The 121,896-nt window shown below is 37.5% G+C and overlaps 4 protein-coding genes and 1 long non-coding RNA gene across 10 annotated transcripts; 2 read left to right on the top strand and 3 right to left on the bottom strand.

The window, feature by feature from the left end:
* Window positions 1-246: 246 nt before the first annotated feature.
* MYOF (myoferlin) lies at window positions 247-76,500 on the bottom strand. 2 transcript variants are annotated; one of them, XM_013951142.2, is made up of 54 exons: window positions 76,305-76,500; window positions 71,537-71,592; window positions 70,558-70,649; window positions 58,358-58,466; window positions 56,966-57,050; window positions 52,525-52,679; window positions 51,751-51,939; window positions 50,267-50,329; window positions 50,107-50,157; window positions 48,496-48,526; window positions 47,896-48,011; window positions 46,545-46,671; window positions 45,177-45,280; window positions 44,153-44,221; window positions 44,015-44,058; window positions 43,060-43,142; window positions 40,795-40,833; window positions 38,206-38,330; window positions 37,582-37,698; window positions 37,019-37,196; window positions 36,060-36,184; window positions 35,438-35,544; window positions 32,950-33,142; window positions 31,833-31,988; window positions 30,643-30,774; window positions 29,013-29,176; window positions 26,820-26,934; window positions 26,584-26,689; window positions 24,424-24,566; window positions 23,956-24,129; window positions 22,719-22,830; window positions 21,133-21,210; window positions 19,145-19,326; window positions 18,892-19,050; window positions 18,657-18,755; window positions 18,386-18,547; window positions 17,691-17,856; window positions 16,992-17,068; window positions 13,169-13,180; window positions 11,664-11,762; window positions 10,916-11,041; window positions 9,982-10,137; window positions 9,772-9,863; window positions 8,307-8,477; window positions 7,615-7,763; window positions 7,289-7,428; window positions 6,178-6,266; window positions 5,997-6,092; window positions 4,947-5,088; window positions 4,497-4,596; window positions 3,103-3,296; window positions 1,857-1,966; window positions 1,366-1,513; window positions 247-862 (listed from the first exon to the last, which is right to left on the bottom strand). In XM_013951142.2, exons 1-54 carry the CDS (start codon window positions 76,390-76,392, stop codon window positions 827-829), a joined length of 6,231 nt encoding a protein of 2,076 aa, XP_013806596.2. In that variant the 5' UTR covers window positions 76,393-76,500; the 3' UTR covers window positions 247-826. The 2 variants fall into 2 exon arrangements, with proteins under 2 accessions (XP_013806596.2, XP_013806598.2); XM_013951144.2 differs by having other exon boundaries at window positions 51,811-51,939.
* Window positions 76,501-78,349: 1,849 nt separating this feature from the next.
* CEP55 (centrosomal protein 55) lies at window positions 78,350-95,016 on the top strand. 4 transcript variants are annotated; one of them, XM_067299531.1, is made up of 9 exons: window positions 78,350-78,428; window positions 78,894-79,086; window positions 80,801-81,085; window positions 83,749-83,814; window positions 86,273-86,414; window positions 88,406-88,722; window positions 90,580-90,651; window positions 92,156-92,281; window positions 93,858-95,016. In XM_067299531.1, exons 2-9 carry the CDS (start codon window positions 78,904-78,906, stop codon window positions 94,062-94,064), a joined length of 1,398 nt encoding a protein of 465 aa, XP_067155632.1. In that variant the 5' UTR covers window positions 78,350-78,428; window positions 78,894-78,903; the 3' UTR covers window positions 94,065-95,016. The 4 variants fall into 4 exon arrangements, with proteins under 4 accessions (XP_067155632.1, XP_067155630.1, XP_067155629.1 ...); XM_067299529.1 differs by lacking the exon at window positions 78,350-78,428 and adding an exon at window positions 78,475-78,521; XM_067299528.1 differs by lacking the exon at window positions 78,350-78,428 and having other exon boundaries at window positions 78,669-79,086.
* A 7,150-nt stretch (window positions 95,017-102,166) lies between these two features.
* Window positions 102,167-105,661, bottom strand: LOC136992462 (uncharacterized). The gene is made up of 3 exons (XR_010884732.1): window positions 105,618-105,661; window positions 104,743-104,799; window positions 102,167-104,272 (listed from the first exon to the last, which is right to left on the bottom strand). It is a non-coding gene; the product is annotated as an uncharacterized lncRNA (long non-coding RNA).
* On the top strand, window positions 105,580-111,050 carry FFAR4 (free fatty acid receptor 4). The gene is made up of 3 exons (XM_067300063.1): window positions 105,580-106,115; window positions 106,292-106,417; window positions 109,359-111,050. The coding sequence occupies exons 1-3, from the start codon at window positions 105,588-105,590 to the stop codon at window positions 109,764-109,766; spliced, it is 1,062 nt and encodes a 353-aa protein (XP_067156164.1). The 5' UTR covers window positions 105,580-105,587; the 3' UTR covers window positions 109,767-111,050.
* Window positions 109,598-118,827, bottom strand: RBP4 (retinol binding protein 4). 2 transcript variants are annotated; one of them, XM_013951141.2, is made up of 7 exons: window positions 118,723-118,827; window positions 118,422-118,557; window positions 117,640-117,776; window positions 117,372-117,478; window positions 115,455-115,667; window positions 111,003-111,062; window positions 109,598-109,683 (listed from the first exon to the last, which is right to left on the bottom strand). In XM_013951141.2, the coding sequence occupies exons 2-6, from the start codon at window positions 118,548-118,550 to the stop codon at window positions 111,049-111,051; spliced, it is 600 nt and encodes a 199-aa protein (XP_013806595.1). In that variant the 5' UTR covers window positions 118,551-118,557; window positions 118,723-118,827; the 3' UTR covers window positions 109,598-109,683; window positions 111,003-111,048. The 2 variants fall into 2 exon arrangements, with proteins under 2 accessions (XP_013806595.1, XP_013806594.1); XM_013951140.2 differs by lacking the exon at window positions 109,598-109,683 and having other exon boundaries at window positions 110,854-111,062.
* Between the last annotated feature and the right edge of the window lie 3,069 nt (window positions 118,828-121,896).

Below are 121,896 nucleotides of genomic sequence, written 5' to 3'. Positions count from 1 at the left end.
AATAAAGGAATTCATTAGAATTTTGTGCAGAACTACTTCCTTCACTCTAAAGATAATAGTAAAGTACCTTAAATTGTGGATTTTTGATGTAATTAGACTGCAATCTTACTGGGTCTTGTGGCACTACTTCCTCTGATAGACACTGTACAATACCTAAAATGCATTGTGGGTTTGCAATAGATAAAGCTGTAAACTTGTGTTTTACTTGTGGATAGGTTTATTTAACCATTTGTAAATTACACTAAGTAAACAGTAAATTAATGCTTTTATTTCTATGCACATGCAATTGTTGTCAAGATACATACAGTGCTGTCAAGTCTACAGTGCAGTAACTAAGAATTTTAAGCTAACGATACCAAAACCTTTTCTAAATAGAATGTTTGAGCATTTGTTGATTGCACTGTGAGGTTTCTTTGGCATACATAATCATAAGTAGTGCTTGTTTTTTCATTCAGTTAAGATGCAGGGTTTCAAGGTGCACCCAACAGAATTCTCAAAAGGAAGTATCCATTTAAAAGAAGACAGCAAGAACAGGCAGCCTCTTGAGTGATTTTTATGAAAAATGTAGTTTAAAAGCGAGGAAGGCAGAACCTTACCACATGTAGATACTATGAAAGTCAAAACATGTAAATGGAACATGACCTTTCTTTACACCAGTCATGACCCCCTGAACCTTGGCTAACCTTGGTTAAATTCTTACTTCTTATCTATTTTCCAGTTTAAAATACTAGTGAACAAAAAACATGAAGAGAGCCTTGCTGAATTTGGTCCATAGCCTGAGGCAAAATCTCATTGCTATTTAAAACAGAAGATGAAAAACTCTTCTTTAAATTGGCTTCACCAACTTCATTGACAAATAGTTCTGTAGGAGGAAAAGAAACAATAGAGACAAAAAGATATATATGAAATACTTAAGTGTAGTTTTGTAAAAGACATGTAGGATATTAAAATATTAAGATATTAAAATGGATCAAAATTTATTCAGAGTACGGTAATTTCATTCAAAATACAGTAAAAAAGATATTTCAGACTAAAATAGATCTAGACTCCAAACTATTTTTAACTATGAAGGTTATTAACACTTCTAAAGCACTCATTTGCTTGACCTTTACTTACTAGTTTTAGTTTTACTTATTAGATTCATTTTAATGTACATTCTAATAGGTTCTAACTTAAAATCAGTTGAAACTATGTTACTTAAAAAACCAATACATCTATAAGGTTGTGTTATATATAAATCCTTATCTCCCTGCTAGAACTGAGTAGACAGAATTCCCTGCCTGAGTAAAGAGTGTGTCCTGTTGACTCATACATAAGCTAGCCTTATGCTACAACTGAAGAATAGTAACATTTAAAAATCCTTACCGGCAGTGAATAGAGGAGTACGGCTACAAACAACAATACAATTAGCAAGATGATAAGGCCTATAAAGAGCCACTTAAACCTGCGCCACACAATAAATTTCATTGTCTTGCATGGATTTGTAAACCACAGGAAGGAAGTATCTGGTCGGCTGCATTTTGAGAGAAACAAATATTAATCATACTATTAAAAACAGGGAATATTAAGTGTAAGAATATAACACATTAAAATGCTCTGGTTCTGGAGTTGAAGAAAAGATAGATAGTTGTGTAGCGTAAGACAGTGGAGTTTCAGTAAGTGCGTGCCGTTATACTGAAACCACCTTGCATTTTATCCTAACACATGCAGAAGGAAACAAGACTGGCTCCTATAAACAAAATTCTGCTAAGAATAGCTGATGTCTAATACATCACTTATTGCATGCAGATTTCGTGAAGAACTTCATGGTAGCTAGGTACTGTATTTGTCAAGCTAGTGAGAGAAAAATATCTTACTTTGGTAGATCTAATTTGGGGTTCATGTTGGGTTCATCTCTTCCTTTACCAGCTGGCCTTTCCTCAGCTTCTTTTTCATTGACAACTTCCAATGTCATTTCAACTTTACCCTTCAGAGAATGAAGCCATGTTTAACACGTGGCATAAGACAAACATCTTACTCAAACAAAGGAAAAGTACTTGTTTGGTACCTATACAGCAGAGTTTTGGATGAGCTCCGTACATATATATTTCAATTTCTATCTCAAAATACACTTGTTTCTGCACTACGACAGTATCACAACTCTGTATCATAGAATCACAAATAAAAAACCACAGCACACAAAATAGTTCTGCTAATTCATTTGTAGTTCTACTTTAAGCTATGTATTATTTTTTCCAATTTAGCAAAACCTACGCATAGGTACAAAAACAATTCTGCTTTTCTTACGGGAACAACCCACAGCCTGCATCTTTTCCCTAAGCATCTCATTTTTTATATTGTTGAAGATGATAATGTTCCTGATTATTTTTTCCTCATTTATGTAATTCCATAATAAAAATAAAGTTTAAAGGTAAAAGCATTAGAAAAAAGCAGCAGCAGAGACACTTGATAAGGCCTGATATTCTGACTAGTGGTAAGTAGTTATTTATATTATACATACATTTTAAGTACAAGGTTTAACTGCATGCTTGAATATCTTTAGTTGTTTGAGTTCGATATACTAGTGGTGAGTGAATAACTATTTTCAGATAGACCCTTGGCAATTAAAAAGAAAGCTAGGTTATAATGCTTTGGGTTTTCTGCTTGCCCTCATCATCAAGAAGCTAGTCTGGCTTTTCCAATATATAAATTATGTTGCCTGTGTATGAAAACACTTTTCATTCAAACTCTTTTCTTTAAACACATACAGGATGTGTCGTCGTTTCTTTTAAGCCATAATGTGATAAATTCGTTCACAGAATAACTCTATTGGCTGCTTTGGTGAGGTAGCATGACTCAGTCTGGTTTTAGTTCTACAGGTTAAAAAGAGATAAAAACAAAACAAAGAAACTTAAGTACTAAACTCATTTAAAAATCCTTAAAAACCAAAATTGCTGATGGAGCAAAATTCCTGAACTTGTGCCTGGAATGATCTTTTTATTCCTTCTTTGTCTTTCTGTTGAAAGCTAACAGCTAAACAGGTGACTCTTACAGTCTTTCTTGATTATTTGAAAAGCAAAGTGAGCACATTTTAGGTACTATATAAAGAAGTAATAATCATACCGCTAAAATACGGGAACCATCCTTTTCTACGTAACATGGCCACCACCCCTTCATGGATTTCTGCTCAAAGAGAGAGGCAGTCTTGTAAGCCTTCTGAGAATTATCTGTTTTGTAGTCTGGAATCATGTCTATATTGCACTTCTCTGGAACTTTTGCAGGAATGATTGTTTTATGTAAATCAAGCTCAACAAAACCTAGAAGAAAAAACATACACTGCATAACACAACCATCCAAACAGAACAGTGGTTCAGGGTGAACCTTACTTACTTCTAAATATGTTACACAGAAAGAACCTTACCAAACATGTTACATTTCTGTCTGCCTCAGTGTGTTGTGAAGCAGAGAAGTGGGCTTAAGTACAGCCTGATGCCCCCCACCTTGTTGGTGTTGAAAGCACTGGTGTTGATAAAATTGACTTAACCAGCTCCCCCCCCCCTTTTTTTTAAAGATTGCTTTTAAATGGATTCCCTCCCTAACCCTAAAGAGAAAATAACCAAATAAGGAAATATAATGGCTATGTGATTTTTGATAGTTAAACATATGATTTTGCTAACTTAAATAATGGCTATAAATCAGTGACTTGTTTTTAGCTCTTGAGGGCTACATGGTTTGCATGTAACCTAAAGACCTTTGAGCTTTCTTAACACAGGGCAGAGAACAATCCTCCACAGAGCTCTGAAGTGCTCCACAGCATACTTGAAAATTATAGAGAAATATTTCTGTGAAGAGTCATTTTTGTTTTGTGTAAGCTAGGATATTTAATCTCAAAAGTCTGTATTATGCTAAAGCAGGAGTCAGTTTCAGAGCAGAACTTTCAGTGTGTCAGTGTTTGGAGATACGTCTCCTTACAAAGACAAGTAACTGTGAAGGACTTCCGTTTTCCTCTGTGTGTTACGCAGTTAAATGATACTGTCTAAGAGGAAATACCACCCAGTAAGCAAGCAGTCTCAATGAAATCCCCACTGTTGTTGCTTTTCATTGAATGTGCCTGAAGGCCTGCCTCAGAGATATTGAAAGATTCTGAATTAATAAAGGTACAAAGTAGATTGCTTAACTTAATTACAGCCTTATGTAAATACTATTACTTAGAACTGAACTATTCTTAACTAATTTTACTTTAGAAGCAAAGTAAGTTTTCATACACATTATCTTCCCACTCACATTTTGTGATAGAGCTTATATGAATGGAAAAGTAGCATGGTTTACCTGCAAGTAGGCTTTTACTCGTTTATACATGAGCATAAGTGACATTGTACAATGTGTGAGAGTAGAAATGTACCTGCATGCTCAGTGGCCCACTTTGAAAACGTAGTTCTTATGCAATAATTTTAAATTGTTCATTTTTATCTCTTGGTTTGAGATGTCAATAATTCCTTTTTTTAAATAAGCCTTACCCAGATAGTCATCCAAGGAGAACTTGTCATTATCCCATATCTGAATGATCAGCTTGGGTGGGATTCTGAATTCTGTCTTGTCCAGACTCCAGAAATGCTCCTAGGAGTTAAAAAAACAAAAACAAAAACGAAGCAGCTTCTAAGAATTACATATGAAACTTCAAGGCTGTGATCTGTTCCTACTTGTGAATTCTAAGGGAGGGGGATGAGTAAGGGGGTGGGAAGGAGAGAATTAAGGATGTTATCTTGCCCTTGCTAAGAGGAAACTCTTGTTGTCAAGGTGTTTTTCCTTGCTCAAAGGCAAAATTGAACCTGTACACAATAGCAGTTTGACGAATGTATGTAGAATTGAGCCAAACTGCCTCTTCCGATATGTACATACAATAAGACAGATTTATCAGACTAATTACAACCTGAACTTTAAGTACTGGGATCTTCAGAAATACCTACCTTTTTAGAAACTGTACACAGTTGCTCTGCTGGAAGATAGTCAAAAGGAAAAACAAATCTCCAGTTAAAGTTCCCTTCACCATCCAATGATCGGTAGTGAACATCTGTTTTCTGCTTGTTTTCTTCATTACCAGGCATCCATCTGAAAGTAATGGGCAGATGTGTCAGGTGTTTGCAGTGGAACTACACCAGCACTTGTTTGTGCCACAACCATGTCATTAAGTGGTTGCAAATAAGCCAGAAGTAGTGTGTCACAGAGGGCTGGGGAGTCTTCTACAGACCTTCTCAGTTTGGTTCCAATCTGGCGCTGTAAATAGGCATGTCTGAAGTGAACCTTTAGTCTATCAAGACCAGTTCTCCATTAGTGCTGATTTTTTTTTTTGAGATTAGATTGACAAGCCTAGTACTATCTTCCTGTGATTTCTAATGAATTGCTTAGATTAAGACTAGGAAACTCAACACGTAAGATTCCAGGGAATAAATGCAGCACCAAATCTAACTGACTGTTGTTTCAGTTGCATCCCATCTCAAGAGATGTTTTTTTAAAATGAGGCTAATTTCTGGGATTTTTCATAAAGCACAGCCAGTTAATGAGTTATCTCATAATACTTCCATATCTGTCTGAGGTAAACAGCATGTCAGAGGGTGCAGTATGCACAGATAGCTGCTTTGCCTATGATATTTAAGGGGAACTTCACTTAACCCTATGGCCACAACTGGGGGCTAGTGCTGGCCTAAGTCAGGAGATGAATACACATGCAGTGATGCAGTTCACAGCCCATTACCTCATGTCCTGAAATTGCAAAGCCAAAAGATTTAGGCATTTAAGTTTGGGTGCAATACTCTGCAAACTTGGCTGGGCAGCTTTACAATCCAGTTGGTGTGTGTAAAGCCAGCAGGCTACTTCTGTATCCTGTTCCCCAGCACTGTCAGTTCTGGAGTCAGCTTGGCTGAAGTCAACAAATCATCATTGATACCCATGGTGTAGACATTCCCAGGACATTCTGAACCTCATTCATTTGTAAATGTTACAAGATAGGGTGCTCCTACCCCTTCACATAGATGTCACTCATTTCTTCCCCAGTGATACTCTTTTCATCCAGAAGGACATCTTTGGTGTTCCAGACAATTACCCGCAAGATATACCTAGGAGGGAAGATATTTGGGGAAAGACAGTTGAAGTGACTTTGTCAGGGCAGCCAGATGGTATGCAGCATACACATATACTCACTTCTTGGCTTTTCGGGGAGTGATGTTGAAGGGAGGGCCTGGAGGTCCTAAGCTTTTGGGGAAAACATCAACCCACATTTGGAGCTTTCCCTGTATCAGTGGAGAAATTGGATGAGGGACTGTTTGTTGCATACATGTTTGTCATGGTAATTCCACGGTACTGCTATTTACATCCCTAGTACTGACTTCTAGCCACAGAGCAAAGCTCACTCCTGTTACTAAACCCAATGTCAAATCTTCTACACACTTCAGATGATAGGAGCAAACCCAGTCCTTTCTGTTCTGCTAGAGATGTAACTCCTAGTGTTTCAGGGCAAGTTAGGTGCCTAAATAGTTCTTACTCTCTAGGTCCAAGTTTTTGTTCTCTCAGAAGTTATAGCACAAATATCAAACATGGCCTGTACTTTGCAGAAGGTGGCCTACCCCAAGTAGCTGATCAGTCCCCTTAACTACGTGAGATTATTCTTCTGTGCAAGGCAACCACTGCTGATTTTTCCACCCTATTTTTCAACTGCAAGCCTATACTTTATTCTTGCAAGATGACTTATCTGGTTGATACTGGACACTTTTTTTTTTTTTTTTAAACAACCACCAATAAACCAAAACAAAGAAAAAAGCCACTAGTTAATCAATAAATTCTGGAAAACAAAGGCTAATATTTATTCCTCTCTAACAGAGTGGTCCAATATAAGCCATCCGCTTCAAACTAGCATCTCTGGACCTTGTGGAGAACCAAGTTTTCATTTTTTGAAAGCAGCTACAAAACTCTTCACGCAGGCTCCCTCCTTTATTGTTGGCATGCTATTAAATGTATATTCCAGTTCATTTCAGTAACAAAGTAATAAATCATTCCCAATTCCCACTCTGTCAGTGTCCAAGATCATCATTTGTGGTTCATAACAGCAGAACATAACTGCGTTATGTTGTGTTTCTAATCTAACCTGCTTTAGTTTCTCAGCCAAGCAACACTATCTTGTATTATCACTACAAAGCTACACCACTATCTCAGTGGTACCACCTTACTGACTATGTCTATTTATAGCAACATAGTAAATCTAGGAATGTTCTATTTCTGCATCTGAGAAACCCAAAGTAAAACCAGTTTATAGTACCTGTGAGATGTTGGGCTGAAAGGTGCTGTACAAGGTCCTTGTCTCCACATGTTCCGGTACCAAGCCCTGGGTTCTGAGGATATGAAGGGCTAGCCGCTCCTCGCCTGGACCCAGATGCTGATGCAGTATTTTGTTAGCTTCTGAAATAAAAGGAATGGAACAGAATGGACTCATGACCCAGACTTGGAACTTTTTTTAAATTTAAAATCAGATATTTAAGCACCAAGGAGTCAAAGATTTTTTTCTCTTTTTCTAAAAATAATTGAGAAGTTTTATATTTATATAAGTGTTAATTTAAAAGAGAAATATATAATAAAGAAGCTCACCAACTTCCTCCAAACTATAGTCTCGTCCTCCGTAGTTAATTCTTCTACCGTTTTCAGAGAGCACCGGAGGAGCATAGCCTTTAAACCTGGCTATATTTTGCAACATCTGTGTTGGTTTTAGTTGATCACGCCAGGTATTCACACCTGAGCTTTAGGAAAGAAACAAAAACACATCCTAAAATTGTTAAAAATTTAGGGCATTTCCCAGTTATATAAAATGTATTTATTAATTTTATATCAATTCATAATGGGCAGCACTACCTGGCCAGATTGACCACTTGATTTTGAGATGATGGTTTGAGACAGTGGTTTAATTCCATACCAGCACAATTAACATTCAAGACAGTACTTTTTTCTTTATATACCAAAATATCTAATGCTAACAGATACTTTCATGTTTATTCCCATGAGCAGGTCAGAAAATTCTGGTAAGTGCATGTTCTCTGTACAGAAACAACACACATTACTGTACAAAGAGAAGATTAAAATGTTTGAAGTCATGTTTTTTAGAGTCAAAACTCTTCTGAAGACTTTGCAGCTTTACTTGGAATTCAGATGATTCAGTGAGCACAACAACCAACCACAGCATTGTTTTTCACCAAATAATTAAGATGAAGAAAGTCCAGGTTTATTACAGTGACTGGAGGCTAGATCTTACATATAAAACTTTCAGTAGACAAAATGTGACTTACACGCAATACTGTTGTGGGATGCCACAATGAGATCCATATCGAGAAAGGAATCTGTTCTCAAGATCAATGATGGTTTCGCCTACTTTTTCATCACGAGTCAGCATGTCATAGTCATAGACTGAAATTTTCAGATCCTTTTCTTGAGGTAAGAAGCAGCTGAGTTCATACATTCTAAATATAAAAATGTCCAGTTAACACTATTGCTTAAAAAGTTTATTTTTGAGAAATGACATTTACAAGATGTTAAAGGGACATTTTCAATACTGATAAACCTAGAAGTAGTTACACAATGCTTTACTTTGTATTTGCACCCATTAATAAATCTGTTTGTGCTCCTGTGGATATTACATACTTGCCTTCTGCAGAATGTATTACTTAGATGTTTTCTGTGCAACAGCTTGAATTGGGACTGAGCTAGTGGGGCTCTGTCAGACACTCTGTAAAAAGCATGACTGTTTAATCAACTTTCAGATTTTTTACCATAATACATACATGTTTGGAGCCTTAAAAAATATGGCCTAAGTGTTTAGCTTCTGCAACTAGAAGGGATTATCCTATCATCTAGTTTTTCTATATAAAACTGACTGTAGAGTTTTTTCAAATTAATTCTCTGAGTTTACTTTCAAAATATTGAGCCTCATCGTTTCCACTGCTGCTGAATGCATTAACCTTGGGGAAAAGTATTCCACTGGTTAATTATTCTCAGTATATTTTTTTTGTTTATTTCTACTCTGACTTTTTAACTTTGACTTCCAGGGTCGTTACTGAAAAAATGCTGAAATTTTGAAGTTAGTTTTCACATGTAATCAAAATACCCTATTTATCTTTCTCTTTGCATAGGCTAAACAATTGAACTCCTGGAACACTTCATTGTAAAGCATGCTGTCCAAACCCTTCATAATCCTTACAGCCTCTCTCTGTTAACTTTCTAATTTATCAAAATCCTCCAACTCTGGACAATTTCATTGTTAAGTATAAAGAAAATGTAACTTCTACGTTTCTAATTAGTATTTTTGTTTATGTACTTCAAAGATAGCATTAGCCTTTGAAGCCAGTACCAACATACTGGGAATTCATCTTCAGGTGATTATTCATCATGACAGTCAAGTGGTTTTCAGTTAAAACCTTTTTATATTTTTCAAGCATGTTTCATTGTTCCTGTACACATAACATATGCAGTTTTAAGGTATACATTGTTTACTTTTGTCCAGTTTGCACACGTGATACACAAAGTCTACAGACTAGCCAAACACCTAAGCTGTCCAATGATTTCAAAGAGAGAATATGGTAAAACATCATTGGAAATGCCTTAGGCAATTTTTGTCCCAGTAAATTGTTACTATACAACTGTGAGTACAGTATTGAATATTTAAAATGATGGTTTATCTTATTTGATGACATTATTGGAAAATAATGTGAAAGCATTCTAAAATACAGTAAATAAAAAATACAAAAAAATTGTTACCTGCCAAAAATTGGGTTGAGCGTATTGGGCACATAATTATCTCTGTCTTCAATTACTTTTTTATTTAGGGTTATTTTTATATAAGGATCACACTATTTAGAAATAAAAAGAAAAAATTTGGTTAAGAATTAGTTATCAGTATGTTAACTTTCTTCTTTAAAATATATTACAGCAGAGTTAGCTCACAAACATAAAAACACAGAGTCTCACCAGCCCATTATTATCCTGAGGCTGAAGCTGCAAAGCTCGAACAATATAAATTCGCACAATACATTCCTGAGGTCCACTGTCCGGTAGCTCACGGAACTGGCGAGGAGGAGCTGGAATAGTAGGATCATCAGGTAACGCATAGATTTTAAAGGACCCCTAAAAATAACATACATTAAAAACTCAGTCAAGATAAACTTAGAAAAGTCACTCTAACAATATTTGGTTTTCTTATTTATCGTATGCATACAGTCCATTTTTACATAGGAATAGCAAAATTATGGCCTAATCCACAGCCCTTTAAAAGTCTTTTCTTCAACTTTAGTGAACTTTGGATAAGATCTACCACAAAGGTAAAGTCAGACCCTTATCTGATTTAAATCAATATAGCTTTTTTCATTTCAACAGAATTACTCAATTTGCTCCAGCTGAGAATCCATAACATACTTCATTTTTATCTCCAATATATCGTTTCATGTGATTTTTTTTAAACATACAAACAACGTTAACATTATTTTCATCTTTAAAAGCCACAGACAGAGTCTCAGAAATAGTAGAAAATTTCTTTCTCAGAGTCATTCTATAAATGCACTGTGCTGAGCATGTCTGCAGGTGAAATCTTGGCCCTGTTCAGCAGGGTATCGGGGAAGGTTCTGTCCACAGGTATCAGGAAAGCTTACGGTAATAGAAATGATATTTCTTGTAAATTAATGTGTGTATCACATTTAGAGTGAGCAATTTGCAGTGCGGTCCCTTTCTTGAACAAAAAGGGGCCTGAACCTAAGCATTTAAGAGCACTTGTTAACCATATTAAAGCATGCATCCCTGTTTAACTTTGTAAGCTTAAATGCTTGCATGCAGACTTGCTTACTGATAACCACTTACAGAGAAATGACTATATCCAGCATTTGGCAGTTTCCCATTACCTGAAATTTACCTTAAATTCCCCTACCACTGAGGGATCATCACTGTCCTCAGATTTGCCTCTGTACAGCTTAAATGTATCGCAGAAGTCTGTTAAGCCATTAAATTCAGGTACCTTTTCCAATTCACAGTCATACACCTTTAAAAAAAAGGGGGGGGGGAATGACAACATTTAGAAATTACCATATATATGAGCTCCATCAGGGTGGTAGTTCAATAATGTATGCTTGATGGTATATCTTAACGAACCAAAGCATTTGGGACTTTCTATTTTTGTATCTAAGTGGAAGGGAAGATTCATTTAGGTCTTGTTAAAAACAGAATAAATAGCACTTCCCAATCTTATCTTTACTTTCTTCATTAGGAGTATTAGATGAGAATTGAAAGTGGTCTGGCTTCAGCTTTTAGCCAATAGACCATGAAAGTTACTGCTCTCTGGCTGTGTTCTTACTTTTTCAGTGTTTATGTTTTCAGTTCTGGGATCTGCCTGACACCCAAAACACTCAAGAGTAAAATTCTATTTGACCAAAGGTTATGCTGAGCATTTAATACATCTCTTGAATTAGTGTGGTTAAGCAGAGAAGCAGCAAAGATTTCTGGAAACCTTCATTTCACCACGTGAATTAATAATAGACTTTTATATGTAATCATGTACAGTTAGATTTTGAAAAGAGCATAAAAAAAAAAAAAAAAAGTACAGCTCTGAGGTTTTAGGCCTGTAAACTTTGACAAACGTTCCTTTATTTTATTCTGAGCAATACCTTTAAAGTGTCATATCCTTTTTTAATATACTGTCCACATTTTTCAGGTTCTCCTACCGAAGCATAAAATTTGCTCCACCAATCAACAATTTCTTCCTCCTTAAAAACAAACAAATGAAGTCTTTTATTGGGAGATAAGAATGACTCAATGTCATCCATTCCAGCTTCTCCTATAACATGCTGTACAGTAGAAACAATGAATAATTAAGCACACTCAAACTTGCTATAAATCAAGGAATATTAAAGTTCCTCAGAGAGAAAGAAAATTAGAGTGTAAATGTTAAGGCTGAAGAGATGCAATTTCTCTTACGCAGGTTCAGATGTCTAGTCTATAATCCAGCTGTGTGTCTATATTCAACAGATAGATAGCCATCTCGAGATCAGTTTATTACTGATCTCTGGAGATGGCTATCTATCTCAAAGGACTGAATTCTGGAGGCTTATACATGTCTTCTGTCTTGAGGTACTCTAGCATAGCCTACCCACCTAATTTTTAGATGGCTTAAGTCAGAGGAAGTGATTCCATTCAAAATACCTCATTAAACACAGAGGATTTAGGGTACTAGTTCAGGCTTCCTGTCTATCCAGTCTAGTACTGTGCCATTAGCAGCAGTTGCTACTTGCTTCATTTTTTTTTCTTGAATTTATACTTAGCCAGAGTAGTCGTCGTCTTGGCTGCTGAGGAGAAACACCATCATACTTAGAATTCATTACAGAAATTCCATTAGTGCAAGTAGTAACTATAGTGAGCGTGTTGGAAAAATTTTCCCTGTGGGATAAATCAGCTAGTCTGTTTTCAGCTAAGATTCTCATTTATTTCAGTAGTGTTGCAATGTAACAACACTGGGATAGATCTGTAACTGCTCTAAACATATACTGTTCTCTGAAAGCCAGCAGAGATCTTCTGTACCCTGACAAAATCTTGTCCACTGATGTCAGTAGGTCTACCTTAATGTTTATCAAATGCAGTTGGAAAGAAAGAGCAGTGAAGTCTTTAATTCTGAAAAATAATACTTAAATGATCTAAGAATCTATACATTCCACTAAGTGTGCATTCCTGTTTTTATGTATTTTTTTATTATTATTATTTTTAAGACCAATACTCACTTCTTTCAACAGATTATTATTTTCTGTATTTATCCATAGGAATTACACAATTATTTCCCCCGGAAACATACTCCAATTTGTAATACTGTTCATTCATTGTGTAAGTTTGAAAAAAAAAATCTTAATATTTGGATTTATAGAGATTCTTAAAGTATTATACAGAATGTGAGGGTTTTTGAATATCTGGGTGGTGCTGTTTCAGTTTTGCATAATTTTCCTGTATTTCCTATTGTACAAATTGCTGGTAGATTTTATAACAAACATTTTCAGAAATTACTATTCTCCTCTCCCCCTTAAAAATGTCAGTATTAAAAGGCAGTATTAATATTCTGATTTGCAATTGCAGATCTTATTTACAAGAAAGCAAGGTGTTGATTTTTAATAGTAGTATACATTACCTTTTCTGTAAGCTGCTCAGAAGAATCAATTCATAAAAAAGACAGAAACAAAGGTTAAGATACAAGTCATAACATTTTACACAATTAAAAAAAGGTTTTTTTTAACAAAACTTTGTATGTAAATTAACTTATTAACACCAGTAATTTATAAATACTTTTGAAGAATATTCAGACCCCATGTGTTTTTTTTTTTTTTCCTCTGCTTTCAGCACCATCTAGATATTAAACTGGACTACGTAGATAACAAAAAAAAAGTTTTATGGGACTGTAGGACTTTATAGCCCTGTGCTTTATTCTTTTTTATTCACATAACAAAGCAAAAAAGAGAGAAACTTGGTTTTCGTCTTTAATCACTGCAGTGTTTCAACTTTGGATTCTATTTACTGATTTCCACACTACCAACATCCACTGTTTTCGTCTGTGGTTGCAAAAAGCACAGGATCTGCCCGACCTATTTCAGACAAAAATGTGTTTGCGAGTACTTACAAAACAATTGACTCTATTCCAGAGATTCTTTTCCAAACAAATTTCACACACACAAATTGAAGTCATTTTTGCACCTTATGAATATTTACTTCTTTATTAAAAAAAATTCCTAATGCTCAACAGCCTTTTCCTTTCTGCTATCATTTTGCAGTTGTTTACAGGCTGTGGAATTTCAGGAGTCTGAAAAAATGTGAAAAAATTTAAAGTACAGGAACAAGTATTACGTGTCTACAAATTTATTAGTATAAGTGCAGTAACAATCTGCACAGTCCAAAATGCTTCACTTGTTAAATCACAGATACCGTAATTATGACCAGATATTCCATTAAGAGCAAGCATTATGCATTCCATTTGGAAGCAATGATTAGCAAGAGTGATTTGCGCTAGTGTTTATGTATTATCCATGTGGTTTAATTTAATGGCATGATCTTTAATTTTTGTGCAAAGCAAAAGAAATATGAAAAACAGTTTACAAGTACAAACCAAATGCATCAATAGATCAGGACATCACTCTGGTACATCATGCTCATGCTATTCCCCTTTCTATTCTGAAAGTAATTATCTTAGGATGTTCAGGTCTACTGTATTTTAGTAATCTTGTCTAACTTCAAATTAGAAATACAGCATATTTTTTTTCAATTTGCATGCAAGTTTGTCAGATCTTCTGAAGGCAATTTGAGTGATTTAGTCTCAGAAACCATGTCATTATTGATTTGCAAAACTTACAAGCAGGTTTTACTCAATACTTTGCCCTATTTGAATTTGACTTTCCTTAAACATTGGTTTATAATGTTGACAACATGAAGGGCAGCTTGCATTCCTATGCAATAATCATTTTAACTCGCAGTGAGTTTCCACAAAATACAATTGTGTACATCTCCAAATCTTTCATCAAAGCATAATGCTGAAAGTTTTAAAATCAGATTTTTTTTCCCCCTTGATATACCTTCAAATGTCTCCTCAAATAATGCACTTGGTAGCTTTGGGAAGAAAAGTTTAAGAAAAGATAAATAAACCTTAAGCCCTTCTTTAAAAATTCCCAAAGCAAATGATAAGTCTTCCATATTTGGATACTATTGTTACTAAAACTGGTAAAAGCAGGATGTGCTCACAGAATGCCAAAACACAGAAAAAAAATGCCATATGATAAATCTGAGATTTTGGAGTGAAATATCACATGGTAAAGACCATATAACCATTACTGCACATTTTTCTAGTTATCCAGTGACTGCACTGTAGATTGTTTCAAGATACTAAGATTGAACTGCTAATTTTTTGAACAACTTGAAATTATGGAAAAAAATTATTAAGAGACACAGTGGATTTCTAGCAAAGTTAGTTTTCACTTTATTTACTACAGATTTATTTTCTTCTCCAGAAAGCAGACCTGTTAACAAACTTTAAATACTAATCGCAAGGTTAAATCAGTCCTGTTAATTCTGGTGCTTCTGGTATGTAGATTCCAAATAAGCTGATACAAAAAAGATTTTAATAGTTTAATGTGCAGAAGAAGTAAGATTTTTCAAAAGAACTGCAAGAATACCTTGATAACTGTAACTAATCCTATCAGACTTCTTATGAGCATCATCTCCTCCAAAATCTCTCGATGGAATAATTGCCAAGAGAAGTATAGCCTCACAACCACAGCACGTAAACACCACCCTCCGCCCCCCGCACCCCCGCTCTGGTCATCTCCATGCATTAGCTCCGTACGTACATACATACATGCACTGTTGTTGGAGAAGCCATTTTGCTGAGTGCTGTTGACATACTGCTTAAACACTGGAAATTGGAATGTAATTGATGAAATTTTGGTATTTTGTGTCTTTACAGTGTTGTTGCCATATCACTGATGCTTCCCACAGTTGTACTTTCAACTTAAATGGTGCTGAATATTTTTTCCTCTCATATGGATGTTATCACTGTATATAGTGTTATACTACATTTGGTTCAAATGGTGTCAAACTCTAAAATCATGTTTCACCTTATGCAGTATTTAAAAATCTTCTCTGTTATAACTGAAATCAGCTTCAATCAATCAGTTTTGCTAGGGGATTCAAAATGCCAATTTTTAAATTATTTTTTGGTTCAGAATTTCTAAAGAAAATAATAATTCTCTGTGCCAGCTAGAAAGCATTTATATTAATCAGAACAGGAAGCCCAATTCAAATAAACATTAGAAAAGCTGTTTCTACCATTCCAAATTAAACGTCAAGGACAATTTACATGTATGAAGAAAGTAAGCATATGAAAATGTTCTGTGAGATACTCAAATGAGAGTCTAAGTATCATGACACTGAGATACTGATGAAGAAATAAAAAAGCAGCAATGCAATCAATAACATTTAGCAGTGAGTCCCTAGATTGGGGACTTCAGAGTTTAATTTCAGTGGTAGTATTTACACTGGGACCTCTATAGCAGTAACATTAAGAAGTCTGCACTACTAAAAATGAGAAGATAAATGTATTTGTGAACAGATACATATATTCAATAATAACACTAGGTTTAAATTTTTTAAATCAAAATTATGGATTAAAAGCCTGCAGAATTACTGTATTGAAGGATATATTCTTAATGCTTTCTTTAAAATAACAGGCCATCAGAAATTTTTGAAAATGCCTTCTTGGTAAGGGGAGCATTGTACAACCGTAAAAACTTTGCAGATTTTTCCTTGAAAATATACTGGCTGAAATTTGTCTTAACTCAGGTTTTAACTTAAAGTAAAATTCTGCAAATTGAATTATTTTTACCTGTAAGATAAAACTGCACTGTGATGGTGCTAAAAGAATCAGAGCAATAGTTTAGAGAGATTCACAAGGCACAACAGAATAGGTTAGAAAAGATATGTTAGTGCAGAAAAATTGTTTCAGTGGTACCAGTTTTGGATGACTATATGGTAAGAGAGGCAAAGCCACGACTGATAAAATGAACAGCTGAAGGTCTCTGGTACCATGGCTTTGATTCTGTACCCAAAGCACATCCCTACCTTTATTTAGAACTGTTGAGTCTATGTGAGATCAGGCTGCTCTAAACATCATCAGTGGATGACTGGGTAATAATGTTCTTTCATACACTCTCAGTAGCTATTGAATAAATACATTCCCTAGTAAGCCATCATGTAAACTGTATCATGCACAAAAAGCTACAGTTCAATGTTTACTATATGAGAAAATAGGGTAAAATAATTAAAATACTTCCTTTGCTTCCCTGACACAAAATAACTTTGTTCCAACTGGCTTTCCAGAAGGCTGCATGTATTCCTGCCAATTTTGCTGTCTAGGAAGTTTCTCAGAAATCCCAGATCCAAAGAAATAAGTATCACATTACAAAGATTACCTGAGCTGCTAGCAGGGGTTGCGTGTCTTCCATTTCAATTACAGTATCCCGGCGAGGTGCAGCAGACAGAAGACTAACTGTAAGCCAAAAATTTTATTAAGGCAATATGCTGTAGGAAAAATACCTTACTGAGCTTTTCCATCAGATTTGAAATCCAAAGGGTTACAGAAGATGTAAAATAATTCACTGGTTGTACTTTCGACATTTTACTGCAAGCAATTAGTTGACATGTTTTGCTAAAAAATGCAGTTAGATATACAATAACTATTTGTGCTGTATACACAAATGTTTCTCAAATGTATAGAATTAAAAAAAGAATAAAATCTGGAAAAAATACAGAGGAAGACATCATATTTGCATTCAGAGCATTTTTGCTGTAATACTGTCTTTCTACCTTGGTACTAAGAGCAATGGTAATCTGCAGGTAGTTAAGTTCCAAGTTCCCACTAAAGAGGAGCTTCAGAGGACCAGTACGCTCAGTCTGACAGTAGATTTTGCCTTGCACTCTCTCCTCTTATACCCTACAGATTATTGCACTACTTTACTAATACTTAGATTTTTTCTTTCAGATCATATTATCTCTAAGTATACAACACTAGATGGCTATTCATCAGTACAGTATGCAGATTAAACAACAAAGATAGGTTTTTCTGGCATCTCACAGGAAAGTAGAACCGTTTTCATTTTCCAGCCATCTACCTTTCAGTTGTGGTGCAACGTCTTCTTTAGTAGTGTAGGGATCACAGCGAAAGCTCTCTAGTAAATCAATAGTGCACTGTCCCACGATGGGCTTCCGTCCAAATGGTCTGTGGTCTATTACTTTAATAACAAGAGATGGACTGTATAACTCCTCTTTTGGCAAAAGCTAAAAATGAAAGATTAGATTTTTTTGTTTATAATGCAAACAGAAGGAAAACTAAGAATAATAATGAATGTTGTCTCCCCAAATTAGAGCTTTTACTTCATTTAATATTGAACTACTATGTTCTGTGGCTGTACAGTGAATGAAAATTTCTAACCTCATACTATAATGATTCAATAGAAATCAATAGGAAAACTTTCAATTGCCTCAAATCTTGAATCTTCTTGAATCTTGTACAGCTCCCATCCTTGCAGTATGGAAGTAGCCACACAGATTTACAGGTGAATCAATACCTTCTCAAATAAATACATATATCCTGCACTAGAGCATATGAGATTGTTTTTTCAGCATGTGTGCAGACATGTTTACATGACCTTTATTAGAATTTTCAAGCTCAGTAAATGACTTATATTAAGTGAAAAAAGGATGTGCAAGTTTCTCTGTTGTTTTACGTAACAAATCCTTGACCTTTAAAAGCATGGGATAACTAATGCTGCTATAGATAGCTCTCATATAGTTTTTAGCAAAGTACCACTTTCATGAAGAGTACAGAAGATGGAAAATTTGGTGTCTTTTTGAGGTTTCTGATCACCACAGATTCCACCATTTCACCCCCACATTCCACAATGAGACTTGGAGACATAACAGGTGCCAGCTGATAGTTTTTCATGTTCCGCAATCCCCAAGCCAGAATCTGTAAAATAAATTTTAAAATACATTTTTTATTGAGGCAAATACATGAAGTTATTGTCTGGAGGATGAAATGACTGTAATTCTATTCATTAAGTTTAAGAATAAACTACCTCAATAGCAGTGAGTTGAACTATTGGTCTGATTCCTTGAGGTACCATGTAAAGCTTTGGTGCTCTTTGTGATGGAAGAATTGGAAGATTCGAACCGCCCTGTTAAGACAAACACATACGTACTAGTTTCTCTCCTCTTCCTTAAACAAAATAGCTTGCTTGCAAGTATTAAGACCTATGCAGTATAATTCTTCACATTATTACTCACTGTGGAAGACTATAAAAATGTATATACCTTGTCCCTCAAAATAAGTTCTGCAGCAAAAAGAATGTCTCCACTAGCTTTGCCATTATTTATTACAGGATACCAGAGTAGTTTTGGTGTGATGTCCTCTTCTGGGATTAACTTGACCATGGGGGAGCAAACACTTCTTCCAAGAAATTCATCTTTACCCTGCATAAATTGGCCACACAAAAAAAGTAATCATAGTGATTAATTTGTTACCCTCAAGAAAAAAGAAGCAATCAGGGAAAAAACTTTCACATACCACTTGGTCACTGTCAAAAAGTTCAATAACAACATTAGGTGGGTTTTGGGCTACTGTCTGTGGGTCCCCATATATCTCAATTTCATTAAATATAAGAGTTTGGTCCCACGTAGGATTTAGAGTTGAATGAATGATCTCAGTTGTTTTGCTTTGATGGAGGAAAGAAACATGAGCATATGGATCTGAAATATCATACAAAGATTAAAAGCATATAGTTACAAACAAGCAAAACCCCATCAAGCCACAAGATACACAAGTCCAATTTTTGTCAAATTATAGCACATTGTTTTTCTTCTTTTCAGTCATTACCAGCTCTATAAGCCATTCTATATAAATAAAAGTCCACATATAAGCATCATTTATATTTAACAGAGCAAATTCCATTTGATTACTAAATAGTTTCCTTTATGTAAGTCTTGATTAACAGAGTGATACGTGAAAATGCTTAAAACATCTTATGAATCAGAAAGTCATCCTGAAAACTGACCTGGAGCACTGGCCATACTAATCTCTTAAATATTGTCCATACAAGATTTTCTTTTTGTGCCTCCATTGATATACAAATCTACAGACTCGTAAATAATGCAAACAGATCGCTGTAGTTCTGGTTAGCTACTAAACAATAAATTCTCCCAGGCTATATTGCTCAGATCAAGCTTTGGTGTCAAACATGCTTATTTATAGCAACCTCTTCTTTTTGTGAAACAGCTGAATGATTAAAGTGGTGCAGGCCCACTGTTTGGCAGGTCTTTAAATCATCAGGAACTCTGTAGAAGGTATCTGATGATGGACATTAACATTTCCTGTACAAATTGCTATTACTAAGCACCAGGAGCTGTTTTAAAGGTTATCTTTAGGCCAGTTTCAAAAGCCTCTGGCAAGGTACCTGATCCAGGTTTTACAAAATTTGGCTAACTCTTCAAACTAGACTTGGAGGAAGATAAATTTTAGATGGGCTGGTTTACATGTGACTGCATTTGAGGTACCTATCCTGAATTTTGCACATAAAAATTAAGGGCATTTATCATTTCTTTGTCTTGTTCTTAAATGCTACATATTGAGATAAGACCAAAGTAGTGACACATAGGCAGCTATACAAAAAATTCAGAAAAGAGCACTAAGTTATCTATAGATCTGTATCTTCTGTAACAAATAAAGGTATACGCTACACTTGATCATTCGTTAAGAAAGGGGAGAAAAAGAAAGATATGACTGAGGGCTGGTGTGGAAAAAAAAAAAAAAATCTAATGAAAATAAATTCCAAGCTCCCCTCTTCATCTTTATCCTTGGCTGAATTTATTTAAAGGAAGTGTAAAGTGATGTTCTTACAGAAACCAATTTCCATTTGGTCTGATGTCCCAGTGGAATTTTCATTTTAACTAGCAAAAATTAAATACTTGTCAACCTGAGCATTGAATTAGTCCAACTACAAAGATGTCAAATGGATACAACATTAGTGAAATACCTGAGTGAAGAATAAAAGGGCAACAACCACCCTTGTACAAAAAAATCTGTGCTTATTAGTAAGGCACAGTGCAGTTTTCTACAAGTTCATCTTAGTGCTAAATTAATATAAAATAGTAAACACAGGAACTTGTTGATACAACAGCAATTCAGCTTTCTTCATCCTTGCTTTTGTGCAAGTTTCCTGCAGGAAGGTTTAGGAACTCTAAGCTTTGTTAGAAGGAGAAGCTAAGGCACAGGGAAGGGATTAGTCATGGGAATTTCTGGCCTTGTTTGAATTCCCATTCCCTCACTGAGAATTCAGTTGGCAGCAGAAGGTGTTGCACATTCAGACCAATTCTTTTGGGCAACTTCTGGGACAGTACTAACCAAATCTGGATCATATGTGGTGAAGCTGCGACTGTCTTCCTGACATATTTTCAGTAACTGGGAGCTACACACAGACTTGACAGTCTATAGCTAAATCAACTTACTAATTCATTGCAGAAGTGCGTTTCTGCACCATTAGTAGGATTTTTCCATACCTGAAAAACTGTCCTTGTCTAAAGCCATCAGATTTCTTGCCTGGTAGACATAACAGCGAAGGTGGTAGCTATATACTCCTGTATTAAATAAATAAAAAGAGTTCAAATGCATTGGCCCTATACAGGCATCTTTTCTCTAATGAAGCTATTTTCACTTTATAAAAATGCTTTAAACTGTTTTTCAACTAAGCGCCAGCACTGTAGAAACATTTCTGCATTTCTTCACTGGTGACATGTACTAGTACCAACAAGCTAGCGCCTCTGCACATTTGTTGCAACACAACTTAAAGCAGGAATGAAAAAACAAATGCTACTTGTTTTTTTTCAAGTGCACGATCATTTAAAAATCCTTCTATTCAAAAATTCTTGTTTGAAACAGTGCAATAATTAGCTCATACCAAAGCTCAAAGAGGAACAAGAACTGGGTATTCCTGTGCTTAATTTAAGTATCCATTATAGCACTTTCAGGGATCTAGGAGTTTCACATTTTAGCTATTAGCTCTAGAAAATTATTCCAATTGCATCCCTGTCTCTTTGGCTGAAAGATTAAAAAAATCATTGCAGGCAAGGTGGAATAGGTTAAAAAGAAGATGTGAGAGAGGCCCCAACCCAGGGCAGTGTGTGGTTAAATTAATAAAGCTTTACTTTGAAAGATGTCAGCTCCAACCCTTTCAAACCTTGGAAAAATCTGTGCCACTTGCATCAGCCAGGAGCTGAAAACTGAACTATGGCAGGAAAAAGGGCCGTTTCTTATGCTATTACAGTCATTATTTGAAAGAAACAGGCAAAATCATCTTCAGCTCCTGAAAGATGGGATTTAGGCATCTCTTTCCAGAAGGGAGCTCAAGTTCTGTAGATTCTAAATAAAGACAAGTGTGCCACTCTGAGACACTCAAAAAGTAAAGATTTTGTGTCTTAGGAGTGGGATGGGATTGGCCTCTGTTCCTATTAAGTAACATTGGTGGCTCCCACTTCAGTGGACTTGCTTTTGTGAATCCCATTCTGGTGATTCCAAGGCATTTTATGGCAATCTAAGTTGGCAATGTTACAGTTTTGCTCACTCTGCCAACTCAACTACATGCTCTTACTGCATCCTCTCGGTCAGGACTGCCATTTGTCTGACCCTACAGAGAGCTGACAAGCGAGCTAAACCAGCAGAAGATTAATTGTATGTACATCTTTTCTGCTGGTTTAGCTCCCTGCATAGGCTTGTTATGGAGAGACCACCAGGCTAAAAACTGATCATTTAAGAGAGCCTAAAATTCAGGTGCTGCAATAGTTGGTGTTAGAATTCCTGCCCCCATTTAAACCTACAGGTTTAAAAAATGTTTGACCGACACTGAACAAATAGAGATTACTTGATCCATACAAAGTTATCCAATTATGCTAATATGAACTGTATATTGACATATCAAAATAATTAATTGTAATCTCTTATAATAGCCTAAATGTGGTCCAATCAAGGATCACACAGTGACTGTAACAGGAGGTATATAAACGTAGATGTAAAACAAAGAATTGCAATTCTGTTAGAGACCAGAGAGAAACAGCCGCAATTTATATGAAAAGAACTGTTAAGAACCTACTGTCAAAGTGGCAGGAAACAAGTGGTGTATTGGCACCAAACACCCTTGTAGCCGACTCCTTCGTTTTGTCTGTACTTTTCCCCTCTCCATCATCGATACTAGTGTCTGCTCCCTAAAGTTACATATAGAAAAAAAAAAGTCACTGCATGTGACTCAGAGGAAACCTGATACAAGTGGGAGTGTATACTGGCTTCAGTCACTCCTCCGGGTCAAGGAGAAATTTACTTTCCTGAATTGATGTTTACTCATGTGCAAAAGTCATTCCTTGTTGTCATTGAAGCTGTACAAAAATCAGATCCAGTCATTTCAACTTATTTGGGAGAATGTCTTATTTCTGAAGATGGATTGGCTACCTATCAGTTCTTCCTGAAGGAGAGTTACAGGTCTTCTGTTCTGTCCCACTGCAGAGATCTGCTCTAGCCTTTATCCTAGCAGTAGCCCAGGAAGCAGGCAGAAGAGAAACTGAAGCAGGAATTTTAAAATTCCGTGGGACCAAAACATGTGCAGAAAGAAAATACTATAAATGAAACATGGGTTAACATTTGGTGCAAAAAAAGATAAACAAACTAAGGAAAAAAGCAAGCTCTCCTTAATGCTGTACAACCAAACTCAGAATAAGTTGCTTAGGAAAGTAGAGGAGCCTTCTCACAGCAATCTGTGTCTTACATTATTCTCTCCAATTTGTATCTTGGTAAACAGAGCTTAAATACTTAAGCTGTGTTACCTGAAAACTTGAGGAATAATTACATTCTGATCATCTACTTGTGATTTATGTCATTCTGGCTTCTCAGATGCTTTGCTATTCTTTCCTGTGTTTGGTTGTTTATACGTGCAAGTATTAATCAAGGGCAGCTGTTTCAGTGCCTGTTGTTTCTAGTGCTAATGTTAATACATCTGAATTATATATATGAAAAGGTTGAGGTATCTTTTCAGTTTATTCACAGAAGGCTGATGTAGTACTTTGGCCTTTTACTTTAAATCTCACATAATAATAAAAATAATTCGAAGAATCAAGCAATAAAAGAAGTCAAGAGCCAGAAATTCCCATAATAAATATGCAACAGTCTGAGTAGATACTTTAATAGTACCTTTCAGGCTTTAAATGATTCAAACAATATAAACTATACTAGTTCCTCAGTTCCATATCAGTCTAACCTTTTGGGGACTAAAACAGCTTATTTACTTGGTGTAAATTAAAAGACTGAAATTTTTAATGACTTGATACTCTGCATCTTACCAAAGCACCTTCAAGTTTAAAGATAGCTGCTGCACCATGTGTTTCTGAGGGAGCCATTTTTCGTCTCCACCGTCTTCGACGGAAAGTATCAGAACTGCGTTGTTTCCAGTGAAATTTCCAGCCAATCAAGGAAGCATATTCCCATCCTTCTTGATCTTCATATGATGACATTCCCTGGCAAACATAAAACCAGGTTATCCACAGTATTGTATAAATGCCATGAAAAAAATCTGCAATTGCTTTGGCAAGGCATAATAATTCCCTCATAAACAGAAGCTGGAAATGTCAATCTACAAAAAGACAAAAGGAATATAATGAAAATACAGTTATTTAAAAGTGGGGTGTTTTGGTATTAGATTTCTTTATTCAGGAAATTCATAATATCATGTGGATTGGAAAAAAAAAACCCCTCAAACTCTTACAATGTGTAAGAAATACAATCTGTGACTGTGTCTCTCTTCTACTTACCCTTCCTGTTGTTAGTGTTTGAGTTGGATCCCTCTTACGCTTTCGCACCAGTCTTCGTCGTCGATGTGTATGATACATTTTCTCTGCAGCAACCCAAGACTTCGGTTTAGTGTCTGGAGGAATAGTAATTCCATATTCCCATCCTAAAACAGAATTGATCAGTTAGTGTATTTTCAAGAACTCATGTAAGATATAAATAAAAAAAGCATGGGAAATAGTTACTTTAACTACAAGGCATGAAGCTTTAGTCACAGAATACTATTTGGTATTGCGAACCCCAAATGCCCAATAGCCATGGAATAATTTTCTCAAACTGATAGTATTTTATGATGATATTATATATGACAATAATAATTTCAACATTATAACATATACATTTTAAGTTTTTTTCTTTGCATTCTTGTTTTTTTTTTCAAATTTTAGATGTATTGTTATCACATTTTCCACACTTAACCAGAGGGAGAACTCCTTACTTCAAGTAGGAGTGGAATGTCCTGTTTCCTGCAACTCCAGCACCTTGTCTTTTAAAGGAGCACCAAGTATTTGAACTCAGATCATAAAACCAAAAGAACTGGTAAAATTATTACTGTATTTTGGCTCTACATGTTAGAAAGCAGTTTCCAGGTATCTAGGACTCAGACTTTTATTTAGACTGATTTCTTATTAAAATGTTACTGCAGAGTCCTACCAGAGGTTCCACTTAAGAGAGAAAGCAGTATTCTGTCAGACAAGACAGCATATCAGCATTAATAAAATCTCCTTTTTCCTACTTAGCTAGTTATTTCACTTATATTTTAAAGGCAATAACTGAGAGTTTTCAGCTGGTTTAAAGTGCATTAAAATTCATGATAGTTTCGCAGAATCCTGGGCTTCACAGATACTCTTCTTCTACAACCTTCCCCTTTGCTTTTATTATTCATTGGTATTTGAACCATCAAATACATGCCCCATAAATACTTTGCTAATTGGCAACTGCTTTTTCCAATTCCTTTATACAAATTACAGTCTTAAAAGGTTGTTTACATCAGTATCTCATAAACTTGTCAAGGTTTTAAATTAGGATAAGTAACAAGCATATAAAAGTCAAAACAACTCCAGGAAAATGGTGGCCCTGTATGTGCTTAGGATTTTCTAACCTGATCAGGCTAGTAGTACCTCTAATCTGAAAAACTCTGGCTAACAGTGGCAGATGCTTCACAGTCTTAGAAGTCTTCTTCATTTCAGTGTTGCCTAATAAGCAGCTACACAGTGTTAAGCTGTCTATCCTGATCAGTCTTGCATGGCTGTTTTCCCCCACAAATTTAATACAATTACTCTGCTTTCAACAGTATATGGATTCTTCACGGACATGAATGGTGTGCAGCCAACACATACAGGTTTCTGACTTCCTTGGGTCCCAGGACCTCCTGATTCACCTCTTAGCACTGCTTAGTGCCTCCTCCCCTGGCTGGAGGCTCCCAGTTAAATTCCTGGATAGATCCAAGCCTGGCCTTGCCGCAGACAGATACAGTTACAGAGGCCTGATGTCTAACTTCAGCGTCTGACTTGCCTAAAAACCCCAATTACAGACAGGTCTGATCCTAACCACTGGACTGCACTACTACTCGACTTTGGAAGAATGTTTTGGAAACTTCTTTCAAACAAGGAAGGGTTCTATTTCCAAGTACACTGTTTATTTATACAGTATTTCCCAACTGGAAATTCTCTTGTTAGTAGCTTATTTACATTAGCCATTTTATTTTATTTTTTAAGTTTGTTGAAGCTTTTGGCTCAAAGTTGTCGTCTTCTGCTGCAGTCAAGGCCAACGTACATCATCTTAGATTATGCGACTGTCTCTCTAGCGGGCACTTCAAATACATTTATTACATGTACTGTGCAAAATACTGGTTCCTTTTGATCCAAAGGAAGACACAGTGAGAATTGTGAGTTTGATGAAACAATGAGTAAAATGGGAGTAGAAACAGATGCAGACAGTGAACATTTACTCAATGTCATTTTATCTGATTCCTTGAGCAACTGGTACCTAAATGTTTCCTGGATGTTCCCCCACAGGGCAACCACGATTATGCTCAGGACATAGTGACAGTCTTGGAAGGCATCCTTCTTCTGTACAGACTGTGAGAGATTGTCCTAATAATCAGGACAAACAGTAAATCTTACCATGCTCATCCACTGCTCTATTTAAATCAGATTTCCAGGCATCATCTTCCCACATCCATCCAAGAGGACATGTAAACTCATGCGGAGGTGGAGCTTTTTCTCCATTCTTTTATGTGGGAAAAACAAGAGATCCATGCCTTAATAGATGAAACACATTGGGCAGCAAATCCCAGAGTTCCTTCTCTTAAATCTCTTTTTTTTTTTCCCCCAGTGACAAATATTAATAACAGTCTCACCACGTCTGTGTAACTCTCTTCAGCTGCCTTCCATTCCCCTCCAGGATAGCGACTCTCATTTTCATACACTTCATCAGTAAACTCAGTGTGACCAGCATCGGCTTCAGTCAACAAACTGCAAAGCAAATACAATACTAAACTAAAAGTATTTTAGTAAGCTACAGAGAATACAGAAGCAATGTACAGAGTGTGCACACATGCTGAAGTCTGTACCGTACCTGTGGAGTTCTGTTTATCGACAGAGTACAGTGCAGACCTCATCTGTATGAAACATTTTCCTAGAATGTCTTACAAACTGCAACAAGTCCAACAGTAGTAGCAATAGGAGAAACATTACTGATAAAAATAAGTAATTAGCAGGAGTATTTTAACTGCTGGTCTGCTTTGAACACTTTTTCACAGAAAAAGAAAACACATCATATATTCAAATGTAAGAAAAAAACAAAAAACAGACTGCACATGACATTGCTATATGCATCTCTAATTTTTATATGTCCAGGTATGCACTGAAATTTGGCAATGTTGTTAATTTTGTCTCCTTTCTGCTATTGACAAGGCAAGTAATCATTTGGCTAATATTTTTCTAACTTGCAGGTGAAGTAAATATGGTAACAAATTAATTCAGACAAAATAAATTTCACTAGCCTTAATTTCCAGTTTTGATTAACAGGATTTCAGAAAGCACTGAAATATGTTCTAAAATGCCATCTGCTGGTCAAATAAAGCCATGAGGATTATTTTCCATTAAAAACAGGTATGAGGTATAAACATATTCATGCATTTTAACAGCATGCTTTTTCCATTTTCGGAGAATATGTCACCATGTATGTTATTGTTTTTCTTCCAATCAGATTAGTCATTGAAATGATATGAAAATAAATCCATCCATTCATACTTATAAATTGGCAGATTTTAAAATAGATCAAATAGCATTTTCCTGCACAGCATTTCTATAGCAACAGTCCTGTATTTTTCTTACCATCAGAACACAGGAATTAAAAACGTGGACTGTTGGCCTCAGTGAATTCAGTGGGGCTAAGGGTTTTGTCACTGGCATGAGCCAGTGACAGCTGAAAATGTATCATTCTGTGAGCATGCACAGTTATTTGGTTACAAAACCTTCATTGGTTCAGACAATCTGGAAAATGTTTACACCTTGTACTTCTAAGCAAGTGAAATTCCAGTAATTTCAGTTCAGAATTCAGACTGTCATTTCTCATTACACTTTATTCAGCAATAAATCCGAACTGTTCTCTCCCTCCTACCCAACTGCTCCCAGACCAGCTCCCTTGTTTACGCCCATTTGCTCTAAGCCACATTTCTGAAATCTCACGCGTGCGCACACACACCTCTTTCCAATTCTGGTTTTTGTTTCTTAAACAAATCATTTAGCTGACCTGGTGTAAAGTGTGGCAACACAAACAGCTGAACTGGCACAACTGGGGAGCTGAAACCTCTGATGGAGCAAGAGTGAACCCAGCTGGAGCTGGGGGAGGACTGGGACCTCCTGAACTGCATCTGCCAGGGAAGGGGGAGTCGCAGGGAAGCGCAGCCCTAGGCTCTGAAAACACCCCCCGCCTGAAGTCACGCTGAGAAATAACCTGTGGCAGTTGTTTAATGAGGGCCCCAGACCTTCCCAACATGAAGAGAAATAAACATAAAAAATAACCCACTGTACCCAAACAGCCATGCAAACACTGTAATAGTGTTGATATGATATGAACTGCAGATTTGTACCGGACCTCAGGGCTAAGTTTCTATCTAAGGAAGATCTACCTGTCTAAGGCTCTTGTCTGAAACCATCACAGCAGAGTATGAGACTCTCACACAAGTGATCCTTGCAGTAGCTTTCTAAGAAAGGAAAAATACTACTATCTCTAAAATAGAGATGAGGCACCGAGGCACAGTGAATATCAGCGTTATGCCTATCACCACATGGGCAGTTTTAAAACAAACTGGTTCCTAGGAAATGGATGTATTCCTTCTATCTGTGTTGCAATTTTACCTTTTATAGAAAGTTGTATTAATTTTAGAGTTATTAAGTAGCTTGAACTACTGACTGACTTCTGCTGTCATGTAAAAGTTCAGTTTAAAATCTTTTTCTTAGCCAAGAAAACAAAGAGAGGAGCTTTTCCTCTACATTCTGAGATTAAATTTGTTTATTCTACTTCCATAGAAATAAAAAAATCCAACCTTCTTTCAGGATCAACCATCCATTCTCCTTCCCACTCCCAACCCTTTGGGGGCAGAAAGTACTCTCTTTTCAGTTTGATTTTTCCTGTGACGTCAGAAAACTTGTGGCGGCCGACAAGTCCTGAGGTGCCCCACTTCCCAAAAAGAAGAGCCTGATTTTCATACTGTTTGAGAAGGAAGAATAAAACAGTACTTTAGACCAATTAAAAGCTTGTAGGGGGGAAAAATAAGACTTATGTAATTATTACAACTGAAGCATTCTACTATATATTTCCTTTCTCTGAGCTTAAGTGTCTTACCATACTCCCTTCCCACATTACTCTGCAATGTCAATGTTCTTCAGCTGCTTTCTTTCATCTCCTCCTGTGCTGTCTGGTAAACAACGATTCCACTGCTAAACCGCACCATCTCCTCAGTTTAATGCCTCCCTACTTCTACAGGGAAACTTCCTCCTGATTAAAGCTTTGGTAAATAAAAATCCATTAAACTATTGTAACAAGAGTTTCTTCTGTTCCCTAAAAGCATGATCTTCTTATTCTTTTTTTATCTCATATTGCCTGTTTACAATCTTTTCTTCTGTAATATGTAAAACTGAACTATAGTCTTATCCTGGAAGCTACCAGGGGCACAATTCTGATGTCAGCCCAGTTTATATCAGTATATTCCCCCTTATGCTAAGGGGATTATCCATAGTTTATGATGGCCTTAACTTTTCTTCTCTGTTCTATTCCTTATTCCTATAGAGTTGTTGGACTGCTGTATAGAGGGAAAACATGAGATATTCCATAGTCTCTTAAACTGCATGCTTAAGAAATAATGGCTTTAAACATCCGTTGACTATTTTAAATGATCTGTTCAAAGCACTACTGAGTATTTAACTATAGGTACAATGGTGACACAAGGCCCTGTAAAAATGTCTTGTGTCATTAGCTATTACACTGATACTGGATTATACGTGCCATTTGATGATTATATGTGCGTTATATGTGCATTTGGTGATGGGGCATGTAAAAGATGCCAGCAGTTTTTCATTATCATGAAAATAAAAGGACTCTTGGGATTAGACCAAATCTCCATTATAGCATGCTTTTGGACTATTTCAAGTATTTTTAATCCAATTTTTGTTAACTTTTATCATATGTTATTGTATAGCCTTTTGTCAGTGGAAGCTACTGGTTCTGACCAGTTTTTCTGTGATGGTTAAGTTTCAGTAAATTTTTATACTCCTACAAAAGAGCCATTATTAAACAAAACTAGTTGTATCCATGTATCGTTTGTAGAGAAGTGAAGAAACAATTAAAATAAAAGTTCTTCACATGTCAAAACGTAATGGTCCCAATCTTAATTACACTGATAAAAATCTAAAGTAAGTGCCTTGAAATCACTAGAGTTATCCAGATTTTTACTTGACTAACCAGTTCAGAACCTGGTCTGCCGAAATTCATCTGGTAGGTACAATGGACTTGATGATTAATTGCCTCGAACGTGGTCTACTTCTTTCAGCATAGAGTATAGTAAGCACTACTCTCCCTTCTGCCAGGCATGCAAAAAAATTCAGAAGAGCTCCAATTGCAGTGAATTCCTAAAACGCACATCCAAGCTTAAGGTAAGAAAGTAATAATGGACGTACCATTTCTGCAAAAACACTGAATGTTCCCTCTGCAAAGCTATTGAACTTCTTTTCAACTGCACTCAGCCCAAGCCAAATGTTAATTCGCAACTCCACAGGCATTTTGCTGTCTTTCGTCTTGTCCTGTGGGTACTGGAACATATAAACAACAGCAATATACAAACAAAAAAAGTATTCTTTGTTATGTTAGACAGGTATTGTAGCTTCTAGTAAAATACATATAATAACACAGAGATATGAGAAATAATACATGGCTTATTTATATATTCCTGCATTTTCTCAAAAGCCAGTAACAGAACAGTTCAGGAAGGAAACATCCTATAAATGGTACCTGCCTGGGACATGTAAAAAACACACAGAGTAACAGTAGTATTATCCCTCTTCCTGTAACATCCTCTCCCAAGTTTTATCCAGTAATGAGTTTGCAATTATGACAAAAACTTAGAATTTCAATATTGATGTTACTGTTTCTTGTCAGGAGAGTCTGAAAATGCATATGTTAGTCAGAATTTTTCACTAAACTAAGAAGCAATGCCTGATAATATATGCCTGATAAAAGGGCCTGCATAAAAATACTGAGATACCAGCTTATCTGCATGGAGTCATTAATCTGTGTAAGTATTATATATATTATATTCACAAACTGGGTAAATGCTATGTTCTACAGTCTGATTGCCTTTTTCTGGTTAAGTTTATACCACTTAAAAAAACAATATAAACTTAACCGGAGAAAAGCACTCTCATTCCAGAGTAAAACTCAATGCAGAGAGACATACTAGGGAACTTCTGCATGTAGATGCACCCTGTATTACATGCAGGAAAACATCCAAAACTTTGAATAGGTTTCTGGAACTTCTCTGAATTATTCCAATTCTTCCCTCTGAAAGTTTCCATTCACATTCATCCTCAAAACACCAATGCCAATAACATTGTAAGAGCCACATCACAATTCTGAGCTCTTTCAAAAAAAGCATGAAGGTTAGGGATCGATGTTCATTCTAACTCTTACTTATAATGAGATTTACATTATAATTTCTGTGATATTCTGGAGTAACTAAATGCAGCTGGCTTTTATTCTGTCCTGAGTTTTGACACTCTATTTTTCAGATTTTGCTTGCATGCCACATGCTCATGTCAGAAGGCATCTCAGTTTAGGGAGTTACAGTTACATGATGATATTATTACAGTACCTTTAAGAAGATTGTTTGGGTCTTTCCACAGTATTTACCAGATGATTCAGGGCTTGTGGTGGAATACAGCACTTGGTGTGCAGGAACACGAGCATAAGCCAGCCTCTTCTCCCCTCGGATCATCCATATGATCACATCGGGCATGCTGTTTTGTGGCTGTGGATTTTTAGTGAGGAAAAAAAGTTAAAATCAGTAATTAATAGAATGTTAATCTAATCTAATGCTTAGATAACAGAAACATTAATCAGGTATGTTAAAGGACTTATCACTTAGGATTAATAATAAAAAAGAATTTTTGATAAATGGAGGAAAATGTTTTACTTTGCAAGTAAGACAATATATAGTTCTGAAGCAATCATTACAGATACCATTAAACTTGTTGGAAAGTTAGTAAGTCTTATAAAAAGATCTGGTTCCTACATCTTTGGCAAATTTTCTAGAAATGTTTTGAATCTCATTTCAGTTACAGTGACTATAGTGACTGCAGATTACAGGTAAATAATCATAAGGCTTTTAGCAGAAGACAGAAACAGCCTACTAGCTTTTTGTGGATTTGTGCACACCTCTGTGTGCTAGCTGCAAGTCTTCCAAATGAACTGCCATTTTTTTAATCTGCAATTTTTCAAAACAAAAGTAACAAAGGAAAGATAAAAATTTCTACAATGTTGTGAAAACCAATTACGAGAAAGAATAACCTAGATGAAAAATTAAGACATTACTGAAAAGAAAAGAAAAATATACACATCTAACTCTGTTGCAAGTTGATTCCTATGGCTGATTGGGCACAGAGGTACTAGATATATCCTGCATTTACTGTACCAGAAAGGTGACTTGTAGTTCTGGAAAAAAATGCTGTTTGAACAGATTACAATATATTCTACGAATCACAGAGGGATTATCTCCCAATCTAAATTCTCTTTAAAGGTCAGATATAGAATAAAACACTGTATTTATATAAATCCTAAGCATATTTACAGAGAGGAACATGTTTACTTTCACAGCATCTAAAATTACTAAGACGACTGGATATTGCTTGATCAACAGTGGACATTACACCAATTTGTGTTAGACACGTATTTCTAAACTAGCTGAATCACTGGTGTTGGGCAGTACAAACCTCTTCACTCAGTTGCAGTAATTTATCCAACCAATCCTCAATTTCTGTCAGAGCGGCTTGCACATCAGTAGCTTCATTTCTCATCCTCGTTGCTGCTTCTCCAATCTGTTTGAGAGACTTGAGGCGCAGTTTTTCAATCTGAGTGTCAAGGACTGTAATATTAGATTTGCCTTCTATGAGGGGAAATGGTTTACTGAAAAGAAAGTATTTACTATGGTTAGAAAACTAAGTGGATATTATTTAGCCACATACCAAATATTGACACATATACAATGGCAACAGATTAAGTGCTATTATTTGTTGTGATCTAAATCCACCAGAATAATGCAATAACATCTATTCCTACATAGATTTCCAACAAAGTGGTTACAATAAGCAAGGGCAAGGCTGTGCTTATATAAGAAGCACCAGTATAAAATTGCTTGAGGTGTATGCTGTCATGTAATTGCTACTAACCAAACCAAGCAAAATCCATTTTCCTATATTCAGATTAGGAAATTACTGTCTCAGAACATACACTTCCAGAAGATGAAACCTCTGCTTTCAGGCCAAGGCTGCGTTCCTTTCTTTCACTGGAAACTGTAGCTTGTCAGAAACTCACCATACAGAACACAGCTCGTACCTATGACGAGAGCTATCCAACCCTCTGGCATCAAAACATGGAAAAGCTCTTAAAGAAATCTGTGACTCACCAGGACTTGGCAAGTCACCAGAGGGCAGAGTAACTATTAAGCAAAACCATGAAATACAGAAAGGCATTGCAGTAGAGTCCAGGGGAAAATGTGGCTTTTTTGAGTTGTTAGGGGTTTAAGGAAAACACAGCTTTTTGGAGACCAATGGCTGTATTCCTTTAACAGAGTTCATTAAGAGGTCCTTAATAAGATCCTGGAAAAAAATTTCAAACATTTTCCAGAGACACTGCCAAGTTTGAAAACCCTGACTCTTTTCTGTTTTTTTTTTTTCTTTTTTTAAAATCACAAGCCATGTACTTCTAACAGTTCTGACTTTGCAAAACTTTAATACTGGTTATTGTACCATACTCAGTTCTACTAATCTGAATGTAACTGCTGCCCTGGGTACAAGTATTTACACTTGATTCAAATGTAACAGATCAGAACTTCCAGAAAGTTGTCACCTTTTATGTTTAAATGGAGCACTTAAGCCTCTCTTAAAACTCCTAGCCATTTAAAATTTTACATAGCAAGGAAAATCATTTGGCGAATTCAACACAGGGAATTATGTTTTTGATGCAGGTTTCATGAGCTTCCTGAAAAGGCCATAGAGAGCATATTGTATCCTACGGGACATATTGGTACATGCAGTGTAAAACGCCTAGAACAACAGGAAGCTAATCTGGTTGATATATCTAAGTGCTACTGCTCCATAATTGTTAAGTGATAAAATACTTAAAATAATGGAACAAATGAAAAAACAGCACAGATGTGTCAGAGGACGGGCTGATATAACTGATACAAAGCCTGGAGTTCCCACACTATCTAGATGGTTCCATGTGACAACAATTTGCCCTTCACATTTTCCTGTCCTAACGTATGACAGTTCATTCTTTCTTTTTTTCTTTCTGCTGTGTTCCAGACAGTAACAGATACTTTATTACCAGTTTATATTTTGGCATAAGCTTTCTATCATTTAATTTTTTGCTAATATATGACCTGCATTGTGTTCACTTTCCTATTAGCTCTACAACTTGATGAAGTTGTTCTCTCCTTTTATGTTTTGTTATTTCTTCTAATGGATAACAACAGTTCTCTCTTGTTTTTCCCTCACCCTTCCCTTTTCCTGTGTTGTTTCATCATCCACTTCTTTAATGTTTTTCAAGCTTCTCCCCCCACCCCTGCGGCAGATGAAGGCACGGTCTCAGGACGCAAACCCTCCTGACACGGACTCAGGAGGGTTTGCGTCCTGAGACCGTGCCATTCATCCGCCACACACCTCAATCTCTCCTTCTGTCTATGAAAGCCTCTTTCTTGTCCAGTTCCTTCCTCCCTATTCAGAATTTATTCTCCTTCAATACCTTGAGTGCTGACTCCCGCTGCCTTCTCTGAACACTCCCATGCATACAGACATACTGACTACAGGGTCACTAAAAAATATGTCATCTTTATGGCCCTAACTCTAAACAGCTTATTGAGGAATTCTAGAGAAGCTAAGATGGTAGAAAAGCAGCAGAGATCCAAAAAACTTCAAATTTTCAGAACAGTTCTGTCTCAGATTTCTTCAAAAGAGATGCTGTTTTATTGCTGTCAATGACTAAAATAAAGCAGAATTATAAAGCTAGACGGATGACTTCATGGTAATTTCCATGCTGTCCTATTGCTTTCAGAGACTTGGAATTCCACTTCTCAGGTCTACTCATAAGGGTAGTCAGTTTTATGGTTCTTAGAATTTGTTTTCTGGCTTAGTTAAGGCAATAGAGAAGATTCTGAACAGGTCGAGAATGATAAGGTAAGAGATAAAAAAGGCAATTTACCTTATGTCTTCTGTAAGTTCATCAATCAGCTTCAACCACATCTCAGCTAATCGGTTTTCAGAAATTTTGGCCTGCATTCCTGATTTTAAGGTGGCTATGTTGTATTGCTGAGGAATTTAAAATAAAAGGATTTGTACTTCTAAACTTTCACTGTGGCATTATGGTCAGTACAAATTTCAAGAGTTTATTTAATCTTATTTATATGTATATGTACACATATGTTTATATATACAAAAACCAAATCAACAAAGATTCAGATGTTCATACTTGACTCATATTTAACAGGACTCTTCCTAGATTCCATCTCACTGTGTTCAACAATACATGATATTGCAGATACAGTGCTACAGACTTAACAAGCCCCTAGGCAACACTGCGGACTCTTCCTGTGGGAATTCCCTGCAGATTCAAGTATGAAAGTGTTGGGCCTTGCCAGAATACACACCTATGATCAGCAGTGCCATTTATCACACTGATCTGTGTTTATTTTGAATAGAACCAAAGTGAGCATCAGAATCCAGTTCCATTATTCGCCCAAAATGTCACTTTCCATTACACCTCTAAATTAAAAGGGAAAAAAAAAAGAACGAAAACAAGCAAAAGAAGGCTCTAGGCAACTTACCAGTCTTTCAGCCATGTTTAGGATTACGTTCACAGGGTCTAGTCTATGACTTATGTCCTCCCAAAAGGAAGTCAGTGTTACAACTGGCTTTGTGTTCGCCCACGGCAAGTAGTAATAACAATTACCTGGTGTGAAACATTCCTTATGTTAGAGCTAGAATTCACGGCAGGAATACATACTGTATACTGCACATATTTACTTCATTTATGTACAACAATTCACGAAGAAGACACAGCTAGCCCAAACTTATCAAAGGATTTGTATTTTTCAGGCACTGTGGTGTCCCTTGGATGGCAAGCTTTTACCTCAAATTGCTTCAAAATCCAATAGTTTGTTTTTGTTTTTTTAAAAAACAAATTATCTGTTAACATTTTCATTATTCTCTCAAATAATTTATTGATGTAGACAGCACATTAACATAAGCATTTCTGTGAAATAAAATGCTCCAAAGTAAAACCAGATTACTTCATTTAATATGCAGAAAAAAGGAGAACTTGAAGTTTGCAATTAATAAAGTAAAATTATAGCCAAGATATATTTTCCTGTGATCTAGCCAGTTTGTTTTCCTCTAGGTTGCCAAACCCCTTATTCAAAAAAAAAAAAAAAAAAGTTTTTAAAATCAGAATGTTCAAAGGGTATTTTCTCATTTTAAACCCTAAGTTTCAGATACCTGTAAAATACTGTGTTTTTTTTTCCTTGCCAGTTTTCCTGTGCATAATCAACAGGTCTCGGTGAATTCTGTGAAAATTGCTTTAATAACTTTGGCAGCCTTTAGAGCATGACTTACATAAATATAACACTGCATCAACAGTTGACAAGAGCCACACATTATTTTCTGTTACATTTCCAATAATTTTCAGTGGAGTTACAGCTGTCATTCTAAAACTATAGAATAAATATTTTGCACTTCCAAAAGAGAATTTTACATGATTTTAGCCTCATAACAGCAGCATCCTTACCATCAAATACAGCACGACTGTACTGAGTTGTTGATGCCAAAGGCTTACAGGTGGTATCAAACTTGTTGCCATAGTTACCAATGCTAACTTCAAACTGGATCGGCTCACCAGTGTCCTGCAGCATGGTAGCAGAATGAAACACAGCAGCCAGGCTGAACTTTCGTCTGCGCTGGTATTTCTACAATGAGAACCTTTTTAGTTTATTTGAATACTTGTAATATAGTATCCATAATTTTAGAAAACAGTAGTAATTTCTCAATGGAAATAATAATTTTAATAATTTTACTGATTTCTGTGAGATGCAAGCAAAAAAGATATGAGGAATATATCTCTATATATTCATACGTGAATAATAAATTACTGTATTTAATATGAAAATATCTCAAATTAATATTTCATGCTACCAGGGTATGACATTTTTGCAGCCACACCATCAATAACTAGATCTTTTAATTGTAAGATTCAATTCCATTATTTCAATTTAGTAAGTCAGGTCATTCTCCAAAAATAAACAGACCAAGCACATCTCCATGACTGTCACTGTCCGTAAAGCAGGGATTTACCTCCACAACCAGCATGTCATCACTAGGAATCATCTCTAACTTTTTATTAACAGGCTTGCTTTCAAGTACTGTAGACAGTTCAACCAGAATTCTCCCTCTATAAGCAACTCCTTCTCCCTGAAACACAATCACACATTCAGTCCAATTTAGTATCTTCTTCTAAAGTAACATACTCTTTCTTTGGCTGCACATGCTTCTGACCCCACTGAAGTCTTCTCAAAACTTCTGTGGAAGCATGTATCAACATATTTCAACATATTTTGAAACATATTTATGAAGCATAGATCAACAACTGAAAAACAGTAATCAGTGTTAATACTAGAAGTCAAAAAATTATATATATTTAAGAAAAAAGGGAACTAGGAAGTACAAATGCATGCAAAGATGCAAACGGTGAAAATCACCAAAAATATTTCTGCTCATTCAAAAATGAATTTAAAAAGCAAACAGATAAAAACAGAAAATGTTGTCATGTTTTCTTATTAATCATAAACTATTATCCAAAAAGCAACACCAAAAGCAGTTTACTAGGAAACAAATAAACAGGAAAAATGAATTAATTTGTTGATTAAAAATAATTGGGTTCAATCTTTTTACTAAAAATAATGAAAAGAGGACACTGACCTTTCCAAAGTTTAATTCATCATACGGGTCTGGGAATCCAGTGTATTCTCTTGGACTTCCATAAAAGTTTAGGTAACACGGCCCAAACGTTGGTAAAAAGCCTACTTCTGTATCCCCTGTGCTTGCTAACACGAAAACATCCCCATCAGAACTTGGTTAATTATCATTCAGAGCCAGAAAAAAAAATGAACATCACTAATAACTAATATCTAGTGCTTATTATACTTGGTTTAAATGTAAAGTAAGAACACCTTATTCTCTGGGTATACCACATGAATGAATAAGTAATTATACCAGTGACTACATTTGTTCCTAATCATCTTCTTTGTTGTAAAATACTTACTAGATACTACTTCATGCAGTAAAAAAACCCACAGAATAAACAGATCTTCTGCCCCCATCCAAATATCAGACACAACATTTACATGCACTTAAATGCACAGGCTACTGTTATTCTAGCTAAACAGCGACAATGAAGATGTACACAGTAGCTGGAAAAGCTCCTGTTCAGCATTGTTAACCCTGCTGCTTCCAACTGTTAGGTTTTTTTCCTGCAGTTATACTTTGGGATAAAACATGAAGAATACTGCAGACTCTAATTGCAACTGCTACAGCGCGTTGGCAGTTTCTTACAAATTCCTTTTTCAGTAAGCTAAAATTCATGCAAGACTGGAAGTCTGCAAGCTCGGTTAATTCTCAGTTAATTCTGATGAAAATATTTCTACTCCACAACTAAAAACTTACAATTTGCCAATGTCTTAACCAGTCTAGCTAAAAAAATTAATAAGACAGACTTACATTTTTGTCTGTTTTAATATCTGAGCTAGGAAATTGCACACCAAACCTACTGCTTTTTAAGATATCTAAGAACTTGAAAAGATATTTCTATTGTTAATATTAACTTTGCATTTTTGAAAGATGTTGTATTTTTAAGTACAAACATGCATATATAGAATCCTTAGTTATATTACTACTACTGTCTTTTGCTTTTGTATACATGCCTTGCAAATTTATTAGACTAAATAAGATTCTAATGAAAATGACTAAAAAGTAACAGCTCTTTTTAGAGCTAATTAAAATCTAGACTTAGGGGTAAGTTATTTGTACTTTCAGTAACAATCATACATGCTCTAACATAATGCCAAAGCTATTGTTTGATAAATATTATGAGTAGTGCAAAGAGAATCAGAACAAGGTAAGCAACACAAGGAAAAAAAACCCTGCATAATCGTGAGCCAACAGAAAAGACTCTGAATTCTTCTTCTTGCTCTACCCTGGCTTTCACCTTTGATCAAACGATCCTGGTGTAAAAGAGATCAGAATCAGGTTCTACACCTTGCGCTCACTTAGGACAATCTGCAGCACAAAGGAGGATGCATTTACCACAGAAAAGGATGGTTGAGATAGGAAAGTGAAAATACATGCGTAAGCCTTCTAATGACTTTGCCACAATGACTGCTGAGTGATACGTATAGATAATAAAAATGAATGTCATATCTTGATGTAATTTCCTGTCAACACAAATAAAATTGTTTCAAATCTGTAGAATATAAAATAAAGATTTGTAGTTCTCTGTCTCGTGCTTTGATCCTTTCTCATCACTTTTTTTAAAAAAATCTGAATTGGACCCAGATCAAAATTTGAATCAAAAAGGATACAGAGTGTTGTTGGGATACCATCCACATTTTTTTAAATTCTAACACTGAACTGGTCTTATTACATCTAAATACAGACGAGATTTAAGGTACAGACCTGTGTTGAATTAATATGTTCACTACATACTGACAGAAGTTAAACAGAAGTGTAAATCTAAAAAAAAAAAAAAAAAAAAAAAACCCACCCTCCCAAAGCTGTCATTTAAAGAAGACTGGTCATATTTAATTTGCTTACATTTAAATTTCCATTGTTTACATTTAAAAAACACATTGCTGTGCATTCAGCAATCACATATTGCTGAAAGTGATTCTCAAAAATTATTTCAGCCTTTAACTTAGTATTACTTTACTAAGAAAGTAAGATAATAAACAAAGTATTTGGGTGGATGAATAAGTTACCTTTCAACTGCACTCCAATCATATTTATTTCTCACTACATAAATGTTCACCATAAAAACTGTCAAAAACAGATTTCAACCCTGATAATTTTTTAAAAAGCCATCTCTCCAGGTTCTAACAGAATCAGATTTCATTTTTCTGAATTTATTTATACAGCTAGTTAAGCATAAGCAAAACAGCCGCTCATTATTTTAGGCAGTTATTTACTTCTACAGAGCTCTGCAGCAGCACACACAGCTGTGATCTCACAGCCGAGTTAAAGGCCGCAAGCCATGGTTAGAGCGCTTTGTAACTGAAGCAACTGCATGCTGAACGCTAAAACACAGCCTGAAGCACCAAACGCAAATATTTTCAAGCCAGTTCCAGTGCCAAAACTGTTTTATACGGTCAGTCGTGTTTAATACTCTTTAATCATAATAGTGCAGTTTTTCAGGCTTTTTTTTAAATAGTATTTTTAAGATAATGGGTTTTCTTAGACAATTTTTCTCAGTTTGGGCAATGGAAAGCAAAATCAGTAACAAATCAAGAGGTAAACCTTCATATGATGAAGCCCCAGTTCCCGAAGATGAAAACTCTATATTATGAAAAAAGAAGAGGTTACATGACAAGAAAAAAATAGCATTTTAAAAACAAATACATCAAAGAGCAATTTGCTTTGAAAATAAAGTTGAAGGCCTGAGAATATATGAAGTTCACATGGTCCAGAATTTTGCTTTTGATTAAAATAGACCAGTACTACTCTTGTATAAATTCTGAAGAAAAAAAAAGCTTGAGGCTGACATAAAAGACACTGTTTTGATGCTGCTGTTTCAACTTCTTCGTACAGTCCTCCTCCCTTCAAAATAAAATTTAATTTTTAAAATTAACTATTTTTAAATCTTAAGAGCATTTAAGAAAACCATAACACTTCAGAGCACGTTAAGGTATCTTCATTTACCAAAGGCCGATTAGACTGGTTCAGTTTCCCAATCCCTTAGAAGCTACAACAGGGTTCAAAGCCTGGCATTGACCTCAAGGGAAAGAGATTTGTGATCATAAATAGAAATGGTTATTCCAATGTCAGTACTTCACTAGTGATAGAAATCTGGGTAAGATTATCTCAGTTACTACGAGCCAGGGTTTGAAGTATAAATGAGCTGTGATTCAGCAGCAGTTAAGTTACACACTTGTGGGTAGTACAAGGATTTCTGCAGAGCTGAACTACGCCAAGAGGCTTTGATTTCCCATTACCTTTTTCAGTAATCCTTGCTTTTGCCTCTGGTTGCGTGTGGGTTATATGAAAGGAATGCTTGCCAAAAGTCTGAGTTGCAAGGAACAGTACTTCTAAGAGGACTGGGTTATAAGCTTGAAGTTTACGTTGCTTGACTGAAAATACAGTTCCATCTGATAAGAACTTAAATACTTGCTCAAGTCAGTGCAGGACTGAAGCCAATGTAATTTTGTTCTTAAACTCCTGACACAGCTACCAAATTACAGACAAATTGATCTGTTCTCAGACAACAGTACATATCATACAGTTTTCATAAACACAAAAATAAACAGAAAAATACTTAGAACTCTTATCATAGAAATAGTTTTGAGCCAGTTTCCCTCAAGCTAATGTAGAGAGTCAAATGGTAAGCACGCTTAACTGTGAACTGGTATGATTCTTTATGGACAACTGATATGCCATACAATGTTCATAAAAAGATAAAACGTTTTTTCTGGCAAAGCAACACAGGATCCGTGGCATGGAGCTGGTTCAATTATATGACAGATCCTTCTATAAAAAGAAGGTGAGATTATAGATGTAGATCACAAAGAAATTATCAATAAAAGCATTCACAATATAATATTATAATTATATGTAGGTGGAAATTAATCTTTATTTTGTATTGTTGGTAATGCTGGAAGAAAAATGCTTTTTATGATATTGTAAAGAGTTTTATTACGAAGATACTTTCCGATAGGGAAAATATCTTAGGAAGTTGATATCCTGCCTAACTAAATTTGTTTTCTTGTAGTTAGAATCAGTTTAGCTTTTTAGTTTTTCCTTAAAAACATAATTCATTGAAATGATCAAAATAAGCGTTACTGGGTAGTAATTCGGAGCACTCATGCAATGACATGCAGTGCCCATTTCTTGTAAGCTACTGATCAAAGCAGTGATTGATCCAAGTTTCCCCAGCATCTGAAAGCTGTTTAGTTGTATAGAGGAAATGCCATTTTTTCATAAGCATATTTAGAGAGCATATATGGGAAACGCTGTAGTGTTTCTATATAGTTCCTGCAGGCTAACTACTTAGGAACATTCCCCTGCTTTTAGGTTCTCTCCCCAGAGAAAAAACAGACACATTCATAAGGTGGCAAAAGAAGTCTTGTCTACTAGTGCTCAAAGATGTAGTGATTCTGAAACAGTGACCTCCAAATTGTTCCAAACTGATATGTCTTACTAAGAATCTTAGTAAATTTACGTATCTTACTCGTATGACACACTGCAATATCACAGTTCTCTGAATTTGGGAAAGAAGTGACTTACAAATTTAACTGCTTAACTTTTTAAATACATAACAGAACATTATTTTTAATTAGTTATTGCTAATTCAGTGATAATGTAATTTAAATGTTAAGATTTTAATACTGTGGGACTTCTCAAAGTACATTATGTTTTCTGAGAGTATCACTTTGAAAACACTGCCAATGATCTTTTTGCCACAGAATTGAGGAACTATAGCAAAACGTACTTTTCTAGAGCACCAATCCTTGCTATTCCTCACAACACAGCAGAAAACACTAAGTTACATACTGCTGAATCAATTACCTTCAACTTCTCCTCCAGAAGAAGCAATTTTGGAGAGACTTAAATATGTTGTTCCTACCACATCATTTTTTGTAAGACGATCCCTATAAAAGAAGAAAGATTGCTTTTAAAAGAGAATGCTGGCCATCCTACAAAGAAACAAGATGCAAATGGCTACCAACACTCAAGAGAGTCCGTCTTTTCACATTTTATATCACCTGGAATGTTTTACAATTGCTAACATAGAAGATGATGTCTAGTTACAAAAGTGGGTTGTATCATGAGGAAGTCACCTAACTACCGAAAAACGCATGTAAAAGATTGGTAGAATTTCAGTCTCCAACCTAGAAGCTCTGCTGAAGAGCATCAGCTGCATCTCTCGGGAGGAGATGCAGTCAGGAATGTGCAATATAGAACCCTGCAATACGTTCTGCCTTCTCCCCAGTACTATGCCTAATAAGCACAATCAGGCCTTCAGAACCTGTAGCATACTAGTATTTGAACCATATAAAACAGAATTTTAAATAGACTTATGTACTGAATAGTTTTCAACATTACATTAATTTAGGAGACGCTGCTGGTAAGAGCAAGACAAGTATTTGTAGAAGAAGTCATTCAAGTTTTATTTGAAAATACAGTGGGATTCAAATATATTCTTAAATATTGATGAATTAGTGGGCACAAAACTAGGAAAGCAAATTGAAAAATACAAGTATTAGGAACATTATTCTACACTATCACCTAAATAGCTTTAGCGCTCAATGCTAACTGCACAAAATTAACAACACTCCCATGTTACACTAATCAGGCCTCTTGTAAAGAAGTCATACCTACTGAAGGGAGATACTTAAACACTTGCTTGAATACTCTCATAGATCAAGACTAAAAATACCTATGACTTTTGCAGAACCAGGCTTTACTCCACTTAATATAATTTTATCTTGTCTAAGTGCTTTGATCAAAAGACATAACTCACCAATCAACAACTGCTAGCTTTATTTTCTCACACATCGAGGGAAACTGGATAAAAGCAATGAAAATACAATGACCGATTACTTATTTTGCTTCTTCTTCTTCTTTTTTTTTTAAAGAGAAATGAGAAAAAAAATCTGACCTTGATTTGAAGATAAATAATTTGATTCCACTCTGGATTAGCATTTTTCTCAATTATATGTGTGCAAACCTGCAAAAAAATGAAACCCATTACATAGCACATCAAAGATCAAACAGACAAAAAAAGCAGGTACTAGCTACTAGTTTAGGATAAGTTACATTTTGTTCAATCAAATGATATATCGCTGAAGGCAGTAGCTAATGATGAATCTTGAGATTTTTATGCTTCAGTGAACCATTAAATCAGTAATACTGCTAAACTGATTTGCACATGCTACAATAATGACTATTGAAGGCAAAAGAAAATTCTGAGCCAGTGTTTAAACCGAGACTGGAATTACCTTACAGGGAAAAAAACTTGTTATTTCCACTAGCTACAAATAAGGAGCTTTCATATTAGCAGTAATTGATCTCTTGTATCACAGGAAGAAAACAAGACAAAGGAGTGACTGCATTCCAGGTTACTGTATGCAGATTTTAGAGTGGATGAAGGATGTCCTCTATGGGAGAGTCTGTATTCTTTGTTGATAATGTGCACTGAAGAACCCCTATGCTTACAAGCAGCACTGACCTGACTGTATAACATAATAAGGGACTGATATTTTTCTTATTAAAAAAAAAAAAAAGGCCAGCTATGCATGTAGGACGCGCAGCTGGACTTCTGCTCATATTTGGCATTATTCTGAAGTATGTATTAGACATAAAATGTACAAATGCTGTTAATCTGTCCAGAAAGATCTGCACCATCAGTTACATAAAGTGATCAGGAACAACCAGTAGGTAAGGAATCTGGCACACACCATTTCCTAGCCTTTGGTCAGAGATTCCTTTTATTAGTCACTAGCCCAAGCTTTACACCCATTCTACTGTACATTATACTTTGTTCTCATCTTATTGAATGAGCTTTAGGGCTAATACTTTTATATTTCCATAATTTCAGCAAGCTTAAAAATGAATGTTGGCATATGAATTCTGTTCTCAGGCATATGATCAGAATGCAAAAGTTCAGATATTTACTAAATTACCTTTTTTCCAGCAAAAGAAACTTCCACAAATGGATCTACCAGGTTTTTCTTGTCTGCTTCTCCTCCAAATATTTCCTTGACAGTCTGTGCAAAAGCATCATCCACTGGAGAGAAGTTACAAAGCAGATATTAATGGTTATGCCTTTTTCCCCCCAGCCTAAACATGCCATAGCAATCCCACTGAAATCAACCAGTTTATAGATCTAAGTAGGGTAAAGTCTAATCTGAACAAAGTTCTGAAGAGTAAACATTTGTTGGTGAAAATGGAGAACTTAGACTTCAGAGCAATTTGAAGAATAAAAATTCTTGAAACATCATAAGGAGTGCTGATGCGGTCCTGAACTTAGAGGAAAGACTGCATCTGTAAGTATTTGAAAGATTGCAAGCAAGTACCATTAGACATGGTCATTTTTTACCACAGATACAGGTGAGAAACCATGGTGAGAAGGGATAAAAAGCCACATATGTTCTGCTAGCAGAAAATGCATGCAGTATATAACGAAACGAGTGGCTTTTGTCTCAGTAATATGAGGCTGACACAAGCGAAAACTCACCAAATTAAAGTCAAACAGCTTACAACCTCCCCTGCCCACTAGGGCTGTTTACTTTAAGTCTATAGTGCTCAACTTAATAGTCCACAAAGTGTGTGCAGCTTTCTAGGATTCAGCCAGTTCCTGCTCACCATGTTTCCTGAAAGCCATTTAGGAGCAGGCTGCAGGTGATACAAACTGCCTCAGCCATCGCAGCAGCCCGCTGCCCATTTTTTTGCAGTCCTATGGCCTTTCCCCCACTGTGAATAGTTGTGCCTATGAAGAAGAACTAATGGATTGCTGGGAAGGGAATGGTCAGGTGCAGGCTGCCACCAGCAGTACTATTTATCTACTAGTATCTAAATGGCATGGGAAAAGAGGGCTGCAGGGAACCAGCTGTGTGATAGAAATGGACACGTGCACTGTATGCTTGAGCTACACATGTACAGCACATGAAGCACATTTGCAGACCGACTCTACCTGAATGCAAATTACATGCATGCAAGTTATGTGACTGGAAAAGGGCTGATGAAGAGGACCTTTCCTGGCTACTGGAAACTCCATGGCCCACTCAGCAAGAAAAGACGAACATTACTAATCTAACTAATGGGTAACACATTAAATTATTCATTACAAGAGTTAAGCAGGCTTGCTGAGTACTACCAAAGGACTTGAAACGGACTGCTTAAGCCGTCACAGAATTATTGGCTCAAATTACAATGTAAAGCATACATTGACTCAAGATATTTTATGCTCACGGTGTGTTTCTGAATAGCTAGCACAGATATTTCTAATGGTAATCAAATACAGTAATCTACAAGTAGTAAGAGCCATGTACTTTGAGGAATATCCTCAGCTCTGTAGATTTTGAGAAGGAAAGTGACCCATCGCAGTGCAATTCCAGCTGGTAATAATAGATTGCTTTCCACATCATCGCTTTCATTATCTCTTTCTCTTTTTTCAACCTGTTGGGAGATACATTGGTATATAAAAGAAAGGCAGAGAGTAATGTACGAAATTAAGGTACTTAGTTAAACTAGTGCCCACAATATCCTTTATATAGAAGATTGTTGTCACTTTCACTGTAAAGAATGAGATTTTATCATATTATAAAACCATAAAAATTAATTCTACCTAAACTATTTTATTTACATTTTATCTCTAAAGCAGTTAATTACAGGAGTCTATTTTAATCACACTTTTAAAATCATCATCTGGTGATGATGATTTTAGCACTCATAGAATGGCAACTTCTTGCAATTTCCATATCCATCTCAAGATAAGTATTGTGGTAAAGCATATTACTGTAAATAGAAAACGCACACCCCTCTGACATAATTTACCAGAACTTACTGCTTCCTCCTTTAAAAATAAATAGGAAATCAAAAATTTCACCATAAGTAACCATAAATATCCTTGTGATTTCAAGAATCATGAGGACAGAAAGGAAGAGTTATATAGTACAAGGCAGAGACATTCTAGGTTCCTTTGGACCATATTACGTGGAACTAAGGAGCAGCACTATACGAAAACCTCAGGTGGGAAGAATGGCAGAACTGAAACTAAAGAAAATGGTCAAGTGAAAAAAAAAAGTCACAAGAAAAGAGAGCCTGTTTTTACCTGTCAGGACAGCAAAGAGTTAAGGACTAGATTGTTAAAAGTTACTACTACTTTCATACGCAACAAATTACTGGTGCCTAATCTGTAATTTGATGCATATTGATAAATGGGCCTGATTTTCACCTGGCAAGTATTCAGAGCTTTCTGGTAATCAGGCTTCTTTACAGGCTTATCTACATCATGCAGTAGATGAGAGATTCTCGAGTTAGTCCTGGAACTCAGACTAGTATCAATATGTTGCCCAGTGTGATTAACTATGTTAAGGAGAATTACATATTAGCTTGTATGCAGCAACCAGGCTAACGCATCTCTACTTCTTTCAGGATCTGGAGAAGTATCTACAAGTGGTAGATCAACATAACCAGAGCTGGTCCAGAGGTGGTTCATTGCACAAGGTAACCCCAAAAGGTTTGGGGTTAGTCACTTCGTACCTTGAAATGACTTGTAAATCTTGCCTTACTTCCACATGCTGCTCACAGAGTGAATAATATACTATTGATTAAATGTTGGGGAGGTACATGAATAAATATCCAGGAAAAATAGAAGAAAAAAATATAAATCAAACTTACTGGTGGCTCATCCCCAGTTCCCAGAACAAACATGCTGACTTTCATATAGCCTTTAGCTCCTGAATTTGTATCTTCAGGATCACTCAGCAAAAGCCATTTTCTCATGACTGCATGGCCTAAAATGAAACAAACAAAAACCTCAACCGTAATATCCATTATAAAAAGGAAGAAGTCATAAAATCATAGCCAACTGTTCCAAAAACACGCACACTATCCTAAAACTAATTATTTTAAAAATTTATCATCCTGCCCTAGAGAGGTCTCAACAGCTCCATTAAAAACAAGAAATCTAGCAGTGTTAAAACATTAAGTGGTATACTAATTCAGAAGCACAATTATCAAATGTTTTTGCATTATTTACAAAGAAGAAACTAAATATGAAAAAGTCTTTCATACCCAAACTAATATCCAAATTTTAGGTGCTTCATCTGGGAACCACTGGAAGAAGTTATATACTCATAGACCTTTATAATGAATACTTGAAGCAGAAACCTCAATTAACTTTCCATGTAACTTTCTTTTTCAACTTTAGAAATTATAGTAAAAACATTTCACCAAGTTTCAAGCTAGGAAAGAAGCTCTGAAGTAGCTGTTACTTACCAGGCTCATCATAAACATAGCCAATGTCAATCTGAAATAAAAATCAAAAACATTAGCTCTGAAGAAACATCAAAACAGAAAAATGCTAGGCCAATTCCCCTCAAGTTTTTCATGAATATTATCACATTGGTTTGTTGTCACAAACAAGAGAAAGTTTGCAAGGCATATTCTTGGGACGAGAAAGAGAAAATGCCTTACATTCAACAATGAGGGATTCTGTATGGTTACAGCAGCTAAGAAGAAAATGGAATAAATTATGCATTCAAACTAACAGCTGTAGTTACTTCCTTCTTTTCTCAGATCCCCAGCTTTTCCATTTAGCAGAGACAGAGGACAGGGCCAACTTACTGCTTCTTGAATTCCGTATGTCCCCCATTATTTTATGTACACACAGGCCTTTCAGATATCTTTTGCTCCTGCTTCCTGCTCAACATCTCATTCTTCAGTTGCAGAAATTAAGATTTTTTTTTAATGAGTAGTTTCTTTTTTCTTTTATAAAGATGATCAGGGATTTTTTTCTCCAATTGCGTCAAACCTGGGCAAGCTTGCACACATACCCCTACTGGGTTAACTCTATCAGATTTCGAACATGTTCAGGAAGGTAAATATGTTTGCTCATGGCAACTGGGGCTACCGTTCCTTGCAGATAAAGGCTGAAAGGGTCATTTTCTAGACAGAGTTACTCTTGGGGTTTTCTCCTGGAATGTGTGCCTGCAGGAATGGAAAACAGCTGAGATGCTGTCACCTGCCTGTCCTCCACAGAGCAATATAACGTTATCTGATTCACTAGAAAGTACATCAAGAGTAAGCAGCAAGGAGGAAAAGCAACCCGATTTGTGGTAGAAACAGTTTCATTTACAGAAGAGCTCTCGCCCACACATACATGATTTTGTGAAAAACAGGTCCAGAGACCTACTGAATTTACACAGTAAACAGTAAGCAAACACAAAATAGAGCCAACACTGATATTGAGAGTGATAGGGCATCTCGGAAGCCATTACAACTGTCACACGAATGCTCTGTCTGTATTCCTTTAGGTATAAATACCTTCAATAGGCAGGTGCTTACCTCCCAGTATTAACATTAACAAATATAAATAAATCATGACAATATTACTGATATAATCAGAACTACAAAAATTACTTTAGCTAAGAGACTTCTCCATAATCTCTTTTACCTAACAAACTTCTGACCAAAGGAACACTTTCCCACATCATTTGAGACTGTATCTTCATTCTGCCATACACATCACTGTTCTGCCTAATAGCAGTCTAATAAAATTCTCTTTTTAAGTGCTACCTCATACCAAATAAACACCCTGCTACCTTTCAAGTGAGAAATTTTACCTTTTGAAATTTTTTTTTTCTTGGATCAAAGTTAGAGAACTTGTTGTATAAAACAGATTTGCATTAACAATAATTTTCTACTCAAATAAGAAAACTGTTTACTACTGGTAAGAGCTAGTGATCCCTAGCATTACAAGTAAAACACGATTAGGTAATTCTTCAGCTCCATGCTAAAGCAGTACTTTAAATACTTAAAACAAATACTTTAAAATTTTCTCTCATTTTCCTTAATTTAGTCAAGATATGAAAGTTGGTTTGCACCCACCTTAAATTCTCCCATTAGACAGTCTGCTCGTAGAGAATGAGAATCATACACCTAAAATGAAAGAACAGGAATGTTCCTAAACTTCATAGTGAAATGGTCAGACAATGTAATAGGCATTCAGCAGCCTTTTTTTTTTAAACATGAACCATTTTTTTCTTACCCGAATGCTAACTGTTTCATCGAGCAACTCTGAAGGAGTCATGTGGACATTGTAGAAAAATATCTGTTATTGTAAAAACAAAAAAAAGTCTCAAAATGACAAACTCAAACTCATTCTTTCACTGGAAAGAAAATCTGAAAACATTATTTTAAGAGGCTTGTGAGGCATGCCTGCTACAATACTTTTAGTCTCTCTCCTTGCTGAATGCTGGATATGACAATTTAGCATATAATTAATAGCTAAACTTAGTAAAGAAGTTTAGTACAACATAGACAAAAGACAGAATGTCACAACTTTCCTTTGAACAGATATAGTAGATATAGTTGGGCCGCAAACTTTCAGCACTGCCCTTGCTCTGCACTTCACATTTTCCTCAGGGGAAAAACTTCTGGATTTGTAAAGGCTGTTCATTCTACAGGATATTCAATCCTGGTCTAGCTCTGTTGTAGCTATTGAAAAGGTCTCATTTAGTGCCAATGGTAATAGTGATTTTTATGATTTCAAAAAACCGATATTTTGACAGCATGAACATAATATTTAGTAATATATTTGCTTTACTTACAGTACTTTATATGCTTCACTAGGTTTGGTCTTTAAGCCCAGCCACATCCCAGTTACTACTTTATTTGACAAGAGGGAAGAGTACACAGACAGGGTCGGTCCTATTCCCTTGTTAGCCTAGTCCGGATACTGAGACTGACTAGGAACTGACTAAATGCAAGGTACAACTGACTTTCTCCATTCCCTGTTTTCAACCACTGCTTACTTGACTACTAACTACAGTTTAGTTCAAGTCTCACACTTTCATAACTTTGTTTTTGCCTGCATGACTGAAAACACCCTTGCTACCAATTCCAAAATCTTCCGAATTCTCCACACGTGTCCAGGCAACGAGAGTTATCCTTCAGCATTCTCTCCAATAAACTGAGAAACTTAAACTGCTTAAGCTTTGTAACATTAGGTTTAGTCTTCCAGACCTGGGATCACTTATGTGCCCCTTACGCTGCTTTGAATTGCTTTTCAGTTTGTCTGAAGTATAGATCCCGGGCTGGAGGAAGAAACCTAGCTGTGCTTTCACCAATTATGTGTAATAAGGCAATGGCATTTCCAGATTCTGTGTGGCAGTCTTCCTGACCAAAAGAATTGCATTGAAAGCCAAGCTGGAGACACTGTAGAGGTCCACAGTGATTCCTAACTCATTTTTCTCTGATTTTATAACCTGCACACAACTATTCAAAATTGTTACTATATCACATGGCCAACAGGGTCAAGGTATGTGTTCCATACATCTCAGCTGAAGTTTAACTTTCTCCTAGACAGTTTTATCTGCTGAGACTGCCAGCAACTTGGACAACAGTGAAGTTGTGTTTAGTGATGTGAATACACAGAGAAAGGGACCCAACTGGGAAATGTGTACTAGTCAGAATTAGCCTTTAACTGTTGGCAAATTTTTATTCATTAACCATAATGAAAGCTGTAATAACCTGTTTTTCTTCATTTGAGAGCATTAAAATATCAGCTACGTGTGCTCTTTCACCCCTCACCTCATCAAAATATGGGTTGTTTCCCCTTTTGATTCTTGTTCTGTGTGTCTGACCACAAACATGAACTTTCACTACTGGTTTTATGTTATTTCCAGGCAACTGACGACCTTCGATGACCCTAACACGAATCTGGAAAAGAAAAAACAAAAACAAAAAACCCACAAACATTTGTGTTATTAACTTATGCCTTATGCTATCTATTATCCTGTTCACAATTTCTCACTGTACCACCCAAAAATGTTAGCCAACACCTTGAAGTAACTGGCAGACTTGGGCTTAGCAGTCATTTCAAACCTTAACTATGATACTAACTATAATTTTACTTGAATTTTACAAGACAAGTTGGGGACAATTCTTTCAGTAAAGCTTTTTACTTGCTTTTATCACTTATTTTTAAAGCTGTTATTGTAGTTTGAAGTCCATACAGCCATACACTAAATAACGTTCATCTAAATTTCAGTCAGAGCTGTACAAAACTTTTGGTCCTCAAATTCTGGACCAATTTTGGTCCAAATTTCTGGACATCTCTGTAATGATAGGCAAATTTGAAAAATACTTTTGAAACATGGGCTTTCAATCAATCGAGAGGCTAATTGTCTCTACAGCATGTTAACTTTGCATTATTTGACATTAAATTATTCTCAAAATACGGGAAGGGAGTGATGTCATGCCAAGCAGAAAAAGGCAACATGCAATATTTAATAACTCTGCTACCTGGAAATCTTGCGGTTTATTAGAAAGGATTCTTCGTGTTTTCTTTCCTTTGGTGATGCGCCTAGCTAGCTGGGTTTCCTTTGTGCCACTTGAAACTGATGGTCCACCAACTGGACCATCCATATCATCCTCAAAACCTCCATCCTCTTCTCCATCTGATACAGTAAAAAGCAATGCAGTTAATAAATGAATAGCACAACTTGATGTCAAAGTTACAGGAATAAGAGCCTGATATCCAAGAGTTGCACTAAAACTGTATTACTACTTCATTTTAACAACTATTTTTGCTAATCACACGCTTCCAACTCCTTTTGAAAGCTAGCCACTTTGGCGTACTTCGAACAAATTTATATCCTAACCAAAATAATTGTTAGACCTGTCCCTCTCCAGGTGCAGAGTATCTAAGATAGTTTGCATACATTCTCTTGAACCAACCAACTGAAGTTGTAGCAAAGTACAATTCAGCTATAATCATCACTGACTCACTCACAATACACCAGAAGTGACTGATTTTATTCCAGTGGAAGCTAGTTTCCAAGCAGCAGCACTGAGCCCTAGCATCGTAGTGGTTTTTACTTCAGGATCTTTTTCCTAAAAGGACATGAAAACATTTAGGGTTTTGGGGGAGGGGGCTACTACCATTACATCTAAAATAAAATTCTGAATCACATTTAACTGCAAAATTAGGGGAAGTGTCCTAGTAAGCCTCCTGAAAGTCAGTTCTAAAATCACAATACTACCGTAGAAGACTGTTCTAATACCAGCAGACACTACAATACTGGATCATACAATGAAATTCCAGTATTGCAAAACAGATCCATAAATATCTAGACCACAGAAGTGTGTCACTCCCTCGCATTTCTAGTTTCTTTTCTTAATTAAAGGACAGTAAGTATGGTAAAATCTACAAAAAGAACAAGTTGTCTCTCTAGCGTTTAGCCTTAATAAAATCAAAGAATGTTCATTAACTTTATGAATTGGTTTGCCAACACAGAATGCTGTTCACTTTGTGCAATCAAGTCCTCAGTGATCCTTACAGAAGATGCATAAAAGCACAGATTGACATACTATACATTAAATACCTCTATATATCATAACCATGAGCCCCCACCTCTGCAAAATCTTTCAGAATCCACCTCCCCTGATGGATTCATGCAACTGACTGATTACACACCCTGACTTAGCACTTGATATTTTATGTCTGAAATTGAACTGCAGCAGTCTCAACTGGGGAGGTAATTTCACTTCATTGGAAATAGGTATCTAAAATAATTAACAAAGGCGTGTTTGCTAATTTGTACTGAAAAATTTTCATGCAGATTTGCTGCATACCAGGCAAAAGCCTGCCATGTTTTACTTTATCTATATTATCTTATAATTAAGTATATAGTATAAGTACATTTTTAAAGAACTACCAAAATAATCTTATATAAATCAATTTGCATTTTTAGTGTTCAGGTTCACATTTCTATACAATTATTTTGAAGTTTAGTAATTTAACACACAGCTTTTGTGTTTGCATTACCTATTCCTCCACTCCCCAAGTGACACCTCCCATTGAACTCAAGTGGAATTAAAATTTCACCCCAGGAGACTCTCACTTCAATTTTTTGCTTGCTACGTTATTCTCTCTCAGCAAATAACGGCCAAACTGATTTACTCATTACAATGCAATGTGCAGGTGTAACATCCCTTGAGGTAAACAGGCGTAACAGGTTTCTGCAACCTTGAGAAGAAGCTACGCCTTCGTCTTTCAGTACGTCTTCCGCATGAAACTCACTTACCAATGTATTAAATCCTTATCACTGCTTCTGAATCAACAGACAATGACACCAAGAGGCTAAAGTTTTGGAGAAGCTTCAGAACACAATATTAAGTGCCATAATTCGTAAGAACTGAACATCAGATACTAGCAGTGAGCTTCAGATACAGGCAGACTTCAGAATGTCACTCTCTGACTCAGCAGGTGAGGAACACCAGGGCCTAGAAAGTAATGGCTAACCACAAAAGGTAAGAGCTGACAGAATTCAGGCAGGGTGTAAAGCTAATATTAAAGGTTATATTTTATATACAAAATATACATCTTTACACCACCAAAGACGTTGTGTCTACTGGAAGTCCAGAGGGATGTGGGATTTCACTAATCTGTCTTCTTCCTTAAGCCAAGATGCAAGCTTTTGCTTGGCTTTTCTGAAGACTTGCGCTCTTATTTGCAGATACCTTCCAGAAGCAACCAAACTGAAAGCAATCATTTAAGTAATAATACTAGCAAAACCAGAGATTAATAGATCATTCAAAGCTGCTTATCTACAAGCTCCAGTAAACAGGAAAGTATGCAGCGTATTATTTAATTGAAATTGAACAAAAACTTGGAGATCTACAGCACTATATTCCAACACCAATGTTAATACCAAAACAGTCAGCAGGTATAATTCCGTATTTCCTTGGAGGCTACCAGAATATTCTGTGCAACGTTAAGGCCTTGAACTGATCCAGAATTAAACTGCAAATTTTGGAGCGTGAGGGTTATTTGCCATTTTTCCCCCACAACAGTTTAATAACCATGGGAGAGCAATTGAGACAGATTAAATTGAATGATCATGATAACAGTGAATCTTTCAGGCTTCCCAAATCTCATTGAGCTACCACCCCTACTCCTCCAGATCCACCGGCCATGCACTCAGCAAGACTGTGTGCCTGCTATCTCTCTCCTGCATTCTGCTGTTTCCAGGAGAATCACACCCATATGGATTCTATTTCCAAGAAGCTCTCCGTACCTGCACTGACAAGCTAAGATTTTGCCCAACAAATAGTAGATTCGATTAATTTGTTCAAACTTCTTTTATCACCTCTAATACTTGTATTGTTAAAATTTCTAACAAGCCTGGGATTCTAGGGCACCTCAATATGCAGAAATCTTTAATATTGGAGAAAGCGTTCTGGACAGGGCTATGTTGTTTTTCTGTGTCCCATGCTATACAATTATTTCCTCTGAACAAAGAATACTTGTCATTTCACAAAATTAAATAAAATACTTGTGATGGACTGCTGAACCCTAAATTTGAAATTAGCTACGCAGCTTATACAGTGGGAGTCACACACGTGATCTCCAAACATTATTCTGAATGTAGAACTCATTTACTCCTTCTGTAATTATGAACATCACACAAACCAACACAGGTATTGACTTTTTCCCGTTACAAAGACTAGTATATACAATCCTAATAAGATATTGACCCTGAAGGCATTGAGCACAATCTGATTGTGACACCAGAAATTAACAGCTAGGATGGAGAATTATAATACATTATTGTAATAAGGTTGATTGAGATTAAAAAGGTAAAACTGCCCACATAAACAGCAAATGCTGGATAAGAATCATTAAATCAGAAAAGAACGTTCATGGCTTTGTTGCCATATGAAACGGTCTAAAGCACATCAGATAAATTAATGTGCACTCTTTACAGCATGAGCTTTATATGCTCTATTTTATTGAAAAAAGGTAACCTTTCATTGTTGTTACAAGTACCTCAGTTCCTACTGAGGAAATGTGAAAATCCCTTTATTTTACTGCTTGACTTTAGTTATAGAGAAAATGGAAAGGTTTTTTTTAATGCTAACCATACTGAAACCAAGCATAAACCTTAAAATAGAATGCAAATCTTCTCAAAACTTTGAAGGATTGTTTTATAGCTGCTACTGCTCCCCCCAAGCATACAACATCTATTAAATTTACTTCTTTCTAAACAAGATACATCCTGGATATTAGGGTAATAATTTGTCTGTCAACTGCAGAAACTTTCTGTTACTTAACATTTTTCTGATGAGTCTGTAAAAATGGAAAATCTCAAAAACATTCTCAGGAAAAGCCTGGTTAAAATGAAATACAGAGACCAAAGAATATTCCCCACTGATTACAATAATCATTTGGGTCAGTCAAATGTCAAGCCTAACATAACACACAATATTGTCTTTCAATAACTTGAATATTCTGTGGAAAACAGTTTAATGCTTTAAGAAAAGGTCTTCCTAAAACTCCTTGACATTGAACATTACAGAATCTATTTTTCCCCCCAAAATATGATTTCCCAGGTTTTTTTGGTTAGCCCTATGGTGTTACAGCAGTTAACTGCTATCTATTTGAGCACTCAAAAAACTTTCTTAAACAAAAGCCCTTTGAAAAGCTTTAAGCAGCATTATTCTTTTGTAACCTGGTTTCACAGAAGACAATGATGTTAGAAAAAACATTTCATGTCTGGAAATGCAAATTTTCCTAACTGCAGTTCTGAACCATTTGTAACTTTTTTTTTAATTAGTATTAGACGATCTTGACATGCTTACTTCTGGTTAATTTTTTTCTATGAACAATTCTGTTTAATCATTTTATTGCCTTATCTCCATGATCTTTTAACAACAATGTTTTGAGAAAAGACTGAAATACCTTCTTGTGTATTGGTTCCTCCTGGATCATTTGGATTTGCAGGTCCAGCTGGTGGCTCATATCCTACTACCAAATCAATTGTTGCCTATATAGAAATGCATGGTTTTACATAGAGCAGACAGTATTCATAACAATTTATTTAAAGTGGTAAGTCGGTCTGACACTATATATTAACAGTAACTATTTATACTCACAGCATATTTTATAATAAAAACTTCAGCCTCTTAGTAAATGAATAAACTGGTATTAAGCTATACATATGTACAAACAATAAAGGCTACACAATTTACAGCTAATGAGGCTCTAAAATTACGTTTAACAAACTGAATTACTGTATTTATGGTATTTAGAAAATTCCATCACAATACAAGTATATATAATGTTCTATAAATTTTAATTTATTTAGTTTCACAATACTCGTGGCTGACAAGGTGACTGTTACCATCCTATACTTATAAATGGAAAAATAAAGGCAGTAAGATATAATGCTATCTGATCCACATAACAAGTCTGAACCAGAAGTAAAATTTCCTATCTGGCTCTTCTAATTGTTTGTTCATACCTCCATCCTGGAAAAAAGCACTATGTCATTTTCCATTCTAATTATAAAAATGTCATTTTTGCATGTGACTGCAGTTTTGGATTTTTAAATAAACCATTATGTCCAGTTGCCACAGTAACGTGAGGAGTCAGCAAAAAATAACTGTGATCAACTAACCATTATCTTAAGCTACAGATAAGGAGATACTGAAATTACCCTTGAAGCCTCTTATTATTAAGTGTACTAGAATGCAATATAAGGTGTCTTAACAGCTATTCTGCACAAACAAGTTAAGGTCCCAGTTCCAGAAGCTACTTCTGTCAGACATCAATTACTCTGTTAAATTTAAACACAAGCTAAACTAAGTTAAGCAAGTTCTTCTGTCATTTTCTGAACTGAGATGAAACTGAATATGGACATGTTAATGTGCTTCCTAAAATCAGTGCTATGACACAGATGGATGTTACAAATAATACAGCAGAAAATGCATATGAGAACTCCATCCGATACTTAGGAAAATGTCCTTTTTTTCAATATCAGACTGATTTTCCTGAATAGCCTGTGGCCCATAATATCCATAATACATACATACAACATACATACAAATACATACATAGAAAACAGCTTATCTAACTTAAAGGATTCTCTTCAATACTAAACGAACTCAAATGGTATAGGCATAATTATATTTTGTTATAAGTTACATCTGCCTGGAGCTTTTGCTGTAAAATTCCAAAGCATTTAATTAATTAAGCAAAAATAACTTCAAAAATACATTTTTTCCTATATGCCCTTTTGTGGGAGCATTTTGATCTAGAATATAAGAAAAGAAAGAAATGGAAGCCACTCACTCCAGTTTCTTGTCCCCTTTCATTTAGCAGAGGTATGAGTTTGAAAGGGAAAGATCTGCTCTGGTTACCTACAAGGTCCTTAAGCGCTATGGATGCACTGCCAATTAATCTGAAATGAAGTAAAAATCATATTAGAATGCAAGTATAAATCAAACAGAAGTTCCCTTTTATCTGTTGCTAGTATCTGTTTGTCAACCAAATTACTCTGGTCATGACTTGGAAACTCAAAACACAATAAAAAGTCATTGCAAATGCTATCTAATGATTGAGTACTGCTAATTTGTATTTTCTGTTTCACTGCACTTAAATGTGCTGGTTTTCTTTACTGAAGACACAGCTCCAGCCTAAAGGAGTTTAAAGACCTGAATTAAATTATTTATTTATTTGAATATATTCTTCTGTATGACCCTCAATAACCATGCCACTTGTTTCAGCCACAGAGTTCTCATTCATAAACTAGAGTATATAACACTTCCCTCTCCTTTATAGCTTTGTAAATTCTCAGATGAAAAGTGATGTATGAAAGCTAGACATTACAGCTGTTGTAGCACACTCACAAAAGACATATGCACACACATGTCCATAATAAAAACAAAGAAACAAAACAAATACAACCAATGTGCTTACTACAGTCTTTACAAAATTAATTTTCCTGTCCATACTCTACACTTTGCAGTAGGTTCATCTGCTTGCCTCTAAATTCTCAGAATATTTAAATATGGCTCTGGAGAGGCCCTACCCAATAAACTGCCCAGGAGATTTAACACTATGTGGTAGAATCTCCTGAGTTACTTTTCTCATTTTGTGACCGCATGCGCCACCCTGATCCTCTTCAAAAAAAGCGAGAACTGCATACACCTTTTACCTGAGAAACTTCTTTTAGGTAGAACTTCTACTAGTGCGGGGTTGGTCTTGTAATGTGCTGGCACAGTATTTCACTTCCATAATATGTAGCAACAATTTACTTCTGTACTGAAGTGGATTATTGGAATAACTAAGATTTTTGAAAATGAGAAAACCCCAAGATAATTTCACCATGTAAATATTGCAAAGAACATGCCTTCCAAACAAAATATCAGCATTGCTGCCAAACTAGAAAAAAAGATCTTTAAGTGGAGAACTTAACTGAGATCCCTTTCAATAGATTACATGGCTTTTTCATGCAGAAGCTACATACACCTAGTTATTCCAGTGAGCATCAGACCAATCCTGGGTCCGCTTTCACTTTTGACAAATCGCTGCACAGAGCTAGATGTTAGCTCAAACTTTGACTCCAGGCATTTCTCAACTTCAGGGAGCTTAAGAAGCAGTTTCTACTGTTAAGTAATCAATTGCATTCAACACACAAGACAAACCTAGATTTGGAACTCGACATATGCATTATTGCAGCGTTCTTATTTATCCCTCCAATTGTAGTATTATTTGACATTGTCTCTGATTTCACATAGCAAATCTTGATATCAAACAGTAACATAGACCTAGCACAGGAAACAGCAGATGGTCTTTCTCAAACAGAAAGAGGCTTTATTTTTTTTACTGTGGCTTGAACATTCCTAAAACTGTTCAGCAACCACACCCTCATATCTGGTGACATGAACTCCAGAACAGCTGTTCAACAGTAGTGCTTTTGAAATTTTCCAGCTTAAATTTGCATTTCCTCATACTCATCTGTCCTGTGACAATGATAACAGTGCACTTATTTGAATACGCTATTTTTTTTATACATTGATCACCTCAGGAAGACTGGAGAGAGGGTCAGTCAGACAGACTAGCTGCCTGCTATTAGTCTCAAGTCCTTTGCTTCCCCCTCCTCTAACAGGCTGGGCAACAAGAGTCTCCATTTTTTTCCCATTATAAACAAGAGTGAGAAATCTAATATTCAGCCTATTTAATTCTAAGCTTTAGGCAGTCAGTCTCTGGCCTTTTCCAAAGTTGTACTGTTCACTTAACGTAGGATGTTCACTCCTTCCTTAACAGAAGTGAAGAAAGATTTTTTTCACCAGGTGGTCTGTCTCCCTCACTTGCTGCCGAGTGCTGTTTTTACCCTTCCTCTTAGTGCATATATATTTGCAGATCCAAAAACCCTAGAAGCCTTTTAACTCCATCTTGTCCTGCAAGCATTCAGCTACAATCTCCATCCCCTAAGTGTCTCTTTTCCTCAGCCAGGCTGGATCCCTCCATGGGGAAGACAAAGTTACAGTTAATGTTGCTTTACAGACTTCTCTACTCCTACAGATACTGATCGAAGCACAAAGCGAGAACACTGTCAAGATAATAAGATTCTAAGTGAAGGATCTCAGCATAAAGCTGTTCACAAACCCGTGTGTAACATCTTGCCACTGTCTTATGAAGTTTGCAGCTCAGGTCAAAACATCTACATTAGATAGACACGCAGCCTCTGCATGTATCCCTAGTGAACATCCTCCTAAGATGCGGGTTTCCCCAAGGTCTTATCCAATGGGTCTTCCCACTCACCCACTAGTATATCCTCCAGTTGACCTCATCGTTTTATGCATCAGGAGTGGCTCTGTCTTTTCTTTACCCTGCCTGCTCTTTCAGTGGGTGGAAAATTATTCCAGATACAGTTAAAATTACAGGTTTGGACAAGGATCACTAGAATCTCTTTATACTACCCTATACCAGTATGACCCAAGAGCTAAGATAGGGTTTCATATCCTTGTGAATGCATTTCAAGTCTAAAGCTTTAAGTCTGAGTCTTCCCTATCCCAGGCAGTTGGGATTGTACTGTTTGTCTACAACTGAAAGCATTAAGCATGTACTTGCTTCATTAACTCATAACAGCAGTTTTAGTTTTGCTCATTCCTACCACCGTCTTGCTCCCTGCCATCTGTACTTTAACAGTCATACTCTATCAGTAGGCATGCTCATCCCAAGTCATCCACATGAACTTTCCCCATTCTTTCTTGAATTTGCCCTTGGACATACAAATCCTGTTCTGAAAGTAATAAGCTGTGGTTATGTCAGACCAGCTCTTCTTCTTTGTCTGATGCCTTGGTCTCATTTCAGACTCCCCTAGCTGAGGAAGCAGGGAGAGGAAGGTAGGTCATCACCTTCTGTCTGTCACATTATGCCTTTTCTCAAACAAGTCACATATCAGAACATCCAATCATGTTATTTTTGTACATAGGATGCTCTCTGCTGTGAACTAAGTGGTACTGAACATGATCACAAGTCAGTGCTTGGCCCCATGTTGCACCATAGGTATCATCTATAAGAACTGCTCAAGCAAAAGCAGTTTAGCTACCTGAATTCCTGTTTGCCTTTCAACTTCATTCATTTCCAAAAATGGTTGAAGTTCTTGAGTCTGCACACAAGGCTATGTTCCCTGTGTATTCCAAACCTTCATCTGAAAAGGGCATCAGTGAGTCTGATACTGGATATCTAGATGATCTAAAATAATTATTTTTATTTGCTGTGATACAATGCTGCTCTGAGGTGCAGCCTTTCATCCATCAAGTTGGACTGGGTCAACATAGCACAGTGTTAGAATCAGGGCCTACTGATCATAGGGCCACTCACTGGCTGAACTCACCCTTTCAAAAGTAACAAGGAACGTCTCAAGATCATTGCTAGACTCATCTTAGTCACTTTTACATGTCTTGGAGAAGGCCTTGTTCCCAAGATGCTTCTCTCAGGTCTCTAATGTTTGGGCTAAGTCAGGTAATACCACATCAGCTAAGTCAGATAATAGCTGTTGCTACGACATCAAGTCCCTTAACAATTCATTCCTGTTTAACCCTTTGCTGAAAGCCCTGCTACTGTACTTGCTTCTGATATGTAACTAGCCCCCCGCAGTTCTCTGCACCAGCGCTGTGGATCCCTATGGCATTGCTCTGTTCCTCAGAACTCTGAAGACTTTTCACCTTGGAGCAGGCCTGCAATCTCCCCCAGAAATCACGACTGTCAAAGTGAATGGAGTCCTCTACTTCCAGCACAGCTGAAAAAGCATTCTGTCATCTATTCACCCTCAAAGGATACTACTTTTGGCTGGAGCTCTGTTAGCCTTCTTGTTCTTGCCTAGGCAGACAATATTTGCCCATTTAATGCCAGGTCTCACCGGTCTCTTGCACCTACCAAGTGGCCCCTCTCCAGATAAGGGATAGTTTCTGCTTTTGGAATGTCTCAATAAATCCTCTAACCTGTTTTCATCAGGTGTTTTGACTATAGGTGGCAACTGAGTATTACTTCTTAACTCCGCTTAAGTAACCTTTGGCCACCCTTAAGACTTGTATATGTATGGTGACCAGACAGCCTAAGAGTCTCTTAAACTTCTCCTGCTTTACAAAAGTTTAAAAACAAACAAACAAACAAACCTGTCCTGCCACAAGCAGCTTAAACATTCTGGTATATCTACTGAGCAAGACCTCAAAATACAAATGCAAATTCCACATACAGAAGCAGATTTTAAACCACTTCAATATACCTTCTATCAGTACTAGGCATAAAATATTTTCTCCTCAGTAATCAAAGAAAAATCAATTTAGAAATCGATTAACTACCAACTGACCAACTGTTAAACACAGTGTTGCATTTGTGCCAGAGCTAATTAATCCGTTAGTGCTGTGGTTAGTACTTCCTGTTAGCCGCCCAAATAACCAAGAGAAGTGAAACTTCACAATCATGCCTCAATGAGGAAATGGCTGATTCACAGTACCAACCATTTTATTTCTCCCTCTCTGTTTGAGGGTAGAAATTTATACCAAGTTCTTCAGCATATCAAGCTGATTACGTGCTACTCCTACTGATTGCCATGCATGCATAGTGATTTTAATCAGCTGGGATTCAAGCCTTTAAATTCTTTGGGCTTATTTTTTTAGGGTTTATTTTGGCAGACGTTTATATTGATTATTCTCATCACCATCCTTGATCCCACACTGTAAGTTCTAATTGCTACACTCTTTTTCAGTGTATATGTTCCATTACAGCTTCTATGCTACAGGCCCTAACTCCCACCTTGTGTTATTCATACTCTGAAAAATGTTATTAGTAGCAAAACAACTATTTTTATCTTCTTTAGTTATTTGATAATACTTGTTGCAGGAACAAAGTTTCAAAAAGAAGCAAATCATGGATATTATTTCATACAAAGCAAAAAACCCAAAGACTTAATTTTACCCAGGCTGAATCTAACACACAATCTATGGAAGGAAAGCCCAGCAACCATGCACAGCCACACTGAAAGAGAGAAGAATCTACAGAAATTGATCCAATTGCAGGAGGATTCAAATAATCTGGAAATCATTGTAAATAATATTGTAAATTAAACATGACCAAATAATTTGCTGCACCATTTCACCATTTGTGGCTGCATTTTTCTGCTTGAGAAAAGGGTGTGCTCAATCTGTTTTTCCTGTGTCACTAGGTTACTAACTGTGTAAAGAAGCTGGAGAAACACATAGTCCCAGCAACTCCCTTGCCTACAAAAAAGGCCAACAAATCAATTCATTCAGACAAAACTTTAACTTCCTGTTAACTTTTTTTTTTTTTTTAACTTCACAGGGAGAACTGAAGTGACTTTTTTTTTTAAACTGCATAAAGATTTGTGTTCTTAGAGTTTGAAATATTTCTACCAACAGTATTAGACATAATAGAACACAGATGTGTTCTCTTTTCAGACATCTTTACACTGGAAAATCCAGCTAATCATGCATGTGAGCCCTCTCTAGCTTATTTCTATGGTGATCTCTCTGTATACATGTGAGAATCACTGTAGTTTGCTTTATTTACCTTTTCCAATGACAGAGCCATTTTACCATGAAGAGTATACATTTAATCTATCTGCAAAAGTTTAGTGATCCTGCAAAGGAGCAGTAAATTATATCTCCAGGAAAAAAGAAATGGAAAAATACACATAACTTTCATTCTGGCTTGATTTACAGAAACATGCCACAGCAATGTGTGTTTTGGCACAGCGCTGAAACAGCAGAACATCCACTGTGCTCACTCTTCTGTGTCAGTGTGAAAATTGACTGGATGAAAACTATAAAGTTTGTAGGAGCTGTAACAAGTTGTGGGCGAGTATGTGATCTGTGGTCACTTCTCCGGCGTAGCCATGTGCGCAGTAGTAATACTGCATGAAATAGCAGAGTATTTGTTGTCCAGAAGCTTTGTGAGTAAGCGGCCAGAACGTGGGGGTAGGGCTGAGAAAAACATTGTTCTGCTTATATCCTACCCTGCAGCAAAGAAAGCCGGCAGAATGTTTGAGCGAGAGTGGAAAGTATATGGCAAACAGGGGGGTTTCTGAAATAACAGGCTTTTACCTCTGAAGAGCTAGACTTCAGTTAACATCATGAACATTACATGTCAAAATGAACACAATATTCAATGTTGTATTCAATGAATACAAATTCTTTTTCTTTTTCTTTTTTTTTTTTAAACTATTATAAAAGCTCTCGGTAGTCAGGACATTATGGTGGTAGGCATCGTACTCCATTTTTGCAATCCTGATCCACTCTGCAGATAATCCAAGGCAGCCTAATTTGCACACCCTTCTTCCAAACATCTTTTGGGAACGCAGCAGCACTGTATGTATGTGCTGGTCTGCCCTGAGATTTATGCAAAAAAACCTTTGCACTTGCTTTGGCTGTCTACCTTACTGAGCAATAAATTCACAGGAGAATTAGTTGGAGAGGTTTCAACCCAAATTCTCAGATGAAGGTGGAGGAAACAGGATTGTGTAACTGGCAAGGAGACTTCCTTTAGGGACAAGACTTATGCAAATCTTTTAGGGGCTTCTAACAATTCCCTAATTATAAATGTCATGTCAGATCATCAGTTCTTTGAAGTCAGTGGAAGTTGAGCCAGATACCATGAAAAAGAAAGGCTTAGTTTTGGGAGCAACATCTAAATTCTTCTCCTTAAAATGGAAAAATCTAAATTCTTCTTTATTATAAATGAACAGATATAATAACCAGAAAACATACAGGTATAATCTATCCAGTATTTAAGCACTTGGAAGAACAAATCTATATATACCAATACTACTATGTATGGCTGAGTACAAGATTTTGTCTTTTTTTTTTAATTGTTGCTTTAAGTAGGCAGTTCTGTTTTTTAAAGAATTCTTAATTCAAATAACTCTTATAGTCACATGAACTTACAGTTAAAGTATCACCTGTAATAGTTCACGCAAGTCTGATGCACAAGCCAGAACAAACAGCTTGATTAGCAGAAGCAGCAGGAAAACAAAACCCAAACAAAGCAATTCCCTCTATTTTGCCCACTGTAAACTGAACTGAAGCCATGAAGAAACAGTAAACAGGAAAAAAAAAAAGTTAACTACAGCAAAATCTAATAAACATTGAATATATCATGTTATAAAACATGATAAATTTGCTGCAAAGCTTACTTATCTGCATAATTATACTTTTTTACATATTAAAAGGGGATGCTGTGCAAGAATGGCAGAACTATGATACGATAATCCTAATATATTCCCAAACTCAGTAACAGAACCCCCCCCCCCCCACACACAAACGAAAAAAGAAAAAGAAAATAAACAACAAAACTCAAGGAACTCAAGAGCAATATGGGTTATGCATGCACGGAAGCACCATAAGGGAAATTTATTCCCGATCTTTCTCTCCCTCTTTCATATGTTTTTTTTCTCCAAACGTGAATGTTCATTAATACTACACCTCTTCTGCTGTTACACTGCTTTGTTTTTAAAAAGAAATCTGAGGTGACATTTTCTATTATATTGTTAAAGTCAGGAATGCCTAATCATATGTATTTCCCACTTCTCACCCTCTCTTCCTGTTTCCTCGCCCCCAGTAATCCCTCCCAAACACATCTACATGCTACAAATGTGCAAGGGTTATTGAGGATATATTTTCAACAGAAATATTTTTAAGGTGTTGCTCTGTTTTTGATACGAACCATACGTATTTTTGCATGGCTCCATATATGGAAGTTACTTTCCCAAAGTATTATTTGCTCTTTTTTTGACCATTTTTTTTATTTGTCCTTTTTTTATTTGTCCATAGAATATATAAGTTGTCGACAACTTCTGGTGCATAAACAAAAACAGGCATAAAATCCATATTTGCACAAGCTGGGGCTTAAGCTTCACAAATGTGAATCCAGATTATATTTACCAAAAAAAAAAAGAAAAAAAAGAGGCGTGCTTAAATTTCAACCCATAAACAGAGCGAATTCTTAAGGACATTTAAGGGGCTTGAGATGAGCACCTTCCCTTATTTGGTTATATGGTCTAAAACCCAGCAGAAAACTCAGATTCCTGGCAGGCTTTCCTGTATCAAGTTTTGTGCTTTCTGGGATTTCCCCAAGATCAGAGGCATGCAACGCATTCTGCTTTACTGATCGAAAGGAATCTCAAGAACGAGAGCTCTGAAGGCATCAGTTTGCCTAACAGTGATTTTATGACAGAGTTGCAATTTAGATATTAGGAGGAAACAGAAAGTAGTAAACAAAAACTAACAATGGAAGTGGACTACTATCAATAGATGTGAACATATGCATAGTTCAGAGTCATAAAATATCCAAACTTACCACAGAGAAGTTAAGAAAAAGATATGATATCATATATCCTTTTAAAACAGCAACACCCAACACTAACGGGCATAGACAGAAGAGAGTATTTCATACATGCTCTCTGAATGCTTTTCTCCTCAGCTTGTTGAGGAACACAGCCATGTACCTCAGCCATGCTGGAAGAGAAAGACCAGCAATCAGTGAAATGGATCCTTGTTTACAATATAGCACTTCACACAAAGAAATAGGGAGCCGGCATCTCATTTTGAACAAGTTGTTCTTTTTTTTCCTGTAAAGATTTTAAATGATCCTCCAGGAGTTAGATAGTGGACTACAAACTGCCATGAGAACTTGGCCTGTTTGTCCAAATGTATATATTTACAATTTTAGAGAAAAAACCTATAGTTTAAGCGGAAACCTGCAGAAGTTCCCAAACACCATGGACTCACTTCATGGGCAGAAAGAAAGCTTTGCATAGCAGGAGAGAGTCCCTGCACAACTGCAATGGCAGCCATGAGGTAAACACTGCATAAAAAAGGTGGAGAGAGGCAGTAGAACAGAGAAGAGATTCTGATTTTTTCACTTCCTCATAACCTCTACTGGAGTCCCATTTACTCGGTGCTACGTGAAGAACAACATTTGTTCAACTACAGAAAGACTGTTCCAAGATTTTTAAAATAAGTAGTATAGAACACTAATGATTGACAATACTTGCTTTATCAAGATATAATTAGAAACACAGAAGCAGGATTCAAATGAATATTAAAGACTTGAACTATTAAACACATGGATGAAGCTTTATAAGGCTATGAGTTTTAAGAAAGAACTCTCAGCCTTCGCCAGAGATTTCAGTAGAAGCAGGTTTCGACCCAAAATAACACGTTCTATTCCTATTGCAGGTTATGTAAAAGAAAAGCTTTCTGATTAGCTTCCCCTTGCCCAAGCCTGTAACCTTTCCCTTCAACTGATTTGAGGGACCAGGATTATTCCTGTGTGCTGAATCATAAAACAAACAACATGCAAACTATGAGAAGTGGCTAACATAATTTCACAAAATGTTCACTTTCTGTAATTTAAGTATCTTCTCTATTGGATTAATCTGCATGCATTGCTTTAAGTTTGACCGTACACCTCCAATTCTGATATTAAAGCTTAAATCCTACAAAACTCCCAGAAACATATTTTTTAAAGTCTCTATCATCTTATGTTCAGAACCACATAAAACTTGTTAGAGTTCATGTTATTCGACTCACTACAAATAAACAGGAACTTCAAAGTCCAAATCAAAATAGTAATAAAGTACTCTATAACTTCACTGAAGTTTATGTATCATGTATTTTTATAGAATGTGAACTAATTACATTTGAGGATTCCCATGTATACCATTTTAATATTTCAAAGCAATTTTTTTTTCTAGTGGCCACAGTAAAAAGATTCTAGCAACTTAATTTATAGGAACAAATCTATTCTAATAAATAAATAAAAAACACTGAAAACAAACAGATGCAGGTTTGAAAAATATATGGATTACTCTTAAAAGTTAATGGATCAAAACACCTGTAATAAGTAACTTATACATTTACTTACTACATGTTCCCATTTTGTATAAGCCAACAAAAATGCTTAAACGACAACATGGGCACTGGACAACATTAAAGTACTCTCAAACTTTTAATAGTGTCCTCTGCTTTCATATTAGGATAGCAACGCAAGTCAAGATAACTGCTTCCTAAACATCTTCAGCAGCAAGAATAAACACAGAAATATATAATTTCCAGAAAATCTTACACTCTGTGCATCTTTTATGCTGTAACTATTCCATGTATAGAAAAATGGTATGTATTTTTCATTTTTTAGTTAAAGGAAATCTATTTGTGTTTCATGTGGTATCTTTCCAAGCACATGTAGCTATTGCTATTGTTCATTTATTTTTAATTCTTTAAAATTAATAATAAACTCTGATTTTGTCAAAGAAGTTTTTGTCTGAGCACTTAAGACTTCATCAAAAGCCCAATGAAATCAACTGCATGAATGAAACTTTCCTTCAGCCTCTCACAAAGGAACAAAAGGACCGTATACAAAAAGATTTGCAGCACCTTAGATCCCATGATACTTGATTCTTAGATGTCTGACAACTGCAGAACCCAATGTTAGGTGTACAGATGTTATTCTAAAAGTCTAAACTCTCCTAGTGTACTACTTATAAGATGCAAGCCTACCAGCATGCACTAGCAGCACGAACCAAAACAGAAATGGTGCAGTAAGGAAAAAGCCTTAAATTCCTGCACATTAGGGGTCTCATTAAAAAATCAGAAAAGGGGTATTTGTATCTGCTTAAATCTAAACCCTAAATCCTTTACTGATATTAAGACTCTCTGCTTTTCTTTTCAAGGAATTGAAAAACAGTAAAGGCAATTCTCAGTGCTGCTCCCCCTCCTTTTTTATAACAGTTTAGAGTCCTCCCCTAACACGCAAGAAGCTAGGTTTCCAACTTAGTCCTCTGCTGAGGTCATTCAACTTACATCCCCCAGAAGACTCCCTTAACATCAAACTACATATTTTCTTTCAAAACAAACTAAAACACTCAATCTGTTTTTAATCTGTATTTTTAAAACAGCCAGAAGAGGAGGTGGCAATAGTACTGTCAATCTTCCATGTACACAGGGAGCCTAAGGTTTATAACATTCAGTCAAAAGCTGGAGACTTTCATTCAGTTCCCTACTCAGTGTGAGTCAACTCAGCCTCACATCTCACATCAAAGAGTGCTGCAAGCTGATCTTGGGGGAAGTCACTCTTGTTTTCAGGTTCAAGCCTTGCTACAACCAGGCAGAGAATTCAAGATTCACTGGGCCAGGAAGAGTGCAAGTAAGAACACAACACTTCACAGAGCCCATTATCTAGGACACTCACCTAAAAAAGTGGAAGCCTGGATTCCCTTCCCAAGAATGTTTTTGTATTTTATCCAAGATATTTATCGTTGTGATTAAGGCACTCTCCCAGGAGATGAGTCTAGGACTTGAATCCCTTCAGTGAGGGTAGGGAATTGAACTTAGGCTTCCTCACTTCCTAGACAAGACGCCTAGTAAGTGAGGTAAAATACAGCTCCTCAGGGAGATTTTTAAAGATGACTAAGAGCCTCAACTGCATTTTGAAATCCTTTTGTGTTTGTCTTAGCCATGCTCTGAAAATGGCTATTAAGAGTTCCTCAGAGCCATCCTCTGGATGCTAATTAGGTATGGTAGCCTTGGGTGCTGCACTGCACCCTTCCGTGAGGAGATGGCCTGTCCCAGATATCTAGAATGGCATAAATCTATCCACCTGAGGATCTTTAATATAAGGAAAAACCAATTGAATTAAGGCAGCTGTAGTTTTCAATAAACAATAATAGGTGTAGGGATCTAAATTTTACCCAAATCCTGCCTCACATGCCCAAATCCTTCCTTGCATTTAGCTTCAGATAAGCGTGTCTAAAATTATGCATAAAGAGAAAGCTGACACTTTCCTTCAAAGTAACAATCGAACATGTGAAGGATGGAAAGCACACTGGCTTATAGGCTATAAGCAGTGGTTTTATCACAAACCATCTAGCTGCATCAATCATTTCTCTCCACTAACAATCAGTCCCATTTTCCCGTGGACTTCTGTACTGAAAGTTAAGTATTTAATGCTGGAGAAAAAGAACATACTTGTTTTGTCCAATTGTTTCAAAATCCTTCACAATAATCGTCAGGGAAGATGAATTATCCAGAGCAATTCCTTTCAAGTCAAATTCAAGAATCTGAACAAAGAAATGGAGCAACAACAGACCATGATTACAAGTTAAATGTAAATAATTAACAAAAGTAGCATGTAACAAAATTATTCAGAAATAAATTTTGCTTTTACTGAGAGACAGACCAGACCAGCTCACATTTGCAAAAGCACAGTGAACAATTTTGGAATATGCTCATAACACACTCTTGATTTGGCACTTATTAGTGGCAATAACAGAAAAAGACCCAGATTGTTTAATACTGATCCATTACCACATTTGTCGTTGCATTTCCTCATGAGTATTTTATTTTCATTCATAAGATCTGATACTATTCCCACTGCAATATTGGTCAAAAGTCAGTTGCTCTTGAATTCAGACACATATTTTGTAGGTTTCCTTTCTTTGTATAAATATCTATAAAATGTAACAACAATCTTCAACTTTCATTTCTGGTTGTGAAGAGCAGTACTAAGAAAACTCTTTCCCTTAGAAAAATATTACTGAAGATGCAGAATATGACCAGGTCTACCAATCACTCATGAGGAACTTCAATAGATTACTCATCCTGATGTGATGCTTTTTATTCTCAGTATATAATAAAGGATCCAATTACGTACCCATAAATGTGACTATACAATACCTAAATATCATCTGGTCCAAAATGAATGGAGAAAAAAAACACAGGCCACAACAAAACAGATATCCATCTACTTTTACTTGAAATGTTACATAATGTATTGTGATTCATGACACACAAAGAATCCACTCAGTATTTGTTCATGCTTTTACAAACACCTTCACTATCACTAACTTCTGTTTCCAACAGTCACAACTGCAGCAACTGATTTACCAATTTTATAAGTATTTTGTTTTATAAAAGACCAAGAGTTGACTTAAAAAAAAAAAGTTACCTCATTCCAAACAGGATTGAGTTCACTGTCAATTTTCTTTGTTTTCTTTTTTTCATCTGCAAATACAAATAAAGCGTGATGATTTGCTTTTAGTAAAGCATTACACAAAATATCATAATTCTTCATTTCTCTTTTCAAAAGAAAACTGAACTTTAAACCAAATATTCCAGTGCTTTTTTGTCTCTTCCAGTAGTTGCAGATTTTGCAGTCCAAAATTCCTTTGGCCAATTTTAGTAGTTGTTGAGGCTTTTTATTCTGTTTTGTTTAAGAACACCTATACATATCCCCCAAAAGCAAATTAACTTTTAGTTACCTCAAACCTTTTATGACCTTTTACTGCATCTTCAGTACTGATGAAGAAGATAAGACTAAAAGGCTCGGAGATATCAAACCCAACAGTAACCTCAGAGTGATGAACTTCAGTAGTAAAGACAATGCACTATATATTTACCATATCTGGGTTACCAAATATTTGTGTTTTTTTTTTTTTTTAACTCTAAAACAACATCACTTGAAAAAAAAAAAGAATATAAGAATTAATGCTTAAATATCAGTATTTTCTGTTTTAAATGAGCAAATATTAGCAGAAGATACACATGCACAGAAAAGGAAATGCAGTCCTTCTCAAAAAAGCGTTTTCCAGAGATCACATATGAAGATGTATCACTTCACCAACTTTTACTATGGCCAACAAATTACAGATCTTCCACCATTCATGGTAACGTCTGCATTTGGTCAGCCTACAAATCATGGAACGGGGTATATTACGTATGTTGTGCCATTTCAAGCCAAGTTCCTTCTCCTGAAAGGAATAACACAACTTAAGAGAGGAATAACAACTTCAGTGTTGCAAAGGCCCTCTGTAGGCTCCCCTCACCTACCCATATCCTCAAAGGGAAACAGAATTCCAGAGTTACAACAGGTTTAAAGCTAGTAACATCTGATGACTTTATTTTTAATGTTAGGTGAACCATATATATACAGCTCCAACAGAAAACATGTCTTGGCACAACACTTAGCAGCACAGAACACTGGCAAACAAGCAGATTTCTAAACAAATATATACTCATTTGTTGTCACTGATATATCTAAGTAAAATCAGTAAATTAACTGCTGATGTATCAAATGCAGAGTCAGTACCAGAAGGCTGGGGCTCAGACACATTCCTTGCATTTAAGAAATACAATAAAGGTAAGAGCATTTTTATTATTTCCAAGTTATGATTATGCTTTGCCAGAAAAACTTGTAGAGGTCCATGAAGCAACAGTAAAGATATGCCACAAGGGCAAGTCAGTACACACACTATTTAAGCAGTAAACTGTGGTGGCTCTTTCTATTGGATGAATGGGATGTACTGAAGAAGGAAAAAAAAAAAACAGCTCATACTGCAAATTGTGAGAACTGACTCACATTTCTGTAACAGGAATTGTCTACAATTTATACAGGATATTGACTCACAGCATACCACAAAGGAAAGAACATTCATAACCTACTATGCTGCAGACTCACATTTTGCAGAACAAAGAACTAATTACCATGCTAGTAAGATAAGTTCAACTTCATGTAGTATACTAAGAGGCAAAAGCACTTCTGAATATGAATTTCCTAGAAAAATCTGGGGTTTGACATTGTTACTCCATATCCTCCTACAAACAGGAGCTGGGAATCATGGAAAAGATGTTCTCAGTGCTGGTGGAAAGCAGGAACAGTTGCAGCTGTTTGTAAAGGTCATAGTGAATCACAGAGTTGATCCTGAGGGAACTAATGGATAAAGGGTCTATGACCCCTGCCTAAGCTCAATTGTAACTCTGTAACATAGGAAAGACACGGCTTAAACACAGGCCAAGACAATTCTTGACAAGGAATAAGATTTTCTACTCTAGACTATCAGTTTTCCTAAAAACAAAAGAGTAAGATTTACGATTCTATTATAATAGGCATATTCTAGATTATGGTAAGAAATTCCGTGTTATGCATTTGGGTGAAAGTTGGATGAAAAACACTGGGAAGCGAGTATTATCTGGTAGACCAGTCCTAACTCTGAGATATAAAGGGGCATCACATTCCAGTTCACTACGTGCCCACACAGCTTCTCGTAATGAAGAATTAAGATCACACAGTGGTGGCTAATGCAGGATGTAGCAAACAGGTAGACCTCTGAAAACCAGGAAATGAAAGTTAGGATAATTTAAACCTTTGCAAAAAATAAAATATGAATTTAGTGAATAAATACACTCCAATATTTTTTCTTCCAAGCACAGAAAGATAAACTAACATAGTTACATACTACTATAGGCCTGCTAGAAAATCATTATATTAAGCACAAATGGAAAAAAAAGTATTAATCAGGGTGGCCCAACCAAACTGAATGCCATTTCGCATCAGTTTTTAGTGCATAAAGTCAAATGACACAGTCAAAGGGAATGATCAAAGCACTGAGTGACTTAGTACAGACAGCACATACCAGCAGTGATAGCAACTTTTACATCCAAAGACAAGAATCTTATGTATTTTTCTCCAGTTTGGTATATCTGACATGCCAAAAGAATTTTACTGATTTAAGCATTACCACTTCCTGCCTTTTCAGCAAATGGCAACACTATTTCTTACTAATTTGACTACTAATTTGTCTCACATAAAGTGACAACAAACTCAAAATCCTGCAGTAACAGCAGCTAGCTCCAGACAGCAAAAATAGTTTACTCTGGGGGTGTAGTTCTCTTTGAACAATAAAGTGTTCTTAAAGTAAACAGAAGAAAAGTTCCAACCCACTAGACTGATAATAAAAGCATTAAAAAAAAAAAATCAAACACTTGCACAAAAAAAATCCTCAATTGTAAACAAAATATCACAATGGAAACTGTTGTGCATTTCCTCATAATATGTACTTAACATACATTACTATATTAATTGTACTAACTGTAGTTAGTCTCTAAGTTACATAAATACTGATGAACTCTGTTCTATACACAGATAAAATGGTACTCACACATGTATGTTAACATATAAAGTGTTCGCAGGGTCATTTATACACTAATATTTGTAGGACGGTGGTCTTTTTTCTTTCACAGTATGGCTGTAAAGGTCTAATCCTGAGAGATACTGAGTATTTTAACTGAAGTCTTAAAATTACTGAACCTGTCATCAGCAAAGACTACATAAGTTAAAGTTTGAAAAAGCTAATGAAAAAACACTGTTCAATAAAATGTGAACTTCCATAACAGTTTTCTGTCAAGTGAGTGGAGTCCTGTACTGTAGGACTTCTCCAAGAATACTCTGTAGTGCAAGAACATAAATATGTACTGCAGGGCTAGGGCCAAAGTCCTGCAAATGTCTGTTTATTCTGAGTTTTTCCCAGCCTGTGAAATGAACTCCCAAATTTGTTTTTTTATGTCCCAGCAACGTACATCCAGTGGGTATGGACTACAGTTAGTAGAAATTGCTACTCTTTGGCATACATCTTCCTAAAAATAGTTTCCCAGCTTCAAAAGCTGAGGGGATGAGGGGGAAAAGGGTGCATATAAAACATCCCCACAAACATAAATAGCCAGAAGTTCGACACATGCCAGATATGATCCCCACCTCCTTGCCCTTGCAGCCAGGTACTCCAACTACAAATTAAATCAGAGCTCCTCAATAGCTGGCAAGAGCCTGACATTTTCTGGACCCCTTGAACCACTCTGGCCAGAAAGCAAAAAATCTAAGCCATGCTATGTAGTATAACAACATAAAAAAGAAGTGGTAGGTATAATAAGATATTAAATATTCTACTAGAAAACTGTCATAATCATGAAGTTGTATTTAAAACAATGGTTAAGCACATTTGTGAACATCAACAGTCCTAGTTATAATATATAACAGATAAATATGAATTCACTCCTTTAAAGTCTGTTGCACGACTCCTGTGTCAGGACAACTGCAGGTCTTAGAAACAAATCCAGCTATGCAAAAGCAAAAAGATCTGTAAATTTACTAGGCAAATGAATTGCATTAGAGCATGCAATATGAACAAAAGATGAGAGGGAGGAATTAAATTAACCCTGAAATGTAGCAGAAAAGAACTAAGATCAAAAGACAGTATATTGAATCACCAAAGATTCAACAGAAGAGAAGTCATAAACCAACTCCAGCCCTCAGCAAAATGTCATGATTTCAGATTTGATTTCTGGAGGTGACAAACCCTTGCAATGATTTTTCATATTTTGGAAATATCATTTCCATTTCAGCCTATAATTTTGGAAATTATATCCCCAGGAATTAACATAACTAATTGTCACAGTTCAGTTTAATGGATTACATGATCCAGAATTTCTTGGAGGTTTCTGCACCTTAAAGACAAATCAATACATGAAATCAAGTCCCTTTAATCCAGCCAAGAGAGGAAATGATGACAACAGAAATCAGGTAGAGAACACACAGCAGAATAAAAAATAAGGTAATCTTTAATACCAAAATTAAAAATGGATTTAACTATGCAGTTTGGTTTGGGCTTTTAAAGCATAGGGCTAATCCTTTGCAGAAACTTATAAAGTGTGGTTCTTGCAATAGAGGAACTGCTGTCCTGAAAAGAAAATTTTCCCTACCAACACCCTCCATACAGTTCAAACTTCATTCAGGTAACTTCAGCCTTTCTTATAAAAGTCTCTCCTAACATTACACCAGATGTAACCTTATGAAAACACCTTATTACAAATTTTCAAATACTTACATATGACACTATCCTAAAGAAAACCTCCTTACTGAGTACATTTATAACAGTTTTCCTTACCTTTAAAAATAACAGAAACAATAGGATCTGGTTTCCCAAACTTGGTTTTAGGGATATTGGTAGCAGATTCCACAATCACCCGAAGCATTCTTTCCAGTCTTGACTAAACTTCTGTTGTTACCAAAGAAATTCAAGGAAGTCTTAAGTTTCAGACTCTAGCTTCAGGACTGAAACACTAGCAGGAAGAGGAGGCAGGGAATAGCTGGTTTATAGTAAAGGATTATGGGTGGATCTATGACGGACTAACTACTGAAGGTTATGTAAAAAAAAAAAAAAAAAAAAGCTCTGACTAGCGAAATCCAGTAACAGAAATGGCACAGTGCAAAAACGGGTGTAGGATTTTTTCTGTTGCTTTTATTCTTAATCTGCATTATATGGCTCTCGTAAGTAACCACAGCAAGAGAAGTATAAACATAAGTGGCATAAACTAAGCATAACCCCAGCAGTCAAGATGCATCACAGCCATCAGCTGGTATACCAAGGTATTAAACTTAATGATATCTCATACTTTTTTCATTTCCATTTTTAGAACTTCATTGTCTGTAAATGTTTTTAGCCTGCCTCTGTGTCTGTCTTGAATCACGAAATAACTACGATCTTCAAAGTAGTTTAAGTGCTCCCCCTTCAGTCGTGATCAGGAACAGCCACATATTAAATAATAAATACAGCATGTTAAATGCAGAAACTAGTATTTAGTACATCTCTCTAGAAGTAATGATTAAAATATACACGCAAAAATAAAAATGTGAAAGAGTTAAGCAAGTATGTGCAAAAAATTAGGAGATAAAACCTTGTATATTGCTTAGAGGCCTATAAATATTTTCTCTAACTAATAAATACCAGGATTAAAATCTACTAAAACAAAACAACATGAAACTCATGTGGTAAGAACACATAAGAACCCACCCTTTGCACTAAACTACCTCATCTTCAGCTTAACAGCAGTGTTTCCCAACCTGTGATCTGTGGACCAGATGTAAAACACCAAGTGGTGCACACTACTACAGCAAAATATGTATTTTTAAGTAGAATTGAAAGGGGAAACCAACAAGATGGAACAAAATGAGTCATACACAGATATTCAAAATTCAGCCTAATTTTTATTTGGTTAGGCATGAAAACTACCGAAGTAACAGTACTCTGCGTGATCCTGGCTTACTACCTTTTAAGACAAGATGGGTCTGGTTTCTTTTCTAAAATGATCGTATCTTACATGGTCGAGGAAGAGGATTGCAGAGAAAGAAAAGGCAACCCAAAGTCTAGACAGAGAAGGAGCTAGGAAGACGACACAGAGGCCATTACACAGAAGACCTGGCCGAGAGCGTTCCTCCCTCATCCCTGTCCCGGGCAAGTCCCCGGCCGTTGCAGCCCCCGGGCCACCAGTGCCACGAGCAGAGCTGGCAGCCTCGGCCGGCTGGTAGCCGCTTACCTTCGCGCCGCAACGAGCGAACGGGAGCCTCGCACGAGGCGCGGCGAGCCACCGCCCGCGAAGGGACGTGAGGCGGCGCTCACCAGCCCCCGCCCCCGCCCCTCGCTTTGCAACCGCCATTTAACGGCGAAGTGGCAGCCCGCTTCAAGGGGAAAAATGCTTACGGCCTCGTAAAGGGGAAACGAGCCCTGTGCCACCCCTCAGAAGCGCCTCAACTGCCTGCACAGGGCCGCGGGAGCACCTGGACCCCGCCGGGCCGCCGCGGGGCGAGGGGAGGGGAGGGGAGGGGAGGGGAGGGGAGGGGAGGGGAGTCCCCCCCCGCCTCGCCCCGCCTCGCCCCAGCCCCTCGAGAGCGCGAGCACGTGCCGCGGCAGGGCGAGGCCGCACATGGGGCGGGGACCAGAAAGAAAATCCCAGGCTATTGGCCAGGCAGGGCCGGCGGCCAATGGCCGCGGCGCGCGCCCGGCCACGCCAGCCAATGGGGCCCCTCCTCTCAGGAGAGAACGCAGCGGCGCCCCGCCAGCCGTTAACGGCAGCCCAACGGCCGGCAGCTCCTGCTCCTCCCCCTCCCGCCCCACTCACGCCTCCTCGCCCATCCCTCCTTTCGCCGTCGCCGCAGGAGCGTTCTTCTGTGTGCTTTGCGCACCCCCCGCCTTTTTTGACCCATCAGAGACACCGTAGCCGTCGCCGTGACGGTGAGGTGCCGGGCGGAAGTGACGACACTCGCGCCGCGGGATTCAAACTCCCGGAAGCAGGGCAGGGCCGGGTGCGAGCGGCGCCGCCGCCGGGTAGGGCCCTTCGGCGGGAGCCCCCGGGCTGCGGCCGCCCCGGGGCTGCCTCCCCTCTCAGCAGCCTTCAGAGATGGCCGGGCGCGGCAGCGCGGGGCCGCCCCGGGGCCGGCCGCTGTGTCAGCGGGCGCTGCCACCCGCCCAAGGGGCTGCCCTCGCCCTCCGCGGCCCGGCTCTCGGGAGGGGGCGCGGGGCCCGGCGGGCCGGGCGCCGACAGGCGCAGGGGTGTGAAACCAGCGATGCCGAGAGTCCTCGGCACGGGCCGGGGAGCCCTGCACTCCCCGTATCTTACGGAAGCTGCCTGAGAAGCTATATTCTGCTTGGAGCAGGGAAGATGCCTCCATTCGGTAATTCTCGTGTCTGTTTCCATAGATGCTTAGAGATGAATTCGAAGGCCACCAAAGATATAATTATTGGCAAATGGGGTTTGAAGTCCGGTAGCTCCCTATCTGAGAATGAGCTTGAGAAGTGTAAGAAGGAGAATGCAGCCCTGAGAAAATCAATGGAGGAAATCGTTAAAGGAAAAAGCAAAATGACAGATCCAGAAAGAAATAGACTCCTAGAGGTGAGGCGAGCATATGTACTGTCAAGCTAACTTTTGTTAGATGTTTTGATTGTGTATGGATAACATACCTGAGTATGTAAAACTTCATAAACAAGATGTCAGTCTCTATTAAAATTTGGTTTACTTTGATGTAACTGTATTGTTTTAGTTTAGCATTTCTGTTCTCAGGTATTTTTCAATGATGATCAAACTAACAAAATTAAAGCCATTTGGCAAGGTTGTTAAACAGAACAATCGAAGGCCAGAGGCCCCAGTTAGTCCATTCAGGCCTGTCCTGCTGTTCCAGCTGCATCAGGTCCCAGAGACTTATGGTGAGCACTTCCTGCAGAGAACACTGCATGTAAGTGACTGACCAGAAGACTACACCAGAGTGCTGAGTACTTGCTTGACCTACATTCTCAAGCTCCTGCTCAGCTATAGGTAAATAAAACTGTAATCAGTTCACCATGTTATCATTCCATCGCAACCAGAGAACAGAAACAAAACCATTGCAATTTCCATCCCCAGTAGTCCATTCAAGGTAAACCTGAGGTTCTAGAGAAAGTTCAAGACTTAGTGTGTGACACTGTCAAGCTACCTAGAGGGACTGGGAATCTTTAAATGGACTCTTCTAAAAGACATGATTAAATGAAGCCTAGGCACATCAATATTTCTAGACTGTTTCTTTTGACAATGAACATTTTGATACATCTGTGTTGCAGTGTTGCTTTAGATGTGCTAGCCCAAGTTTCAGCTGTGGTTGGACAGCTCACCTACAGTTCTGGCTAAGCTAGTTAGTGTATTTACTGTGTTTGGTGGAGTTTGTTGCTTGCTCAGTGTTGATTGCTTGTTACTTAATCCCTGGTTGCCAAGCTTACAGGGGGAATATCACAGACATGCTCTACTAAATGACCTTTGGTATTGAAGTTTTAATGCTAGTAAGCACTGTGTGTGGTCTTCAACCACTACCTAAATTAGGGTCCATAAAACTCATTTTCTTCCAGTTTTTCTACTAGCTTTTAGTGACTTGATATTGACTTGTAGGTTTTGAACTTCAACCTTTCTGGGCAAAAATGAAATGCTATCATAACAGGAGTTTTGTTAGAGTCCCAAAGTATCACAAATGCAGTACTAATGCCATTCAATAATTAACTGTGCTGGCGATCTACTGAAAAGAGAGTGCCTATTAAAAAATCTAGAGAAGCACATTTTGAAACTAACAGACAAGATAACTTGGAAATGAGGATTTTCTCCTAAATGCTTACCACACCTCTTCTGTGACCCCACTTACTGTCATTTCATTTGCGAGAAGGTTCTGTAGCTTCTCAAAAGCTACTAAATCTGCTAGCTAACATTAACAAATGTATCAGCAACTCTTTTCCCCACCCCCCCACCACTGGAAGTGCCCCACAGAACTGCTTGTGTATTAAGGTTCATATACTGTAGTGATTTCTATTCATATAGAAACGAAAGTACCTACCAAGTCTATGAAATGTGGTTCTTTGCATTATTTCTATCATTTATTTCCTATTTTATCTGCTGTAGACTGTATTTTTTTTCAAATGATCACTGTAGCAATCTGTTTTGAGTAAAAACTGTTTTCACCTAACTAAAATCTAAGAGAGAACCTTTCAAAGTGAGTATTTTTTCAAACTATTGCAAACTTTCTAATGCCTTGGCTATACAGACTGACATTTATTCCTTTGTGTTACTTTTGGGGGGGGGTTTCATTTAGAAAATACTTTCGCTTGAAACAGAAAAAGAAAAAAACAGCCACATTCTTGGACTGAAAGACAAAGAAATCCAAAACCTAAAAGACAAGCTTAAGTCCAAAAACAAAAGCAGTGAAGTGTCTTCATTACTTGGTCAACTAGAGGAAAAAACAAAGGAAGCAGAAAGGAGAGAACAGTTACTTAATTCTTTGTCAGAAGAAATGGACCGGTTAAAATGCAACTTAGCTACTGTTACTGCAAAATGTTCAGAGCTTGAAAACAGAGCCAGTACTTTTCAGGCATCCCAGGTAAGTACTGAACAGATGTCATAATTATTTATGTGTTAGACTAGAAACTTGAAACCAGTAAGTACCAAAATCAATTGCAAAATAGCATGCATTGTAAATCTTCCTTCATGTTTGTTGCACGCTGAAATATTCTTCTCTGAAGAGAGGCAGTGTATCCAGTCTGACCATTGCCAAGTGAAGAATGGTTAGGGGGCACAACAGTCTCCTTTCAGAGGCAACGTGGCTGGGGAGGAGGATTCTCTGGTAGTGTCCTACAAGGCCCCTTTTTCAAGTTCACATGGAAGCAGGATGACTACTGGCACTACATGTACGGATCCACTGTGGCTGAAGCATCTATCACACCCTTTTTTGGATCTGTATGCTCAGGGCATTAATAAAGGGAAACTTAGCTGCTCACCCAGTTCTGCTTCAGTCATAAGAAAATCTTTGTCCTCCCTTCTCTTATGAATCCTCATTTACTCCTCAAACAATTCTTGAAACTAGCTGCCTGTGTACTTAACATGACATCACACATGGTAAATGCTTCAATGTGTCAGAAGGTAGGGCATGAATAACGAGTTACTTCTCTCATCTAAAATGGTTAATAATTATGGTGCTAGGTACTTGGCTGCTTTTATAAGTGGATTTAGTATTCTGCAGTGGTTTTTCACCCAGCCTGTCCTAATGCTCAATGGAAAAATGCAGCAGTACCTCAGCAAGCAGCACATGGAAAACGGTGCCTAAAAGGAGGTGCCTATTAAGTCTGCTTTTCCAGCTTTTAACCTGTAGATGGTGCTATTTCCCATGCTACACAACCAAATTGAGTAATTTCTAGAAATTCTGCTTGAGACAAATCCTTAAAGTAAGTCGTCTTAATCTACTAATTTTCAATGATATTACATATTTGTATCATTTTGAACAATGTGGTATCTTGGGGAATAATACCACTTTAATGTGTAATCTGCAGTATCAAGAGGTTCTGAAGCTTGTTAGAGAGAGAGAGAATTTAAAACTTTAGGTTCCTGCAACAGATTTTATCACAGAATGGCTGAGGTTGGAAGGGACCTCTGGAGATCATCTAGTCCAACCCCCATGCTCAAGCAGGGTCACCTAGAGCACATTGCACAGGATTGCGTCCAGGCGGGTTTTGAATATCTCCAGAGAAGGAGACTCCACAACTTCTCTGGGCAGCCTGTTCCAGGGCTCTGTCACCCTCACAGTGAAGAATTTTTTTCTCATGTTCAAACTGAAACACAGACAGTTCCATCTGTGCCCATTGCCTCAAGTCCTGTTGCTGGGCACCACCGAAAAGAGTCTGGCTCCATCCTCTTGACATCCTTCCTTAAGCTATTTGTATACATTGATAAGATCCCCTCTCGGTCTTCTCTTCTCCAGGCTAAACAGGCCCAGCTCTCTCAGCCTTTCCTCATAAGAGAGATGCTCCAGTCCCCTAATCATCTCTGTGGCCCTTCGCTGGACTTGCTCCAGTAGTGCCACATCCCTCTTGTACTGGGGATCCCGGAACTGGACGCAGTACTCCAGATGTGGCCTCACCAGGGCTGAGTAGAGGGGGAGGATCACCTCCCTTGACCTGCTGGCAACACTCTTCCTGATGCAGCCCAGGATACCATTGGCCTTCTTGGCCACAAGGGCACATTGCTGCCTCATGGTTAACTTGGTGTCCACCAGCACTCCCAGGTCCTTCTCCGCAGAGCTGCTTTCCAGCAGGTCAACCCCCAACCTGTGCTGGTGAATGGGGTTGTTCCTCCCCAGGTGCAGGACCCTGCACTTGCCTTTGTTGAACCTCATGAGGTTCCTCCCTTGCTCTAAATCGTGTTCCAAATATCACAGGAAAAATTTTCAATAATATGACTTGGAGTTGGGTAGCAGTTCACATTTTTATCTCTTTAAAGTTCCCTCTAACTTCACTCTACACAATTTCAAAAAGCTTTCTACTATGACTAGTGTGCAGTGAAATGGGATGTCTGGTCATGAACAAAGTGTAACTGTTTAACTGTTCTTTAGTTTTAGCTGGGTCTAAAGAACTCTGAAAGCCATACTTTAAATGTGAGAGTTCTGCTGTGGATCGTGTCTCAAAAAAACCCAGTTAATATGTCCTTATGGTTCCAGATAGGCTTGCATGCTTTTGGAAATGTTTACAATGCTCTAGTTATCCCAGTGAGGTTGCCAAGGTCTCTAGCTTCCCCCAACAACTCCTATAGCATAGGTCTGGTTTATTTTCAAACTGGTATGCTGAAGATATGAAAACAGAACAAACAAACATTTACTATTGATGTTCATATTTAAATAAAACCCTAGATATCTTAATTTTCAGAAGCTCTCCTGCAGCCTTCAAGACTTCCAAGGTAGCAGTTCAGCAGAATACATGTGATATTCTTCTAAAATGTTTTGAGGTGCAGAGTTGCAGAATAAATTAAATCCGATGCACTGTATTTTCCAGGAGGTTTTCTTTTATGTGTAATAAATGGTTTTCTACATAACTTAGATCCTTTTTAAAACAGAGTATAAAGATCTCTAAATACAAAAATCACATGTATGAGTCCATGTTTGCTGTGTTTAAAATATTCTGACTACTTATGTGAGATTAATAATTATATAGGACTAGTTTTATTGTTTCAACCATCCATTTTAAAGAATGTTAATGGATTGTTCTTTGTCTGCAGGAAGCTGTAACAGACAGCACTGGATCACCAGCTAATCTTAATGAAGTTGAAAAACAACTGAAAGATGTAAGTTTCCTGTATAACATTCCAAGTATACATAATCTGTAACAAGATGCATAAGAATGTAAATTATCACCACGTATGTTTTTGGCTATAATGGGAACTCAGAGTGTGCATTTCCCTCTAAAAGCGTCATACCTAAAATTATTTTGTGAGAAGGCAATCATTAAATAAGGACAGGCTGGGTTGGGTAGGTGTGTGTGTGGGGGAAACGACACAGAAAAAAACAGCAGAAACAGACAGGGTTTTCCAGCATCCTTGGAAAGATTCCTTCTTGCAATGTTCAAACAGTGTGGTTGCTGATGGAACAGAAGCAGTACTTTAAACTACTTTTTTTACTTTTATGCCAAATGCCGTCTGTTGTTCAAAGTTGGACAGAAAGAAGTTAAAGCAAAAATATGGAAACCATTCTAGGAGCAAAGGACTGTAGTTTTAGTTTTGTGTTTTATGAAGAAGTAAGAAACTCTTTCTATTACAGTTTCATGTGGTCTTGGTTTGTTTTACACTAGTATCTACAATTTTTAGGTAATATATTTATTTTTCTGACAGTAGAATAGAATTAGTGTTTCAAAAGATTTTTATATATATATATATATATATAATGACAAAAATAAACAACCCAAACTGCATAGGGTGAATTTCTGTACTTCAGGGTGGTTTTTAAGTATACTACCTTTTAAATATTACACTAGTTAAGGTTTCTGGTGAACAATTTAAACAACTGTCCCTATAAATGATTATGCAAATTCTCATTCTGATTTTAAAATTATGGGGATTTTTGCAACCATAACAAGTTTTACTGTTTAAGCCTAGTTAACGTGCATGTCAGCTGAAGTACATGCCATAATTACTCTCTCCATTGGTCATAAGACAAAACTGAATTATGTGACTAAATGACTAAATCTTGAGCAGTAAGGGGTGTATGCAGAAACATTTCCACTTCCCCTCTGAAGCTTTAACACAGTGTTTCAAATTGAAGCTAATTCTGTATTTTTGTATAAAGTGTTTTTCCATGCAAATGAAACGCTTACCATCTACTTGTTAAAAAACAAGTTTTGTGGGTAAAACATGTATGTACACACACACACACACACCCTCTTCTACACTGCATTTGTTGTCATATAGGCTAAGAATAATAAACTAGTAAGTGGATATTCTGGTCTCTGAGGCACAAAATATAAAAGTACGTATAAAGGTTTTATTAATCTTATTGCAGAAAGCTGAGATAGTGGTCGCTGTCTTAATGAACCATATCATTGGAACAGAAAGCTGAATATACAATTCATTTGCCACAAAATTATTTCAAGTGTAATGAGTGTGGTGACCTTTTTGCTGTCGATTTCTCTTGCATACCCCGAAGTCAAGTATGCTGCAAAAGCAGAATCTCCTGCGGAGGAGGGAAGTTCTGTTTAGGGAATGATCAGATAACACTGTCTTTATTTTAAGTGATACCTGCTGAAAGGGATCTAGGGGGTCTTGGCAGACAGCAAGCTGGACATGAGCTAGCAGTGTGCCCTGGCAGCAAAGAAGACCAGTGGTTTCCTGGCCAGTTTTAACAGCAGAATAGCCAGTAGATCAATGGAAGTGACTATTCCCCTCTACTCAGCTCTTGTTAGACCACACCTAGAATACTGTGTCCAGTTTTGGGCCCCCAAATACAAGAAAGACACGAATAAACTGGAGCAATGCTCAGTGGTGAGCCACCAAGGTGGTTGGGGCTGGAGCACTTCTCCTGTGAGGAGAGGCTAAGGGAACTGGGCTTGTTCAGCCTGAAGAACAGATGGCTCTGGGGCACCTAACAGTAGACTTCCTGGGAAAAGCCCTGAGTAACCTGGTCTGCCCTAACTGCTGACCCTGCCTTGGACAGCATGACATTGGACTAGAGACCTCCTGTGGTCCTTTCTAACCTGAATTAATCTGTGATCCAAACAGATATAAAATCCACATCCTCAAACTTAAACTTAAAAAAAAAAGGGGGGGGGGTGTTTGTTTTGTTTTTTTTTTCAAACTTTAAATTGTACAATTACGTTTTAGCTTATTCCATTTTCAAGATCTGTTATTTTATATCTGAGAAAATAAAAGGTTAATTCTTTATAACCTGGGGCATGACTGATGAAAGCCTTTGTTTTTTCAGTAGCTTTCCCATTTCAGTAAGTCAGCTAAAAAGTATCCGTTTCCATATGGTTATACTGCTATGATGTTAATTTATATGCTCCACATCTGACTTAGCTTTTCAAATGAAGATGGATTTATTTATCATGCAGAAAAAAGGTTATTAGAATTTGCAGAGAAGAAATTAACTAGCTCCTTAAACAACTGTATAATTTATAGCATTTATTTATTTTTAAGAAACAAGACTAATACTTTTAGAACATGATTAATTACCAGAATTTGTTTTTTGTGTGTGTGCGTGGTTGTGGTTTTTTTTGTTTGTTTGTTTTTTCCTCTGTTTGTTTGCGTGAAGGCTCTTGAGAAAAACCAACAGTGGCTCCTGTATGACCAGCAACGTGAAGCATATGTCCGGGGACTGCTAGGAAGGATCTTTGAACTTGAACAGAAGTCAGAAGTAGTTAACCAACAGCATGCAACAGAATCCAGTGCAGAAGGTACTGATTTATCTTTTTCACAAGTGACCAAAACCATAATTATCTGGAGAACAAGTCTCGTGAAAACAAATTATAGGACAAAATTAGGAGTTTATTCTCTCAACATTTTGGTTCCTTAATGGTAAAATTTAGATAAGTAAAATTTCTATGCTTCCTGTAATCTAGCTACATTATTTAATCCACAGATTTTTTTGTTCTTATCTCCTTCATTACACATGGTTTTTAAAAGCCTTGACACTCCATTGGCAATCTTTGTTTGCACAAAGTGTTGAGGTAAATGTAATTATGCCTCCCATCCTTCAAAGTACACTCTCAACCTACGTGAAGGAAGCATTAAGGGTTTATTGGCTAGGTGTGGATCAGGTTTTTCAGATTTTTTTTTTCCAAAATAAATATTATAAAAATGATTAAGGGCTTACACATCCTTTACTCCTCTGAACACCTTTTATCTGGCATGAAAAACTGTGATAGGTTTGGCACGTATCCAAAACAGTGTTTCACAACATGGATCTGGTCACCTCTAGCTCACCTCCATGCTGTGTGGTTTCTTAATAGGGACGGAGCACCCTTTCACTACTGCGCATTCAGATTGGCTTGAGTAGTGCTTGACTAGCACATGGAATAAAATTAAGATCATGTTGAACAGAAGTCCCAGAAGGAGTTGGCTTGCTTTCCTCTTTATCAAATTAATAATTTCATATATGCCACAACTGATCTGCATGATAAGTTTGCTAAACAGAACTAGAATAATCTGGAGAATTAAGTAAGAGTATGCACACAGGTACTTGCCACTGAGCAGCTGATGTGCAATAGCTTGATTTCTTTTTTTTTTTTTCCTTCTCTCTGCTTGGATCCTTATGGAAAACAGCAAAATGTCATCTTAATCTTGTTTTGCTGCTGTTTATAAATCTGTGAACAACATTTTAGTGGGAGGCAGACTGAAGTAGCTCACCAGAAAAAGTGCTTCAGAATTCCTGGGAGTCAAAGCTTTGTCATCAGAGCAGCCAGGAGACTAGGGGTAAGGGGATGAGAAAGTTCCTCTCTTTAAGCAGCTGTACAGGAGTAGAGATTCAAGTTTCTAAGAATCTAGTTACACAAATTGAAAGCAGGTATGGCATAGCTTTCCAAGAAGAACTTGGAAAATACAGTATTGGTAATAAAAACGTTTAGACTTAGGTCATGAAAAACTCACATTTAAACAAGAAACTTTCCTTAGTGAATTGTAGAATACAAGGAAAGGTATCAATGTCAAGAACTTTACAGTGCCAATAAGCAGCAGAGCCTATGTAAGACTGCATTCCTTGTTGCACTGGTAGGTATATTTTGTGTTATTGCTGAATAGACTCCCTCTTTTTATTCTAGTTAGTAAACTTTTCTTGGGTAGCAAGCAAGCCAAGAAGCACACATTTTTTCATTAAAACGCATATCCCAGTCTCTTTTCTTTGCAATTTAGAAGTAAATTATGGCATACTATTTGAAAAAGAGTCTGTAAAAGGCAACAAGTGGTCTGGCTTTGGTCAACCCATCAGCTCTCCAGATTGTCTGTGGGGAGGGAGGGAGTTCTGCCAGACCCTTCTCTAAGGAATTGAAATCTGGAATTGAGAATTTGTGATTTTGGGACTCCATTCCCATGTGTCAATAGAATGTATAGGGCTATATAAGAACTGTGCGTGGGACTGTAGAGCCCGCGTAGTCAAAGCAGATGATGTAGCATTGTCGTATGCGTTAGCGAAGGAAATGGCTGTAGCACAGAGTGCTATAGGGAAGCTGAGTTAATATTTTCCTGCAGCTACCTGAGGAAGAAGTCTACTGTATTAGAAGTGTTGAAAGCTGTTTTAACTTAAGCTTGGTGCCAGTCTGATCTGTGTAACAGCCCAGAACATGGAGTCTCTATTGATACGCTTCAAAATGCTATCAGAGGATCTCACTCTCTGTTTTTAAGTGTGACTTTTTTTTTCATGCTACTGTTTCAATATTTCTGGCTCGTGAAGGTCCTCTACAAGAAGAAAAGCAAAAATATTATGACCAGCTGTTATTAACTGCTAAAAGGGATCTTGAGACTGAAAGATGCACTATAACCCACCTGAAATCTGAACTTAATGAATTTAAAAAGAAGTATGAAGAAACACAACGAGAAATAATGAGTTTAAATGCCTTACTGCAGTCACAACAGGCTGTTGAAATGAAGACTCTAGAAAATGAAAATAAAATCAAAGGAGATAAACTGCAGAGGCTGAAACAAGAAAATGAAATTATTAAAGGACAGTTCAGAGAAGAAAAGAAGAAGTCTGACGATCTTTTATCTCAGGTAAGTGGATGCACTTGGAAATTTAAGATCATTAGCAAAGAATCAAGAGAACTGAAAAGTCATACTTTATCAGAATGGACCATCATTCACTTGCTCTGGTAAATGTCTGCTTTTTATATACATCTAGACTTGTCCTTTTTGTATTTATATATTAAAGAAAGAATTCAATTTTAAGTTTAGATCAAAATCCAAAGTTTTACAAAATTTCCTTGTTAAACGCATACTAGTCCAGTTATTTCCCTAGTCTTGCAGGGCACAAGAACAAGAAGGGAGAAGTGAGATTGATTCTAATCTGGTTCCATCCTCAAGGTTATTAGTAAACGAGAACAAGAAAGTACAGAATTAAAGTCCATAGAAGCTATTTTTATTATGCAGTCCTAACAATGATTTGCATGTTGTTTGGAAGCAACACTTTCACTGTTTTGTTCTTGCAACACACTAAAGGAACATTAACTGTAGAATATCACCGAATTTTGCTATCAGCTCATTGCTACAAATAAACACATGGACTTGTAGTTTCATATTTACTGGATAAGCAGCCCTACCCCTGGGTACTGCCCCCAACCAACGAACCACTGCCTTGTGGCCATGCAGCAGTTTATTTTTCATTCAGATGAATTCCAGCATCTGGTTCTCTATATCATGCTGCAGCTGTTGTAGAAACCACTGAGTTCTGTAATTCAATAAAAACAACTTGCGTCTCTGGAAAGCTGTTGTGCTTGGTTTATACTGTGGCAAGAGTAGTTCTGTTGTTGTCATTTTTGTTTTTTCCAGGTTCTGACTGTTTGCAAGGCTTGTCTATCTCCCAAGAGTAACTTGATGATTTAAGTTAAATAATTCTGTTGTTTGTTTGTGAAATTCTTAATTCTACCTTCATTTTTGAGCCCAGTGACTTTAACCCCTCTGGCTGATCAGAGGGGGAAGACATGCATATACTTTATATTCAGGTCTTTTTTATATGTATTTATTGCCTACCTTTTTGCTTTATATGCTCATGAGCACTCTGCCATTTGCCCTACATGGAGGGTTACAGTGGTCTCTTGATCAGAATCTTCCTCTCAGCATGGTCATGCTGACAAAGATTCTGTTGCAGTCTCTTCTTCTGAACATAAAATCATGACCGCGTTATCTGCTGGAGAGAAACTGGAAAGTCCTTCTTGAAAGACTGGTCCTTGGGGCATCCAACTAAGATAAACTTGCTACTTGGAAAAGTTTGTGATCAATAATATCAAGCAATGTAGAATCAAGTTCTGGGTTATGAAGGCAAAATTTGCTGGGTGCCAAATTAGGCCGAAACCAGAACATCAGCTTAGCTTTCTAAACAAAGGCTGGTTCTCGCTGGCTAACGACTAAAAGCTGTCAGTTCTTGCAGCTGAACAACAGCATTCACTATAAAGGTTGATATGTTCTGATAACCAAGGATATTTTTGTGCATGCATATATTTAATCCATTATAGCATAACATTTTCTGATTTTTAATCTTGTTGTTCATTTTTTATTTAAAAAAAAGTTGCATTGCTTCTGCCCCAATTATCAAGTTCTATTAGGGTAAGCATAGGTTTTCACGTGTATATTTTTGTCTTAGAGCATCCTGACAATTGCCTAGGAAAGTTTAGTTTGTTTTTTGAACTGTAACATCATCTTGTCTTCCTCCCTCTTCATGTAATAATAATGTTTCCCTGGGGAAAGTAGAGGTATTTGAGCTGGATTTGGATACTACGTAAGAGGCATGCATTTTCTGCTGGCACTGCAATATAAAAGTTTAGTTCCATCCCTCTTCTATTAGATTTATTATTTGTTAAACTTATTAACTATTGCACATGAAAGCTGTTTTTAAGATGTTTTTCTGCCTTGTAGGTACAACTTCTTCGTAAATCATTGCTTAAGCAGCAGGAGGAGCACACTAGGATAGCTTTGTTGGAACAACAGGTACGCAATTATATGGCTAGATGCTGAGCTGACTACTCAAGAATCTGATATTTAATCCTTATTTTATGCATGAAAGGCTGTCTAGACTATAACTTTTCCAATTTAAGAATGAATGGTTTGTTAAATAAAGTAATATTATATAGTAATATTCAACTGTGGGTGATCTCTTGATGCTTCTAAAAATTTTGACACGTTTGTCAGAAAAATCGGTAACATTTAACAGATAAGAGGTTGTAATTAAAGGGGATACTATTAACTACACAATCACCTTTTCAAATAGTCTCAGAACAAGGGGGAGAAAACACCCTAAAACCAAACAACTCATTGATAAGATTACACAAATAATTGCATTGTCATCTTTTCCATCTTCTTTACTTTTTACAAATAGGTTCCTACAGATCTAATAGCTGTTCTTGGAAAAAAAATGTTATTTCACATTTATTTTCTAAACTTGGGTATCCAGTGTTACATATAGTTTCTTTCCACATTGTCTTGCTACGAGAAAGATCCTGTAATAGAAACTAGCATTTTTAGTATGAACTTGCACTATGTGCTTTTCTGTAAAATGTTTACTTCAGATTGCTAAGATTTCAAAATCTTTTTCTACCAATTCATTAACAATATAGCACTTTAAGGCACTATTGTTTATGCTAAAGTAGTGTGGAGTTAAAAACAATCATTCTAAGCCACAGATGAAATAGTTTAAAAGAAATACACTCGAGTACCTTTTTTTTTTTTTTTTTTTTTTTAAAACTTGTGAAATCATAGTCCACTGAAAAATCAGTGGAAACTCTACCACTCAACTCAGTTTGGCAGAATTTTGATGCCTGGATTGATGTTTTTAGAATTTTACACTTATTAAGTACTTTTGGAAGCTATTCCATTCCAGAAGGCTAATGCCAATTTTCAAATATATTTGAAAAGTATATAATTTAAAATCAGATTAAGTAGAGTTTCTTGCTGGGAACATTACATAAGCACCAGCTGTCCCCTCAGTGTCTATGCTAATGTTAAAAAGGAACCTTTGTTATACCAATGCTGCTTGCCATTGCAAAGTGCGGTTTGTTTTGTTTTGTTTTTTAAGCTTACTGCTACTTATCCATGTACTTATGTTTTGATAAGCTTTTGTACAAATCTCCTCAGTGATTGTTCATGATGCTGTTTCTCAATGTCCTACTACTGTAACTTCATATTGTAGTATAAACTTAAAATCCATGGATAAATTTCAGGTGATCCTATATTGTATCTGCTTGCAAGACATCTTGAAATACCTTCAAACTGTATTTATACTGATGGAGAAGATTTTCATAATTGGGCATGTATGAATTTCATTGAGGTTAGGTGAGAGTGACAAGTCGGTTTTTTTCTGCTTTTAAAAGCATGATTACAGAGTAAAACTTACTTTAAATATATAAAATGGAAACAATTTTTTTCTTAATTCTTGGTTCTTAATTTTCTTAATTCTGACCTGAAGTCCTTTATTTTCACTTTTGGGGGGTGCCAGATCCAGATATGTACCACAGACTTTGAGAATGAAAAGCTTGATCGCCAGAACTTGCAGCATCAGTTGAACAAAGTCCTTAAGGAGCTGCGCAAGGCCAGGGAGCAAATAACTCGTCTGGAACCTTTGGTATGTACTGCATAACTTGCATGTGAATTTAGTCAGGGATTTTACATAAATGAACATCTCTTCAGTGTGGGATGTTAGTCTGAATAAAGTGGGCCTTCTATTCCTGTCAACAAAAATTCACTCTAGGTCCTTATATCCTCTGATATGTGGCCCCAAGATGCAGAATCCTCTGTTAGCTAGCTAGGTTTTTATCTACAACACATGAGAAGTGGTGCTGCAGAAGGAGATCCAGAAGAGTGAGGTCCCTGAGCAAGGAGCACAGTTCTGCTTTCTGTCACAATGTGTGTTTAGCTTTGTCTATTGCGCGGTGACAAAGCTGCAGTGTGCTTCTGCTTAAACTTACTGCTAGTGATCAGGGCACTTTCCTTAAACGTAGAAGTGAAATTACTTTCCCCCACTCACCCCATCTGATATAGGGTAGATCACTAAACCTAAGTGTCTTATTTCCAAAAAGTTCTGTCCCCCTACTAATGTGGAAAGAAAAAGGACATCCATTGTATTGTGAGGACCATAGTCTGTTTGCTATGTATCATATAAAAATACCACCTAGATTTGACCCTCTGGATTCAGCAGAGAAGTTTGTAGGGGAGGATTATGTATTAAGCAAGATGTTGATCTGTTCTGCCCTGTTGTATCCAGAATTGCCCTGGTCTTGAGTGGAGATGTATTTTGACTGTTGATGCCTCTGGATCTCTAGAATAAGGCATCTTGTGAGATTAGGTGATAGCTGAATAGGATTGTCAAGACTGCAGTTCTGGTCTAACTTAAATGAGAGATACATTCAGAACAAAAATCAAATGTCTGTGTCCTTCATTAGATCAGGTTTGGAGCTGCTGTGCTTATTACTGAAAAGGTAAATGCAAAAGCTCCTAACAAGTTGCAGATGAGAGGAATTCTTCAACTCTGCCAAACTGTTCTCCTCCTTAGTTGTTTGCAAGTTGGGGAAGTATTTCCTTAAATTAATGAAGAGCTGCAAAATCTCAGGATTCATCTACTCCCTTCATGTGTTCTTGCCCCTGTGAGAGCCTCATTTGCTAGAACCGCAATTGCTGCGGCTGCTAGCTGAGGCCACTGGAAAACCTGCTGGCTGCCAAAAGCAACACCTGCTGAGCAGAAGTTTGTCTAGGCAAAGCAGGGAAGTTGAAGTGGTGAGTTCCCTTGTGCTAAGAAGCAGGTGAATGTTCTTATTTTGAAATAGTTTCTCTCTCCTTCACGGACGACTGAATGAGAACGTAGTTCCTGCCGCTACACAGAATGCTGCCATAATGTAACTGATGTACTGTGTCCTATTTGTATGTCTAATCATATGTTGTGGGAAACCGGCTTTAAATAGTCTTCAGAAAAGCTATCTGCAATCTAGTTTGAATATGATTTTGGAATTACATAACAGGCCCATATTGCCCTCTGTTATTAATGTGTGAAGCATAATTGTATTTAGCCATCTTTAAAATTCTTCTCTTAATTCTGTAACATACACCAGGTGTGTGTGCACCATCAAATCCTAATATTCTTGGCTACAGCTACTTGATCAGGGCATGCATGTCCCAATTGCATACAAAAGCTTCTCCTTTTCCAGAAACTCCAGGAGTCTGGACGTATGGAACCACAGGAAGGTTTACAAGCAGCATTTGAAGAGAAGATGACAGTGTATGACAGAAGTCCTTCCCTGAAACGTTCAAATCTCCTTGATGAAAGTTTTCTTGAGTGTCCCAAATGTAAAATGCAGTATCCAACAAGCCAGCACAGAGAATTACTAGCACATATTGACTTTTGTACAGCCTGAACTCCAAATGGACTTACCACATTTGCTTTTTAAACACTGCCAATATGCTGTTTTACAAAGGGGAAAGGTCCTTTTTAAGCTTTTTTCACTGTTTTATAAAGGACTACTAGTTTTATAATTCACTTTAACAAAAACGTAACTTATTTGGCCTCAAATATTTTACCTGGCATTTCTGTGAAAAATGTCTACTACCTTTTTGCTTGCAAATGGAAGTATTTTTAGAATTGGGAATATCTTCAAATAGTAAACTACTGACTTTTTTTTTTTTTGCACTATTAAAAATGAGACCAGTAAAACACACCTATTGTGTCAGGTTTTATTTCAGCTCTACTTAGTCAGCTAAGTCTGAGAATTGTGCTTGTACCTTAATTGACAATAATAGCTTCAAAAGGGTTTTGGCCCTGGTAGAATTGGTCTCTTGATATCCTGTCTCCCACAGGCTAGGCTATTTATATGCATCTCCACACAATATCGCTATATATATTTATATCCACATAGTATCACCATATACATGTATATGTACATATGTAAAATAGGTATATATGTGCCATATCCATGTATAATGTATCACCAACCTGATGCATTAAAGCTAGGGTAGTAGTGAAAATGTCTTTGCTACTTGCGATTGGGATTTTCAACATTGATTTTTACATCACTTGTTCTCCTGAACCACAGTCAGGAGTGACTTACAGCAGGTATGAAAATGCTCATCAATATGTAAGCACTGGAAAAACAGCTTCTTAGCAAATATGTGCTTAATGAAAAGTTTACATTTTAGACACCATCAGGGACCATTTTGGAAGTTTGAATGTGTGCTTATGCTGAGGTAAACTCTTGTTGCACTTCTGTATTTTACTAGTTAAAGTTGGGAAATGTCATTTACTAAATCTGTGTTACCCTCTTCAGGTGTCCCAGTTTAAAAACACAGGTTTTAATAAATTGCTGTAATGAATCTGAAGTGTCATGGTATTTTGGTGTTACTATAGAAAACACATTAGCAATAAATTCTCATAATACTTTAGCAACTGGCAAAACTTTCCCTGAGAACTCATCAATTTGCAATCACAGCATTGTTTTCCTCTAGCACCTCCTGTAAACCTGGCTCTGTTACTAGCATTTTGCTCTTTGCACGTGTAGTGAAGTCCAACAAGCAGTCCCTTCCACAACAGTGATTAAAGTGAGGAAATTTTTTTTGAGACAGATACATTAGTTAAGATAAGCTTGTAAAAGAATGTAGTTTATGGTTAGCTGAAGACACAGAAATACCCATAGTCAGTCAGACTCCAAAGTCTATCTTTCTCTGGTATACTGATTCTGATGCTGGTGAGGATCAGCTTTTTCCATCACACTTTGCTTTACATCTCCCTCTGTCAGGCCCATAATGTTCACCTTAAATCTTAAATATGAGGATGTCTTCCAAGCTGTTTCCAATTACTTTAATAATACTGCATAATATTGTTATCCATAAATCTAGTCCTTCTGAGCCATAAAGATAATAGCTTTTGGCATTTTATGTTGAGTCCATAGTCTAATAAAATGAAATATCTTTACTGAATCTGTTATTTACAATGTATCGGCTACTTCTCAGTTTTACTGTCTCCCAGGCTAATCTTCATGTTTGACTAACCCAAATTGTAGCAGCAAGTTTTGTGATCAAAGATATGATGAACTAACAAGTATAACAGAAATTATGCTTCCAAATCTTATGGTTTTGCCATGAGGGAAGTGTTCTTTATTTCATGTCTGTCTTTCTAACCACCTCTGAAATTCAGGACATTAACTATGCTTTTCATTCCAGTAATAGTATCTCCTCTATTTAACTACTTTGGGAAGTTAAAGTTAGCTGTCCTCTAACACCACACTGATCAGCTACCATTCTATTCCCAGTTGTCTAACCAGCATGGTTTCTACAAAAAGAAATTGTGGTCTTTTTATCAATTATAGATTAAATAAATTTGCCTGCTACAGGACAATAATGTTCTCATCAATAACTGAGGCTTTCTTAAATTAGCAAAAACCACTTCCCCTTTAGAGGTTGGTACTGTAGAGGGGATTTAAAAGGTAGCAGCTTGTTAAGTGCTCAGTTATTTAATATTAAAGTGAGTAGATTCAGGTAAAGTTGGTAATTTGATAACCTTTAAAAGGCTTTGTTTGTTCCAGTAGCTGTTCTTGGCTTTAACTATGCATTAACATTTAGTCCTACCTGCTAAATATTAGACCTAGGTAAGTAAGTAAATAAATAAATAAATAACCCACTGAGGTATGAATTTATGCACTGCACCAGTGTGGTGTATGTTGAAAAATGTCAAAATGACATTACGGAATGTCAAAAGACCTGCTTTGAAGGCAGACCCACAAATAATATTTACAGTTGCTTATGTATGACTAGAACCATTTACATAACGGAGTTCCAGGCCCTTCGGAAAGCTTGCATTTGTCTGTGCAGTTTATACCTCTGCGTTCTTCTGCCACTTTTCAGAAGCTTAAAAAAAAGAGTCTGAGATTGGAATTCTATGTCCTAAAAATAAATAGACCAAAAAAAGAGTCTGGTGTTCTCTCTCTAGCAGAGATTTGTGCCTAATGGGCTCATCTTAACACTAAGATTTAGCTGCAAACTTAGCTCTTTGTAAGGTGGCAAGTAACAAAAAAGTTCCTGATACATCAAGCACTTGGCATTTCAATTTCAGTCATCTTTTTGGAGCTTGATTATGTCCATTTCAAATAATTGTCTTTGAGTGCTAAATCACAACACATTATATTTCAACCTAGCAGAAATTCTGTACAGTATACATCATTTGAAGATGTTGGTCTAGGGAAACTTTTGGATTAATACAATGGTTTACCAGTGCTAGCATACATAAAGTCTGGCTTTCGGGTACAGCAGTCTACGCAAACAGCAAGTGAATTAAAAGGTTTTGATGCAAGCTGGTGTGTTTGCAAAGTTAGCTAAACTACTGATTTTTACACAAGGACAACTTACAATGAATCATCCTATCAACTCCTAATCATTTACTTGCTTGTGCAACTTTGTCTCTCAATCCATTTCTCACCTATTTATTTTTGGTTTTCATAAAATCTTTCATGCAGTTAAGTGTTCTACAGATGTTCATGCAAACTATAAAATAAACCATTTAACTATCCACATAAAAAGCGGCAGGGAGACATAGTGCCTGTTATGCTGTAAAGTAATCACACTGAACACCACAAATATTTGGAAACAACAGGACGTTGCTGCTCACCTGACAAGGAACACTAACACGAATGATACAATGTCTTCAACAAGCCTAGGGGCAATATTGCTTTCATGACATCTCTACGACAAAGCATTGATGAGATGGAAGAGCACAGCTAAGTAATGAAAATGTAGCAGTAGCGGAGGTGTAGGCATTTCAATTTCAATCTGTCACCTGTCATATTAATTTCCACATTTTATAATGATTAAGCTGTGTTAAGATTACAGTAACAGTTGTGGCTATGGTTTTACCTTAAAAATGATAAGGAATTCTCTCTATCATACAAGAAAGATACAGTTAGGGATTAACACTATATATAGTCATACAAGCTACTTTATGTACAGCAGGACTACACAACTCCGTACCTGTAACAATCCTAAGCCTTTTCCTTCCTCTAACTTGAAAAGCATACACCAGATTACGTAGCTGAGTGGTACACCCTGCAGGCAGAGATGGTCCTATAGAAAATCTTTGGGTGTTAAAAACATGGAAATGTTGTCACCAGGCAGGGGGAATGTCTGCTTGGGGTATTTTAAGACAGGCATCCTGAGCAAACCTTGTGGCAGTAGTTATATATCTCTCATGGGAGGGCAGTGTTTTTTATAGCTGTACCATAATTCAGAATTATCAGAATTTGTATCAAAATTAACATCAGTGAAAAACAGAGAACTCAGGCTAATGGTTATCTGGTAAGTTTGTAAATTGGCTAGACCTAGTGAAGCTCACTCAGCTGAATGGACTCGGACCTCCCTGAAGTCATCCAAGAGCAGCTGTTATATTTGAGAATTCTGGAGTGCAGGTGGGATTTCAAAAGACTGGGAGGAAAATAAAGAAAAGCATGGTGCCTAATAAGGAGGAAGAGGAGAGCCAAAGAATTTTAGACCAAATCAACCTAACTTCAATTCCTGAAACAAAAACCCACTGTCCTAGAACTGGCAGGGGGGGATCATGTCACACATCTCCAATTTTCTTAATTGAACAAGTGTTGTGGATAGGGGAAAAGCAAAAGATGTGTTAAAATGGATCTTTTGTTTCAAATGCCAGTTTCATAGCAATGTAGAGAAATATAATCATTTCCTCTGGTCTATACAATGGGTGCACAACTAGCTGAAAAATTGTATTCCATAATAAGGTATCAATAATTAATAGCCATAAGAACATAGGAGCAGCCATACACAGATCTTTGTTCCGATCCGTGGTCCTGTATACTGCCTCTGACAAGCAGCCAAAAGTGGATGCTGAGAGTATAGCGGTAGGATAGGGGAAGTTGGGACCTATTCCTAGTGATCCCAGGGATCTTTGAGAGCCAGATGTGGTTCCCATGTGTTAGTACCTCTCAATGGATTTTGCTTCTAGCCTCCCCTTAAGGCCATGTAAAAATGTGAAATGATTAAGTAAGAGTAATGTATTAGACAACTCCACGGTGGTCTATTTGGTTCCAAAACTATTTAGTATTTTCATGGATGATGCAGATGCTAGAGCAGAGTATGCAAAGTCTGACACGCTCCACAGTGGGAATTGATAGCTCTTTAGAGGGCAGCATTAATTTTCAATTTGTCAATATGAATAATCTGAAACAGGATAAGTACAGTAAGTATTACAGGTAGGAATATCAGCTACCTAAATACAAAATAAATATCAGGTCTTCAGGAAAGTTTTTGGGGATTATGGTAGACAGAAACGGAACATGACTCAATATCCCACTTGCATGACCTTGCAACACTTTTATAATGGGATGAATAAACAGACTCTTTACACATTTTACACATAGTCCTTCCTTTTTAGTCAATAGTGATAAGAGTTTTAGCTTGAATATTGTATCCAATTTTAAGTATTGTACTTCAAGAACAATTTAGACTAATGAGAATGTAGTACATCTTTAGGATTTCTGATAAAAATCATGAAAGAACCAGGGTTGTGTAGTCTAGAAAAGACCATGAAAAATGGCAAAATTTCATATACAGAAAGGAAGCAAAATTCTTCTTATATTCAGTGAGAAGAGTAGCAAGCTCATAAACTGCAACAGGTGTAATTCTGACATGAGGAAAATCTTTCTGGTGGTTATAATAGATAAGCAGTAAAGCACATTGCTCATGGAGGCTGTAAAATCTCCACCATGGGAGATTTACAAGGACAGTTATACAACTATCTAAACCATTCCTGACAGATGGTTCTGCCTTGGGTCAGGGGCATCAACCAGATGATTTCTCAAAGTCCCCTGAAGCCCTGTTTTTTAATGACATTATATGTAGACCTGTAAAGCAACACACCATAAGATTTAAACCAAAAAAAAGCAGGGAACATAATGGCCGGCCTTTCTGCACTGACTCTTTATAGTACTGTCAGCATTTCGCTACATGCAAAATTAGTAGCTACCACACTAGAAGTCAATATAAGAGTTTAACCTGTTCCTCACCTCATTCCTCTGTATAAATTTCTAGTCTGAGCAGACAAAGCCATTTTAACTCAAGATTTGGACTCATGCATCTTATCTCTGTTGGAAAGCAAGACAAACTATAAAAGTGCAACTTGATGTCACTGAATTCCCTAGGGTTGAGAAATGCCTCATTCCCACAGCACAGCAAGAAACAGTGCTGTGGTGTCTAGTTCTTTGGCACTTTGTCCTGTTGCAACTTTCACAACCCCAAGCTGGGAGCTTAAGCTCCCCTGCACAGGGCGCCCAAGAATAGGATATAGGAAGCTGCTGGTGTATTGAGTGGGGAGTTACGCAAGCCAGCCAGTAAGAAACACCACTCCTCAGGACAGGCTACGTATCTGCACACAAAGGAGGTGCTGCTGAGGAGTCACAGATGCAAATTCTCTTCAAGCTTTAGCTGCCTAAGGCAAATGAAAGTCATTTCTTGTAAAAAAGCCAAATTCAAACATGACAGACCCACCCACCAGGAGTCAGGGACCTACATTCATTTTTGTTGTCTCTCTGTACAATTGACAGTTTAAGTATTTCCTACTGAATGCAGTTTCAAAAAGAAAAGACCAAGATAAAGTGCCTCAAAATATCCTATAAGAAACAAGTCTGGGACCTTAGCAGAATGATAACCAGCTTGCTTCTTGACAGAAGTGCAGCCAGGTTTAGTTCCCTGATCTACTCAAAACTGGTGAATAAGCACACTGCCTCAGCAAAAGCACAAGTTGTTTCAATATAACAAGTGTGATCTGGCCAGTATTACCTCATTCAACTAGATACGAAATTATATAGCATAATCTAAGTATCCATGTGTTCTGGACATGGTTTACATGAAGCTGTAAGTCACACCTCTTTAATCATCTCATATCAAATTATAATGTAACCAGACCCCAAACAGCCAGTGATAATGAAAAACAGTGTGGGAAATAATATTATTTAGTATTACACTTGGGAAGATAGAAGATTTTGCATCAGAATTTAAAGAGTGATCTGTACTTTCTCTCATGGCTGTTGCAAGAAGAATTTTTGTGTTTCTCAAGCCCTAGTTTAATGCTAACTAAGCATATGCCTTGTGTTCCAATGAAGATTGATTTTCTTTGTAGCAGACAGGCATTCTGTAGCCCTTATTTCAGAAATACTTCACAAGTAAAATTTTTACCTGGTTCTGACCTGAAGACACCCTGTTGCCTCCAACAAGTTTCTCTTCTAAGGTGAGACATGAGGGAGACAAAGAAAGCCTGTTCTGCTTGAATCCCGTGAATAGGAGTATTCTCTAATCATTGGGCTCTTGCATAAGAGGGAAGACAGCATCTTCCCTGTACTATGTGCAGCCTAGTGGACAGATGTGTTCAAAGAACGCCTGTCTAAGTACATCTCATGACGAAGACAGGTTGGTGAAAAGTGTTTAAGATACACAACATGCTATTTGCTTTGATGGCTCTGCATCAAAGCCCAGAAGCAGGAACGTAAATAACTTTAGGCACACCTGAAAGTTAGCGACTTAAGGGGGGGGGGTTGTGGAGGAGAGGGGTGGAGTTGCTATATCTGCTAGCACTTAAATTTTGGACTAGATACTTAATTCTCCATATAAATCTAGCTCAAGGTCTCAATTCCTTTGCAAGGGTGTTCTACCAGATCCTGTAATGCCCAAATGAACCATTCTGATACCTTACAGTCACTGATTAACTCCCCAAATACGTGTGGGATGTTTAAGTGTAAAACAGTATTTAATACTGTAACAAACAACCAACCTCATTTAGTCACAACAGTCTAGCTGGAGCTGAGTCACTCTGATGAAGCTCTGGTTAGTGGTGTCGCATTCCAGAGATTGTGACCTTCGTGGGGAATTTGCTGTTACGTGGATTATTTGCACTTGGCTGACAGAGAAGTGCCTGCCTTATTGCAAGTCCTTGCAAGAAACTGTTCAGCATACCTGTTCACAGAACTTTGTCGTGGCCTTAATGACAAAAATCCAACACAGCTCTTTTTTAGAAAGCACATCTACTGAGAGCATAAACAGAGGATATCCTTCTGTCTGAGGCACTGGTCAGTAATTTTGCTGCTATAGCTTGAATCTACAGCAATACTGGCATGCATCCCAGGAAGTATACCAGCTTCTGATGGATCTTGACTACAGGAAAATGAGACTCCTGGAAGAAATAGTCACTAGCTGTTGACATGATCACATAGACCCATAGAAGGATCTGATATTTGCAGTGGACATTGGAGTGGGTGAGCTTTCTACAACATGAAGACAAACAGTTGCATTCATATTTTCACCACCACTTAAACAGGTGGAGATTATGAGTTCAAGACAGTCCTATGGACAATGGAGTGGCTGCTTCAACTCACTGAAATGGAAACATACTGTAGGTAAAAACTCCCTAAAAATCAAAACAAATTCAAATGCATTTGTATTTGAAACAAACTTTATAAAGGCATAACTTCTTCCAAGCAGAGAATTAATAGTCTTTAGAAGCATTACAGCTACATTATGGTACGTACAAGAAAAAATGGAAATAGAAAGCTAACCCATGTTACACTTTATACTAAAGAAAAAAATCCCTTATTATATAGACACAGTTTGAGTCGCCTACCAGCTTGGAACCTCTTTTGTGAAGACAAAGAGTCAACATCTCTAATGCGATGAACTTAAATTATTTAGCAAACACTAAATACACAATGCACCTGCTATAAAAGTCAGTACTATTTACTCATTGTTATACAGGTGCAAGGAAATACCGCCCAAAGACCTAAACAACGAGCTGCATATGAGAGGATACAGATATAAGGCATTACTAGGTCATGTCCAAACACAACAAGAATTCTCATCTTCTAATATCACCCTGCCAAGAAGGTTCCTCTCTCCGGGGCCATTTCTTATGCCCAAGAAATAAATATACTGAGCTATCCCCATCTGTCTTGACAGTTCATGGTTGTCAGGGGAACAACCTGAAAAACAGAGCTTGGGTTATGGTATCAGGTAACACAGCCCTTATCTGCCATAGAGAAGACAGACTCAGATCTTTTATTCTGGGAGAAAAAAACACACACAGGAAGAAACAAGATTTTTTTTGTCCCCAGGTTAGCTATCCAGAACCGTGTAACTTGAATTGACTCCAGGTTTCATCACTTCTAAGCAGAAGAAAGCACATAGGCTGAAAAAATGATACAGGTTAAGCAATCACAACAGGTTTCCAGGCATTAACCACTTCCTTGTCACCACCCTATGTGGATTATGTACAGCACACAGCATCCACCCATTAAAGTACTGCAAGACTAGCTATGCTGAGGTTACAACTCTCCCTTCCTCAGATTTCACATTGCGATAGTTGCTATGATTGTAGCTATCCAACAGCAAATACAGCTTTTGTACTTCATGGAAAGAAAAAGAAAACTATTTTTTTTTAGGTAAATGGATCCATTAGACCCATGACTAATCAGACCGTGCTTGTTTCAGCAAGGAGCTCCAATTCATTTCATGACATCCCATTGAAATGAGCATGCCCCTTCACACCTCTGCAGTCCCCCTGTACAGTATATGGCGCACAGGACACTGTGAAGCTCTCTCATTACTACTGAGAGCAGCATTTTGCTTTGGTTCTGCTGAGTAAACAATAGGCTTATGCCAATAAATAACATTTTCATTCACAGCTAAGAACCAAAGATAAAGGTGATCCTAATTAAAGAAGTTCAAGTGTGTATCCAATGCTTCCCCAAACCATCTCAATTTCAAACCTTCTGCTCCTCCATGGCATTCCTTTCCTTCATGACTGAAAACATCATCGTTCCCCCAGTAATGATACTTTGGATGTTTCTCTTTCTATTTTCTTTCCCCGATTCTGTTTCCAATGTGTTTATTTTACCTTGAACTGATAGGATCAGGTTCTGAGCGCATCATTCACTGTTGCCAAAGGGAGTTTGCTAAAGATTTTACTCATAATATGATTTGTGTTTATCTGCACTACTGTTTGTCAGCTGCCCCCTAACACCCTGTTAATGTCTTCCAAGTGTTTGTGCAGGTACAATCAGACTTGCAAGGATCACCCTTTCCCACAGCCTAGCCTCTACGCAGAACTGACAACATCACTGCTACTGCCAGTGCCCAAACTTTGGCGCCAATTTGTTGATTTGCATAAAGTCAATCTGTGAGGTTATGGCAACTGAAAGGTATTTAGTGTATTTCAGGATTCTCTAAGCATTTTACAGAATCAGTCCATAGTACAGCCAGCATAAGTTATGGTGGGATATGTCGAGTTTTGATAACAAATACAAATAATCATCCTCAGCAGAGTTATGAAATTTGCTGAAACTTTTGCAATAAGGGTGCAGAAAATTTTTTATCCTAGCAAATGATGTAGAATGAAACACTTGCCAGTCACTTGTATAGCTGGCTGCCAAAAATCATCTTTGCAAGTTTTCCTATTGTCTTCATTTGAGTTCATAGCAGCCACCCACTTAACAGCAAATCTGCCCGCATTTCATACAGTCCAAGATAAATCAGCAGGAAGCAGTAGGAGTATGTCATCTGATTTAAGTTGCACTGCAAACTGTTTGATGAGACAGAATAGATAGTAAGAGCCACTTCTAGCTCAAGAGAAAACATGCTCATTAAAATCAGTGTAAATTCTGCACTAGCAAAGACGTGGGAAGCGGTCCGGAAAAATCTAACTCTTGTCCTTCTTCATTAAATGATGGTCTCCTAGAATGATCAAGTTTCTGGAATCCCCACTAATGCCATTATGCAACAGGTTCATTGCAGGGGTTGCATCCAGTATACTCTAAAAGTAAGGTCCATTTACAAAGCCCTATTGCTATCAGTTTGGAATCATTCTGGCCTAAGAATCAGCTGATGATGAAAATCAGGAGGAGAAGGAGCTCTGTATGTCCAAACCTGCAGCTGAAACCTTAAGCGGCTGCACTAGCATAGGATCAGACTAATTCATCCAGAGCTGACTAACGCTATACAACTGTTTACGTACTTTCTGAAAACATTTTATCTTTTTTTACGAGGCATTACCTGCTTGCCTGTGGTGATTTATGCATCTTGCTCCCAGTCCATTTGTAAGTCAGTCACCTGGAATGAAAAGCATAAGAGGGAACATCTGTTTTCCTTACAGTTTTGAGCAACTACTTTCAGGAGGGAATATCTAGAGAAAAGACACTGGGAATTTTCCAGGTATGTCTTAATTTACAAAAGAAGTTGTAACACAGATGGGTAAGATGCTGGATCGACTTAGCAAAAGGATCCCCCAAAATCTACGTTGTGACCCTTCTTCACTGCATGGGGCCATGCCAGCCCAAGCAATAAACAGGACCGCTGCTTCCAAAGCCACTCTCAAGTCATGAGGCAAAGGTTAAATTCCTCTTTTTCTTTTTTTTTCTTTTTATCTTAAAACACTGCCCGTTATCCTGGGCTCCCAAGCAGACCTCTCAGAGCGGCTCTCACAGCCATCCCTCCTCGGCAGCCCCTGCTGGAGGGCCCCCGGTTGAGCCGAGGGGCCGGGAGGCCTCCCAGGGCCCGGAGCAGGCAGTGGGGGGCACCGGCAGAGGCGGCCAGGCCCGGGGCTGCCCTGGGGCCCCTCCGCACCTGCCCGCCGGGAGCCGGGGGCGAGCGGCGGCCTCGCCTTTGTGTGAGCTGCGCCGTATTTACCCTCCTACTTCCTTGTTCCACCGCAACGCCGGGGCCATAAACCGCCTGGCTGGCGCGGCCGAGCCCCAGCAGGCGGGCGGGAGGCAGAGGCGCCGAGGGCATGGTGGCCAGTCCCCCGCCCCGAGCCGGCAGGGTGCCCCGGCTGCCGCCGCCGCGGCAGGCGGGAGTGCAGCCCTGGGCCTAGGGCTCCCTCACACCCGCCGGCCTCCCCCATGCCCGGCGCCGGGGGCAACGGGACCTACTTCCCCTTCTTCTCGGACATGGGGGGCCAGCGTGGCGCGGGCCTGCGCGCCGCCGAGTCCGCCACGCTGGCCTCCATCTTCCTGCTGGCTCTGGCGGGCAACGTGTGGGGCATCTGCCTGCTGGCGCGGCGGCGGCACCAGCTCTGCGCCGCCAACTGCCTCGTGCTCAACCTCTTCTGCGCCGACCTGCTCTTCATCGGCGCCATCCCCGTCATCGGCGTGGTGCGCTGGACCGGCTCCTGGGTGCTGGGCGACGCCATCTGCCACCTGCTCTTCTACGTGGTGAGCCTGAGCGGCACCGTCGTCATCCTCTCGCTGGGCGCCGTCAGCCTGGAGCGCATGGCCAGCATCGTGCGGCTGCGGCACCGCGCCGCCTGCCGCCGCCGGGCACTGGCCGCCACGCTGCTCCTCATCTGGGGCTTCGCCGCCCTCGCCACCCTCCCGCTGTGCCTCTTCTTCACCGTGGTGCCGCTGCCCGCTGGCGCCGGCGAGGATGAGGTAAGGGAGCCGCGGGGGCAGCCGAGGCCGGGCCAGGCAGGCGGCAGCACCCAGCCGTTCGGTTCATTTAGTCTGCAGCCCCTTCCTCCACAGGCATAAAGAGAGAGAAGGACACCTTTCCAGTAAAAAACAACAGTACAATGTTAATTTTCTTCTTTATCCTTTGTGAACAGGAGGTTCAGATTTGCACCTTGCTCTGGCCCAGCATTGAAGGAGAAATAGTTTGGGATGTGGCCTTTGCCATCGTTGTCTTTTTAATACCAGGATTAATCATTGTCATCAGTTATTCCAAAATTTTACAGGTATATTTTTCCTTTAAATTTTGTTATAGAACTAACAGAAGTAACCAGTAATTCTCTAGGCATCAACATGTTGTCATCAAATACAATTACCCCAAAGGGTATAGACTTTATTTGCTCAAGGAGAAAAGTACGTGATATAAAATGAGGCACTTCAACCTCTACGTACCAACCTGCACTTTCAACTAAGAGTATATGCTTGAACAGCACATTACGAAGCCCAAGACAGAGTTTGTCTTCATTCATATACAGGATTAAATACTCCTCTCTGTTTATATGTTGATCATAATTAAAGTCTGTCAATCTCCTAAATACTTAAAGACTCAAGCATTTGAAATAACTACAAACTAGATTTTGCACTCCTTGAGCCTCTACTCCAAAGAGAGTTGTAAGAAAGCAAAGAAAGTCAGGACTGGAAACAACAATCCTTCCCCTTCTAAATCTGCTGGTTTTCTGCTTTCCGCATGCATTTTTAGTACGCGGATCTCATCAGCCTGTTCATTAGGCTACACTTTCTTTTGCGCAACTTTCAGAGCAGCTTTGCAAACGAAAGCTGTAAATCAAACTCTCTGCTTCCACTTTCTTTCTGAGTGGATGTCATTTAACTGCTTAAATACAGGCTTAGACACCACGCACTGCAGTTTTACTCTATATTCTGGCAAACATGGTATTAGATACCTAAACTTATTATATGAGGGAGTGAGAAAAGAGCTAGAAATCTTCAAACTAAGTGCTGCTACACCTATTTTTCAGCACCTGTCCCAAAAGGATTCTTGATGCTGTGTTAGTTAATGAAATTTCTCATACTATTTATAAGGAAAATTATGGGCCTTGGAAAGGGATCTTGAAATACACGGATTATTGAGCAGGGAATTAACTGATGAAATGCTGAGCACCAAGGGGCTGTGGGCTCATGAACCAGAGCTTCACATAGGTGTCTCCATCAACTTAGAACCTAGAATTTAGGTTTCACATGTACTTGTCTATGAATCAGGCTCAAACTCATAGTCAAAATCATCAGTTCTCTACACTCTTAAGCTCATCACAATCTTGAGGTAAATGCATTAGCTAAATTTTGTCTAGTGAAGTAAAGCACTTGCCTTTTGCAACCTCATATTTAGGCAAATTGTATAGGCAAAGAACATACAGTAGCTCAATGGGGAGTCTGAGCCCTTTGAAAGAACTGCAAAAAACTGGAGACCAAGGAATGCCACAGTCCTTGGTCAGAGACCAAGACAAGAATGATGTTCCTCTTGTCCTTGCAGACTCCAGATTACAACATGTAGATTTAGAAAGCACAATGGCAAGTAGGGAGCTAGAAGACCAAAAACAGTGTTTTGAAAATTGGATTGCAAAACAGCTTCATACTGCTGTGCTCACATTTCTTTTCCAACCTGATAATAAAGATGCTAAAATGTGTTAGCATTTCTCTAGAACCAAAAAAGGAACAAGGCCCATAGCTGGATCCCATCTGTTGTAATTGAATCTTCTCTCTCACACAGCTCTCCATGAAGCAACCAGAACTCAGCTGGAAAATGTCTTAATACCTGAGTCATTCCCAAAACCAGATTCGTTCTAACTTCATAACACTCCATGGTGCCAGTGTACACTGAGTAAAATGCTAAGTGTTACTGGAAACAGTTCAAAGTATTAACTGTATTCAAATAACAAAGCAACTAGGATGATGATTCACCACAGATATAAGACCTCCAATTTGATAACATATTCTACAAATGTAGCTCAATTTAATCTGAAATTGACAGTTATTTTTACATAACACTGCCCAGAACACTAGCAAAAATGACAGATCAGAAGCGTAATTTGTAATTAGTCATTTGTTTTTCCACTTTTCCCTCTCTCAGGCAACACACAACCTATACAGATTTAGGAAAAAGGCTAGAACCAGTAAAGAAGTTCATCTCCTGGAAGTTATGTACTTGTATATACATGACTTTTAAGCTTCTGGTCCTGAGAGTATGGTCCAGATGCCTGCTGTAGGTATCAAGATTCCTTATTTCTAGGCAGCTCAGAAAGGAATCCAAAATATATTACTACCACCCCATTTCAGGTGAGCACTTTATAAAGATGCAGCTGCATCTTATTTACTGCAATACTGGTGATTCTTGAATTCTTAATTCCACCCTGTGCAGCTCCAGCAGGAAAGATGGAGGGTACTTTTATGGGACTGGTAGAAAGCCTGCTGGTGAGGATATTCTGGATACGGTAGATTTATTTTGAACACTGGAGGCTAAGGGGGTACAGAGCTTGGTTTTCTCACTTTCTGAACAAATGCTAGGCCTAGTCTGTTTTATTACATCAGACCGTACTTTTATAAAATATGTAGAGATTTTCATAGCAAAGAAAAAAGATCTATACGATTTCGGGTTAGTTCATAGAAAGCAATTCTGATTACTGACTGAAAAACTAAGAGTTTACCATGACTTTTGTTACTGTAATGAATTCATGCTCCTTTTTACCTGATAATGTCAGCATGGCTGTAAGACAGAGAACTGGATTCTGTTCCTTCTCGTGCATCAATAGGATTGTTAACTATGTTCCATTTTACACGTGTGAAAAAAATCAATGGGTTTATTTAGACAGAACAAACGCAGTCACAGTCTGAAGTTAATGGAATTTCATGAGTAATTAAGGTCCTGTTTGGAACCGAAAAGTATTTATGGCTGGAGAGGCATGAGGAGAACAACCAGCTTGACTGATATTGAGGTTGTTTACAGCTGAGAGGAAGAAAAATCCAGCTAGCAGACTGAGAATGTTTGAAATGGAACCACTGACAAAAAATAAAAATGAAACTCTGCAATGCCTTTTCTATACTCACTTTTCAAAACAGAACATCATGTGCCAAGATTTACTTTTGCATCTGTAAAAATGTGTTAAGAATTCTCCCATGTTTCAATGAAAATTACTTTCTTCTATTTTACTGCAGATTACAAAAGCTTCAAGAAGGAGTTTAAATGCTGGTTTAGCCTACTCAGAAAATCATCAGATTCGTGTTTCCCAGCAAGATTACAAACTATTTCGAGCCCTCTTTGTGTTGATGATCTCTTTCTTCATCATGTGGAGCCCAATTATAATCACTATTTTTTTAATTTTAGTCCAGAACTACAAACAAGATTTGCATATTTTGCCATCAGTTTTTTTCTGGATAATGACATTCACTTTTGCCAACTCTGCTGTCAATCCAATTTTGTATAATGTTGCCCATTTCAGACGCAAATGTCAGGAAATTCTTCTCTGCTGTACAGGGAGCCCTGTAAGGAATGGAGGTGGCACAGAAACCACTGTGAGAAGAAATGACCATGAACAACCTAATTTGTCTTACATTTCCAGATAATTAGTTAAAATTTGAGCCATGCCATGCTTTGGATGTTAATCTCTACACTATCCCAGTCTGAACAGGTCACTATTTTATAGTATTGTATGCTAAAGAAAGTACACAGGGGAAAACAAAACAAAAAAACAGATAAAGCTGTATTTCTAATTCCTGCAGGTAAAATTATCTTGTCTTCATTGCTTTGCCTTAGTAAGAGTAATGCAATTTAATCCAACGGATTGAGTTCTCCACTAACACTGGAAGAAACAGAAATATGGCAGTGAACTTGGTGAATGTAAAATAGTTGAAATAAATTCTTACTGAAAGAATTAAATTCTGGTAGGATACATTTTCAGCTGCCATAATTGTCGTTAATTTTAATGAAGTTATAGTAAACTATTAGTTTACTAGTTACTCTCAAAAGGAGATTTGTTCCATTTTAACTCTATTTTCCACTGAGTAAGAGATCAACTTTCTAGTGTAAATGTGCCTTCTCAATAATATACATGCTCTTGTAGGTTGCCAAAAAGAGGCACTTGCTTATAAAGCTAGGTAACTGACTGCCTGAATGTAGTTTTGGACAAACTAACTCATTTCATGTAGAAAACAATAATGAAATCATAAACATGCATTATTCACCAGGTGAACAATCATTTCTGGTTGCATATCAAGTTTAAAAAATAATCACTTTTCTGAATTTCACAAATAAAAAAATAAAGAAAAGTTTACTTATGGTAAGTGTAAAATAGGTTCTTTAAAAAAGATGCATTTTTTTAATGTCATCAATAGTCATATAATAAAATAAATTGGTGATATATATGGCAGTGAAATTCCTTCCTCCATTCTAAACTGGCATTGGAAATATTTCCAATATTTTCTAGAAAAAAAATGACATGATATCTGGAAGGAAATTAAAAGTTTTAGAAAGCAAATGCAAGTACTTTTTTTTTTTTAATTAAAATGCTATTAGTCAGAAGTTGAAACTGATAAAAAAGAAATATTATGTTCTTAATTATTGCCATCTGTCACCAATTTAAAATAGTGCATTAAGATAATGGTTTACTAATAAAACCAATATCTACATATGTACAGATGTGCATACAAACAATTTGCATCCCCTATAATCCAAGTTTATTAAAACATTTCATTGGTTTATTGACAGGGTGAGCTACACAGCTCAGATAAATATATTCAAGATCTAAATGAAGCCATTTAAAAGCTTTTCGACAGAACACTTAATCAATGTGTTAACATTACATCCATGCTGCTGTTACATGATTTCCCTCCATAGTTTTGGATCTCCTTAAGAGCAGAATCCTGAAAAACACAAATAAAGTTTTATTTTTCAACTACATTGGAAAAATTAAAATATCCAAGCTTTTACCAAATTTAAAGTGTATTTATATTTAAATATATATTTTTATATATTATAAATATATAAAATATTTAAAATGTATAATATATTTATAAAACATATATTATACTTTTTATATATTTTATATATATATATATATTTAAGCTGCTTTTAAATCCAGCAATCTGTTACTTGCAATCATATGCCAATACTTAGTTCTGCAGTGTATAATTCCAAAGAATTTTCAATTCAAGGCAAAACAGGAATTCATCCAATCTGTTACATTTTCCTGATCATTTTAATACTTTGACAAATAAGGTATTGGACAGATCAGTGGTAGAGTTATGTTATTTATTTTAACAAGCTTCAAAGTATTTGTAATTTATGATTTTTTAATATAAGAATGTGTTTCAACAAGATAAGGATCCCCTACCCTCCAAAACTTCCAATGGCAATAGTAGATTAGATTAATATATATACCACTGTTTAATTCAGAATTTTTGTTTCTACTAAATGCTAACAGCAGATTTGTTTTTTTTAACTCTAGTAACAGTAAAATAGTATTTTACTGTACAAATAGTCCCACTGTCAGTGTAAATATTTATGGTGGCTTTGCTGTCACTGGGAATATTCTTAGAAGGCTAAATAAAGTGTGATATCCACACTCACATTGAGTAACTTCAAGCAGTTGAGCTATAACTCAGAGAGTTAAGTGTATCACAGCCTGATCCATATTTAGGAAGGAGCTGCCATTAGAAATGCAAGATAAATGACAATCAAAAATTTTTTTCCTAGACTTCTTTTGCCTCAAAGAGCCAGTATACAAAGAACTGTTATTTTAGATTTTTGGGTTTTTTTTGTACATCTGTTATTTATTTTGGGGACTTAATTTCAGTACAGTATTTATTTAAAAAGCTAGTAATAATTCTCTGGGAAAAACAGATTTAGCTTCAAGACAGAGGCTCAGCATGCACAACAAGAAACAGATATAAGCCTATTCTTGCAGTATCTATTAAGCTTAATCAGAATTCAACCACAATAACAACTGAATGCAGGTTAATGCAGACAAATGAAATTGGACGTTTTGATAATAATTCTGCAGCTTTTAATAGCAGAATTACAACATAAAGTAGCGAGGCTTCCAATCACACACATCCAGATTTAAATGAATTTTGCAAGAGTTTCTAATACAAACTTTTCAATAAACTTTTTTTTTTTTTTTCTCCTTTTTAGCTCACAATCATTCTCTCCCCCCCAAATGTATTTGCTCTGCAGGAACTTGGGCTTAAGGGTACTGGAGAATTCCGAATCAATTAACACTATGGTAATTATGAGTCCTGATCATAGTAATGGAAGAATGCAAATAGCTGGCTTTAAGTTTCATTTATGCTTTGGTGCCAGGCTCATAAAGATAAAATCTGGCATAATCCTCAATAAAAAGCAGACAGCCTTAAGGATCCAGACAACCTTTTTTCATTTACAAACAGTAAGGGACTCAAATAGTCTTATCACTCAACACCTAACACCTGAATATAAATTAGGATAGCAGACTAAGAATACAGCACTTAATTTGATTTAGTAGGTTTGATATTTCTGTAACAGATTGGAGGTAGCATGATCAGCTTTTAAATTAAGGTTGGGCAGTCAAAGTATATTTGGGACTGAACTTTCAAAAGATATTCTGAGCTTTTATATTTAAATTACACTACTGTTCCCATAATCTGTGAAAAATACAACCTATTATATAGAAATTCTGATATATCTGAAGAAGTTGTATCACAAATTATGAATAAATGAATAAAGCTAGTTTTTCTTTTGGTTCGTACTTTCTTGCAAAGATTCTCAATACGTTTATTGCCTTGCAAGCCTCGTATAGTGTGGCAATAATAGATACTGCCATGCTGAATCAGGCCAGTACTCACACTAGTCCAATATCCTGATTTAATAGCAGGATAATACTATCTCTGGGTTTGACAGAGATGCAAGGGACAACCTCAACACATAACCTCTCAAAGCCACAGCACAGGAACTGTAATCTAAACTTTATCTTTGCTTTCATCCAAAAAAATGCCTAAACATCTCATTATTTTGTTCTCTGATCTTCAGAACCTTTTATTCCTGCTGTACTTCATTTGAAGAGCAGTTGTAGTATTGAAAACAAGAAAGTACCATCAACTTATAAAATGACATTAGTTATTTTCTATCCTATTCTTTATGCAATCAAATACATCCTTCACTTTTTGATGGCTGCTAAAAATTAAGCAGCATTTTCGTTACACTGCCCACTGCATCATACAGATGTCTTTCCTGAACATATAATTCAGAACTCAGCAGCATATGAGTGGTTAAAGTTTCTCCTTTGAATTTTTATTACGGAGTACTTATCAAAAGCCAATTTCATTTGCATTTATGATGTCTCTTAATCTTAACTGCCTTAAATACTTTTACGTTGTCTGCAAATTCTCATTCAAGACAAAACTTATTTTCATTGTCACCAGGCACTTTTCCAGGTCGCTAATCAATATACTCAACATCACCTACCTTAGTAGGTCTCTCAGGCACCATATTATCAGTATACTTGCTTTATAACCTGGCAATATATTACTATCTGTTTATAGATCAGATGAACAGACAATAGAGGCACAGGAGCTGACTGTGCTGACTTTCTTTATAATACATGAGAGTTCCCTCAGTCAATCCCAGTTTATTCCAACATGTCATTTAGGAAAGCCTTTAATCTTGATTTACAGATTTCAGTGATGAAGAACATACAACAGCTCTTGGTAAACTGTTCCAAAGGTCAATGACCTTTAGAGTTAAACAAATGGCTCTTTATTTCTGCTCTGAATATGCCCAGCTTCAAGTTCCAGGCATTTTATTTTATTTTTTCTATGTTTGCAAAACTTTACTATCCAAATCCCATTGCTTTTGTAGGTAAGCACAGACTTTGCTCAGGTCAGCCTTTAACCTCTATCCGATGAGAAAAATATCAAGCTCTCTGAAGCTCTCACTAGAAGACACATTCTACAAACTTTCAGTCATTTTCTCTGCTCTTCTTTGAAACTTCTAATTTATCCTCAGTACCCCTTCCACTTATCAGGATCATTAAACATGACATAGCAAGCAAACCTAGGCCAAGCACAACAGTCTCATGAAAGTCTGTAAATTCATCTTTGACATCCTTTTTTTATGCATCCAAGAACCATATTAACTCTTTTGGCCACAGCATTCATTACACTGAGAGCTCACGTTCAGCTGATTAACCACTCAAGTCCTCTATAGGTATCTCATCTTCCAGAATGCAAGGGGGGGGGGGGGTGTTACTGTTTTCTTTGCCCTAAATATATTTTTATTTGTGGTTGCATTAAAAAACCCTATTGTTCTTGCACCCCGTATACCATATGGCTCTTTCTGATCTGTTCTTCATTTTTTACTGTTCCCCAGGCTGGGTGTAATCTTTATCAATATGTATTTTACGTTGTCTTCCAGATCATTGATTAAACTAGCATAAATTATCATTTGGCCTTTTCTAATACACTTTTGAACTTTCTCCCCTCCATTTCACTGGTGCAATTTACTGGATGGAATAAAAGGAATTTGACTCTTCCCTCTCCCTGTTCTGACCTCCTGCACCCTTCTGTGGTGCTGGAAACGTATACGTTTGTAATGTAGCCCCACAGCTTCTCTGCAGCTTCTCAGCCCTACACACCCAATGGAAGGAGGTAAAGACAAGCTACATAGTGAGCCAATTTGTATGTCTCCCTATGCTGTAAGCTTAGCCTGACTATATCTCTCAAGATAAGGTCATACCTCCAGTACAAGGGGTATGTCCCTCTTCCATAACCCTTTGTGAAGAGGTGGGCCTGAGGACCTGTGGGAAGGGGACAACCCCACCAATACAAGGTTGGCATCCTTATCTTTTCCAAGACTTCTGTTTTTCCTTAAAAGTCTCTTGTGAAGGATATTTTGAAGAAATTTTTGAAAATAGAGATAATAGTCTATCCCTTTCAGCAACTAGCTTGTTAAGAAAGATAAAGAATTCTGATAAAGAGACACAATTTCTCTTTACAGTCACTATGAAGTTTATCCTTACTATGTTTATTCATACTACGCTGATTCAATCGTTTTACAACCTCCTCTGATTGTTTCAGCTGATGTAATATGCCACATAAAAAGCTATACACCTTAGCTCTCTTTCAGATAAGGGAAATAAAAGTTGGAGTGAACTAAAAACTCCAGTTTCAAAAGACAGTATTACAGCCACTAAGTATAAGACTTCAAGCATTCACCATTTAATAAGCAAAAGACTCTCATTAAACCCTGAAATAAAATTCTTCAGAAGAAGACATTCTTACCATTATGAACGATAACTCTGTATTTTCTGTCCAAGCAGAGGTCTACCTGCCTTTGTCTGACAATTTTCTGTGCCTCTGGGGGCAATCCCTTGGGGTCCCGGGAGAACACGAAGGAATAGCTATCAGCACAGGTGCCATCCTCGTTCAGTTGGCGGCAGGAGTAATGAAGAGCATAAGTATCGTAATCTGTGTCCACTACCCAGTGATCATCATCTGTAAGAAACCATAGCAAAGAAGAAAAGGAGTTACAGAGACATAAATAAAATCCTGTAAATCTAAAGAAATCACTATCATAATTCTGTAAAAGAGGTAACGCCACAAAGTTTGGTATGAATGATAGCAAATTATCTCCTATTCCTGTGTCCAGGATTTAATTCCGATTTTCTTCTTTTTTCTTTTTTTTCTTTCTTTCTTTTTTTTTTTTTAAGAAAATAAGCATATCTATTACGGACAGAGTCAGCTGTGACAGTGATGGAGAGGTGAACAGGAGGTTGTTGGAACCACTGCTTCTCCTCTAGCATGGGCACAGAACAAGAATGGCATGAAGCTAACAAGCCTCCTGTAAATCCATGCCTGAACATCATTATAAATTGTGGCAGCAACACAAAAATAGAACCATGTATTAGAATAGCTACCATGAAGTACACAGAAAGTTCTTTTTTTTTTAAACCAAAAAAATGGGAAGCAATTGATACAAAAAAGTTAAAGAAATAAACAGAAAATCTAAATGTGCTCCTGGTCATGCTGATCATGCTCCAGATTACTCAGAATCTTCCTAAGTGAGCCACCATTTTCCTACTAGGGACACTGCATAAACTACATTGGTGTGGAAAAAGATCACCATGCAGTTGCCACGTATTTATGTTAGAAATGTACTTGCAACAAGCTGTATCATAAACAGTCTTCTCAATACACAGTTACAATTTCAGAGAATTCTATTTAGCTAGGTAACGTGATAAATGTACAGTCATGCAGACACCCTGTGCTAACAGAAATGAACTAGGTGTTTGCAGTAACAAACACCATCTCTGCACCTTACTCTCCTGGAGCAAAAGATCCTCCTCTGCACCATGTCTGTGTTACTGAAGGCAGCAGTGGATGTTCTCTTCCCCCTCTCTCCTGTGGGTGAAGACCACAGTTTCTACAAAGGCAGAGCCCAGGGAGGCAGCCAGCAATCTGGAGTATACCTGCAAACATGATTCAGCAGTGTGCTGTGAGGAGCTGGGGCAACAATCCCAAAACAATTGGCTTCCAGAGCATTCCTTCCATGTTTTTGGAGAGAATGGAGCTCCAATCACTTCCAAGTTCAACCTGCTTCTCCTGGAAACTATCCTGGGGAATGTCTTGAACTATGAGCAAATCTTTGCTTGTCTCAGTAAGCTAATTTTGCTTAGGTGTGTGATGGATGACTGGAAAATATGGATATACACACACACATATAGGATCATATCTGTTTCTTAAAACAGGGAAATCTCTGTCTTTGCACATGAGACTAAGCAAAAGAACAGTTGCAAAATCCTCTTCCCTGCTGGTTGCTGAAAACCAAGTCTGATGCTAGGCTTTTCAAAGAAAACAGAAGTATTCAATAACTGAGTTCTGAACTAAAACAAGACTTTAAATATTTCACCTGCCTTTCATTTTTTTCCAGTAACCTTAGTTTATATTGTTCAGTAACAAACAAAAGAAACACAGAAGTATACAAAGGCCTGGTCTTTACTTCTTTAAAGAAAACCAACCAGCTGTCTCATATAATAGATAGTGACTACCTTGTTCACAATACGGCTTTACTTTATGATCATTATTATGTGTTTTAAATGTGTTTAAGAAATCCAACACTATTTTTTTCTCCCCCAGTATGGGCACACAACATAACTAGGCTCTCAGGTAGTTCTGCATCTTCCATAGCAAAGTACTCACTTCCTTTCTGCAGGAAAGAAGCAACACCCCAGTACTTCATCTTGAACTTGGCAGGATCCTCTGTGTCAGTGAAAGAGCCAATCATGTCTGCACAGACGTCCCAGTTACTGCAGCCAGGGAGAGAGAAAACAACAACACATTCAGACCTAACAGCACAGATCTGGAGTGACTTACCCCAGGGAGAGCAGGTAGGACTAGAGCAACAGCAAGCAAAGCAGAAGTTTAGCGAAGTGCAATAAGAGGAGAAGGAAGAGTGGAAACAACTTACTTAAAGAGTCTGACTCTGCCCTTTGCAGTGGCACTCATCTGTCCATTCTCATCTACTGTAAACTGGGCTACCACATTGTCCTGCAGAAATAGCCCCTCAGGATCTTTCTTTGCCATGGCATACCAGGTGCCACTATACTGCAAGGAAATTAGAAAGGCTGCAGTTAGACCTAGGAAGTACGGGAAAGATGCTTGGCGACATTCAAAACTAGAGAAGGCTGACGGAGTGGAGGACATGCAGATCTTTGACCCCATATCTCAAAGTTGTATCTAAAAAATAAATCTAGTTGTTGTGATAGCATAAACCCACCAATGTCCTAGTCCACAAAGGGTTTGTGAAAGAATGGACTTTTTTTTGGTATCTTATTTGTATCTGCAGTTTTCCACTATTCAGAATATAAAACCTGGTGCACAGAGGATGACAACTGGCAGGATCTTTGCAGATTTACACATAAATATGTCCTTTCCTTGCAATATTTTCTGGAAAACACTGGAATATTAATTTTTCATAGAAATAACTGAGTTGCTACACTCCTTTTCAGTTTAGACCATACAGTTTGAGACCAGTCCGCTAAATGTCAGATTCAGCAGTATTCCTGTGAGGCATTGGGATCCAGCACTGTGGAGGTGCAGGCAACATCACACACACCTGCAACTTCTCCATGTTGCAATCTGTGACTCTGAGTGAAAACGTGAATACAGTGGTATTCCCGAATGCTGAATTTTGTAGCCTGGGAAGAGGAGCTAGGAAAGACCTCGCAGATCCAGGAAAAAGAGATTTACCCTGTTCTTGTCGAAGTTCTCCTTGACTTTGAAGGTGCTCACTCGGCAGTCCCGTTCTGCTGCGCTGCCACCCAGCAAGGCCAGCACCACCAGCAGCAGCCAGGCCGGGGCTCTCCTCGCGTGGGCCATCTCGTCCCTGCAGCAACAGCAAACAGAACAGCGTCAGAAAGGGGCTCTGTCAAGCACCCAGGCAATAGAGCAGGGCAACCCTGATGGGTCCTGGGGCATCCCACAGCTTTCCCCGATGCATTCGCAGGAAAGGGGCCTGGCCACCCCGTCCCACTGCGGCGAGATTCCTTACAGACAGTGCCAGTCCCTGCAGCCCCTCAAGAGCCCACGTGTCGGTGGCAGCGGCCAGGCCGCCCAGCCAGGCGGTGCTTTATGTAGCCTGGGGCTTTCGCAATCCCTTGGGACACAAAGCCAGGTTGGAGGGGGAGCAGGGAGGCGGGCTGAAGGCTTCTGCAGGCCAGGGCCCCTTCACAACAGCCCCTTGCGTAATCCCTGCAGGTGGTCTTTGACCCCAACCTGCAGCCAGGCGTGCGCTAGAAACAAATGCCTTTCTCCACTTTTCCTACCCCAAAGGCAGGGCTCATTTCTGGGGGACGGGGTGTTCGTATGTTTGGGGAGGACAAAGAGAAGGAGAGGCGCCCCGTCTCCTCCCTGGGGGGGACGAGGTGCCTCTACCTCCGCTGTCGTTTTCCACGCACCAGGCCAAAGTCCTTCTTGCTCAACGTGCTCAAACCAGTTACAAGGTGCAGACTTGTTTCCTCCACCCCTTCCCCAAATTCCTTCCCTCCCTCCACCTGATAATGGTGGCAAACATCATACTTGAAGGTTTTTGCGAGCATTTCTGAAAGCCTGGTCGTGGAGCATCTCCCGTTCCCTCTTGCTTCCAAAAGGATGGTTCAGGCACCCAAGAGTCGTCTTGGACCAGCTCCTGGGGACAAGAGCTGGGGCCCTGCAAGGGAATGCAAAAGAGCACCTTTGGGTGGTGCTGCATTGGTGGCGAGGTGTACATGCAGCCTGCGAGTACCCACGTGCATGTATGCACCATTCCTGGCCCATTCAACATGAATTGCAAATCAAAGTTTCCAGAATTTCTTTTTCTTTTTTGGCAATCTGTTATCAGTTATATAAACCATTATTTTTTTCTCCTGTTCAGGCAAGTTTTGCTGCCTCTTGGTCAATATTTGTTCTATAGTTTCAACATCTTTAGGAAGCATTAGAGAAAACCTGTTAATTATTTTCTAGATTTGTAACCAGAGCAGGATAGGAATGATCATTACCAAGAGAACTAGTTCACCTACTTATTTCACCTCCAAATTTTGAAAGAATAAGGGTGGAAGGATTGTGTTTACTACTTTATGAATTAACCAAAAATGTAATTCAAGTACCCATGAAGCATGGAAAATACTACAATAGTAGCTTATGTATGGAAACAAAACACTTTATTCAGCATGGCCTTTCCCAGAAACTTACTTTAACCCTCCCTTCTATCTATATATTCATAAAAATATTAAACTTCTTACTCTTGCTGCCCTTGGCAATCTTTTTTCATATGTAATTCAACCAGTGGAATAGTCCTTATTCTTTCTTTTCTGGTTTGCGTTGGAGCCTTTTGCATTGAGAGTGGCATACTTTTGCTCACTTTCTCAAATGACAAATGCTCAGGGCTGTTCCAAGTCTGTTCTGAAGCCTTTGATTCCTTGTGTTGGATATCACTAGACACTAAACATTACACTATCTTTAATGTTAAACTCCTATTTGGAGTAAGAAGCTCTTTAACATAAGCAACCAGAAAAAGTTGATGTATATTATCTTAAAACTTTCAGTGGTAGTCTTTCAATAAGCCAACATTTCCATTTTTAAACTGAGATTTTCAAGTTTGCAAGTTCTCACATAGACTGAGGAGAAACAGAAATCTGTATCCCTCTAGCAGCTTTTAAAACCCCACTACAACCTCTGGCAATGGTGATGACAGTGATGACTTCTACAAAACATGACGACTCAAACTAGTCATATACATGAATTCACCATATTTACAAAGTCAAAATCAATACAGATTTGCTTTGTCCAGTGTCTCACATGACTGATGGCAAGAAGAGGGATTATAGCTTAATTTATAAACTTTGAATTTCTTACTTTTTTTTTTAATACCAAAGGAAACAATTCTTTATTCTCTGCAAATTTGTGAAATATTATTACTTCTCTTAATTTCAACCTCTTCACAAATCGTATTCTGCATTATAATCCCAGAGAGATTCTTTCAGAATCATGTCTATTCATATAATATTTTGTTAATAAAATAAGTATCCATGAAAATTGCATGACAGAGGTTTTCAAAGGAGTCTAAGATCACACACCCAAATGAATCCAGATCTGATGAGATCTGGCTACCTCTGGAAATCTAGGTCACCAGTGCTATTACGTTTACTGCATGTTGTCCTCTGCAGCGCTACAGACAAGAGACCAGTCCAGGTCTCACTGAAACAAACAAACAAAAAAATACTTCTGTGAAAAATTTTTAATAAGATCAGCTCTAAATATGTGCAAGAGCCATTATAGCCTTTTAAACCAATCTGAGGTCATCAACAAGAATAAATCAGAAATATATAACTTCTTTTTGGCAACTCATATTTGGTGGAGATGCCTAGCAGCAACTTAGCAATTTTAACTTTTAATTCTTTCAGCTCCTCAAGTCTAGGGCTCTACAAACTCTGGGCAAAGCCTGAGAAAACTCTTCTCTAGAACTGCTACCACTGTGGATTTGTGGCAGCACGGCTACAATGAAATCACACCAACATTTCCAAGTCAAATTTCAACAACTGCAGAAAAGTAAGTTGGTACGATTTGAAGGTTACATTATAAAAGTTTGGCTCTACACCTCTTCTGCTTTAGTTATACTTTCAGCTCTGCCTAGCTGAGACAATTTACATTAATGAAATCCTTTTGCTGATATAGCTAAAGCACTTCTTTGGTTCAATGGCATAAGCTCCTCTGCCCAAGTCCGTTACACCTAGATAGGGAGCATGCTGGAAGACGGATGGAAGGTTGCAGGCAGACTAGTATAGATACGGCAATTCAAGGGTGAAATTTTTTCTCAGTCTTAACAAATGTAGCTATGCCAGCACAACTATGTAAACTCATAAAAAGTGTAAACTTTGCCTCAGTTAATAATCATTTGCATTGACTTGGGCTATGGGCTTGGTTGGGAAATGATGCCACAGAGAGTGATCCTCATCCAGATTTCCGGACCCTGGATATAGCCCTTGCAGATTTGTGCTCCTCATGCAAACAGAAAGGAACAGAATTTGGTCTAGGGTGTCAATTGATTCAGAGTAATGTGGACAGACCAAGCCAATGGCAGCAAATGATTACTGGGTTCTGGAAAAGCTTAAACAATTAAATTTGAAAGAATACTTAAAATATTGATGGCATATAAACATGGAAATAAATCATCATGCAAAGCATAAAT

Source organism: Apteryx mantelli, chromosome 7 (genome assembly GCF_036417845.1).
Source record: "Apteryx mantelli isolate bAptMan1 chromosome 7, bAptMan1.hap1, whole genome shotgun sequence".
Classification (NCBI taxonomy): Eukaryota; Metazoa; Chordata; class Aves; order Apterygiformes; family Apterygidae; genus Apteryx; species Apteryx mantelli.
The sequence above is the reverse complement of the archived record's forward strand: the minus strand, read 5'-3'. Positions and strand labels throughout refer to the sequence as shown.

Bases quoted from the DNA above. Each gene is read 5' to 3' on its own strand.
- MYOF (XM_013951142.2), bottom strand. From the start codon at position 76,392: ATGCTTCGGGTGATTGTGGAATCTGCTACCAATATCCCTAAAACCAAG. The intron at 36,185-37,018 runs GTAAGGATGCTG...GTTTCACACCAG, and splicing joins CAGTCGTGCTGTATTTGATG to GTAATTGTTATTACTACTTG. The intron at 17,857-18,385 runs GTACTTTGCTAA...TTTCATTTTTAG, and splicing joins CTGTACTCTTCATGAAAGTG to CTTTTGCCAAAAGAGGAGTT.
- CEP55 (XM_067299528.1), top strand. From the start codon at position 78,856: ATGCCTCCATTCGGTAATTCTCGTGTCTGTTTCCATAGATGCTTAGAG. The intron at 79,087-80,800 runs GTGAGGCGAGCA...GGTTTCATTTAG, and splicing joins AAAGAAATAGACTCCTAGAG to AAAATACTTTCGCTTGAAAC. The intron at 88,723-90,579 runs GTAAGTGGATGC...TCTGCCTTGTAG, and splicing joins CTGACGATCTTTTATCTCAG to GTACAACTTCTTCGTAAATC.
- FFAR4 (XM_067300063.1), top strand. From the start codon at position 105,588: ATGCCCGGCGCCGGGGGCAACGGGACCTACTTCCCCTTCTTCTCGGAC. The intron at 106,116-106,291 runs GTAAGGGAGCCG...TGTGAACAGGAG, and splicing joins CTGGCGCCGGCGAGGATGAG to GTTCAGATTTGCACCTTGCT. The intron at 106,418-109,358 runs GTATATTTTTCC...ATTTTACTGCAG, and splicing joins GTTATTCCAAAATTTTACAG to ATTACAAAAGCTTCAAGAAG.
- RBP4 (XM_013951141.2), bottom strand. From the start codon at position 118,550: ATGGCCCACGCGAGGAGAGCCCCGGCCTGGCTGCTGCTGGTGGTGCTG. The intron at 117,777-118,421 runs GTAAATCTCTTT...ATTTCCTTGCAG, and splicing joins AGAACTTCGACAAGAACAGG to TATAGTGGCACCTGGTATGC. The intron at 117,479-117,639 runs GTAAGTTGTTTC...CCCTGGCTGCAG, and splicing joins GGCAGAGTCAGACTCTTTAA to TAACTGGGACGTCTGTGCAG.